At 36.5% G+C, this 144,179-nt stretch overlaps 1 pseudogene; it reads right to left on the bottom strand.

Annotated features, from left to right (window-relative positions):
• Positions 1–39,784: 39,784 nt before the first annotated feature.
• LOC140502669 (protein FAM136A pseudogene) lies at positions 39,785–127,397 on the bottom strand (annotated as a pseudogene).
• Positions 127,398–144,179: the final 16,782 nt, after the last annotated feature.

Raw genomic sequence — 144,179 nt, 5'->3', positions numbered from 1 at the left:
CTTCTTCCAGTGTGGCTTGCAACCCTGTCTATACAAATCAGTTTCCTCATCTTTAAAGTGATGGGGTTGGACTAATAACCTCTAAGTCCCATCTAGCTCTAAATCTATGATCCTCAGAGTCCATGAACTGTTGTCTATACTTCATTTCTGCTTTCCCATAAATCTTCCACAGGCAATTGACACAATGCAGTAATGACTTTTCTCTTATATTTTGCTGTCATATAATTAAGAGAGATATAGGTTGTCTATTTGTTAGCCTTCATTCTCTATAAATGCTTCGAACTGCCTTTTATTTTTTTCTGATCCTAAATCCTTTGGATATCACTAATGTCACTTGTTGATTCCAAGATATCATAGATAATACATTACAGCCTTTTTGTATCTTCTATATGTCTTTGCATTGCATTTTGGGTCACCTGTATTTCTGATTATTTGGAGACTTGTATTTCATTGTCTGTAGACATTTGGCAATGCTCAAAGAAGACTGGTATTGAAAAGATTTTGTTTGTCCTTCATTGTCAAAGAAGACCATGCCGTCAGAAACATAATCACATGACTTGTACTTGACTTTGTTTAGAGTGAGGGAGGGCTGTGCAGGTCACCAGCCTCACTTCTTCTCCAGAGTCATCTGATTCCAGTGACCAGATATTCATCAGGATGACTGGAGATGACCCAGGAGGCACTGGGAGACCTTGGGCCCTTTAGGCAGAGGTCTTTGCAGGTACTCACTTAGGGTGAGGCAACACCTATTCATTGAATAGGCCTGTTTAAGAAGGAGCCAAGGCATGGCCCCTTTAATGAGGCCAAGAAAAAAGAAAGACATCAGGCTATGTGGGAAACAGCATCAGTTACTATTGATAATCACTCTAAAGCTAGAAGGGTCAAGAGAAGCCCTCAGGCAGGGACCCGTTGGCATCCCAGTTTCAGAGTGCAGTAGGTGTAAGGTTTGGGGAGAGGACAGGACAGGACAGAAGAGGAGGAAGGGAAGGGAAAGGAAGGGAAGGGAAGGGAATGAAAGGAGCCAGTAAAACCCAAGTCAACTGGGCATCTTTACCTTCCTTTGTAGAGGAGAAGGAAGGAGGGGGAAGGCAGACAGGAGAGGAGGAACTGAGTTACCCAACTAGCTAGGTCCCCATTCAGTCAGCTGCGTCTACTCACAGGATTGTGTTTGTCCTTTGTTGCCAAAGAAGACCATGCCATCAGAGAAATGATGATATGACTTGCACTTGACTTTGTTTAGATTGAGGGAGGATTGTGCAGGTCACCAACCTCACTTCTCATCCAGAGCCATCTCTATTGAAAAGATGAGATTTTATTGAAAGAAATCTTGGGATGAGTGAAAGTACTGTGCAATTTCCCAAATTGTATACTACCCCACTCCCTTCCTCATAGTCAATTCTGGGTCCACCTTTTTATCCATAATATAATGTTTGTGTAAAATTATATATATATATATATATATATATATATATATGTGTGTGTGTGTGTGTGTGTGTGTGTGTGTGTCTGTGTGTCTGTGTGTGTGTATACTATTCAATCACCTCTATGCAGCATTGATCAAATGTATCTGATAGCGAGGCTATTTTCATTCACTTTTTTTTTCATCCTAGATGGATAGTTAGGTTGAACTTTGATAAATGATTATGATTCCCATTTAGAATGTTCTGCAATATTCCAGCACTTGATGCAATCAGCACAATGCCATCTGTAAATAGGAGCATCTGCAGCCAGTCCATAGGGAATCTGTCTTTCATCTGGTCTCTGTACTGGATACATTCCATGATGATAACAAATGTATTTGGCTTATATACATCTATCTGATTTATGACTCACTTGATATAGTATGAGATAAATACAAAATGCTAAATGAGCTAAACTGAGCCACTGAATCATAGATGAAAACATCATCTATTCAGCTAATCTGTGTATTTTATAAATGAGGAAACTGAGGCATAATAAGTTTAAGCGATACGGTCAAGGTCAAATCGCTGCTAAGTAATAGAGATCCAGGACTTGAATGCAGGGTTCTTGACTCCTAAGACAATGTTTTCTTCCCTAATTTGCACCAAATCAGTTTATATACTTGGTAATATGTTATTAAAAGAACATGACAAACATTGGTATCAGTTGATCAAATATCACCTTACCACGTACCAAGGTACATATTTTCCCTCAGAGTTCTTGCTATTGTATACCTTAATAGAATTTGTATTGGTTAAGTTTTTTTAAAATATATTTATTTTATTGGTATTTGTTCATAGTTTATAGTTCGATAATTCCCATTTCATACTTCCCCTATGTTCTTTTCTCTAACTCTCCATTTCTCTCCCCTTCCTATGTAGCATGCTCTACAGAAGAAAATAAAAGTGATATATGATCATCCATGACTTGTACTTCTATGGTTGTATACCAATAAAATGGGAGAAGGACCTACATGTACAAAAATATTTATAGCAGCTCTTTTTGTGGTGGCAAAGATTTTGGAATTGATGGAATGCCCATCCATTGGGGAATGGCTGAAAAGTTATGGTATATAAATGTAATGAAACACTATTGTGCTATAAGAAATGATGAGCAAGTAGACTTCAGAAAAACCTGGAAAGACTTCTATGAACTGAGGCTGAGTGAAGTGAGCCGAACCAGGAGAACATTATACACATATAATATACATAATAGCACACATATATTATACACATATAATAGCCACGTTGTGCAGTGACCAACTTTGATAGACTTAGTTCTTTCTTCTTAGCAACGCAAGGATCTAAGACAACTCCAAAAGACTCATAATGGAAAATGCCATCCACATCCAGAGAAAGAACTATGGAGTCTGGAATTCAGATCAATGTACATTTTTTTCACTTTTTTGTGACTTTTCACTTTTGTTCTGTTTCTTCTTTTACAACATTACTAATATTTCCATGATTACATATGTATAACCTATATCAGATGGTTTGTCATCTTGGAGGGGGGAGAGGGAAAAATTTGGAACTCGAAATATTATAAAAATGAATGTTGAAAACTATCTATAATTGGAAAAAATAAAATACAATTTACAAAAAATATTGATCCCTTTTGTTATATTTGTGTCTGAAATATCTCCTGCTCAGAAAAAGCAAGCCATTGCTTGAGATGGGAGAGACATAGAGAGAGGGACAGAAACAGAGACAGAGAGACAGACAGAGGGAGAGATAGAGACAGACATAAAGAGAAAGAAAAAGAGACACAGACATAGAGACATACACAGACAGGTACTCTTTATCAACCCTTCATAGTCACAGAATCTGAGCACTGCAAGAAACCTCAGAGGCAAACTTGCTTAACCTATGCAGGAAAAGAAGCCCTTCTCTTCACCAAGGCTAAGCTTGTTATTGGTCATTATAATTAGAATGTTTAGTTTCATTTTCTTGTTCTTTCTGTTTACACAATTGGAGTCATTGTGTGTATTTGCTGTATCTTCTTTTTGATAGTTTTTTGATGTTTTGTTTTTGTTACATTTACAGAGACTGTAACAAAATAGTTAAGTAAAACTAACAACACAGTGCCTTAATCTGAAGCTATATGAACCTTTCCATATCTGAAGAACTTCCCAACCACTCTCTCTCTCTCTTTTTTTTTTAATTACTAGAAATCTATTTTCTTTCTCACTGCTACTCATTGGGGGAAACAAAAAGTAAAATAAATTCCCTGTAACAAATCTTCCTAGTCAACCAAAGCAAATTCTCTCTTGTGTGTGTGTGTATGTGTGTTTGTGTGTACCATTCTGCATCCTGAGTCCATTCCTCCTCTGTCAGGAGGTAGATAACATGTTATTATCAATTTTTTAGAATTGTAGATGATCACTGAACTGGCTGCAGTTCTTATTGCTTTCAAAATTGTTTATAGTATTGCGGTTATTGTATAAATTACTCCCCTAGTTCTGTTCATTTCATTCTTTATCAGTTTATAAAAGTCCTCCAAATGATTTTTTTTGTAATACTATTATTTTAGTATAAATTGCCCTTCTGGTTCTGATTATTTCATTTTCTATCAGTTCATGTAAGTCTTTCCATGTCTCCTTGAAATCTTTCCTCATTTCTTCCGTAACAGAAACAACCCATTACATTCATATACCACAACTTAATCAGTTATTTTTCAACTGATGGCTTTTAGTTTCCAGTTTTTTACTAACACAAGAACTGTTACAAATGTTTTTGTACACAAAAGAACTCCCCTACCCCCTATTTCTTTGATCACCTTTGAGTAAAGGTCTAGCACTGGTGTAGTTTAGGTCAAAGGGCAAGCACTGTTTAGTAACGTTTTGTGCATAATTTGAAATTACTCTCCAGAATGGTTGTTTCCATTCACAGGTTCACCAACCTTGCATTTGTTGATTCCTATTGTTCTATATCTCCTCTGACACTCATCATTTTCTCTTTTCCTTTGTTTTTGCCAAACAGATGGATGTGAAATAGAATCTCAGAATTGCTTTAATTTGTATTTAATTAGTAGGGATTTGGAACATTTTGCCATATAGATAGCTTGGATTCCCTCCTTTGTGAATTACCTGTTCATATCTTTAGGCTAGTTTATCAACTGAGGAATGGTTCTTTTTCTTGTAAACATGAACTAGTTCATTAGTTGTCTTGCAAAGAAGAACTTGCTTTTTCAGAGAAACTTGTAAAGATTCCCCCCCCCCAGTTGTTTTCCCTTTAATTTTAGTTCTATTGATTGGTTTTTATAAAAAAAAATCTTTTTAGTTTTATGTAAACTAAAGTATCAATTTTAGCTTCTGTGATCCTCTCTGTCCTTTGTTTGGGCATGAATTTGTCTAACCATGAGTCGGCTATGTAGTTTTTCAGGTCTCTCTAATTGGTTTATGATGTGACATTTTATATCTTGATCATGTATCTATTTGGAACTCATGTTGGTATAAGATGTAAATGTTTTGTCTGCATCTAATAGTTTTCATTCTGCTGTCCAGTTTTCAGAGGAATATTTTACCCCAAATAATGAGCCCTTATCCTATTAACTGGGGTTTTTGTATTTATCTCCTTATTTTACCCTGTATCAATTCACACAAGTTTTTCCATATTTTTTTTAAAAAATCTTCATATTCTTTTGTAGCAACATTACATTTGCAATCCAGCATTTGCTTCATATTTCCCCAATTAACAGGTTCTTACTTTGTTTTCATTTCTTTACTACCCCCCTCCCCAAATACTGCTATTTATATATTTCTCTAGGTTGTTGTGTTCATCCTTTGTTTTCAAAGAAGACCATGACATCAGAGAAATAATGACATGATTTACATTTACCTTGTTTTGAGTGAGTGAGGGCTGTGCCATAAGTTGGATGACAATAGGTCCCTGCTCAAGCTCCACTTAATGGCTGACTTATATTTCTATATGTAGTGAAGTTGAATTATTATACTGGATCCATCCCATGAATCTTACTTTCAGTCATTTGTGACTCCAAACTAAAAAGTTTATACTTGGAGATGAAGGGTTTCCTGTTTGCCTTTGGATTTTTAGTAGATGAATAAAACTGAATGATCTCCCCTCTGCCCTCCTCTTCTCCTTCAGCTCTGAATCATGTCAGGACCGTTTTAACCTGCTGCAAATGAGTAGTGTGAGAGAAGGGGAAATTAGCCTCTGATTCCCTCATTGGCCTACATGCTGGCATAAGCAGTGGCATAAGGCACAGGTCCTGCCTAGTGAAACCTGAACCTAGCTTTGAGTTTCTTCTTTTGTGTTTTTTTTCTTTCCTGGTTCTGTATAAATGAGCAATTTTCCAAGATTGACCTGTCCAGGTTTGATGTTGATGTTGTGAATTTGAGAAGTTCAGAGATCCTCTGTATCATTGGGTCAGCAATGAATGCTAGGTAGGAAAGGTTTCCTCAGAAACCACACCAGTGCTTTTGAGATAGCCCTTGTTGAAACCTTGAAATTTCACTAGATCAAAAGTTATGTACAGCTTAATGCCTTTTGGGGTATGCCTTCTAGGATGGTTGGACCAATTTATAGCTCTGTCAAGAATACCTATCTTCTTGAACAACTGTAATTTTCTCTTTTATTTTTTGCCATTTTGCAAATCTGATAGCTGGGAGTTGGAGCCTAAGAGTTGTTTTAATTCATATTTAATCATTAGTGATTGTGAATGTATATTATTATATGATGGTCTAAAACTTACATTTCTTTTTTTGAGTACTGTCTTTTACATCACCTGACCATTTATCCTTAGAGGAATGTACTGTTGGTGGAATTGTAAATTGCTTTAACTGTTCTGGAAAATTGTTTGGAATTATGCTAAAAAAAAGTGACTGAAATGTCCATACCTCTTGACCCAGAGATCCCATTACTTAGCGTCTACCCTATGGAAGTCAATGCTAAGAAGTCTCATATACACCAAAAAAAAAAAAATGCATAACAACACTTTTTTGTAACTAATAAAGAATTGGAAACAAAGTAGTTGTCCATTGCTTGGAGAATGGCTAAACAATTTGTGTTGTGTTAATAGAATAAAATATGACTGTAATATAAGACATAAAGGAGTATGACAAATACAGAGGACCACAGAAAGACTTATAGGATCTTATCTGAAAGTTAAATGGAACTAGGAAAACAATATACAGAATGACTCTAGTAATGTAAATGGAAAGAACAATGAAATGAAACTTAATGCTACAATGATATAATGACTAAGCATGGCTTCATAAAAGACAACTGGAAATATGTCTCCCTCTTCTCTTTGCAGGACCATAAGATAGTAAGTGTAGAACAGAACATATAATGTTGGTCTTGTTTTATGTGTTGGCTAATTTTTCTAAATTGCTTTTTTCTTCCTTTCAAATTCTTGTAAGCGATGAGACAGGAAGGATATATTGGGATATGTAGGCCATCGATAAAAAAAGATGTCAACGGCTTTAAAAAAAGAAAATTGCAATTTTTCCTCATCTACTCATCTAATTGTGCACATCTAGAGTTGCTTATGGAAATATAAAAATGCTTTAAATTGACGTGGTGGGTATTGCTTGTCAGAATGGTACAGATTTCTCTTATAAATACAGGCCTGTGGCATGGACTGCTCGTCACATCATTATCATTTTCTTTGTTTGGGTTCTGATGCCTACTGCTTAACAACCAACTATTCCAAAATTGTGGGTGAGAAAGCTTGCATAAATGGAGGCATGGGTTCATTGTGGGCTGCCAACTTTTCATACATTTCTAGGGCATGATATTTTTGGTTATATTTCATAGACTGGGGGCCCAAGTATCTTCCATGTAAAATCAGTAGCAAAATGGTGTCTACTGGTTAGGAAATGTACATTTTTAAGGTTCTGGAGATTTTCCCAGATCCAATTGCCCTCTTTTAGGTTTATCTGAGAAAATATGTGTATATACAGGAAGGTAGGACTTGCCAAGTCATACCCTAGCATTCTGTTCTAACAGAACAGAGACCTCAGGGAACTTGATGTGGGAGGATATGGTTGTCCTCTGAGACATCAATCTTAAAGGTTAGATTTTGTTTATTCCCCAGTTTCTCTCATATTTTTGTCATTCATAAATCTGAACAAAAGCCTTTTAAATTCAATTATATTTGATATTTCTAGGACTTTCTGAGTTCAGTTGGTTCACTAGGTTTTATTTTCTTTTGGGGCAAAATAGAACTTTCCTTTATTTAAATTGAATAAAGTTTCAAAAGGTCTCAGTGGTACTACACATACTTTTCATGACTGTATAGATTGAAATCATTTATGTTATTAGAATATAGTTCTCATCTATTTAGTCTCTTATCCCTCCAATTATTTGGAATCTTTCTAACCTGCTGCAAGATTATTAGTGTCCAGGGAGTCAAAGATCAAAACTCTGCACTCTCTTCCAGGTGTAGAGGTATATATGATTTTTATTTCCAATATTCCTGCTGATGTCAAACAACATTTTGGGGTCTTTTTTGGGCTACCAGTACATCTTGGACCAATATTTTCAGGGAACAATCTACAATCTAAGGTCCCATTTCAGTGTCCTGATTCTTATTTTATCATTGTAGCTTAAATTTATATGAATAAGTACAATTACATTGTATTTGCTCTTGTTTGGAGTTCTCTGTTGCTGTTCTCATCACACATATGCATTTATTGCTAAGTAAGCTTAGGATAGATACAAAATAATTATGTGACCCAGACAGTAACCTACAAATATCCAATGATATTAATCACTTATATTCAAAGGTTTAAGGTTTAGAAAGTGGAGGGGTAGAGCCAAGATGGTGGAGTAAAAGCAGGGACTTCCCTGAGCTCTCCCACAAAGCCCTCTAAATATCTGTAAAAACAAAATGACTCTAGAAAAATTCTAGAGCTACAGAACCCACAAAATGACAGAGTGAAACAAATGCCCAGACCAAGACAACCTAGAAAGTTGACAGGAAGGGTCTTTCTCACCTGTCAGGAAATGGAGTGCAGTCAGGGGAATAAATTATTGGCAGCTGTGATGGTTTACAGACTTTTCAACCCACAAACAGCAAAAAGGTCAGTGGGAAAACTTTGTGGGACCTAGGTAAAAGAGAAGTGCACAATCTTGGGCCAGCTCCAAGGTGGTGGGGGTGGGGGTGGCAATGACAGTAGCAGTAGAGATTACTTCGGGATCTCTGGGCTCACAGACAGTGTGGGGTGGAGGGGCTGATACAAAGTCCTTGAAGCTTGGGATAGTACATGCACCCCCACCCCCACCCCTGCTGAAAGCAGAATCCTACCTTGACAAAGAGTTAGAAAGTCAAGTGCTTGGCTGGGAAGATGAATAAACATTGTAAAAGAACTCAGACTATAGATCTTACTTTGATGGCAAAGAAGATTAGGGCATACAACCAGAGGTGGACAGCAAGGAATATAAATTGGTCACAGGCCATGGAGGAGCTCAAAAAGGATTTTGAAAAATCAAGTAAAAGAAGTAGAGGAAAAATTCAAAAGAGAAATGAGAGTGATGCAAGGAAATCATGAAAAATGAGTCACCAGCTTGGTAAAAGAGACCTCCACACACAAAATGCTGAAGAAAATAATACCTTTAAAAATAGACTAACCCAAATGGCAAAAAGTCCAAAAAGTCAATGAGTAGAAGAGTGCCCCCAAAAGCAGAATTAGCCAAATGGAAAAGGAGGTCCAAAAGCTCAGTGAAGAAAATAGTTCCTTCAAAATTAGAATGGAGCAATTGGAAACTAATAACTTTATGAGAAACAAGAAAGTATAAAAGAGAACCAAAATAATGAAAAACAAAATAGAAGACAATGTGAAATATCTCATTGGAAAAATCACTGACCTGGAAAATAGATCTGGAAGGAGATAATTATTGGACTTCCTGAAAGCCATGATCAAAAAAAGAACCTAGACATCATCTGTCCAGAAATTATCAGAGAAAACTACCCAGATATTCTAGAACTAAAGAGAAAAATATAAATTGAAAGAACCCACCGCTCACCCCCTGAAAGAGATCTGAAAAGGAAAATTTCTAGAAATATTGTAGCCAAATTCCAGAGTTCCCAGGTCAAGGAAAAAATATTGCAAGCATCCAGAAAGAAACAATTCAAGTATTGTGGAAACATAATCAGGATAGCACAAGATTTAGTAGCTTCTACAATAAGAGATGGGAGGGCTTGGAATATGATATTCCAGAGGTCAAAGGATCTAGAATTAAAACCAAAGATCACCTGTCCAGCAAAACTGAGAATAATACTTCAGGGGAAAAAATGGGATTTCAATGAAATGGAGGACTTTCAAGAATTCTTGCTGAAAAAAACCAGAGTTGAATAAAAAATTTGACTTTCAGATACAAGAATCAAGAAAATCATGAAAAGATAAACAAGAAAGATAAATCATAAGAGACTTATTAAAGTTGAACTGTTTACATTCCTACATGGGAAGATGATATTTGTAACTCATGAGGGCTTACTTAGTATTAGATTAATTGGAGGAAATATATATGTGTGTGTATATATATATATATACACACACACACACACACACACAGATAGATAGATAGATAGATAGATAGATAGATAGATAGATAGATAGATAGATAGATAGATAGACAGACAGACAGACAGATAGATAGATGGAAAGGGCGAGTTGAACATGAAGGGAGGATATCTAAAAATTAAGGGGTGAGAGAGGAATATATTGTGAGGAGAAAGGGAAAGATAGAATGGGGTAAATTATCTCACATAAAAGAGGCAGGAAAAAGGTTTTACAACTGAGAGGAAGAGGAGGGGAGATGAGAAGGAATGAGTGAAACTTACTCTCATCGGACTTAGTTTAAGAAGGAAATAACATACACACTCAATTGGGTATCTTAGCCTCAGGAAAGTAGGGGGGAAGGGGATAAGAGGGAGTGATGATAGAAAGGAGGCAGATTGAGAGAGGGGATAGTCAGAAGCAAACTGTTTAGAAAAGGGAGAGGGTCAAAGGAAAAAATAGAATAATTGGGGGATGGGATAGGATGGAGTAAAATATAGTTAGTTTTTCACAACATGATTATTATGGAGATGTTTTTCATAACTGCACACATATAACCTACATTGAATTGCTTGCTTTTTCAATGGGGGTGGGTGGGAAGGGAAGACGGGAGAGAATTTGGAACTCAAAGTTTTAAAAACAAATGTTGAAAAATTGTTTTTGCATGCAACTGAGAAATAAGATATACAGACAATGGAGTATGAAAATCTATCTTGCCTTTCAAGACAGTAAAGGGGAAAGGGATAAGAGTAGGGGTTAATAAAATGGAGGGCAGACTAGAGGAAGGGATAATCAGAATGCATGCCATCTCAGGGTGAGGGGAGGGGAAAAATGGGGAGAAAATTTGGAACTCAAAATCTTGTGGAAACGAATGTTGAAAACCAAAAATAAATATTTAAATCTTTAAAAAATAGTAGGTTCACAAAGTACTTTACACATGTTAACTCATTAGATTTGCATCATAATCCTATGAGGTAGGGCTCTTATTATCCCATTTTACAGATAAAGAAACTGACACAGAGACTAAGTATCTGAGAGAAGATTCAAACTCAGATCTTCATAACACCAAATCCCACACCCTATCCACTGTGACATGTAGTTGCCTAAATCAATACTGCTTGACACGAGAGGAAATTAGAAGGAAATCTCTGGAATGAAATTACTCCTGAGCCAAAGCTTGAGAGGTGGTTATGAGGAGAAAGAACTATCATCTTCTATCTCATCTTACTTTGACAAGTAAACCCCTACAGACTGTCTGTCTAGTGTTATGCCTGCTGCTTCCTCTCTAATGTGCTTCTCAACCACTTGCAACTTTATCACCCAGTTGATGCTTCTCTCTCCAAAGTGGTCAATAATGTCCTACTTGCTACATCCCATGGCTTTTTCTCAACTTGACCTCTATGTAGCACTAGCAGTATTCACCACCTTCTCCTCTTAGATACTTTCTCCTTTCTGAGTTTTCATGATCCTACTCTTTCTTGGTTCTTCTTATATCTATCTACCTGCTCTGGTTCAGTCTTGTTTGCGGAGTTATCCATTTATTAACTGCACTACATGAGTGTACCTCAAGACTTTGTCTTGGACTCAGAGTGTTCAACATGCAGCCCATAGGATAGAAGGCTTCAGGGCAACATTACTGAATGCAGCTCAAAACATTAAAATGTAATTGGACAATATTTAATGAAATAAAGAAAAATACAGTAAAATATAGATGATGTTAATATGAGGTTTTCTAAGACAATATGTGCCTTCAGTGATCCTTATGCATAGTTTAGTGGTTCCCATTTCTATGTGAATTTAAAACCATTTGGGGACTCTCTTCTCTCTATATATAATTTCCTTGGGGTAATCTTATAAATTCTCATGACTTTGGTTATTCTCTTTATACAGATGTTTCCTAGGCATATATATATACACATACACACACATACATATATGTATATATCTGCATATCCATATATGTATATCTTTCTTAATCCTGTGGGCTTGTTCAAGCTCATTTTAACTAAGATGAAACTCATTATCTCCCTCCCACCCCTAACTCCCCTTCTAAACTTCCCTGTTTTCATCAAGGATATTACCATCCTTCTAGTCACCAAAATTTACATCTTCAGACTTATTCTTCCTTACTCACTCTCCCTCACTTACTGTATAAAATTAATTGCCAAATTTTGCTAATTCTACCTGTAAGACAGCTCTCTCCTCTTTCTCCTTTACTCCGCTTACATGGAAACCTCCCTAGTTCAGGCCCTCATCACCTCAAGGCTGTGCTACTGCAGTAACCTTCTGGTTAAATGGCTTGCCTCAGGCCTCTTTCCTTTTCCATGTAACTGCCAAATTGACCTTTCTAAGTCACAGCTCTGATTATGTCACTCCTTTGCTTAAAAATGTAAATGGTTCACATTGCTTCTATTCTATCCTCTCCTTGGCATTTAAAGCTGTTTATCATCTGGTGTCAATCTACCTTTCCATTATCTCTGTTCTAGTCAAACTGACCTATTTGTGATTCTTCACACATGATATTCCATCTCCTGTCTCTATACCTTTGCCCAGGCCATCCCCCATGCCTGGAAAATATTCTCATGTCACATCTACTTTTTAGAACGTCTAGTCACCTCCTGTAAGGTACAGTCTCTTTAAATTCCCTTTCATAAGGAGAAATTAATAATGAAATGAGGAGAAAAGATGTTTTTCTGTAAAGGAATATATTTATATTGATTTCCAAGAGATATAAGAAATTTATGATGCCTAACGCCAGTAGAAAAATCATTTTGCTTTCATATAAATTGTATAAAATATGTGTATAAAGAAACAACTTTTGGGCAGGATTTGGATGGTTTGGAGAGAACATGATCTCTGGTATAAATCTGAGGACTCAGCTCTTTTTGTTTAACCATATGGACTGATGCCTTACTTGTAGGCGAACAGGTGAATGCTAGACAGAGACATTTTATTTGTAAAAAGCGAAGTAGAAAAACACATGTGAAGGAACACAATTTCAAGAGCATCAAATAGTGTCTTATTGGAGACCAGAGCTGAGTCATGATGGGAACCTCCTCTAATTTACATATAAATCTAAAGCGGGCAAGATTAGCAAAATGGAAAATTACATAAACGTTGGGAGACCATAACATGCTTTTTAAAGGAATATCAATTTGTTAGGGGAAGTTTGGGGAGTTATGACTTTTAAAGTGAAAGGTAAACATTGAGAAGCAAAAGATTCTCATTAAACATAGAAAGCAAGACTTGTGGTGAAGACACACTTAGACTGAAAAGTAATAGTGCAGGAGCTAGGACAATTCAAAGCAGTCAGTTGAGAGAAGGCTTTTGCCAAGCATTTCCTAATCAGTTGAAGATACAACTAAAGAATCCCCATGATGGTTTCTGCACCTCCTTTAATTGAAGAATTGAAGAATGAAGTCCTTTTTTATAAGGACTCATTGCTCTTTTCTGCCACCTTTGGTTTAAGAAGGAGAAATAGAAGAGGTTTTGAAAAAGCCTTAATATTTTCAGGAGTAAAGAGATAGTCAGTTTGAAGTATTCATGTAAAGAGCTAACACTTTCCTACCTTCATTTGAAGGGTAATAGCAAATTGCAAGACTTTAATATCTGCGTTCTAGTAGAGAATAAATTTCCCAGTTGAAGAGTGAAGAAGGTCAACAGTGAGCAGACAAATTTTGTGTGGTATAGATGTTCTTGAATGAACCAGTAACACTGAAGCCTACAGTCTAGAGCTCTGAGTTGCCCTCAAAGGACATGAGTTTTCCTGCCTCATATGCTTCCATGCCAGGGTTCCATAAGTGTGTACCACTGTACCATCACTATTGCGTATATTAAAATAATAGCATGGTCTTGATTTATATATGCATTGCAATGTATTATTTGCTTTACTGTAATAGTACCTAGAATATCATTATTTCACTTGCTTTATTAAGTCAATATCAGTCCCATGCCAGATCTGTCTCAGAATGTCTAGTTACCTTCAAAGCTCAGCTTCTGAATGAAATTTTTCCTCAACTCTGCAGCAGTTTGTGCCTACCTCCCTATTTTTCTAAGTTATTTTGCATTTACTTGCATATAGTCATGCTTGAACAGTGATTGAGAGAATACTAGCTATGGGGACAGCTTTAGCAGAAGAAATGGAACTCCAAAATAGGATGTCTTATACAAGGAGCTTCAGCAAGTAGGTCAGTTTGGCTAAATGGTAACTTATATGAACAGGAATAATATATAACCAGCCTGGAAAGATAATCTGGAGACAGATTTTGAAGAGATTTAATGCTGAACCCCCGTAAAGATACTGGGTAACTACTGAAACTTCTTAAGCCAAGGATTGACATGATCAGTTCTGTGCTTTAGGAAAAGTTCCTTGGCAGATGTGTGGAGAACAGATTAGGGTAGGAGGAGGACTCATACAGGGAGACCAATTAGCAAACTGTTATAATAGTCCAAGTGACAGCTGATGAGAGTTGGGTTATCATGGTGTAAGTAGGGAACAAAGGAAAGACGTGAGAGATAAACCGAATAGAGAAAACTTGGCAACTGATTGGATATGGAATGTGCATGTGTATGGAATTGGAGATGGAATGAGAATGAAGAGTCAAAGATGATCCCTAAATTGGAACCATGGGTGACCAGGAGAATGGTGGTACCTTCCATATGAACAAGAGGATTAGTAGGAGAGGTAAAAGAGGAAAGAAAACACATTTTGTTTTAGACTTGTTGAGTTTGAGATACCTAGGCCACGTGCAGGCAGCGCTTATTAGACAATTGTAGATACAGGCCTGAACCGCAGGAGAAAGGTAATACGACAATTGAATCACTAGAGTACTCCCCAAATCTGAACCCTATGGTGACAGTTATCTGGCTAACATGATTAAAGGGTTTTTGAGAATTGAATATACTTTCATTTGCTTTGAACATTGGACTGGGCACATAAGAACCAGGTGTGTTGGTTTGGCCTTCATGTCTAGCTCTTCCTACAATTTCTACATGTCATTGGTTCTAATAGGATCACATTTATTTTAAAAACTGGTTTACTTGGTGCTCAGTCAAATTCATCAGTCCAATAGCAATCATGTTGGTTCATTTGTGGGAAAAGACATCGCATCTCTGTGGAAGCCTGGTTGACAGAAAAGGTTAAGAACACTTGTTCTAAGACAAGATACCTTGTAGAATTTTCTGTGACCTTTGGGAGTTTTGAACTTGTTGTCATCATCATCATTGCAAATGTCTAATTTTGGATCCACATTTCAGATGCTGAAGTGGTGATCAAATGGGCTGGTCTTAGGGAACAGATTTCTACCATGTGTATGCAGGTCAAGAACCATGGACCATGACTGAGAATAGTACTGAGTTAGCACATTCATTATTTGGGCATTGATTTTCCTTTTTACTGGCTTCACAGAATTACAAAAAGGAAGAGAGAATTCTCCATTTCCTTTTTGAGTTTAGGGACACAATGTCAGAAGTTCTTCGTGGATAAATAATCTGTAAACCCCCAAATTCCTCTTCCTCTTGCTCTACAGAAAGGGGCAAGACACAAGAATAAAGAATATGAGGTTGCTTAAAATGTACCTTGACCATCTAGTTTTATGTTACAGAGTTGAAGACTAAATCATATTTCAAAATTTATTTAGAGACTCCAGCCTTAGTCTCTCTGGGATATTGTTCAGTCTAAATTAAGTTCCTCTGAAGACAGCTTTGACAGGCAGGACACATTAAGGTCAAACCTCCTATAAAAATGTTGTTTTGCTCATAGTATTTAAACTGACAAGATTAGATTTGGGGTTTCATGTCCCGAGGCATACAGAATTCAGGGCCCTCCTTATGACGTCTTAGAGATTAAGCTGCAATTTGGGTCCCCTCAGTGGTTAGTAAGAGGAGGGAGGGAGATGAGTCTTGTGTTTTGGAAAGGATAGAGCCCATTAGTCACTGTCAAGGATGCTGCACAAAGTTGGATAAGACATAGTAGAGAGAGGGAGCACTCTGGGTGCTGGAGGCCAATGGCATGAATGAAAACTAAGGTGACAGTGGTGGGCAAGAATAAAGCCAGGAGTGTGTGTGTGTGTGTGTGTGTGTGTGTGTGTGTGTGTGTGTGTGTGTGTGTGTGTGAGAGAGAGAGACAGAGAGACAGAGAGACAGAGAGACAGAGAGAGACAGAGACAGAGAGACAGAGAGAGAGACAAAGAGAGACAGAGAAAGAGACAAAGACAGAGAAAGAAGAACAGAGATAGAGACAGACAGACAAAAAGAGATAATGAGAGGGAGAGAGAGAGAGAGAGAGAGAGAGAGAGAGACAGAGACAGAGAGAGACAGAGAGACAGAGAAACAGAGAGAGAGAGGTGAAATGCTAGATGGATAGAGAACTTTAAAAGATACAAGTAATAGATCAGATTGATGAGAAAAGGATAAATCTTTGTTCTTACCTATGTAACTATCCTTTCCAGTAATGCAGATTAAAACTGTTTCACCTTTTTTCTCTTATAAATTCTTGTTCATGTTTTCCTTAACTCCTCCCCAAAAGATTTTTTTCTTGCCTCCATGGATAGACTGAAATTCTGAACCTTACAGCTAAAATTTTCTTTCCTAATTTTTAAAATTGCTGTCTTTGGTTGTATCACTCTCGTTTTTTGAATATGTTTCTTTTCTTCCTCCACTACCCAGAAAGCCTTCCCTAGAGCAAAGATTAAAAAGAAAGAAAGGAAAAAAAATAGTTTGGCAAGACCAGCCTATACACTGACCATGTCAATATAACGTGCATTTTTTATCTCTTTATGAGACCTTTAAAATAGTAATAATAGCTAGCTAGTGCTTATATAGAGCTTTAAGATCTGCAAAACATTTTACATAGTTGAACCTCCCAACTTGAGATCAGTGTTATATACATGAAAAGAAACTGAGGATTAATGATTTGCCAAGGGTCGCACCACAGTAAATAGGTGATCAGGATTTGAAAGCATGTCTTCCTTACTCCACTGTGTACTACATATCCATTTTATAAATACATAACATTCATTTAAAAAAATATTCTCTTCACTTAACCTCTACTTCTTTTTCCATTAATTTTATGTGATATCTCTTGTTCTTATTTATATGGGCAGCTAGGTGGTACAGTCCATTATTGTGTTTGTCCTTCACTGCCCAGGAAGACCATGCTATCAGAGAAATAATGACATTACTTGCTCTTGACTTTGTTTTGAGTGACGGAGGGCTGTGCAGATCACCAGCCTCAATTCTCTTCCAGAGCCATCTGAAACCAGGGACCAGATATTCATCAGGATGACCCAAGATGCACTGGAAGACCTTGGCCTAAAAGCCAAGGTCTATTCAGGTACTCAGTTAGGGTGAGGTAACACCTATTCATTGAATAGGCCTGTTACTACTGATAATCACTCTGAAGCCAGGAGCGTCTAGAAGAGAGCCCTTAGGCAGTTGTCTAGGGTTGTCCAATGCATGAACTTCAGGGCGCAGTAGGTTTAAGGTTTTGGGAAAGGGAAAGAAAGGAAAAGAAATGAAAGGAAAGGAAAGAGGAAACAGGAAAAAGGAAAGGAAGGGAAAATCTAGCCAGTCAATAGTAACTGTTGCCTCTTTGAAGGGGCCACCCCCTGGCTACTTCTTAAACAGGCCTATTCAATGAATGGGTGTTACCTCACCTTAAGTGAGTACCTGAATAGACCTTGGCCTAAAGGGGCCAAGGTCCCCCAGTGCATACTGGGTCATCCTGATGAATATCTCGTCACTGGATTCAGATGGCTCTGGAGGAGAAGTGAAGCTGGTGACCTGCACAGCCCTCCCTCACTCAAAACAAAGTCAAGTGCAAGTCATGTCATCATTCCTCAGACAGCATGGTCTTCTTTGGCAAACAAAGGACGAACACAACAATCTGTGAGTATACCCAGCTGCCTGAATGGGGACCCACCTGGCTGGGTAACTCAGCTCCCCCTCTCCTGTCTGTCTCCCCCTCCCCTTCCTCCTCTTCTCCAAAGGCAGTCCATAGAACACTAGGCTTGGAGTCAGGAAAACCTGGATTCAAATCCAGCCTCAGACAATTACTAGCTGTGTACTCCTGGTCACTAATTTCAGTTTGTCTCAGTTTTCTCCTCTGTAAAATGGGGATAATAAAAGCTCCTCTCTCCCAAGGTTGTCATGAGGAACAACTGAGATAATAATTGTAAATAGTTGTCACGGTATCTGGAATATAATAAGTGCTAAATAAATATTGTTGTTTTTGTTCTTACCTTCATTTCTGAATATGTCTCTTTCCCTTCTTTACTCAGATAGGTATCCCTTGTAACAAAAAAAAAAAAAAAAGGCAGCAGAGCCCCTTAGCATATCAGCAAAGTCTGACAGTACATATAAAGTCTAAGATCTATTCTTAAAAGATCTTCTTAAGGAATAAATTGTGTTAACTGGGTTGAAGCAATTTATTTTTTCTCCTCAAACCCCTCTTAGATGCTCAGCTCAGGTGCTACTTCTTCCATGAAGCTTGTTCCCTGATCACCCCAGTTCCTCCAACTCTTTTATTAACCAACGCATAAGGTATCCTTTGAACTCCCTTACATCTTTTCCTTTCATTTAAAGCAAGAATAAATATACTAATATGGTTCACTCCTCTCAGCAGCATGTCAATTCAGTGGTCAATGAGAAAAGAATTCACATTTAGAGAAGCTACAATTAAAGTGACCTAATTGGCAGCCCATAAGACATGTGATTCTTAGTATCCTTATCCCCCTTTTTGCCACAATCACTGAAATGGTTAGGGACTACACAGGAATGAGAGATTTTTGTATTTTTTTCTTTGTTTAATGTTTTCCCATAACCAAAATAAAAATCACAACACACCGGAGACCTTCCTTTTACTGGGGCTGTATGAGTTCTTAGATACAAATATCTTCTATGCAAAAATTTTAAAATCTTTTACTAGATAATTGGAGACCACTGATACAGAATAAGCCGTGCTTATAGAATGAAATGGCCTGGCCCCACAATCTCTTTACTTAATAGCCTAGGGTCCCTCAACTTGGTGTTTATTCTGTCCATTCTGCAGTTCACCTAAAATAGTGGAAAACATGCTATCTTCTTCATTCTGTAAGACAGACTGAAGAAAGGACACCAAGAAGTCCATTGAGAGATATGGTAAGAACTCATTCTCATATAGCTGTCAAATGTTTACACCAAAACCAACCCTGTGTCTCTCACAATGGGACTACAATTGTCCTTATTGTTTTAGATGAGGAAACTGAGAATTGTCAAATTTATATGACATGCATGGGATCAGACCCAGCACAGTTATGAAGGTCATCTTTCCCAAAGAGTCCTTCTCTCTCTCTCTGTGTCTGTATACATATGTGTATATATGTATGCATGCACATACATACATGAGTTTTCAATTACCATGTATTTATTTTTTTCTTTTTTATCCAACCCTGCCCTACCCTACTTCAAATAAAAGAAATCAAAAGTCAAAGAAAATGCTTGTAACAAATATGCATAGTCAAACAAAGTAAATTTCTGTATTCATCATGTCTAAAAAATATATGTTTCTTTCTTCCTCTTGGATCCATCACCTCTCTCTTAGGAGGCGGTTAGCATAGATTATCAGTAGGTGATACAGTGGGTAGAGTGTCTAAAGTCAGGAAGACTCATCTTTGTGAATTCCAATTTGGCCTCAGATACTGTATGTGATCCTGGGTAAGTCATTTAACTCAGACTCAGGTTTTGTGGGTTTTTTGTTTTTGTTTTTGTTTTTTATCAATAAAATGAGCTGGAGAAGGAAATGGCAAACCACTCCAGTATCTTTGCCAACAAAATCCCAGTGAGATCATGAAGAGTAGGACACAACTGAACTACAATGAAAGCATGATTCTATCCTTTGGACTCATGGATGATCATGATTTTTATCAGACTTCTTAAATCATCAAAATTGTTAGTCTTTACAATGATGTTGTTAACCATGTTCTTTCCATTGCACCCAATACCATCTTGATGACACAGCTATTTGAGTTATACAAAATGTAATAATACTTGAAATTAAATAGTGGTAAAAATTTTGGAGTATGAAGAAGAAATGAGATAGAGAGAAAAAAAAACATCGCAGAAAGCATTTATTCATTAATAGAATATAAGCTGGTATTTTCCATGTTCTGTTCCTGATCCATGAGAGGTAGTGTGACATAGTGGATAAAGTCTCAAGAATACTCAGATTCAAGTCTCTCTTCTGACACATACATACTAGGTGTGTGTCTCTGGATAAAACATTTAATTTCTCAGAATCCCCAGGCAGTTCTTCAAGACTATAAGTTACAGAACTGGTACCAATCTGAAGTGCTGGGAGTGGGAGGATGGATTTGTTTGTCAGGGATTCCTATATCAATGAAATAACACATCTGGTAAAAAAAAATGTATTAAATTGATGAAACATCTGTATGGGTACAATTTGTGACCATTCGGCTCTAAGGACGACAATTGACATTTGTTGTATTTTCCTTCTTTAAAAAAAATCCACTCTGCCAGAGATAAAGCTTAGCTGCACAATTATGGAAATTAGTGTTACCATCCCATTTTCCTAGAATATAGTAGGACTAAGCTTTTAGTGGGTGTATATATAGTGGGCTATAATAGATTATGAGAGATTGTAGGGAAATCTTAATGAAGTTAAAAGCAGACCTCTAGCCTCTCAAGTCATCATTAGAGTAGCAGAAATGCTAGGATTTAATAGGGGGTTTAAGGGAGATGAGGTGGATGCACCAGAGGGATTACTACTTGCCATTGGACCCATTCATTTGTCTAGTTTGTGCTAAGATAATCTATGTTTTTCAGGTTTCTGGTTTGTTTATCAGAATGAAACATAGGAAATTCAGAGAACAAAGTAATGGTTGCCATCTGTTCTAACAATTTAATGGACTAAAGGGAAAAGAAAAGAAGAGACACAATTGATTTCTTTGGCTTGTTCTCAGTTTATTAGTATGCGAATCTAAAAAAGATGAACACTCTGGGACCTTGTAAATGCTTTTATTCTAAAGGAAAATTTCTCTAAGATTCAATGCAAATAATTCAGGCAGGACTATTTTTAATCCTTATCATCTCAAAAATGTCTCAAGGGCAAAAACCTTTCTTTTTAAAGTTTTCCTAACAATGAACACCTTCCAGCATCCTACTTTCCTGAATTAAGATTCAGATGGATTTATGAGTTTGAAAAGACGTTACTTATTTGTAATTATAGTGGGCAAGGTTTGTCCAAGTGAAGAATTAAGAAAATGTACCTCCCTAAACCTGTGCAGAGGTGAGAGACAACAGCTGTGTGTGTAATATTGCTTGTACTCTCGGACTCTGTTAATAAGTTGTCTGATTTTGCTGGTCAGCTTTTTTCTTGTCATTTTAAAATGTTTTGTTATAAAGGATAGTGCATTGGTCAGGGGAAGAAGGAAGAGAATATTTTAAAAATGAGTGTTATGAAAACAAAACGTATAAGTGTTTTTTTAAAGCATTGCTTAAACACCCTTAGCAGAGATGGGCATGCAAATGGCTTAAATGATATCAGATTCATTAGAATACTACATATGAGTGTTTGAACCCTAAAGCTCTGCTAAAGAAGTTACTGTCATAAACTAGTTTCTTCCAAGAGAAAAAAAAAAGCCTAATCCACTTCTTAAATCAGATAGATAGATAAAGCATTTTGTTAAGCTCTTAGTGGGCACTGTGCTAATCTATAGAGATACAAATACAAGAAAACAATTGTTTCTAGTGTCAGTAGTTTACATTCTAATAGGGAAAGAAAAAAAAATAAAGGGAACATGTAATATGACAGGAAGAAAGGAAGCAAACATTTAACAAGTGGCTACTATATACCAGGCACTGTGCTAAGTGCTTTTATAAATATTATCTCATTTAATTCTCACAGCAGTCCTGAGCAGCAGGTGCTATTATTATCCCCAATTTTCAGTTGAGGAAACCAGAGCAGACCAGGTTAAGTTACTTGCCTAGCAAGCTAGCCATTGTCTGTGACTAGATTTGAACAAAAGTCTTCTTGGATCCTGGCCCAGTGTTCCATACTCTGCAATACCTTCATTGTTATCTAAGGAGCATGGTTATTACCTGTTCTTGGATGTTCGAGTCTATTTAACAATAACTAAAGGTCAATTAGAGCCTAAGTACCTTAGTACATAACTACATTCCCTGCAGAAGGGACAAGAAGGAAGCAGTACATTAGTCAGGTTTTGCTATTACTTATTATTCCTTGTGATTCATGGGCCAGTTCTAGATTGATGTTTAGGGAACAATTATGAATATTCCCATCTATTTTGTTGAACAGTTACTATATTAATAAAAGTAACCTTATTTTTTTGAAGAAATACTTTTTGCATATTGATTACTAAGAAGGACACAAATAAGCTATGGGGTTTTGCAGTTTCTAAGTATTCGGTGAGCAAATTACCCTTAGAACTTGCTTATTTGGAATGTTGAACGTCTTTAACGTGGGATGGCGCATGTTAGAGGGATTAGAGACACATTAGCAAATCCCTAGACTGGAATTCAGATCTTCCTGGTACTTAGAGCCCATTGGATTATTGAAACTATTATTGCCTTTCTTGACCCTTCCCCTGCCCAACGTCAAAGCCTTTTCTTTCACCTTCTTTAGAAAGAATTGCTCTTTTGCTTTGTATATGTCAGTCTTGTTATTAAAATTTCACATTTATCAAGCATTGTGGTATATTGGTTTCCAGGGCAGTCAGAAAATGAGAGCTTGTGGCATGACTCCAACTGCTCCATCCAACATTAGACTTTCTCAAGGGGACTGTTCTACTTTGTAGTTACACTGTTAGAGACAAACCCTTTAGCCAGGTGCAGTGGAAAATTTTACTTCCTTTTAGAAGTGCTAATGTACCTCCCACTCATGTGCTAAGTGCTTTCTGTATCTGTGTGGGGAGGAGGGTTATGTGTGGCATAGTGTCTGCATACACTCCCTCTGCATGGACAGTGATTCCCCTGCCTGTCTTCTGGGATTTGCTGCCTCTGGTACATGCTGTGCATCGGGCATGCTGAGAGCTGGCATCGGAGGTTACTTATGGGCCAAGTCAATCTCTGACTAATCCATCTCCCAGTTTGCCTAATACCACAGTTTTCCATTTCTTCACCAGCTGGTACATGTCATTTACTTATTGGATGAAATCCAAAAGTTGTTCGAATGTTGACTGGGGGTAGGGTTGGATCTCTGCCTTGTTTCCACTGGACACATGACCTTGAGCTTGAAAGTATCAGTGATAAAATATAAACTAGGGCTTTGGAGATTCATTTTGGACCTAAGAAATATCTCTTGCTATTGTTTGCTCAAGACTTTTCAAAGTCCTATGTAGACTTGAACATGGCCCCAGAGTGAATGAGAACAGCCACATCACATAAGAAGAAACTCTTTTCTTCTGGATTTATGCTGAAGTAGTAGACTTGTCAACACATACTACAATGATTATTCCATTATAAATACAAGGATTCAGTTGGAGGTGATAGACCTCCATCAACTAAAGACTAGATTTAGGAGGGATTCTAAATGGCTAGCACTAGGCAGTATGGAAGTTTTCATTTGAATTAAATTAGACACTTTTCTGGGCCAAGAGTGTAACTGGAATCAATTAACTTTAACACAAGTCAAAAGAACTTAAGTAAAATGTAAAAGATTCTACAGACACATGCATACATATAAAATTCACATGTGTCTATAGGTTCAGGCATAGTTCAACCACACTGATTTTTTTTATATATATATGTTTTTAATTGTTATTTTTGTCTCCTAGGTCTCTCTTTTTATAGATGGGATTCCTTAATTCAACAAATTCTTATTAAGCATCTATTGTGTGTTAAGTAAATGCTGAGGTACTTCTCTATCCTTTGTATTAGAAAGTTGGCCAGGATGGCACTATGGAATAGAAGATAGAGGGCTGGCCTTGGAACCAGAAGAACAGGAGTTCAAATCCCACCCACATATAATGACTATATGACCCTGACAAAGATGCTTTACCTCTCAGTGCTCTAGGTAACTCTAAGCCTATTAAGATGCAGAGGAAGAAAGCTTTTTAAACGACAATTTGAGATATACTATATTTATGTATTCCTCCAATTAAGTGCATTCATAAATTTCTCTTCCCAGTGGAAAATGTGATTTCATTTAAAATTTAACTTAATTTTAAAGGTACATTTTATTTCTACTCTTTGTCTTTATTTTGGTGTTTTATCATCTTTTCAAAACAACATCCTCAAATTTTCAGTAGTATAAATTCCCTAGCCTTTATAACTTCAGTTTCTGAGCATAATTAAAGCTGTGTCAGCCAACTAGAAATTTTAGAAATCGTTATTTCCTATGTCTGTGCTACAAAATTTCTATCTAGGTTCAAAAAGACTCTCCTAGGCATTCCCAAATCATATATCCCCTACCAATGGGTAAGGGTAGCCTCTTATGACTGACCACAGTAACTGGAAAGTACTAGGGGACTATTTCAGGTAATAGTTAGTTAAATGGGGCTACCTCCATCCATGTGGGAGTGGACAGAGTCCCTCCATGCTAACCAACCTGGGCATGCCCAGGCAAATCTCCTTGCACAAATATTTGACACCAAACATGACTGGAAGACAACAAGCTGGTCCTCCCTCCTAGGGCTGATAGTGGGTTGGGATTAAATGGCTTTTATTAGAAGTCAGTGTTAAAAGTTTTTTTCCTAATTGAATTGATGAAAGTTTATTTCATTGAATTGAATAGAGGACCACAGTTTAGGAAGGAGATTGGTAAGCTGAGGAGAACTTTCTAGATTGTGAAAGATCTGGAGATGTGAGGATCTGTGGAAGAAACTAGGAACATTTAGTCTGAAGGCTTGAGGGCTAAAGGGATATGATATTTTATTCAAATAGGTTATGTGAAAAATAGAACAGACTTTCTGTGTTTACTTTCAGAAGGAAGGACCAGAAGTAACTGACAAAATAAAGAGTTGTGTTTTAGCTTGTTTTGGGGAAAACTTTAACCATTTGAACTTTCCAGAGGTGAAAGAGGCTCCCTTGGGATGTTCAATTGGATCTTCAATATCGGTATTCAAATATGCTGTTTGTTGAATCATCTTTGTATGCTTGTAATAAGTCCAGTTTGGGTATGAAGAATGATTTCTTGAATGAATTGCCATAGTCATTTTGATAGTATTTTATTTCAAATATTTTAAAATATTCATTAATGATATTAATCATTAATAATATTAATGTTAATAATATTATTAATTAATAATAATTGGTCTGTAGTTTTCCTGTGCTTTACCTAAGACTTATGTACAAGTTAATGGTTTCTGATATAAAGGACCTCAGACACTACCTAATCCAATCCATACCTGACTGAGAATCCTGACTGCAAATAAAGCTTTCTAGAATATCAAGGGAAATAATAAAGAGAGGTGGAGACAAAGAGAGGACAGCATGTCCAGACCTCAAACTGTATTAAATAACAGTAGTCATCAAATATTGTTTAAAACAGAGAAGTAAATCAATGGAACAGATTATATAAGGGAGAATCAGAAAAAAAAATAAAATTCAATAACTCAGTGTTCTGTAAACCAGGAAACATACATCATTTACCAAAGAACTCCTTCTCTGAAAAAAAACTGCTAGGAAAACCAGAAATCATTCTAGGAGAATTGAGCTTAAATCAATACCTTATTCCTTATTGTACAATATATTCTAAATGGATAAGTGAACTTAATATTAAAGTCATACTATTAATAAAATCTTTGAAGACAAACAGATCATGCTTCAGTGAAATTTCAGATGAGAACAAAGTAAAGAATTCATTATCTAAAGTAAAGAATTTCAGGTATTATGGAGAGACTGTTTAGGTCAGGTTTATAGGAAGGAGTTTGCTTAAGTCTGTTCAAAACACAGCTGGCTGTTAAATTTTCAGAGTGAACATTTTACCTGGAAAACTGGCAAATTCCATATATCAGGACTTAATTTAATACTTTGCTAATTAAGAGAGTGATAAAAATCATGGTAATGATATAATTTAATTTGAAGGTGTGTACATTGGTATGTACATTACAGGAGACCTGGCTGTAAAACATTTACCAGCATACCCCTGGTTCCAGGGATATTTATTCTGTCTGTCCCTTTTCAAATGACCATATAATTCTAATTTCATTTCAGTTGATTCAGCATTTACTCTAATTTCACTTAAATTGATCTACAACTTGCGAAAGCACTCTGAAACTATTTATCCATAGCATTGGGATGCAATATGGCTGCAAGAGTGAATGAAAAGAACACTTTCTCCAAATAGAACCTGAAGATTGGGGCTCCAATCCTAACTCTCCTACTTGTTGACCATATGACAGAGGCAGCTCTTTTACTTATTTTAGAGGGGGCAAGCCCTTTGTAAATTTAAGGCACTATGTAAAGTAGTAAAGAAAGTATTGTTATTAGCAACCCCCTTTCTCCAAAACAAACATTTCAGTGAAATATGCTAATGAAAAAATGCAAAAACATAAATGGGGAAATCAGTAGTTTTGAGCGTTTTAAAATATGATGTTCTTACCTTCAAAATTCAGGAAGAGAAATTATTTTTTTAAAATGACTTAGTACTTAACTATTAACTAACTAATTAATTTAATGATTAATATTAACTAGTTTAGTAATATTAACTAATTAATAGTGCTTAATTATTAATTAATTAATTTAATTTACTAATTAAACATAAAATTTGCAACACATAATACTGCATTTTAAATTGACTTCTGATTTTTATCTGCATACTTCTGAATAAAGTGAGGGAAGAGAGAGACTATCTGAATTTATTGAAGGCATTCATAACCAAAGGGAACGTTGGAATAGAACAGAAGTTTGATTATCAAACATACAGAAGAGAATGAAAAAAGATGATGAACAGAAACATGCTGCAAAAGGGAAAATGATCACATCAAAATTTTTGCCAGATCATCCAGAGAGCATTTATGGATGAAGCTGTAAGGCCTACAGTAAGAAGTGAAATGGATTAGGTCTGCCAGCTTTCTTATAGTTATCTTTCTTCATCCCTGATGACAGTAGAGCCATAGCATTTGGTCCTTTATAACCTTAGAACTTAATTTGCTATATTGAGAAAATGGAGATAGCACTCAAAAAAATGAAACTGAGAAAATGAACCTGACCAAATAAAAAGAGAGGAAATATGCAGTGAGGGTAGCACAGTTTCAAAACCAAGGTATCCACAATATCTCAGAGTAGAAAAATCCAAAATGAAATGTCATGGATGTCATTAATATAAAATATGATACCTGAGAAAATATCAATAGCATCTCCTCCATATGCCTACTTTTTCAATTCAACAAAAAATTTATGGAAAAAGAAGAAAAACTTATGAGAAATGTTTATGCAGTCCTCTAGAGTATTCTTAAAGGAAACATAAGCAAGGAACAGATAAGGTTGTCAATTTGATGTAATGGAAGATATTATTGGTTATATATTTGTCTAAGACTTAGCTAATAAAGTCATGCAGTAATTATGTTGTTTCCAAAAGATCATTTCATCTGGTAGAGATAAACCCGTTAGTTAAGCATCTCTTTTAGCAAGATTTCTACCAGGGATATATTAAGATTATACAAATGTAGCAAGTACACTCTGGTCCTACTTTCTCAGCACCAGGCTGTTAACGTCTTCCTTTTAGTGTTCTAGAGCATTCAAAGGGCTTAGGGTGTCACTTTCTTCTGATATTGTCTTGAGCCCCTCACATGATATGTTCCACTCATTCTAGGCGTCCAGTGACTTGCAACTCCCAAGTTCCATTTAATCATTTAATATTAGATTATTTTATGAAAAATATTGACTTCCATGATATAGCAAGAAAAAATGTCCAGACATTATCCTTCAAACACCTTGCTGGGCATAATTCCTCCTATTTCTGGGGAAGAGGGTTATTAAGTTCCTTTCTTCTTTTTTATAATTAATTTATTTTTAAGTTTTCAACATTCACTTCCATAAGTTTTAAATTTTTCTCCCTTTCCCTCCCCACAATGGCATGCAATCTTATATGGGTTCTACACATACGTTCTTATTAAATACATTTTCACATTAGTCATGTTGCACAGAACAATTAAAATGAATGGGAGAAGCCAGGAGAAAAACAAAACAAAACATAACAAAATAGAAAATAGTCTGCATCATTCTGCATTCTGACTCTATGGTTCTTTCTCTGGATGTAGGTAGCACTTTGCATTGAGTCCAGTGGCAATGTTTTAGGTCCTTGCATTGCTGTGAAGGGCTAAGTCTATTAGAAACAGTACTCCCACACTTTGGCTGTTACCATGTACATTCTCCTTTTCACTCAGCATCAGTTCATATAAGTCCAGGTTTTTCTGAAGTCCATCTGTTCCTCATTTCTTATCACACAATGGTATTCCATTTCATTCATATACCACAACTTGTTCAGCCATTCCCTAATTGATGGGCATCCCCTGGATTTCCAGTTCTTGTCCACCACAAAAAGAGCTGCTATAAATATTTTTGTATATGTGGGTCCTTTTCCCATTTTTTATGATCTCTTTGGGATACAGCCCTAGAAGCTGTATTGCTGGGGCAAAGGATATGGACAGTTTATAACCCTTTGGGCATAGTTCCAAATTGCTTACTAGAATGGTTGAATAAGCTCATAGCTCCACCAACAATGAATTAGTGTTCCAACTCTCCCACATCTTCTCCAACATTTATTATCTTCCTGTTTTGTCATGATAGGAAATCTGATAAGTGTGATGTGATACCTCAGAGTTGTTTTCATTTGCATCTCTCTAATCAAAAGTGATTTAGAGCATTTTTTTCATATGACTATAGATAGCTTTAATTTCTTCCTCTGAAAGCTCCCTGTTCATATCCTTTGAGAACTTATCAATTGGAGAATGACTTGTATTCTTGTAAATTTGACTCAGTTCTCTATATATTTTAGAAATGAAACTTTTATCACAGACACTAGTTGTAAAAATTCTTTCCCAGTTTTCTGCTTCCCTCCTAATCTTGGTTGCATTGACTTTGTGAAAAAAAACTTTTCAATTTAATGTGATCAAAATTATTCATTTCGTATTTCATAATGTTCTCTACCTCTTGTTTGCTCACAAATTTCTCCATTCTCCATAAATCTGACAAATAAAGTATTTCTTGCTTCCCTAATTGGATTGTAGTATCAACCTGTATACCCAAATTGTGTACCCATTTGGACTTTATTCTGGTGTATGGTGTCAGGCATTGGTCTATGTCCAGTTTCCACTACACTATGTTCCAGTTTTCCAAGCAGTTTTTGTCAGTAAGTTCTTATCCCAGAAGCAGGGATCCTTGGGTTTATCAAACAGTACACTGTTCTAATCATTGACTACTGTGTCTTGTGTACCTAACCTATTCCACTGATCTACCCCTCTATTTCTTAGCCAGTACAAGTGGTTTTGATAATTGCTGCTTTATGATACAATTAAAAATCTGATAGGGCTAGGACACCTTACCTACCATTCATTTTCATTAATTCCCTTGATATTCTGGACCTTTTGTAGTTCCAGATGAATTTTGATATTATTATTCCTAGCTCTAGAAAACAATTTTTTGGAAGTTTGATTAGTGTGGCATTGAATAAGTAAACTAATTTAGATAGAATTGTCATTTTTATTATATTAGATCAGCCTACCCATGAGCAAATGATGTTTTTCCAATTATTTAGATCTGGCTTTATTTATGAGAAAGTATTTTGAAACTGTGTTCATATAGTCCCTGGGTTTGTTTTGGCAGGTAGACTCCCAATTATTTTGCAGTGTCTATCATAACTTTAAATGGAATTTTTATTTTTATCTATTGCTTTTGGGCTTTGTTAGTAATATATAAAAACACAAATGATTTATGTGGATTTATTTTGTATCCTTCAGCTTTGCCAAAGTTGTTTAATATTTCAAGTAGTTTTTTAATTGAGTATATCTAAGTATATCATCATTTCAGCTGCAAAGAGTGATCACTTAGTTTCTTCTTTGCCTATTCTAATTCCTTCAATTTTTTTCTTCTCTTATTGCTAAAGCTAACATTTCTAGTACCATATTTAATAATAATGGTGATAATGGACACCTTTGTTTCACCCTTGATCTTATTGGAAGTGCATCTAGCTTATCCCCAATACATATAATGCTTGCTGATGGTTTTAGGTAGATGCTACTTATTATTTTGAGGAAGGCTCCATTTATTCCTATACTCCCAGTATTTTCAATAAGAATGGGTGTTAGATTTTTCTGCATCCATTGAGATATTGGGAGAAGGGAATGGGGACTTAAAATGAGACAGGAGCCAACATAGAGAAAGTAAATCAAATGAGTTTTATTGCAGGGAGATAAAATATAAGGGGGATGTCAGGAAGGGTGAAAAGAGATCAGGTCTTCTGGGATACCTTTGGAGTGATGCATCAAAAACTGCTAAGTCTTGATAAGTACTATAAGATTCTTATCTGGGTCAAGCAGGCCCAAATATTGGGAGAAGGGAATAGGGAACCTTGGCTTGGTGTGTGAGTCATGGTAAAGGAACTAATTCTGAATAATTTCCAGGGGATGATCTGAGGAATTTGTGAGTTAGCTGACATTCAAACTCCACGCTAACATGAAAAGGGGCTTTTGGGCAATTATTATAGGCCTTGCTTTGGCCAGATTGACTTGGAAGATTTGCACTCCTTTGGCTTCTTTGTTTAATGTTTCAGGGAGGCTTCTAAGGTTTTTACAGTAGGCTAACCAGAACTAGGTAAGGAATGTCCACTTGTGTGCCTATCTCACTAAGATATTTATATCTCCTATCATCATAATTTTTACAGAAGCAGTTCACCATTTTAGTGTGCTGAAGGGGTCTACACATGTTCTAGATCTCCATTATTCAAGTTTCCTTGATAGATTCAATAGCAGAGATAATTGCTCAACAATTTTCTGATTACTAATATCAAGTAATGCATAGAACAGAAAGAGAATTATGGATATTCCACAAAGTTCCATCCTTGGCTCTCTTCCTTCTCTCTCTCTCTCTCTCTCTCTCTCTCTCTCTCTCTCTCTCTCTCTCTCTCTCTCTCTCTCTCTCCTCAGTAATACAATTATCCAAGATAATTCCAAAAGACTCATGATGATAAAGCGCTAACCATATCCAGAGTCCGAATGCAGATCTAAGCATACTGTTTTCTTTCTCCTTTTTTCTTTGTTGTAGTTTTTCCTCGAGTCCTCTTTCATAACATGATTAATGTGGAAAGGTGTTTGATATAATTGTACATGCATGTCTATATCAGATTGCAAGGGAAGGGGAGGAAGAGAGAAAAAAATCTGAAACTGAAAATCTTGTAAAAGTTAATATTGAAAATGAAAAAAAATATTCAGAAAGAAAAAAATTCTCCTCTCAGATGCCATCTTCTCTGTGTGACTCTTCAGTCAATCATCATTTCCCTCATGAATCTCACATATCTCTAGACTTTACATCTTGCTATGATACTTATTTTGTGTTATAGCTATGTGTATGTGCCACATCTATCTCCCTACTAACTGCAGGCTCTGTGATGACTGAGGCCATTCCTTATGTGAACTTTGTAGCTTTCCCAATATATACTCCATGTATACTCTGTATACACTGTAGGTTCTGTAAACCATGTATATAGTGTATACTCTCTACCCATCTGTTACTTAATAAGTATATATTTGATTTGAATTCATCAAAGTCATTATCTTAAAGCATCATTTTTCCTTAATGTGCTTAAGGAACTTACTCTATCAATGCTGACCAATACTTTCCTTCAACTTAGAGTTTTATAGAGTTACCTGAATGACTGAGAAATCAACTGAGCTTGTCCAGAGTCACACAGCCAGGATATATCATAGTCAGGACTTAAGCTTAGATCTTCCTGACTAAAGCCAGTTCTCTATCCACTACACCATGTTACTGCTCCCTAAAGTGTCTCTACTGTAGTAAATTCAATGAAATTCAACACATGGCCATTAAGTAGTTAGGTGGCATAGCAGATGTGGTTGCTGTTGTTGTTTTTCATCCTGCATTGTCAAAGAGGACCAATGACACCAGGAGAGTGATGTTTTGCCTTGCTAGTGAGTCAGAGCTGTGCAGGTGAGTCAGAGCTGTGCAAAGTCATCAGCTTCATTTTCTCCTCCAGAGTCATCTGGATCCAGTGGCAAGATATAGGTCAGGATGACTGGTGATGGCCCTGCTTGCAGTGGGAGACCCTGGCCTTTTTAAACTAAGGTCTTTCCCAGATCTCAGTTTGTCTGAGGGAATACCTTATCTGTAGTTAAGGGCCAGGTAAGAAATGAGGCAAAAGGTGGCCTAGTTTGACTTCACAAAAGAATCAATTAGGAAGGACTGAGAGAAGACTCTTCGAGTTTCTGGCCAGAACAGAAACAATTGCTATTTACACTCTCTCTGATCTGTCAAAACTTAAATAATGAGCAAGTGAGACTTGAGTTGGGATCTATTGTTGGCCACTCAGTGAAAGCCAGAGTGATTTGAGTTTAAAGGCTTAGGATACAATCAAAGAACAATGATGATGAAAGGTTGTCTGATGAACTGTGATTCTTTGTGGTCCTATTCCTTGAATGCAAGGAAGCTTATAATGTTACCTATTGAAAGGAAAGTTGAAAACTAAGATAAAATGCTACTGATCCCTTTTATCAATTAATAATTTATGAGAAGAGCTTTGTGGGAAAAATTAGGATATTTAAGTACAAATTTACTCTCCTGAAGTAAAGCTCCATTTGAATCTCAATGGGCTTTATCAAAGCCTGCATTTCCAGAGCTATGTTTCAAGAAATTATGAATGAAAACTATGAGACAAAAGAGTTAATTCTCCTAGTTTAAAAAAATGATAGAATAAACAAAGAAATACTGAAGAAAAAAAATCCTCACTTGGACAGATGTAGAAGAGGAAAAGGATGGGGGAAGAGGAAGAGGAGGAAGAAAAGGAGGAGGAGAAGAAAGGAGTACATAATAGCATTGCCCATCTAGAAATGGCCATTTGGGTCACCAAGAGGCAACTACATACTCACAGGTTGTTCATCTTTCATTTTCAAAGAACACAATGACATCAAGAGGAAATGTTTTGACTTGCAAGTGAATTGGATTTAAGTGAGGCAGGTCATTATGCAAAGTTATTAGCATTACTCTTTCCTCCAAAGAGGTAGAGCAGGCTTAGTGCAGGACTAAGAGTCAGTTAGACAAGGGGCAAATCCTGTGTTAGATACTTCCTGGCAACATGTCCCTGGGGAAATCACTTAAACTCTGACCCTCAGTTTCCTATATATAACATAGAGATCATAATAGTATTTAGCTCAAAGTACTGCTGTGAAGATCAAATGTTAGATGGTATGATGATGATGATGATGAAGGTGATGATACCATTTGCAAAACATAGAGAATATAATGTCAATAAATTAATTCCTGCCTTCAAGAGCTTATATATTTGTAGATGTGGGGTTGGAAAGGTGATAAAATGTAAACAGTTAAGTAAATCTAAGCATAAATATATAAAATTAATTACATATTCAGATACTGTAGCTAAAATAATGGGTTTCCAACATGGTTGACTTGTTTGTCATCATTCAAATGCTGCTATACTAAAACCCTCTTGGTTGATCATAAACATGGCAGTCATGAGATTTCTTCCAGCCAAAAGAATGAAGCAAACTCATCCTGCCTTTTGATTATTCTGCCAGCAGTCAACAAAGGATATATCAAAGAACAATGATGATGAAAGGATGACTGATGAACTGTGATTCTTTATGGTCTTGTTCCTTGAATGGAAACTTACAATGCTACCTATTGAAAGGAGGGTTGAAAACCAAGGTGAAATGCTCCTGATCCCTTTTATCAATTAATAATTTATGAGAAGTACTAACCTCTACAGCTATGTGGGAAAAATTAGGATATTTAAGTACAAGCTTACTCTCCTGAAATAAAGCTTTAAAATTCTGAGTGAAAAAGACATCTGGCATCACCCAAATTCTAGGACATAGCTAACTCTGCAGAAACTGATCAGAGAAAAATGCTACATATAGCCTTAACTGGCCTCCAAACTAACACCTTTATTTCCTACCTCTTCCTTTAAAAAAAATCAAGTGAATATTTCACTTACTTTGAAAAAATATATTAAGATATAACTTTAAAAATGATGACCTTTCTATGAAATTGAAAAACAAAACTTTTTATTAATATTTTCTAAGATTTTGAGTGAGGAATCAATGTCAGGAATAGGTTAGTAGCAGGATCATGAAAGATCAAGGTGTCCTGTTTTCCCAAACCTCATAATAAAAAACCTTCTGTTCAAATCTAGTTCTCAAGAACCTGAGTTAGAGAAAATGAATGCAATTGTGCTTGTTTGTCCCTATAATCTTTTTTAGCTTATGCTTTAGCTAGTTAATAAGAAGATAACTTTTTTTGAGATTGCTAGTCTACATAATACTCAGAAAGCAGATCATGAAAGAGTTTACAGATATCCTAGTCTATGTCTTGAAACTTTGTTTTTAGGCAAAGAGTAAAACAAGACATCTATAGCTGAATTTTACCATGAACACTCAACATTTGAATATTTTTTGGATAAAACTTCTATTACAAATCATTTTAAGCTGATTACAATTTTTATAATTTTATTTTTCATTTCATTTTATTTTCTATCCCTTTCATCTCCATGACCTTCCACTGAAAAAGCAAAAGAGAAAAAGAAAATGATGAAAGACAGTGCGGTATAAGGGATAGGAGATTGACTTTGGACTTTTGAAAACCTAGGTTCAAGTTCTGCTTTTGATACATTCTAGTTGTGTGACCATTAGCAAGTTACTTGACCCTCTGGGACAACTCCAAGACTATCAAATATAGAGGGGTCATTATTAATGTGCATCATAGGAGGGAGTTTCTACCTGGAAGTTCCCCACGTCAATGAAAGAAATCACAAATGCAAACTGATTTTAAAAAAATGAAATGAAATTTTTGGATTGTGCATAAGAATTTTAATATTTATTTTAATTATATTCAATTAAAATATTATATCATCATTAAATAGTATAATTAGTCAATACTTTGAGTGATATTGTGCCTGCATTTTCCCTCTCTCATTCTGTGTCCCCACACCACTCCCTTGCCAAGAAACTGAAAAAGAAATAGAAAGTTCTATGACTGTAGGATGTTTGTTAAAATATGGATAAGAATCAAACAAGATAAGAAATTATAAAATGATTGCAATTAGCATCATTATAGGGAGGACCTATACTATTGAAATCGTATGCCAATGTCTTTTAAAAGCTCTTTAAGAATATACTGTACTTGGATATTCAGTAAAATAATCTAGAACACATTTAATGATTCACTTTCAAGCAGTTTTGGCAGTATACATATTATTACACTAATAAAGTATATATTATACCAGAAAAGTCAAGTAGGTATGAAACTTTAAAACAGGATGCATCCAATTCCCACTTAGTTGCTGTTGATGATTTCTTTAATTGAAGACATTTTGAAAATGGATGAGTAATTATAGTCTTATGTGCTAAGAATTGGAAAGTTCCTTGATGGTCATCTACCCTAAGCTAGCCAGTACTGAATCCCTTTACAACATCCCCAAACAGTAATGTGCTAACTGCTGCTTGGTTGCCTGTGGTAATGTGGTGCACAATGTCTTTTGTGATGCTGATTCAGCTTTGGGTTAGTTTTAATTGTAATGTAAGTTCTCCCTATACTAAGTCTAAATCTACCTCCCTGTAACTTCTATCACTTATTCTCATTTCTGCCATCCGGAGTCACACATAATATTTTCAATCTTTCTTTTATATGAGAGGCGTTCAAATGTTTCATTGAAATATGAAATATTAGATTTATCCTAGAGATCATATTTCCAACCTACTCATTCTGCAGATAAAGGAACCAAAGATCTGAGAGGCATCATTGGGTCATAAGAATTTAGAACTAAAAAGGTAGAATTCTGTCTTATTGTTGTATACATGAGGGAACTGATAACCAAAAAGGGAGATTACTTGTCCAGCACCACATACATTACATCATGGCACATACAGCATGTAGAAAGTTCAAAAAAATTCAAAAATTCCAATCTTCTCACTCCAAATAGAATCCTAAATCTTATTGCCTCTTAGCTAAGGGAATAGTCTAATAAAATGGACAGAACTGGGACTTGAATGCAATCCATAGCTTTTTGTTATTTTTGTTTTGTAATGTATCATTATTGCTTTCCCCTAAGTCCCCTCTACTCTAAAATAATCACTCTTATACCTAACATGACAGTACTGCAATACTGTCTACTTTCTCATGAACTTGCTCTAGCTTATGAACATACCACTTAAAGTATTATCTGATGAAAGAAGGCATTGTGGGATGATCACCTCCTTTAGGCTGGATACGTTACTAGGAATGCAGCCCAAGAGCACAGTGGCTTTATCAAGTATGACATCTACTGTTGTTTCATATCAATCAACATCTAAGCAGCCTCCTTGAAGTTGTGTTCTGAAGAGTTTGTGTGTATTTGCCATGACTTTATGAGCCAAGAGAGATGAAGAAAAGTACCATGTAAAAAACAGCATACAGTAGATCTTTGGTCAATGCATGCTGACTTAAATCTGAATGAAATCATGTTGTATATCAATACACCTTTCATATAGTTTGTCCATTTTCATCTCTGCTGAAAGGAGATGGCATGTATTCCCAAATCAGCAGCATGATCAGAGCTAAATCTTAAAAAGAAAAAATGAGACTTGAAGAGGTACATATGAAAAGGGAGTGAATTCCAGATAATAGCCTGTGCTATTACCAGGGAATAGCCAGTGCCAAGGCAATAAAGAAAGGAAATGGAGCGCTGTACATGAGAAGCAGTGAGGCCATAGTAATATCTTTGAAAGAGAGTCATCTAGGACTAGAAAACAAGGTTAGGGTCGGGCTCTGGAGGACTTTTAATGACAACTAGAGAAGTTTATATTTGATCCTGGAGGTAATACAGAATCAATGAAATTTATTGAATGGGGAATGATTAGATATGAGATCTTGGAAAATTACTTTGACAATTTTTTGGAGGATAGTTTGGGAAATATGTCATTAGATACATATTTCTGTTTTCATTCACATCTTGTCTTACAATACTATGAGAGATAAACTTATGAACTTCTTCATACACAAGTTTAATGATATTCCCCAACATCTGGTATAGTGTATAGCACATAGTAGACAAAATGTAGTTATTGCATACCTTCACTGGGCCAAATGACTCAGAAGGAAGACCTCCCTTCTTGGTAGAGGTGGGAGACTATTGGTACAGAATTCTGCATGGACTGCAAGCCATGATTGGTATGTTGGTTTTTTTGAATAAATACTAGTATTACTTACACTAATATTGATGAGAAATAAGTAAGGGACAGCTTTATTTGCAGTTATGGATAAAATACTTAATATCACTGATTAAAAAGTAATTTTGTGCCCAACAGATTTTTTTTTTTTTTGGTCTTGGTATGTTACAGTTGAGATCTCTAACCCTTAAGAGAATGAACATTTTACTTCATCTTGTGAATTAAAGCTGACAGAAAAAAAAAAGAAAAGGATCCATTAGATACAGCTGAAAGACAAATACTAGAGCAGAAAAGGCAGCAGCAATTTTTAAAAAAAGAAGTGGAGAGGTGTTGATACATACAGAGAAGTGTGTGTATTTTTTTTCTAATAAGTGAAAAAACATTCTTGAGTGATATATGACCACACAGATGGGGAAAGAGATGACTCCAGAACTTCACCCATAAAATTAGCATTAACCTACTGTGCGACTTCTTGTTCCTTTCTTAATATTTCTACTTTTAAGTGATAAAAGCATAGAATATGGTAAGGAAAAATAAAATTTTTCTTCCAGGGACTTCTAAACACCAGACAGAATTCTATTGCAAGAAGGTTAAAGGAGTTAAAGCCTATGGTAGGAATAAACAAACTATTGTAAATGATTTTGTCCTCTGGTAAAGTTGCTAAAACACAGAAACACACTAGGAGCTGTGAACATGCTGAGAAGGTTTTTGATGGTAAGTCAAAAAGATTCTCAGAGTGTTTGAAGGGAACTATTTCTCCATAAGACTGGGGATAGGACCAAGGTTATATAGTAAACAATGGCAATTAGTGAGAAAGGCATCAAATTGACACTGGGTGTTTGCATATCTTTAAATCTTGCTCTAATTGGATATCCTATTAAAGGATAATGTTTATGCTAATACTGATTGATAGTTATGCTTAGCTGTTTTAATAGGGTTCTATTTTTGTTTTAAAAGAAAACACAAGTTGAGTGGAAAAGTATGCTAAATTCAGTTTAGGTTATTAGATATACCTATAGGCAAATTAACAATCTCAGAATCACTGTTTTATCGGCAATATTTGAAGCATCTATTGTTACATCAGAATTGCAGATATGGTAAATGAAATACAATTATCTTAAAGTTAACCTCATGAACCCAAAGCTAAAAAGTGACAGTAAAGCCACAAGGGCAAATTGAATGGATGTTGTGTCAGTCTTTATCATCAGAGTCATGAAGCAACCTATGTCATTGAGCCCTAAGAAGTATCTGGTCAAGGGTTCGTTTTATCCTTAAACCAAAAGTTACTCTTCACAGGGGTACAGGCTAGAAAGGTCTACTGATCACCCATTCATTCTTTTGAGATAAAAAAAAAATCAAACTGTATTTGTTTTTTAGTCAGCTCACTAGGAAAATATACCATGGCCTTGAAACACTGAGAAGAAGGCTGTATTAATTACATTCAGTAAGAAGCTGGTTTAAAAGGAATAGAATTCTTTCCAACTTAATGCTATAGGCTAACATGTTGCTCCAAAAACTTTTAGCAACTATGGTGACTGAGTAATGGGTGACAAAAACCCCTATATTTTGCGAGAGCAAAAGTTCTCCCTTGTAACCTACCTACCCCCTATAGAAGTTTAAGTAGCACTCTTACCTTTTGCTGTTGTCAGAGGGTCCTTTCAACAAATCTTTTTGGTAAAGAGGGCAAGTCAGCAGTGCCAGGGTCAGGTATTATGTCCTTTCCACTTTGGGGAAAACTAACTTTCCCCCAAACCAGTCATCTATCTTAAGCAGGAGACTGACGGTCTTTCTACAGGCAAGAGAGACTTTCTTCGACTCTAATTCTGTTGCATGTCAATTTCAAAAAGTACATTATTTGAAAAATTGCCCTTGTTGTAACTTCCTGCCTCTCAATAGGAGAGAGAGGGAAAAAAAAAAAAAGATAACTTGAGTAGCAGTCCTAGAAAAGCCAATACGAATGAATCATTTTCTACTTCCTGATGGGAGATTTTCCTTTTATGTTCTTGCTTACTGTCCAAGTTGAAAACTCACAGGAGCATTGTCCTTGTCAAAGAGAAGATCATTAGGAAGTTGCCTTGAGTTCCAAAACAAATAATTCTCTTTTTCCACTCTATACCCCAAGTTCTCATGCCAGAGAGAAAGGCTCAACTATTTTTTTTTCCAATTAGTGGGGAACTACTAGTATCCATAAACCAAGGAGTTGTTCTGGTTTCCAGGAATTTTATACTCTGAACTACCTGAGAGCCAATAAGGCCTTTAACAAGGCCAACTGACAGGAGGAGTGGTAGTTCTCCATGCTACCACTAAATTGTATCTGTTCACCAGTTTCTTCTGTCCTTCTACCTATGGGCTAAAATGTATTGGAACCAACAGAGTCCAGAGGCCAATTAAAAATTTCTATATGGGTATCCTTAAAGTTGCTATCAGTCTCAATTTCTTCATTCTTAAACTTTCACTGAAAGGTACACATTTCTCTGCATTTAAAAAAGTACACCCATTCCTCCACCTCTGATGACCTTGAACTATGGACTATATTCTGTTTTGCAATAGATAACAGGGAATCCCCAGTCTTTTTGGACATGGTGGGAATATATGTGTTCATCTACACATTTGGTCATGCAGAACTCTAGCTGTTCAACTGTTGTTCTTTGCTTCTAACATCCATCAAATCTCTGGCTTTGTCATCACATTTCATGGTTCATAGAGCCAGGTTGTTCTGGAACTTCTCTAGTTTCCTGGCTACAAGGGCCCTGGGACTGGGCCAAGGGTGCATAACAGGGCACAGTTTACTGATGGATCTGCTTTGTGGAGGCCTGGATACCCTCACAGCAAGCTGATACTATATCAGAACATGGCGCCCTGTATCTTCTGGATGTTCTCCTGCTCCGACCCCTTCACCATGTTGTCCACTACTTCTTGAACCCTGCCTCTGAGTTTCAGGCCAATCTGGGCTCTTCATGGCCTGGCTCTTTTCTATCCTTTCCAGTTTTATTTCACATTATTCTTATTCATGGATTCAATCCAGTCACATTGGTTCCTGAAATGGATATTCTGTCTTCATCCTCTGGTGCTTCTGGGGTGTTTTTCCTTCTCAATTCTGCTCTTTAGAATCCTGAGCAAGCTTTCCTACAGTGTCTTCTCTGCTGCCATTTCCTACTCAGGGCCTAATCTGATACTGACCCAGGTGTCAGTGCTTTCTTCCCAAATTAGATTGAATTTTTACTCCTCTGTGTACGTCTTGTGTCTGTTCTTTCCCAATTAGTAAGTTAATCTCTTTGAAGGCAGGGATTATCCTATTTTTATTTTCTTAGAGCTTAACATGATACTTTTCATGTATGAGTTTAATAATTGTTAAATCAAATCAAACTTTTAAAAAACACACAATTCTTGATAGAGAGATAAAGATCATACAGCTGCTGAGGTATAGTGGATAGAGCTCTGGGCTTAGTTGCAGGATATGGGTGAATCATTTCCCTTCTCGGTACTCTTCTAAGTTGTGGAGCAGCTCTTGAACTACATGGTAGAGAAAACTTTCTAGTCAGAAGTTCTAAGTCCTTATTCCTATTTATCTATATATTTCTGCATCTATACCTATTTCTGCAACAGCATCTGCATCTACACTTATATCTACATCTATTTCTACATCATCTATATCTCTCTCTATGCCTATGTCTTATATCTCTAGGTAGCTTAAAAAATGCATTAAGATTTTTGGGACATCCTGTGTGTGTGAGACAGACACATGCAGGTGTATGTGTGTGTCCACATATATATACATATATATACGTAATACTCATATATATGCATATGTATTTGTGTGCATGAAAATTTCATATATCTATGTATAGAAAATTCATGATTTCATCAGCTACATATTGGTATGCCTCTACACATTTTCATCTCTACCTTGTAGGGTTGTTGTGAGGATCCAATGAGATAACACTTATGAAGTGCTTAGCACAATGCCATATACTATTTAAAAGCTTATTCTTTTCATTTTTCTTCTAGAAAGCATGCATATAAATATATAAACAAACTCTTTTCTTTCTCTCTTATATATGAAAACATATGTACATATATGCATATATGTTTGGATATTAAAATACATTTGTATCACTTATATACCTTTTGTAAATATAACAATAAGATAAAAAAAACATTACTCAATTGATTAAATACTCAGAAGAAGTGGTCAGTTTTCAAAGAAATAAATTCAAGCTATCAATAGCCAAATTAAAAAAATGCTCCAAATAACTTATCATTAGAGAAATGTACATGAAAAGAATTCTGAGGGTTAATCTCATACCCATCAGGTTGATAAAGTTGACATAAAAGAACAATGAAACTTGATGGAGGGGCTGCAGTAAAATAGGCACACCAATTCATTGTTGGCACAACTATGAAATAGTATAGCTATTCAGTAAAGCAATCTAGAGCTCTGTCCCTGAAGTTATTAAACTGTGTATGATAGATCTATACCCTAAAGAAATCAAAGGATGAAGAAAAGACCCATATGTACAAAAATAGTTAAAACATTTATGTGTGTGTGTGTGTGTGTGTGTGTGTGTGTGTGTGTGGTACAAAGAACTGGAAACTGATGCCTTTGGTAAATGGCAAACAAGTTAAGTATATGAATATAATGGAATATAAATGTCCTATAAAATATTTAATGAATAAGAAACTTGGGAAAACTTGTATGAACTGATACACAGTGAAATGAAAAGAACAAGGAGAACAATTTATAAAATAACAATAACATTATAACAAACTTAAGAATTCTCACCAACACAATGAGCAAATATAATTCCAGATAGCCCATGATGAAAAGCTAACCATCTATTGATACTGAGGTCATGAATTAATGGTACAAATTGTAACGTACATTTTTTGGGACATGGACTGTGAGGGAATTTGTTTTGCTTAAACATGTATATTTGTTGCAAGAGTTTTCTTTTTTCTTTTCATATTTTCTTTTTTTTCCTTTGGTGAGATGGGAGAAAGAGATTAGAGGGAAAGAAAAAAATTGTTAATTGAAAAAGTAAAATTAAAATCTAAAAAAAATCACTGCTTGTTGTAAAATAAAATTTTCATTTTACAATAATAATCTTAACTATTTAAGAATAAAACAAGAATGACTAAAAACTGAATAATTCTGCTCATTCTAATCAGAGGAACCTGCCAACTTTCAGAATTGATCATTCTTTGCGCAATATTCATTCTTTCTTTTTGAACCTGGAGGGAGACATGTACATCAGAGCCTATTTTTCATTCCCCATGCCCACTCATCACAGAGTAATTTTGTGCATATGTGTAGACAGTGGTGGGCTGGTTCCACACAACTGATTTTAGTAAATATCATTTAAGTGGAGTGAAAAGTTTACTCTTGTTTTTGTTATTATTGTCCTATTTATGATGCAGAATAAAACTTTAATTTTGAAAGTTGGAGAGTAATATGAGAAATAATTAAAATGACTTATAACTTCTATATATGTAGGCTAACCTTCCTTGGGAGCAACTCTTCTGTGATAAGAAGAATATTCTAAATTTCACACTTCAAGAATCTAATATAATCAAAAAACATTAGACAGGGAAAGGGAAGGAAATGAACATTTACATACTATGTGCCAGGCATTGGGCTAAAGGCTTAAATGGTATCCTATTTTGTCCTCACAACGATCCTGTGAGATAGATGTTGTTATTATCCCCATTTTACAGTTGAAAAAAACTGAGGAAAACAAGTATTAAGTGACTTGCCCAGGATCACACAGTAAGTATCTGAGCAGGATTTGAACTTTAAGTATTCCTGACTCTAGACTCAGCACTATCCATAGTACATACCACCTTGCTGCCTTGGTAATAAGAAATGGATTACGTAAATAATAGTCTAATAGTTTTTTGAACTGATATAAAAAAGCATAAGAGGTGGCATGGTTTCATAGCCTTAGAATCAGTGAAACTTGGATGTGACATTTAAAAAAAAAAATTTGTCTAATCAGTCATCTTGGAGGCTGTCACAGTCATTTGAGGGCACACCTCAGTCAGAGGTTTTCCTTGTGTTTTCCCAGGAAGATGCTGAGGCTTATGTTCTACTTTTGCCCTACTTCCACCCTTCATCCTCAAAGAAAAAGGCCCACGCCCTGTTAATTCATTTGGTTGATTGGAGAACTCTTCAGATTGATCAGGACTCACCTGATCAACCTCCCCTCCCAATTATATATCATTTTCCTGAACCTGAACTCTCTCACTTTCCTGGTACCCTAACCATGCTTGCAATATTTAAGAAACAGATTTTTTTGGTTGAAAAAATTAGAAGACATTAAACAATTGCATCTAAACTGTGTGGTGAGCCAGCCAGTCAGAAAGGAGTAGGTATTTATTGATTATCATATGTACAGGAGTGATAGAACTTTAAAAAAAAGAATCTTGGACAGCTGCTTTTTTTTAGTGACCCAATTTATGAACCTGGAAGACATTCTAGAAAAGGATTACAAATGACCTGGGGATTACATATGAAGCAAAATTGATTAAAATTGTGGAGGAGGAAACTCTAGAGCACTGTATTTTTTGTTATTATTATTGTGCTTAAAGAGGGTGAAGAAATTCAGAAATGTCCAGAATTATATCAATCATGTAAACACCACGAAGAATATATTTATTTTGCCAGCCACACAGGGCAAGATTTTTAATTCTATCTTAAAATTTCAAGAAAGAGCATCACCTTTCTAGACTTAAAAATGGAACAATTTTTAAAGTTAGAAAGTAGTTCCATTTCTTGTAACATTTACCTGAAACTAGAAAAACATCAGAATTGCTGACCTTCATTTCCATCAAAGCAGAACAAGAGGCCTTTATTTGAATGGCAACAAACATCTTTCAAGCCTAAACATGATTAAACATCAAGACTAAGGGAAGCTGTAGAATTCTCTTGCCTAGAGAATTTAAACTACTTACTAATTATTTTTCTGAATGACTTAGACAGTCTGTGAGTTGGAGGCCTTGGACTGGATCAAATGACTTTTAGAATTTCAGAGGTCCTCTTTGAGATCTCTGAGCTTTAGTCAACACTTTACCCTAAAATAAGGTTTCCTTGATTAGGCAAGATCTTATCAAACCTTGCTCTGGAACTGGTGCTTTTTACAAATTAAAACCCTAAGTGTACACTAAAATCAGTTAATTATGAATTTACATACGCTTTATGCTTATTTCTCTGCATACAATTTGAATGTAAGCTCTTTGAATGTAAGCAACAGTTGTTTCTCTTTAGTTCTAGCATCTAGCTTATTAAATGAGTTCTTCATGAAGTCAACCACTCGATTACTTATGCTAATAAAAGAGAGCAGTAGTGCTAATAATACAAAAAAATTTCCCAAATCTCACCAATGTGTTGCCAAATTGCTTTGTGGGGGTGTTATAAGACTTGGGGAAATTCACTGTTGTAATTGGTATTGCTAACAAAAAGAACCCAAGAGCCTGGAGTGATATGCTCTGTCCTTCTCCATCAGACTTCTGGGAGAAGTTGGTCTGTAAAGAACTTTTCTCCAGCACTTCAGTTCATTATCCTCCTACCCAGAGCAAAGGCAAAAAATTACTTAAAATCTAAATTTGTCTCAAATGTAGAATCACTTGAAAGGTAAAGAGAATGTAAGGCTACTCAGTGTACCATATTAATCAAGTATAAGGCGGTCATTTATGTCCTCCATATGAAAGAAATGATAAACAGAAAAGACTCTCAAAAATATGTTTTCAGATATATTTATGAGAGGACTCAGTAACTTACAGTGACAGTTATATTCTCCCAGGAAGTTTCAACTTAATTCCATCCAAAAAATCAAGCATTTTTCAGAATTGTTTAATTGACATTTTATATTTTACTCAGTTTTCCACTGTCCAATCTGAAATCCCAACCAGGCACTAGATTTTTGCTTCAGTAGCCAAGCTCTCACGTATAGAAACTCCTCCCTGCTGCAAATTTGCTTTGAACAAATTGAACAAACCCAGGATTTCCAGATTTCTAAAGCTCACAAGGTTGCCTTCATGGTTAGAACAATAAGATTACTTCCTCAATCCAAAGATTTCAAGTCCTTTGGCTCCGAACTAATGCACTTGATTAATGGAGAATAGTCAGGCAGATAGGGCAGCAACCCCCATTATACTTTACAATTTTAATAAAATACTCCCCCCACAGTTACAGAAAACAGCCAATCTACACTTTCTTATCCTATATACTTCTTAAATCCACTTCCTGCAAAAGCATCCAAAGAAGGTCTATCCAGTACTATGAAACCGGACCCGCCCCCCCCCCCCCCCCCATCAGTCTTTTAATGCTTTGTGGATAGCATTTCTCCACTGGAGCTGTCCATTTGTTATCCCTCATTATTGCTGCTTGAGTTGCCCTTCTCCTTTTCTGATCGTATATGACCTTGATAATGTCTCTTATGCAATTTTTGGCATATACTTGCTATTGGAATCTATTTGCTCCCCATCATAGCTTCTTAGATTGCCCACAATTTTTATTTATGCATGTTATATAGGCAATTATTATTTGTACATTTTACACAATACACACACCTTTGTTTTTTTTATTTCAGCTAACATTAAGATGTTTTAATTCTCACCTAAAATGATCTTCCACCTTCTCTACCTGTGCAAATTATCTCCTTTCTTAAAGTGTCAGGACCAATTCCACTTCTTTCACAAATTTCTTCCAATCATCCCAACGTGAAATTATTTCTCTTTCTTCAGAGTAGCTGTAGTGATTAGTGTCGGTGCAATTAACCTAGTCATTAATCATGTACTCCCTTGTGACATTTGCTCTATTGTTGCCTTGAACAGTTAATTCTTTAGCTAAATTTTTAGTTGTTCTTTTTATTTTTAAAGTGTTTTCTCCCCAACTAGACTATAAGTTCCTTGAAGACCAGGAATCTCATTCTTTTCTTTATCCCTGCTGGAACTTATCGTAGTCCCTTGCACATTGAAGATAATAAATATTTGTTGTTTTGATTTAATTTATTTTAATGGGAGATGTGTTTAGATCTTAGCAAAATTATCAGATATGTATTTTAATATCCTGTTAACATTATCCTGGAGCAGCATTCCTCCCCAAGCCAGGTGTCCTCATTCACTAACCAAAGTATTTATTAAGCACATGTTATATGTATGATTCTGTACTGCATGGTAGAGATGCAAGGATTAAAGTCTCCAAATTCTAAGTGCTTGAATTCTACCGGGGCATCCAGTACATGTTTACAGATAAGTAAATACAAATTTTAAATGAAATGACAGTTTCAAGAAGGTAAAAACGTTTGAGTAGGCTGAGTCCTAAACATTTTTGACCCCTTTTGGCACCCTTTGGACCCTTCTTCAGAATTATGTTTGTTGTCTATATTCATAATTGAAGAAAATGCTTAATTTAAGTTAGATGTTAGGTTAAAAAATGTGTGTATGTGTGTGAATACATACATATGTGTATATATACATGTTATACACACATACATATATTTATGTACTTACATATTTTCTTCCTCATTCAAGGTCATGGATTTCCTGAAATCTATTCATGATCACTCCAAAGAAGAGGAATCAGGAAAGACCTCATAGAGTATGACCTACATTTCAAAGAAAGCAATGACAATTATTTGGGGTATGCGATGCTATATAAGAGGAACAGCCAGGAGGCCAGTTTGAGTGTAACCAAGAATATGTGACTGCCAATAATTTTGGTTAAGTCTGGAAAGGTAGGTGGGAGCTAGATTTTGGAGAGTTTAAAGTCCAGATGGAGGGGTTTATATTTCACTCTAGAACTGGGGTTTTTAACCTCAATTCTATGTATTAAAAATACTTTGATAACTGTATTTTAACATAACTGATTTCCTTTGTAATCCTATGTATTTTGTTTCCTGCATTTAAAAACATTTTCTAAGTGGTCCCTGCACTTCACCACATTGCCAAAGGAGTCTAGGACCCCAAAAAGTTGAAGAATCCCTATTATGTAAGGACTAGGGAACCACTATAGAATTTTATTTAGGAGAATGACATGATTTGTTCTGTGTTTTCTTCCTAGCTTCTTAGATGAAGTACCCTGAATGGAGAGGAAATACTCTAACTCCTTCCCATTCATAAAAAAAGAAAAGAAAAGAAAAAGCTACCTATACTGCTTCACACTTCCTCATACTCCATAAGAGCAGGCACTATGCTTGGAATATAATGAGCGCTTCATAAATGTTTGTTGACTGACTTCCCATGTGAGTAATCAAACATGCTTAGTTAATGAACTCTTTATGTAATGAATTTACTATCCACTTCCCCCAACGTCTACCCATGAACTGAGTTTAAATACATCTATTAGTTTATCATGTCAACTTATGTAGAACAAGGATATACCTCATTCATTTCTTCAGTCCCCACAGTGTCTGGCTTAATAGCTACTCAAGGAGTGTATATTAAATTTAATTTGTCGAATTATTTTTAGAGAATAAATCCAATAGCAAGTAGACAGAAAAGGGAATGGGGAAGGGATTTTCATTTAGATATGTTTTGCAGCTCTCTTAACTCATATCAAATGGATAACTAGTTACTCTGATGATACATAAGTTAGCCCTGGAGGAAGCTTTCTTAGTTACATAATAAGTGTGTTCTGTCCTTCTCGGAATTATTTTGCATATAGATTGCATTTAATTATTTGTGTATATGTTGCATTGTATTGAGTGGACAACAGAATCCCTCTTTTTGAGGACAAGGACTGATTTATTTTTCTTGCTCATGTAGGCCCTTGAATGATTTTTCAATCACATCACTGCCCCGTCATGAGGTTCTGAGATCTTTTTGCACTTTCTGAAACTCCATTTTGGCCTCAGTATTCTGCTGCAGAGGTTTCTGCTAATCCTTAATTTGATACTTCTAACATTTCCACATCCATGATGTCTTTTATGTGACATGAAAATCAGCAGAAGGTTATCTAGAGCAGTGACAATCACACAAATTGTAAAGCCATTATCATGTGCTGCAGGGAGATACAAAGAAAATAGGAAGGATAGTATAGACTTGAAACTGACAGTTTAGTGAAGGTACTTGATAGCTGTAGTATGTGGATCACTTCACTGTTTAGCCTTGTACAGTGCATTCAGTGATGGCATCCCCAACAACTCGGAAAAAATAGTAGAGTAGTTTGACTCTTTTACAATTGCCAGTGTCTTATTGACCAAAATAAAAGAGTCTCAAATCAAATCAAAAAGTTCAATTCAATTAAAATCTCTGGAACACAGAAGAGGTAGGTGCAAGGATATAAAACATTCTTGAAAGATATTTAGGATTGAACTTTCAGAAAAGATAGGTCTACCAGAAATGTAGTTTATTTGAATAGTATGTCAAAAGAGGACAAGCTGGTAATTCTGGGTGACTTTAATGCCAGAGTAGGCATAGACTATAAGACATAGCAAAGAGTCCATGGAAGGAATGGAATACAAAACAACAGTAGTGGTCCCTGCTATTGAAGACTTGTGCAGGTCATGACCTTCTTATCATGAACACTGTCTTCCATTTGCCCAAACATGATAAAACTTTGCGGATGTACCCTTGCAGCAAATATTGGCATTTAATAGATTATGTCATTTTAAGGAAAAGAGATAGAATGCAAGAGTGATGGAGGTGATGTGTGGTGCAGAATTCTGGACTGTCCATAGACTTAGCCTCTCCAAGCTAAACATTTGTATTCAATAAAAGCTAGTCACATGGTATAAATATCAAGGAAAGAAATAGAGATTGCTACTTTCTGAATATCACTTACATACATGCTGCCCTGAAGATTGACCCTGGGAAAAATTAACTTGTATATTCTCCTAGGCCTGTGGAAGGAAGATGGACTTGTCATTTCATTTCTTCGGGAAACTCCCAGTGTGGAAATTCCCCAAAATAATGACTGGCAATTCATCTGCAACTTTTATTCTTAAGGAGTTGCCAAAGGAATCAAGAAACTGAGTCACTCATCCACAGTCACAAACAATCAGTATTTATCAAAAATAAGACTTGGATGCAGGCCTTTCCGGACTCAAAGACTTCAGGTCTACTGAGCTCTTTTTCTAAATATCTATATATCTAGCTACGTATCTATCTCTCTGTATATAATGTTATACATATACATATACAGATACATATACATACACATATATGTATATGTGTGTGTGTGTTTGTGTGTGTGTGTATGTCATTGGAACAAATTGTTCTTATCCACCCATTCTGTCAGGTTAAGTCTTCTTTGCTTCAGGTAGATATCCCCTTAACTCACTGACAGGTTTGAGGCCTGCCAGTTGCCCTCATCCTGGTTTAGCCTGTCTGCTGAGATATTTTTTTTTTTTTTGGAGGGGGGGAACAGGATATAGCCACTGCACATGCTACAGTTTTTTTGGAGCCACAGATGATATTTGAGAGCAAAATGAACAGCACAATCCTAAAAAGGGCTCAGCAAGCTCTCACACCAGAAACACTACTCATTCCTGAACATCTCACAAATCCTGTCTCAAAAGTAGGACTTGAGTCTTGGTTGCCTTGATTCAGACTGATGATGCACTATTGCCATGCTGTACCTATATGTCTACAAAAGGTAGATTGGATTCCTGGCCAAAGGAGAAAGTCAAAGAACTAATGAGATTCTTCTTTCCACTGCTTTGTTTTTATTTGTATCCTTAAGATAATGCCTGGAAGATTATAGGTCTTTAATAAATATTTGTTGAATCAAATTGTTGAATGCAACATGTGGCTGAACAGGAAAGTATAACAACCCTTTTTACATCATCTCTAAAATTTCTGAATTATGAAAATTTCCTTAAGATGTTTTGCCTTTGCCAATGTTATTTCTTTTCCTTATAGTGTTCTTTCTCTCATCACCTACCGTTAAATTCTTTAAGATCCAGTCAAAATTTCAACTCAACCATCAAGCTTTCTCTAACCCTCTCATTTTGAAGTAATCTTTACTTCCCCAATATTCCCATATCAATTTACTTGCCCTTTTATTAGAGAATTTATACTGTTACACAATTTTTTTTGTATCGCAATATAAAGAACTTATAAATGCTTTATATTCTGTCTATTTATGTGCTTTTGGTCTTCATTGCTAGAATGTTCGCACTCAAAGGTAAGAACTTTGTCTTAGTTATCTTGTATCCCCCAAGGAGCCATAATGTAGCAAAGGCTCAAAGAATTGAGGCACATTGAGTTCAACCAGTTGGGAGGCATCATTGTACAATGGAAAGAACACTTTTTATGGAGTCAGAAACTCTGGTTTCATATGCTACCAGTGTGATGCTTACAACATGTATGACTTTATCACCCCTAACCTTTCTGGGTCTCAGTTTCTTTAGCTGCAAAATGAGGGGATTGGATTAGATGTCCTCTGGGTTGCTTTGAAGTTAGATCTCTGATCCCAAAGAATTCTTTCTAGATTGTATCTGACAGACTCATCCAAACTCTGCTTGAACACTTCCAGTGATTGGGATGCTCACTATCTCATGAGACAAGTCATTCCACTATTGGTAGCTTTCTAAATTAAGTTACAAATTTCCTCCTTGTGCCTTTCACTCACTAGGTCTATTTCTAGCCTTTGAAGAAATATGGACAAGTCTCTTTTTCCCCCATGACAAATATTGTCAGATATTTGAAGACTTCATGATTAAAATAACATCTGAATGTTGTACGGAACACTGGTTTTACTACCTAAAAATCAGTTATACTTACTTGCACACATCAACTTTACCTTCTGGAGCTCAGGATCCATGTCTGTAAAATGAAGCAGATTGAAGAACATAATCTCTAAAATGCCTTCCCACTCTAAATCCTATGGTCCAATGTATTTATATCATACTCTAAAGATTGTAAACCATGTTGCATTTATTGATTCTTTTTACTCTCATAATAATCCTGTGAAATAAATAAAACAGGGCTTATCATTAGAATTTTACAGATGATAAAACTGAGGTTTACCATGATTAATTCCCCTTCTCCCCCAATATTTTAGAACAAATTAGAAGCAGTCACTTTTCTACAATAGCAATAACTATTCTCTACATCATTTCTTGATTTATTCAGTTTGAAGGTTAAGAAATTTGTGACTATATACAATTATTTAAAAGAAAAGGAAATACAAAGCCATACTCTTGAGATCTCATAGATTACTACTTCAAATCAGAGATGCAGGAGTGTTTTCTTTACTTTTCCCTTTTTATATTATTCAGAATGGAAGTGTAAGATGAACAATACTTCTTTTTTGCCACCAGAGGTCTTCCAAGAACATATAATAGCTTCATTCCAACAAACTGGAAAGGAGAAAGTCATTTTAACAACTCTAGCTGACACAAATAGTTAGAAAGTAATTTACTCAAGTACTTTTAGTCATTATGAGTGTCATGTTGATTTAAGATAAAACATTTCTGGAAGGTAGAATTCATGCCAATAAAAAAGCAACAGAAACCCAAAGAGAAGACAAGTTCTTGGTATGGTGTACATGCACATAAGCCTAGCAGGGGATCATAGATCGAGAGTCTACATCCCTCACTTTACAGATGCAGAAACTGAAGCACAGAAAAGGTTATTGTTACTCACCCCAAATTTGCCTGTAAGCATCAATAGCAAGATTTGAACCCAGGGCCTGTGCCTCCAGAGGCAGTCCTCTTTCTATTGTGTCAGGTTGGTTCCCATATTAGTTTATTCCCTGGTTTACTTCCATTGGAAGGATTTAAATCTTGCTTGGATGCGAATCAAACTGCTTGTCAATATTATATAAAAAATAAAATCTCTCTCTCTCTCTCTCTCTCTCTCTCTCTCCCAGTTAACTTGTCTTATCCTGAACTTTTCTCAAAAACATTTCATTTTGGCCTTTAAAGAATATTTCTAATTTACTTAAGACCTTAGAGAAGTAAATGAAGTGAGGAATCAAATTTGGGTAATCTGATTTCCATTAAACAAATTTCATTTTTAAAACAATACCATAAGCACATTTTTTTGAGGTGGAAAATGTAGTTCATTTCATTTTGATATATGTGAGATGAGATCATGAAATATTTCTTTAACAAGCTTATATCAGAGGTGAAAGATAAGGGGAGAATTGTTGAGAATCTAGTACTTCTAAGGTCTTGGTTGGGTGGTTTTCCTAATCAATTACAAGACTATGAAAGAAGGCATTGATGAAACAACTATAACTTTATTGTAATTAGGTAGTGAGACAAATAGGAATCAGGAAAGAGGGTGATAAGAAACAATACAATATAATAAATATTTGTTAAGTACCTAGTGTAAGATTTATTCTAAGACAGAATGTTTTTCTGAGGTTATAAATAACAATAGTAACAGACATTTATATAGGACCATATAATTGGCAACATACCTTACGTAGATAATCTCATTTATTCTTCACAACCACCCTGGAGGATAGATGTTTTTTTATTATTATGTCCACTTTACAGATGAGAAAACTGAGGCTGAGAGAGGTTAAATGACTTGCCCAGTTAACACAGCTAAAATGTGTCTGAGGCAGGATCTGTTGAACCCAGGTCCAAGTTCAACACTATAGCCACTGAGGGAGACATAATGTTTAGATAAGATCTTGCCCTCAAGGAGCAATAGGCATAAGTGCCTTTCATAATTTTGTGACAGCTTACTCTCTGAGGTCAGACAAGGAGAATTATTACTGTTAGTGGTGAGAAAAGGTAAGGAATGGTTTTGTAGATGATGTGGAATTTGAGTTGGGATTGTTAGGAGTACTAGGAATTCACTGTCAAAGAGGGGAGGGAATACATTTCAGAAACAGGCAAGAACAAAGGCATGGAAGTGGGAAAGGACAGGGGAAAGAGGATAATCAAGGTGGTTGGGAATGTAGAGTCCTTTCAAGGAATTAATATGAGATAGTTCTTCGAAAATAGGATGGCACCTGTGAATGCGAGGAAGAAGAATGTCAACTTTAGTCTTTAGGTAATGGGGAGCCACTCAAAATTTTTGAGCAGATGATAGATTTAACCACATCCAAGCATAATAAACATCCCCTCCCTCTCCCATAATGGTATGAGGATGGATTTGAAGAGAATGAAAAAGTAAATGAAAAACATCTATTATGTGTTTATTATGCAACAAGCACTATTCTCAATGACAGTATACAATAGAAAAAAAAAAGAAAGTCTTTACTCTCAAAGAGCTCAAATTCTGATGGGGTAGAAGTGGGAAACAACACATAAAAGAAACTTCATTTCTAAGGCAGATAGAAAAGCCCCTAAATCCTATGGTTTTAGTGATGGGACCACTGGCCCCAAAGGTCCTCAAGTTACACAAGTAGGTCAGAAGAAGTGCTGAGGATTTCAAGACATCAAGGCAGCACAGATGGTAGGGCCCAGAGGATGTTAAGAGTCAGTGGTAAGGCAGATGGTAAGGCCTGGAGGTCTTCTTTCTCACTAGAAGGAACAGAATTGTTGACTTTCATCTCATCTAAGATATGTGAGCAGTCAAGCAGGCTGATGAGAGGAGAGGTAAGAGAGCAGATTGCTGCCAGGTTACTCAGGATGGTCCCTACACAGCTAGGGGATGAGAGAATAAACCAATAAAAAAGAGAGTATAAGAGGGCTACTGTAATAATTTAGTAATGGATAATGGAAGTCATACCAGATGGGTGGTAGTGGGAATAGAGAGGGTAAGAAGGAAAAGAGATGTAGCAGAGGTTGAAGTAGCAATTGGATATGAAAAATGGAAGAGGATAGAGAATCAAAGATAATTCCAAGGTTACAACATAGAGGATTGAGTGAATAGAATTGTAATAGACAGAAAGATGGGAATTGAGAGAAACAATATTAAAGGCAAGTCAATGAAATCTATTTGAGAAGGGTTGATTTAAGGATGATAATTTGACATACGGCTGGAGATGTCCTATATATAGGTAGAAATACAGATCTAAAACTCAGAAAGAAGTCAGGATTGAAAATGCGGATTTGGAAGTCACTTGCTTAGAAGAGGTAGTCAATAAAATTATTATGTAAGAGAAAGGAGAGAGGAGGACTAACGGCAAATCAAGAAACACATATACAGGGCCCTAGAAAAGGATGAAATGATAGGAAACTCAGAAGAGGAGGGGTTAGTGAAGTAGGAGGAGAACTAGGCAAACAATAGAGGAAAGCATAGTCACTATTGAAGGTAGTGGCCAGTAGTGCTAAAAGCTGTAGAGGACAAGATGGATGGAAATGATTGTTTTTAAGATGGATGATTGGACATGACAATTTGGCAGTTCTGGGGATCTTGTAGAGTAAATAGGACAGAAGACTGATTAGAGGGGATGAGGAGAAAGTGAATAGAGAATAAAAGGAGGCACAGGATATAAAAATCATTTTTCTAAAATAATTATCCATGAAGGCAAACGTATAGATGGGATAATAACTGGATGGAGGTAAAACTCCTCCTGAGAAATTCCCAATAGAATTTTTAGGTACCTAATGATTTTTAATAAAGTATTTGCAAGAGTGTTTTAAAGATTTATCCTTCAGGTAAAACTAGGTAAGGGGAATTCATTCCATAATTAATTCTGTTTATACAAAAGAGAAGGAAAACAACTGCATTTAATTGCACTGAATATTCATTCCAGCTTTGCTCTAAGGACTTCTCACAATTTAGCAAAATTGCTCTATAATCATCTCAGACATTGTTCAGTCTTAGCACAATTTCTGTTCTGTCCTTACAATGTGAGAGAGTGAGGAGGGAAAAAGTGCGACATTCAGGGGAATTCGGGGCTTTAGGTTTGTCTTCTCTCCAACTTTCTCAGAATTTAGCCTAGAATGGGAAATTAAAAAATAACAGAAATTAAGAATTCAATATTGAAACAAGTGACAATTTAAATTTACGGTGTTGTTAGAGCTATACTTAATGTGAAGAAAATAGATTAACCTCAGAGAATATGATCCCTTTATAAAAAAAAAAAACTCTCGGTTATCACTCTGAGAGATTTATTTTTTGTTGCATGAATAATGAGGAAATGTTTCTTATTTCTTCACATACTATCAGATGAGAATGTCTTGAAATCACTCTTTTTACTTCTTTTTTTTTTAAATTTATTTATTTAACTTTTAACATTCATTTTCCCAAAATTTTGGGTTACAAATTTTCTCCCTTTTTATCCCCTCCCCCCCCAAACACCAAACATTCTAATTGCCCCTATGACCAATCTGCTCTCTCTTCTATCATCCCTCTCTGCCCTTGTCTCCGTCTTCTCTTTTGTCCTGTAGGGCCAGATACCTTTCTATACCCCTTTACCTGTATTTCTTATTTCCTAGTGGCAAGAACATTACTCGACAGTTGATCCTAACACTTTGAGTTCCAACTTCTTTACCTCCCTCCCTCTCTACCCCTTCCCTTTGGAAGGCAAGCAATTCAATATAGGCCAAATCTGTGTAGTTTTGCAAATGACTTCCATAATAGTTGTGTTGTATAGGACTAACTATATTTCCCTCCATCCTATCCTGTCCCCCATTACTTCTATTCTCTTTTGATCCTATCCCTCCCCATGAGTGTCGACCTCAAATTGCACTCTCCTCCCCATGCCCTCCCCTCTATCCTCCCCCCCACCCTGCTTATCCCCTTATCCCCCACTTTCCTGTATTGTAAGATAGGTTTTCATACCAAAATGAGTGTGCATTTTATTCATTCCTTTAGTGGAATGTGATGAGAGTAGACTTCATGTTTTTCTCTCACCTCCCCTCTTTATCCCTCCACTAATGAGTCTTTTGCTTGCATCTTTTATGAGAGATAATTTTCCCCATTCAATTTCTCCCTTTCTCCTCCCAATATATTTCTATCTCACTGCTTGATTTCATTTATTTTAAGATATAATCCCATCCTCTTCAATTTACTCTGTGCACTCTGTCTCTATGTATGTGTGCGTGTGTGCATGTGTGTGTGTGTAATCCGACCCAGTACCCAGATACTGAAATGTTTCAAGAGTTACAAATATTGTCTTTCCATGTAGGAATGTAAACAGTTCAACTTTAGTAAGTCCCTTATGACTTCTCTTTGCTGTTCACCTTTTCATGCTTCTCTTCATTCTTGTGTTTGAAAGTCAAATTTTCTTATCAGCTCTGGTCTTTTCATCAAGAATGCTTGAAAGTCCTCGATTTCATTGAAAGACCAATTTTTCCCCTGAAGTATTATACTCAGTTTTGCTGGGTAGGTGATTCTTGGTTTTAGTCCTAGTTCCTTTGACTTCTGGAATATCCTATCCCATGCCCTTTGATCTCTTAATGTAGAAGCTGCTAGATCCTGTGTTATCCTGATTGTATTTCCACAATACTTGAATTGTTTCTTTCTAGTTGCTTGCAGTATTTTCTCCTTGACCTGGGAACTCTGGAATTTGGCCACAATGTTCCTAGGAGTTTCTCTTTTTGGATCTCTTTCAGGTGGTGTTCTGTGGATTCCTTGAATATTTATTTTGCCCTCTGGTTCTAGAATCTCAAGGCAGTTTTCCTTGATAATTTCATGAAAGATGATGTCTAGGCTCTTCTTTTGATCATGGCTTTCAGGTAGTCCCATAATTTTTAAATTGTCTCTCCTGGATCTATTTTCCAGGTCAGTTGTTTTTCCAATGAGATATTTCACATTATCTTCCATTTTTGCATTCTTCTGGTTTTGTTCTGTGATTTCTTGCTTTCTCACAAAGTCCTTAGCCTCCATCTGTTCCATTCTAATTTTGAAAGAACTATTTTCTTCAGTGAGCTTTTGAATCTCCTTTTCCATTTGGCTCATTCTGTTTTTGAAAGCATTCTTCTCCTCATTGGCTTTTTGAACCTCTTTTGCCAATTGAGTTAGGCTAGTTTTCAAGGTGTTATTTTCTTCAACATTTTTTTGGGTCTCCTTTAGCAGGGAGCTGATCTGCTGTTCATGCTTTGACTTCATGTCTCTCATTTCTCTTCCCAGCTTTTCCTCCACCTCTCTAACTTGATTTTCAAAATTCTTTTTGAGCTCTTCCATGGCCTGAGACCATTGGGTGGGCTGGGACACAAAAGCCTTGACTTCTGTGTCTTTGCCTGATGGTTAGCATTGTTCCTCCTCATCAGAAAGGAAGGGAGGAAATGCCTGTTCACCAAGAAAGTAACCTTCTATAGTCTTATTTCTTTTCCCTTTTCTGGGCATTTTCCCAGACAGTGACTTGACCTCTGAATATTCTCCTCACACCCACCTTGCCTCCTGATCCTCCCAGCCAGTGTTTGGGGTCTGAGATTCAAATGCTGCTTCCAGCCTCAGTGCTTTGGGTGGGGGAAGGGCTGCTATTCAGTGTGAGATTACGTTCAGGTGGTCAAGTTGGGGCAGGGCCACCTCTCAGGCTCAGTTCCCTCAGGGGGTTTATGCACAGACCTTCAACAATGGATCCAGGCTCCTGCCTGCTTGGGTCTGCCGCCGCCCCCAAGCTTCTGCCTCCCGAGGGGGCCTGAGCCATGGGGACACCCCACTCCCCCCTCAACCCACCAAAGGGACTCTCTCACCGACCCCCGTCACCTGTGGGTGGAGGGACTTGTGTGGCCGCTGGAGATCCCGTCCCTGAAGCCTGCTTGGATCTGTTCCTCTCAGTGCCGTGGCCGTGGCAGGTCTGGGCTGGGCTCCACGTCTGCAGCACGACGGACCTTTTGCGAGAGGTTTGCAGGTCCCTCTGTGGGTGGAGGGACCCGCGTGGCCGCTGGAGATCCCATCCCCGAAGACCGCTCGGATCTCTTCCTCTTGGTGCCGTGGCCACGGCAGGGCTGCACTCAGCTCCCAGTCCCGGCGCCCAGTCTGCGGCGCGAAGGACCCTGCGCGAGAGGTTTGCAGGTCTCTCTGGAACAGAAATCTCCCTCGCCCCAATGCTCCGTGGCCTCTGGGTGCAGAACTTGCCGTGAGTTACTTCTTTGTAGATGTTCTATGGGTTGTGGGTTCGGAGCTATGTGTATGTGTGTCTTTCTACTCAGCCATCTTGGCTCCGCCCTGAAATCACTCTTTTTATAACTTATTCATATCCAATGCAGTTTCATCTTTGTGCTTTCACAAGGTAATTGTTGGTCCGATGGCTGTTTGCCAACAGGAGAAATGATCTTTGATTATTGATTTGTTGGATCAACACCTGTTGCATGGAGAGTAAAGAAAATCTCCATCATTCTTTCAGTCACTTGGGGATCCCAAAACACATTCTAGAATTGATGGGGTTAGTGGGAATTAAGGGGAAGCAAAAACATGGAGAGGGTAGGAGATTCAGAAAACATTCAATTTTTTCCCATCCATTACCACCTCAGTGTCACTTCTCAGGTTACATTTAGGAAGACTATGGCTCATGTGGCAAATAGCTAATAAAAATATTGTCAGGATTTACATATTCTCATTCATAAATGATCCTCTCTAGATAGTTGATGAATTAGAGAAATCGCCAATTCTGTAAAAGGCTTAATAACCAAACATTACATAGATGTTGTTTGGACTGATTTTTATGATTAAAAAATTGTAATTTATATTGTGTTTTAAAGTGTTTTACACATGATATATCAGTTGATCTAAAAAAACTTTGAAGTAAATACTAAACATTATAATCCATATTTTATAAAAGAAGAGAATTTAAGTGACTTTCCCATGGTTCTACCACTAGCACGTGAGAGTCAGGATTCAAAGCCAAGGTCCTCATGACTCCAACTTCACCATTCTATGTACTACAGCATACTAAAACATAAAATACCATCACCATCATCATCACCACCACCAAACCTCATAATAGCTATAGCTCCTACTATGTGATAGGCATATGCTAAGTACTTTACAAATATTTCATTTGATCCTCACAGCAACCCTGAGAGGCAGATATTGTTATTATTATCCCCATTTTACAAGTGAGGAAACTGAGACAAACAGTTTAAGTGAATTACTCAGAGTCACACTGCTAATAAGTGTCTGAGATTGGATCTAAACCCAGGGCTTCATAACTCTAGTCCCAGTGCCTTGTGTACTATGGCACCCCCCACCCCACCTGACTTAAACTTGTCCAACATCTATGGAAAAAGCTAAAGGGAACTCAAATCATGTCAGATAAAGATCATTGGAAAGGACCAAGAGTGCTTGGCCTGAATTAGAGAAAACTGGGGAATTGTGGAATGGGGAGAAGGGTGCATTGTAGTTGTCTTCAAATATTCCAATTGAGATGAATGCATAGATGTTACAAGGAGGTTGATTTTAATTTAATATAAAGAAATCTTCCCCTCCATTAGAGCTGTACAAAAGTGGAATGAGCTGCCTCATGAAGTAACAAGTTCTCCATCATTAGAAGTATATAAACAGGATAAAACCAATGTTAGAGAGGTGATTATTACTTTGTGCACGGAGTTGAACTAGGTGACCATTTCCAGCTGTAAGATTTTATGACTGCAATATGTATACCTTGTTTACCTTTCTTAGGATGAGTAAAAAGACATCTGTGTGAGTTCTCTTTCTTTAGATTTCATGTACTCTGATTTTTAATGTAAGAAATAAGAGAAAAGAACACCTACGTAGTAAGAAAATAGCATCTCATCATACTTTATTATTTCCTTCTTACATATAACCTTTATTTTGAAAAAACACCATCAAGGCCTTCAGGCAGTCCTGTTCACTGCCTTGTGAGATTTTCTCATGCATAAGGAAAATTTATTTGGGTGGCCTAGTAAGGAAGCTGGTCTGGATTGCATGAAACTGCATTGTTTCTAAATGAAAAATTGAAATCTAAATTTTTTTGTAACATGTTCAGACTTTGATGAAGTTTCTAATAAGACTTTGAGTCTAGAAGTTGATTTTTAATCTTCCATGTAATGAGACAATTAGTATAGAGAAAAAGGAGCATCAATTTTGCTTGCCTGCAATAATAGTGTTGGTATCCTAGTCTTCATCCATTTTAGTTACCGATTTTTCAGAAAATATGTTTTAAATTAAAGATCAATAAATAGACATAGAAAATGGTGCTAAGGGAAAATTTTACATCATCAGGAGTACATTGGACAAAGGAAAGGAGAACAAATCCATTAGCATATTTGTGTACATTAAGGAATGTGTTTAAAAAGATTAATGTTATAGGGAAAAGTAATAAGGAAAGCAGAGAGATAATGAATAAATTACCTATATTTTAAAAGACTGCTTCCCAGAATGCCATATGTCTTACCCTTCTTTATTGCTTCATTTTTAGCTATCAATTTTCAGGAAACAAAAATCCTGACTAAAATCTATAAGCTAATATTGCCTATGAAAAATGCTGAGAAATAATCACAAGGTCAGTTAAGATCATTTTCTCTTTTCTACCTAACAAAGTTATTCCAAGAATACCATTTACATTACAATTCAGAGCAATTAAAACAGTAGGTTACAGATGGACCACAGTTAAAATTGTGCTATCTCATAGTACCCTCCGGGTGATGGAATATTTATTATTTCACCTAGGCACTACCTATCCTTGTCAGGTGAGCCCTATTAAGGTTGTTCTTGGAAGAAATTAGACAAATAAAAAGGCTTTGTCCAATGCATACCTTGGATAAAGGATCCCTTAGGGATTGGATCGCTGGAAGCTTTTCTTGAAACAGGAAATGTGGGGGCAGAGCCAAGATGGCAGAGTAGAAAGACACATACACCCTAGGGTTTCCCCCATAGCCCACAAAATACCTGTAAATAATGATTGTCAACAAATTCTAGAGCAGCAGAAGTCACAGAATGACAGAGTGAAAGAGATTTCCAGCTAAAGGCAACCTAGAAGGCCAACAGGAAAGGTCTATCCCATAGGATGCTGAGTAGAGCAGAGCCCAGCAATGGCTGCATAGTACAGGGAAGAACAGGATCTAAACAGGCCTCCAGGGCAGAATTCCCAGCAGGGAGGGTCCAAGATCCCTCAACCCATAAACAACAAAGAAATCTTCAAAGGTCAGTGTGGGAGGGCTTTCCCAGCTAAGCAAGAGGGGAGCAGAGTTCCTGCAGCACTGGCCCCAGGCGGCAGTAGAGGCAGCGGCAACAGCAGTGGGCAGTGGGCGGCAGGCAGTTACAGTGGCTACAGAAGCAGCCTGGGTTCATTGTCAGAGGGGCTCAGCTTAAAGCCTCTGGGGGAATTGAGCAGGTAATCTGAGCCTCAGCCCTGAGTGGTGGCCCTGGCCCTACCCAAAGCACCTGGGGGAATTGACCAGGTGATCTGAATCTCAGCCCTGAGCACTGCACTGGGGAGAGGAAGAGCACTAGGACCCACTTCTTGACAAAGGACACAGAAGTCAAGTAACTAGCTGGGAAAATGCCCAAAAAAGAGAAAAAATAAGACCATAGAAAGTGACTTTCTTGGTGAACATATATCTCTTTCTATCCTTTCAGATGAGGAAGAACAATGCATACTGTTAGAGAAAGTCAAGGAGTATGCCTCCAGTACCTCCAAAATAAATATGAAATGGGCCCAGTGTTGGGACTGGAAGCTCAATTCTGTGTGGACGGTCTCGGGCCGGTAAAAGTGGGACTTCTAAATCTTAGAGTCTTACGAGGCCCTCCATGAACAGCGGGGGTTCGAGAAGGTCAGACTGAGCTAGCTCGGCTAGCTCGGGTATTTCTGCCTCTCCCCCGGAGATACCTGATGGGTGGAGTCTCCCTGCGCTCGAGGTCATCCCGGATTGGAGCACACCTAGTTACCTAACAGCATGGTATTGAGATGCAAACTGTGTGGCTGAAGATTAAGTAGGATTGAGGAAGCCAGAAAGCTCTCTTAGCACGTGTGGAGCCAAAGAGAAAAGTAGGGCTCCGCTTCTTTTCTTTCCTCTCTCCCCTCCCCCTCTCTCCCCGCTTGTACTTCTACTTCCAATCCCTTAAGCTTAGCCTCCTTAGGAAATCTCCCCCTCTTCCTCCTAAGGAAGACCCCCCTGCATTTGTAACCCGGACCCTGAAATAAAGCTCAACCCCTGTTTGACTCTGGAACGTCCTTTCTCTCATACGTTTATCCGGTTTGGCCAACCGAAGACCTGGGACAGGTAAGAAAGACTCAGGTAGCCCAATACAGGCTTGAAAAGTGAGTCAGCAGCTTGCTAAAGGTGAACCAAAAAAATGCTGAGGAAAATAACATCTTTAAAAATAAGCTAACTCAATTGGAAAAAGAGGTCCAAAAAGCCAATAAGGAGAAGGCTTTAGAAAGTAGAATTAGTCTAACAGAAAAGGAGATTCAAAAGCTCACTGAACAAAATAGTTCTTTAAAAATGAGAGTGGAGTTGAGGGAAGCTAATGACTATACGATAAACCAAGAAGTTACAAAACAAAACCAAAAGATTGAAAAAATAGAAGACAATATGAAACATCTCATTGGAAAAACAACTGATGTGGAAAATAGATCCAGGAGAGACAATTTAAAATTTCTGGGACTACCTGAAAGCTATGATCAAAAAAAGAGCCTAGATATTATCTTCCATGAAATTATCAAGGAAAACTGCCCTGATATTCTAGAACCAGAGGGCAAAATGAATATTGAAAGAATCCACCAATAACCTCCTGAAAGAGACCTGAAAAGAGAAACTCCTAGGAATATTGTGGCCAGATTTTGAAGGAGAAAATATTGCAAGCAGCTAGAAAGAAACAATTTGAGTATTGTGGAAATATAATCAGGATAACACAGGACCTGGCAGCTCTACATTAAGGGATCAAAGGGTATGGAATAGGATATTCTAGGACTCAAAGGAACTGGGATTAAAACCAAGAATCACCTACCCAGTAAAACTGAGTATAATTCTTCAAGGGAAAAACTGGTCATTCAATGACTTTCAAGCATTCTCGATGAAGAGACCAGAACTGAAGAGAAAATTTGACTTTCAAACACAAGAATCAAGAGAAGCATGAAAAGGTAAATAGGAAAGAGAAATCATAAAGGACTTACTAAAGTTGAACTGTTTACATTCCTATATGGAAAGACAATATTTGTAACTCTTGAGACTTTTCTCAATATTTGGGTAGGTGGAGGGATTATACACACACACACACACACACACACACACACACACATACATATAGACAGAGAGTACAGGTTGAGGTGAATCAGAAGAGATGATATCCATAAAAAATAAAATTAAGGGGTGAGAGAGGAAAATATTGCGAGGAGAAAGGGAGGAAGGAATGGGGTAGACTATCACTCATAAAGGAAATAAGAAAAATCTTTTTCAATGGAGGAGAAAAGGGAGGAGGTGAGAGGGAAAAAGTGAAGTTTACTCTCTTCACATATGGCTAAAGCAGGGAATACTATGCTCACTAAATTTGGTTTGAAAATCTATCTTACACTATAGGAAAGTAGGGGAGAAGGGGATAAGTGGGGTGAGGGGGATTATAGAAGGGAGGGCAAATGGGAGAAGGGAGTAACTAGAAATAAACACTTTTGGAAGGGACAAGTTCAAATGAAAGAATAGAAAAATAAGGTGGGACAGAGTAGGATGGAAGGCATTGATTATTATGGAAGTCTTTTGCAAAATGACACATATATAGCCTGTATTGAATTTCTTGCCTTCTCAGTGGGGATGGGTGGGGAGTGAGGGAGAGAAGTTGGAATTCAAAGTATTAGAAACGAATGTTGAGAATTGTTATTGTATATACCTGGGAAATAAGAAATACAGGTAATGGGGTATAGAAATTTATCTTGCCCTAAAAGAAAAGAGAGAAGATGAGGATAAGGGAAGGGTGGGGTGTGATAGAAGGGAGAGCACATTGAGGGAAGGGGTAATCAGAATGTAAGGTGTTATGAGGTGGGGGGAGGGGAGAGATGGGCAGAAAAATTGGAATTCATAATTTTGTGGAAATGAATGTTGAAATCTAAAAATAAATAAACAAAGTTATTATATTAAAGCAATCAAAAAAAAGAAACAGGAAATGTTCCACCCTCTTTCTTCTTTCTGAAGTCAAATTTTCATGGCAAAACTCCCACAGAATTTAAAAAGAAACTTCTTCAGATATTTATGTGAAAGCTTTTAAAGAGGTTTCTTTTGAAGTGCATATTTATTTGTAGAACATTTTTAGGTTGTCTGAAAGAAATAACTTTCCTCCTAACAACTTTAGCTAATGTACTCTCACAGCAAGAACTGCCAAGAAAATGAGTGGTAGCAAAATGTTAGGAAGAAAAGGGGGAAATCCAAAATGGTTTCAAAACAATATTTTCTTTTCTATAAGAGTCTGATGAAATTGAGTCTGGGTAGAATATTAGAGATTTTCTGTAGCTTTAATGAGAACTTCATTCTACAGGAGGACTGGTTGAAGGAAATGAAGATAATTCAGCTGGAGAACACTGAGAAGAACAGAATAGCTGTCTTGGGATATTTGAAGAATTATAAATAAGTTGAAGTCAAAGTCAGCAAGCATTTATTTTGCCTACTATGTGACAGGAAAAGGTGAAAAAAAAAAGAGTTTCACCTTTGAAGTGTGAACTCCCACACTCAAGGAGCTCATGATCTAATTCTGGAGATAACATAAAAAGAAGTTTAAAAAGGGGTGGGGGAGGCTCAGCTACCTGGAGCAGGGGCTTAATGAAGTTATGTATCTGAAGTGGTAAATGATCTGAGAGATTTCAGGAAAACTTGGAAAGACTTACATGAAGTGATGCTGAGTGAAGCTGAGCAAAACCTAGGGAACATTGTACACAGTTAACAACAGCACTGTGCAATGATCAACTTTGTTACACTTAGCTCTTCTCAGCAATACAATGATCTAAGACAATTCCAAAAGGCTTATGATAGAAAATACCATCCACATCCAGAGAAAGAACTATGAAGTCTAAATGCAGATTGAAGCATACCATTTTCACCTTTTGTTTTTTCTTTCTCTTGATTTTTCCCTTTTGTTTTGATTCTTCTTTCACAATATGACTCATGGAAATATGTTCAATATGATTGTACAGGTAGAACTTATTTCAGATTGCTTGCTGTATTGGAGAGGGGGTGGGAAAGGAGAGAGGGAAAAAAGTTTGGAACTCAAAATCTTATAAAAGTGAATATAGAAAACTTTCTTTACATGTAATTGGAAAAAATAAAATACTATTTGAAAAAAGAAAAAAAAGAAACGTGTCTGAGAATGAATGAGTTTACAGAGTTGAATTCATCTTTCACAATGAGTTTCTGGATATCATGAAATAAAGAGGAAAATCCATTTGAGTGGGGAATGATGAAATGAATTCACTGAATGCCCTCCTTAAATGTGGATGATTAGGGAAGAGCTCTCCAATGTACAAAGTCCGCTACCTCCAACACTGGGAGGGAGGAGGTGCTGGGGCAGGGTATGTGAATTTCAGAGATGGTTTCATCTTTTAGAACGATGAGCTTCTGGAGATCAAAAAATCTAAGAGATTAGCTGAATGGGAAATGATGAGGTGAATTAGGTAAGAGAAATGACATATGTTCTCATTGGTCTCAGAGGGTAGAATTAGATAGAATTTATGGAAAGACAGATTTAGGTTTACTTTTAAGAACAAAACAGCAACTATTAAGGCTATCCTGAAATGGAATAGGTTGTCTTAGGAAGGAGTGAGCTCCCCTCTTAGATGAAATTTATGAGCAAAGGAGAAATAAGCATTTTTCAGGTAGAATATAGGGATTTTTGTTTAGGTGTGTGTTGGACTGAATATCCTCTCATGTTTCTTACCAATCTGGTATTCTTTTAAATCTTACAGCATAGTCTTTTGCTGTGCTAAGATTTTTAAAGTTCTCCTTCATTCCCAGTAGGAGGGAAGCACTTTTTAAAATTGTCAACAGACACCCAAATTAGAGACTTTATTCTTTACTGAAATACTGCATTACAAAAACAATCTGTTGGTTATCACCAGGGCTCATTAAAAAACCAAACAAACACCAATACCCTTTTCTAATGTGCAGTCCTGCATAGCTAATTTTGGTTAGAGCTCAACTACAGTTTTGTTAAAAACCCATAAGAAATCCCATCAGGCTCCCTGCAATTTGCACATAGATATTCCACTTAAAATGTTTATTAGTTAGTATTTATTGTGTGCCCATGGGGTGTCTAGCACTGTTCAAAACCTCTTTTGGAATATTCCTTCTGTTTTGCTCCTAGTGAGTTTCAGGACTTGTATAAATTCCAAAAGGCTTAGCACTGAGATTGGCTATGAATGTCAGTTTCATGGAAAATTCATAGCTCTAGGGAGTTGGCATTGAAATGGCTTATTCCACTGTTGAAATTTAAATCTCTTTTGCATTCAGCTGCCACCTGCAGCCTTGGGCCTCAGCAACATTTTCTGAGTGAAAGACTATGGCTTCTGGCTGCACTTCCATCAACCTATAAATCTCCCTTTAGTATGTGGTCTCCGGTCCACTATTTGTCAGGTCAAATGAGAGTCTTTATCTTAATGAAATTATTTAAGACTCACAATGGAATGATTTAAATTAGTATACTCACTCACAGACTCCTACCATGTTATATATCTTATAGATCTAGTCTATAATTATAGATCTAGTCACATAATTTTTCATAAGAGGAAACTGAGGTTGAGAAGCAAAAAGTGACTTGTCCAAGATTTTATGATTCTTTAGCAGTATTTTTCAGCTCTTACCCATAGTATGTCAGCTAGGTGATGGATCAAGTCAATCTGTTGTTAATTCACTCTCTTCTCACACAGAGTCACTTACCCTGGGTCAAGGTCTTTGCATTGCCTCACAACATTATCCATACCCTCTCTATCAGAGAGAAGTTTTTTTAAACTTTAACTCAATTCTTATTTATGCATATTCTCACTTTTCTACACAAACACCTTAGGACTTAGTTTTTTGTTGTTCATATGCAGTTATGATTATGTGGTTTTCCTGTTTTTATGGGGGAAAAGGGATTCTTGGAGCTGTGATTTCATTGATGTATATGATACCTTATGTGGAGAATCCCTCAATTCATACATCTCAGCTGTAACTTCGAATCTTAAATATCTGCTTGGAGGGAATCAAAAGGTTAAATGACTTTCCAATCATTATGAAGCTTGCATAATATCAGAGGTAAATCATGAAACCAGATTTTTCTGACTCCAAGGCCATCCAATAGGGCATGCTGCCTCTTTATAAATGTGGATATAGTTATCTCCAATAGCTAACTCAATCTTCAACTTCATTGATAAAAGTACATTTTCTAGAACCACTTCCAAATGCCCTTTCCTGACCAGAACTCATACGTAGAATATTATCTTTAGAATGAAAAGGAGACTTAAAATTATTTCATGAATGAATGAAGGAAGAAGCATTCTTTATTCAAGAAGAAAGAAAGAAAATTCCTCCTCTCAAGGAGCTCATCTTCTAAAAGGGAAAGACAACATACATTGAAGTTTTCAACTACAAGTCTAATGGAAAGGTCCAGTGATTCTTAGAGTAAGGTAAGGAGTTGTTACAGCTTTTTCCTTAATGGCATTTCCAGTTAGAAGATCACTTGTATTTCTGATGTTGAATTATTTGACAGTGTCAAAGACTTTAGCAGAGAGAATTTTCTGTTCAAGCTTTTAACAGCTGTGGCTGTCATGTTTTAATAAGAAGTGGTCAAGGGAAGTAAGGATGTTTACCTTTGATAAAACAAGACAATAGAGCTTTGATATCAATCTTCAAATAGTCAAGGGGACGTTCTAGGTAATAAGAGTGATACTTTGTATAATTTCAAAGAGTAAAACTTGGAACAATTTATGGAAATGATACGGAAGCAGATTTCAGCTCAATATAGAGAATAAATTTTCTAACAATAGAACTACACAACAAAACAAAATGATACAACCCTAGAACTGTCTAGAAATTAACCATGTAGCCTCATGAAGTTTTAAGTTCATTTTTTGTGTTTTTTTTATTATTTTATTTTCTTTCAGTGTTTTACAATCACTTCCATATATCTTAGATTTTTTTCCCCTTCTTCGTCCTTATTCCCCTCTCCCTCCCCATTCCCTCCCTGAGACGGCGTACTATAAGTTTTAAGTTCTTTATCAGTGTAAGCATACAAATAGAGGTTAAATTGCCAATTGTTTAGATGGTAGTAGAGGAAATTTTATACACACACATACGTATATATGCGTGTTTATGTGTGTGTGTTGTAGAGTTTGACTATGATTCTAAATTTTCATGAAGAAATTTCAGCTCAGAGGTGTTGTTTCAAATGAGCATATAGAGGGGATGAAATCAAGAGATACTGCATATGTAGAACATGAGAAATGGTAGAGTTAGAGGGAACTTCTAATACACCTAAAAAAGAATCTTCTTTATAATACATTCCAAAAGCGGTACTTGAGCTTGAACTCTACCATTGAAAGAATGGCTCATCACCTTCCAAGGCAGCCCTTTCTTCTTCACAGATTAACAAAGATGGGAGACAGAATGAATGCTGGTGCCACAGGCAGAAATAGACAATTTGGAAGGATTAGCAAGGTGATAATATTGATTTTTGGCATGCCACAGTGCATGGCACTGAGTAATTGCTTAATAAATGCTTATTGAATGATACAGTGGGACTCACAAATGAGTTGGAAAAGACGATTTATATCTACTACCATATAGAGTCAGTTTTTGCCATAGAGAATGGTGAGGTCCTGCCCAGGATAGTCAGAGCTCTTCAGATGAAGAGACTTTAGAAAAATTTGGAATATGTGAAGAAATACACACAGATGAACACAAAAATACAACAGACACCAAGGCATAGCATTCAGTGGGGCAAACAGAATTTTTGGAGGGAAAATCCAGAATCTGGTTTCTTACTTATTACTGAACTGTTGGGATAACCTTTGATCTCAAATCTCATGAACTGTCTCTGACTTGTTCTATGTGATCTGTGTTTTGACTTAACTTCTGATTCTGTCATCACTTATTGTTTCTATCCTTCTCAGCTCCAGGACCAGTCTTCTCTTAGCTGGTTTGTTAGCATCACAATTCTGATGCCTCTCAACATCCACCTTTCCCCAAACTAGGGTAACTGACATAAGGAATTATGCCAATAAACCTCATAGAAGTTATAACATTTGAGTGGGGGACAGGCAGTCACATTTGACAAATCAAGCAATGCTTTCAGTGACAAAAGCCATATGATCTGGAGCTCAGCACTGAGTGGGTATTTTAGAAGTAGAGTAATTGGGTATAGATAACCTTTTGAAGAAGTTTAGAAGAAAAAGGAAGAAAAAAGTTAAAATAGTGACTTGATAGGAATAGAAAGATCAAGGAGAATTTTTTAAAGGACTCTTGAGATCTGAATTTGTTTGTAGGCATATGGAGAAAAAACAAACAAACAAATAAAAATAAAAACCACTGGAGATGGAAAGATGTAAAACAGAGTAATGACAGGTGAAAAAAAGGTCATTTGTGAGGTTATAATACTATAGCACTTAGTGTTTAGTGTTAGTTTAGTATTGTTAAGATGTTAAATATGTATTTGTTAAGATGAAATGAAAATGTTTGGAAGAAGGATTTAATAGAGAGGGACAGAATTAAAGATGCGTGAGAGAGGCAGAATGATTGATTGTTGTATCAGAAAAGAACACAGGAAAGAAAGAATCAAGAGCACAGGTATACAAGTTAGTTTTAACTGGGAGCAGAAACCTCTCATACTGAGATAGGTGTGAAGAGAGAGTGAGTGGTTGATGTCACTAAGATGATGCCGAGATTGAAGGAGAGAAAATAAGGGAATTTCTTTTTTATTATCTCAATATTCCCAGTGAAATTAGAGGTTAAGCCATGTGCTGTAAATATGGGACTTAAATGTTTTGTCCCAGTATTTTAGAAGCAACTCAAGAATTTACAGGAATTAAGAAGTGAAAATTGGTACTGAGATGATCCTACAAGCTTTTTTAATAATTTATTTTCAATTCATGCAACAAAACAAGCGTTTTCATAATACAGTAAGATAAAAAAGATGATTGCACATGAAACTGCAAATCTACCATGCAGAGCTTTCTATTCCCTCCAAATATGCAGTTCTAAAATCCAGCTATTAACCTTATTATTTAAATCTGCTATTTTCTCACATACAAAGCTGCTGCTGCTGATTTATTGTCAGAAATCATGCTGGGATTGATCTATACCTCTGCATCCCCACTCTCATTCCTGGTTCCTGTTGTGACAAACCACATGTTTGGAGGAGTCCTAGAGCTCTGACTAAATATCTTATTTCTAGTTGTGGTTCAAAACAGTGATAATTGACCTGTATGAGGAAAAGTTTTTAGAATCACAAAAAAAAAAAAAAAAGAGCTAACAACCTTTTGAATCATAAGTGCTCATTGAAGCTTCTTTGGATAGCTTAACAGCACAAATATTGCCACTGATACTTATGTAAAATTCTCCTCTGTGTGTGTGGGGAACTTAATATAAGCTCATATTTCTTTTATCCCCTCTTTAAATCCAGAGTATTTGATCTTACAGATTCAGTTTTGTCCCTACCATCAGACTTGGCATTTTCTCTTCTTACCCATTCCCCTACAGAATTCAATAAAAATCACTTGAATTTATTTGGAGATGACAAAAACTTTTGTAAAAGAACAGGCAACAAATAAATAAGGCATCAAAAGAGCAGGAAACTCCCCAAAGCTTAAATGACACCAGTTTGCCAGGCAGCAATGAGGAAGAGGGAAGAGGAAGACATGGACAGTATATAAATTCTTCAGGAACTAGCAGTATGGAGAGGTAGATATAGTTAAACAAATAAGGTGAATCACTCCTCAAATGAATCAATGGGCAAGACCCTCTACTGTTGTTAGTTATAACTTAGTAGGGGTTAGTGATGCCCCTAGCCCCTGAAGCTCTTGCTGTGCTTCTCTTTTTAGACTTCCAAAGTTATGAGACTTCCTTGGTAGCTGCAGTTCTCATTTCTTATTTTTCCTATTTTTATGGTGAGGTAAGTGGGGTTAAGTGACTTGTCCAGGATCACTGCTAGTATCAAATGGCTGAAGCAAGATTTGAACTCAGGTTCTTCTGACTCTAGGGCCTGACACTCTATCCACTACAGCACTGATAGTTTTCCTGTAATTTTCATTTCTAATGATCCTCAGTTTCTCCTTCTAGCTCAGAAAAAAACTACCTTTCTTAGTAGCCCCTGGGGAAGCTCAGGATCAGATTCATTATAAAATTCAATCAATTTAGGAAAATTTAAGAAAGGAACACATAAACAAAAGCATTTTTAAAAATCTGACCCAACAATAAGATGGAAAGTTAATTGTAAAACTATTTGTCCTAAAGCTCCAGGTATAGAATATTTCACAAAAGTCATAGAAACTCAAAGATGAAAAGAACCCCGGAGAATATCTTTCTTAGTGTATACTTGAATAAAGTCATAATCACATAAACTCATCGTTGGAAGTCTATAGGGCAACTCTTCTTTTCTGTAACTGAATGAGAATATTTTCTACAATATACTGTAAAATTGGTCATTGATCCTTTATTTAATCACTTATCAATTGGAGGTGGGTGTGGAGATAGGGAAGAGGGAACTATTACCACCATAAATGGTCTATTCCATTTTTCCATCTCCAAAATTTTGAAAATTTTCTTTATATCAAGTCAAAAGTGACCCTTTGCAAAGTCCATCAATTGTTCTTAGTTCCACCCTGTACCCTCCAACCCAATTTTTTTTTCCATTTGACAGCTCCCCACTCACTCTCATACTTGTAAATAACACTCATACTCTCATACCCTCTGATTCCCAGGCTAAAGGACAACATCTCCTTCAAGCTAACTTTATAAGGCATGGTTTCAGGAAAACCCTTCTCCATTTTGGTTGCTCTCTCATGGAGATTTTCTAACATCAATATTCTTCCTAATGTTGTCAAGAACCAAGCATATTTCAGATATAATTGGACCAGGGTTGAGCACAGTAGGACAATCCTCTATCTAGTTCCAGACACTATGTATATCTATGTGAAACGTAAAATTGAATTACTTTTTAGCTGCCGTATCATAGTGTTATTAAAAATTAATTTATTTGTTTTCAGTTTTCTACAATCACTTCTAAAAGTCTTAGATTTTCTCCCTCTCCCTCCCCGCCTGCATCCCAGAGATGGCATGCAATCTTATATGGGTTCTACGCATGCATTCTTATTAACCACATTTTCACATTAGTCATGTGGCACAGAAGAATCAAAACAAAAGGGGAAATAATGAGAAAAAACAAACTAAAACAAAACATAACAGAAGAGAAAATATTCTGCTTCATTCTGTGTTCCGATTCCATAGTTCTTTCTCTGTATGTGGATGGCATTTTGCCTCAAGTACTTTGGGAATATTTTAGGTTCTGGAATTGTAGTGAAGGGCTAAGTCTACCAGAAACAGTCCTTGGTACACTGGCTGATACTATGTACAATGTTCTCCTAGTTCTGCTCATTTCATTCAGCATCACTTCATATAAGTCCTTCCGGGCCTCTCTGAAATCTACCTGCTCATCATTTCTTATAGTGCAATAGTATTCCATTACATTCATATACCACAACTTGTTCAACCATTCTCCAATTTATGGGCATCCTCTCAATTTCTAGTTCCAGTCCTCAATTTTCAATTCTTTGCCTCCAGGAAAGAACTGTTATAATTATTTTTGTACCTGTAGGTCCTTTCCATTTTGTGTTTTTTTTTATCTCTTTTGAGATACATACCCAGTAGTGGTATTGCTAGGCCAAAGGATTTTATAGCCTTTGGCAGTTCCCAATTACTATAGAGAATGGTTGAATCAGTTCACAGCTCCACTAAAAATGCATTAATGTCTCATTTTCCCCATGTCCCCTCCACCATTTGTCATTTTCCTTTCCTGTTCTATTAGCCAATCTAATAGGAATGAAATACCATCTCAGAATTGTTTTAATTTGCATTTTTCCAATCAAAAGTTATTTAGAACATTTTTCCAGTGGCTATAGATAAGTTTGATTACTTCACCTGAAAACTATTCTTATCTTTTGATCATTCATCAGTGGAGGAATGGCTCTTACTTTTATAAATTTGACTCAATTCAATATATGTTTGAGAAACGAGACCTTTATCAGTGAAATTTGCTTTGTTTTTTTCAGTTAGCTATTGCTAACTGTATTTCCTTCCATCCTATCCTCTCATCCATTTATTCCATTTTCCTTCCTTTCATCCAGTCCCTTCTCAAAAGTGTTTTGTTTCTGAGTCCCCCTGCCCCGTGCAATTTTCCCTTCCTTCTAGCACACCTCCCCCACCTTCTCTTATCTCCTTCCCCTCCTACTTTCCTATAGGATAAGATAGATTTTTACACCGAATTGAGTATGTATGTTATTTCCTCTTTGAGCCAGTTCTCATGAGAGTAAGGCTTACTCATTCCCCTTCAGCTGCACCCCCTTCCTTTCCACTATAAACACTTTTTCTTGCCTCTTTTACGTGAGATAATTTATCCCATTCTACCTCTCCCTTTCCCTTTCTCCCAGTACATTACTCTCTCTCATGCCTTTGTTTTATGTTTTAGATATCCTTTCATATTCAGCTCACATCTGTGCCCTCTGTCATCTACAGTGTGTGTATACACATATATTATATATACATGTATGTGTATATATATATATATATACATATATATATATATATTGAGAGAGAGAGAGAGAGAGAGAGAGAGAGAGAGAGAGAGAGAGAGAGAGAGAGAGAGAGAGAGAGAGAGAGAGAATCTTTCTAACTAATAATGACAAAGTTCTTAGGACTTACAAGTAATGCCATTTGATGTAGGAATATAAACAGTTTAACCTTATTAAGTCCCTTACGATTTCCTTTTCTGTTTACCCTTTTATTCTTCACTTGAATTCTGTATTTGAAAGTCAAACTTTTTATTCAGCTCTGGTCTTTTTCATCAAGAATGCTTGGAAGTCTTCTGTCTCATTGAATGTCCATTTTCCTCCTGAAGGATTATACTCAATTTTGCTGGGTAGGTGATTCATGGTGGTAATCCTAGCTCCTTTTTCCTCTGGAATATCATATTCCAAGCACTCTGATCTTTTTATATAGAAGCTGCTAAATCTTGTATTACACTGATTGTGGCCCCATGATATTTAAATTGTTTCTTTCTGGTTCCTTGCAATATTTTCTCCTTAACCTGGAAGCTCTGGAATTTGGCTATAATATTCCTGGGAGTTTTCATTTTGAGATCTCTTTCAGGAAATGATTGTGGATTCTTTCCATTTCTATTTTATACTCTTGTTCAGGGCAGGTTCCCTTAATAATTTATTGAAAGATGATGTCTAAGGTCTTTTTTGATCATAGTTTTCAGGTAGCCTGATAATTTTTGAATTATCTCACTTGGATCTATTTTCCAGATCAGTTTTTTTTTTTATTCCAACGATATATTTCATTTTTCTTCTTTTTTCATTCTTTTGGTTTTATTGTTTCTTCATTTCTCATGAAGCCATTAATTTCCATTTGCTCAATCCTAATTTTTAAGAAGTTTTTTTCTTCACTGAGCTTTTGTGCTTTAGTTTACATTTGGCCAATTCTACTTTTTAAGGAGTTTTTTTTTTTCCTTAAGTGAATTTTTGTGCCTCTTTTTTCCATTTGGGCAGTTCTGCTTTTTAAGGCATTTTTCACCTCATCGGCTTTTTGTATCTCTTTTGCCATTTGGCTACCACTAGGGTATTATTTTCTTCAGTATTTTTTTTATGTCTCCTTTACCAAGCTGTTGACTCATTTTTCATGATTTTCTTGCATCACTTTTATTTCTCTTCCCCAATTTTCCTCTACCTTTTAAATTTGATTTTCATAATCCTTTTTGAGCTGTTCTATGTCCTGAAACAGATTTATATTTTTTCATGGAGGCTTTGAATCTATGAGTTTTGACTTTGTTATCTTCTCAGTGTGTGTCTTGTCTTCTTTGCCACCCTAGTAATTTTCTATGGTCAGAAATTTTTTCCTGTTGTTTGACCATTTCCCTAGCCTATAACTTGACTTCTAGCTTTTTGTTAAAGTGGGGCTCTGTTTCCCAAGCAGAGTAGGTGCTCTCCCAGCTTTAGGGATTTTGTGTGGCTATTTTCAGAGATTCTTATTGGGACCTGTAAGTTTTCAATTTTGACAAGGTGATATGATCTAAGGAAGGTATTTACTCCTCTTTTAGCCTGTTTTCTGGTGGGTGAGTGACTACAAGTACTCTTTTTTGCCCTAGAACTGTGAGAAAGGTGCTCGATCCACTATAGCCCCAAGTTCTGGTATGCTAGTGTTCTTCCTTACCCTGGGATTGCCACCTAGGTCTATGACCCTAATCTAAGTATGAGCAAAGGTGGAGAGCCCTGCTTCAGTGCTAACAAAGTGCTGCAATATTCTGACAAGTTGTTCATCCCCTTTACTGTCTGTGAACTGAGAGCTATGGAAGCAGTTAACGAGGATTCGATGGCTCCCAAGACGAGCTTCTGGTCTGCTGTACCAGAGCTGTACTAATGCAGCCTGCGCTGGACTGTGCTTCACTTTCACCAGGTGCAATATACCTTTCCTGTTGACTTTCTAAGTTGTCTTTACCATCTGTGGACTTAGAGGTCTGAAATCTTCCTCTCTTGCCACTGATTCAGTTGCCCTGAGGCCTGCTTCTGGACTTCTCCTGCCTTCTTTCTAAGTTTTCTTGGGCTGGAACATTGTTTCATTCCTTTGTGTGCCTTCTGCTGATCTGGAATTTGTTTTGAATATTTATTTAAAGGTATTTGGATGGAACTTGAGGGAGAACTCAATTAGTCCCTGCCTTTACTCTGCCATCTTGGTTTTGCCTCCACTTTATTTCATTATAACAAATTTCATCTATTTTTGTTCAATTAAATACTTCAGCTTATCTAGACCTTTTTGGATTCTGACTCTATCTTTCAATAATTATCTATCTTCTTGAGTTTTGTGCCATCTGAAAATATGATCAGTATGTCATCTAAGTGTTTAACTAAGTCATTGATAAAAATGATAAAAATGTTAAGCAGAATAGGGCCAAACACTAATTCTCAGGCTACTTCACTTGAGACTATTTTGCAAGTCCATGTTGGATCATCAATTTTGATCTAGCTACAGAGTCCCATTTTTTTCAAGCTCATGCCTCTTCATCTTGATCACAGAAGTTATTTGAGAGATTTTGTCAAATGCTTGGCTGGAATCTAGATAAAGTATACCTATACCTTTTCCTGAACTGCTGTTTAATAATCCTGTTTAAAAAAATGAGATTAGTCTAATGAGGACTTGTACTTGAAGACATACTGCCTCTTTTTATCACCATTTCCTTGTAGGCTTGGTTACTAATTTTAATTGCCTTTCCTAGAAATTTGTCAAGAATTGAAGTCAAGCTCAATGGCTTATAATTTCCAGGTTCTTTTCTCTTCCTTTTTTTTGAAAATTTAATTTTGTAGAATATAATTGCTCATCAGATAAGCAAATTAATTAGTTATCATGTTTTCTCAAGCCATATTCATGATTCATAATGCAGAGCCTTCCTATAGATAGTATGATCTATATCTATAGATGGTTAATCACTATTAGATAGTGATTAATCACTATAGATAGTTAAGCTAGTTCTGATAAACTGCAATTTTTTAAGGCCAGTACATTTCTTTTGTACTTATGATATATAAGATCATGTGTTTCTGAGAACAGCAGAAATGCTGTTTTTTTGGTCATTTAAGTAAACAGAAAAATGGAAAATAATTAATCATCCCCACTTCATATTAATGGAGTTTTATTTCTTGGTGACTAATAATATGGATAAATCTGCTAATACATTTAAGTTGGACTTAGGAGATCTAGTTTATGTAACAAATGTTACCTACATATACTTTCACTGACAAGAAAATTGGATGACAATCAAGAAGCAAACAAAAAATAAAATTAGTAGAAAAAGAAAAGCAACAAAATTCTTTATTGGACATTTTTTTAAAAAGCATATCTGTTATTTCATTGGTATGGGAGATCCTAGGGAAGAAACTCATTTACCATTGTCAAACAGCACCTGAGAATCTTAGAAAACTGACTGGGGAACTGAAAGGTTAAGTGATTTGCCCAGGGTCACTCAACCATTTCAGAAGAGGACTTGAACTCAAGTCTTTCCAACTGCCTCTCCATTTCTTGGGGATTATCTATATTTCTGGAACCTCTGTTCCTCCAGGGGAGGGGGAGGTTCATTCTCTTTTCTCCTCTCCTTTCCATCAATTGCTGCTTCTCACTTTCTTCAAAGCTCAGTTCAAATCACAATTTCTGGAATCTTTCCATAATTAATTTCATCTAAATGGTCATTTATCTCCTCTCCCCCCTGCCTTTGTGTGAGAATAGTCATAGTGGCAAGGCATTTTTTTTTGGTGGAGTCAAGAAAGCAGGAGTTACTACCAACAGCCTTGATGAGGACTCTAGCCTCCTTCATACTCTGAGGCTACTCATAGGCATCAGGTTGGTCTGTTATGTTGTTATAGAGCTATTTGTTCTATAAGAAGGTAGAATAAAAGAGTTATCTCCTTGTGGAAGATTAATGCAGATATGGAAAATCTAGGAGACTTTCTTTGTACTTTTGTGTCTGTATTTCCCTAAGTTCTATATGTCCCAGGGAAAGTCCTGTGGACCTTACTTTGTGTTCATATGCTCTTGATTTGGGATCAGGAGATCACAGAAGGACTGGGCAATTAAGACTTTATGTTAGTTCTTCATTCCTGGCAAACATCTTGAACACTTTCCTATACTCTCACATGCTTATGTAAGAATTTTTAAGATCTTCACATTTTTGGTATCTTTTTCTGGAAGTCCTGCATGGCTTGTATCCTCACTCACAGATATCCTCCCAGGAGAACATACAAGTTTTATGCCTCCTTACATAGTTTCTAGCTAATTGTGTGCAATGGATAAACTGTTGGCCCTGGAGTTAGGAGGATCCAAGTTCAAATATGGCTTTAGACAGTTACTCGCTGGGTGACCCTGTGAGAGTCACATCCTAGTTTGCACCAGTTTCTCACCTATAAAATGAGCTAGAGCAGGAAATGGTAAACCACTCCAGCATCTTTACCAAGAAATCCTAAATGGGGTCATGGAAAATCATACAGGACTGAAATAACTCAACACCAACAATTGTAGGCAAGAGTCAGAGTCATTGCATTGCCAAAAGATGCTCATCAGTAGCCCCAAAGTCCTTAGAAATAACAATAACTTGTATTTACATAACACTTTAGGGTTTGCAGAAATACATAGACATATATACATACATACATACATATATATGTGTGTATACATACACATACATACATATATATAGACACACATGTAGGTATGTTGTGTGTATATCAATAATTTGAACCTCAGAACAACTGTGAAGTTTGTGCTATAATTCTCATTTTACAGATGAGAAAACTGAGGCTGAGTGAAGTTAAGTGACTTGATCAGGTAGAAAGCATCTGAAACAAGATCTGAGCTCAGCTCTTCCTTATTCAACGCCCAGAATTCTATTCTCCTCACTACCTAGCTGCCTGTATCTGCATAGATAGATATGTATGTAGTACTGCTAGCTATACAACATTTTTAGTTCAGTTGTTTTCTTCGATACTTGCTTTGCAACAATGTGTTTCATTTTAAAGAATATGTATAATGATGTTCTACGAACAAAGAGGACACATCTTTTGATTTTAACAAGGGTGAGGAGTGATTTAGCCCCACTAGGCTTTCACCCAGATTTTCTCTTGGCCTTATTGCCTTCTACAATTATTTCTTCTATTGAACATAAGTTTTTATCAGCACCCTTCATAATTTTGCTTTTTTCTAATCACTACCTCATGTTTTATTCTGCCGACACCACCAATGTTGGCTGGCTCACTGGTGTTATCCTGTCATGAGAGTAGGTCTAACTTGATCTGTATTAAGTGGAAATTCCATGTAGAGATTATGACAGCTGAGTTTATGACCTTTCTTCCACTCTGGCTGGCTTTGTCTTGGTAGGTCTCACCTTATCTTTCCATGGTTGCTTCCTTCTTCCATTGTAGGGATGAATGAGATCAGTTCTCAGTGTTAGAGATGGTCAGACTGAGTACTGAAAGGAGACAGTTTAGAAACTACCACAGCGACATTCAAAATAGAAGCTTTGGGTGCAGTTTCATTGTTTTTGGTCTTGGCTGAGCACAGATGGGGAAGTGGGTATGAGTTTGGCTTACAGTTGTCTGCTGTTTTTTCAGAATGCTTTACATTATATGAAGTGCAGCCAATCTTTTTCTTCATATTATAATTGTAATAATTATTTTTGGCAAGTTTCTTGTTGTTCCTCTTACTCACCCCATAAAGCCAATTCATTGCCAAATCTTGTTCTTTCTAGCTCAACAGTATCTTTCTTATACATATTCTTCTCCTTACTTTCACAACTAATACTTTAGTTCAGGCTCATTTTCAATTGAACTTTTGCAGCAGCTTTCTAACTGGTCTCCTGCCTCAAGTCTCTCCCTTTTCTTACCCATCCTCCAGGCAATTTCCAAGTGATTTTCCTAGTGTAAGTCTGATCATATTATGCTTATACTCAGTAAATTCCAGTGATTCCTTATGACTTCTAAGATAAATACAAAAACCTTTATTTGGCATTTAAAATACTTTAAAGCATCTTGCCTTCCTAGCTCTCAAATCGTATTATGCTTCCCTGCCCTCCATATACTCTGTAGTTAGGCTACAGTAATCAGTCAGTCAACGAGTCTTCAATAAGCACCTAATACATGACTCCACCTACTGCTTTAGGTTCTGGGGATACAAGAACTAAATAATTTACACTTGAAGTAATGGGAGGGGAAAAAACTATGTAAAAAAAATGATATACCATATTTATAAAGTTAACAGCTATGAATATATCAAAATAGTCAATTGTAAGGTAGTTTGGGAGGAGGAGCACTAGCAATGGGGAAAATCAAGAAAGTTTTCATGAAGAAGTTAGTGCTTCAGTGACTTCTTAAAGGAAAAAAACTTCTTAAAGGAAAAAAAGTGACTTTAAGGAAGTGATAAAGATGGAGTACATTCCGGGCACATGGGATGGACAGTATAAAGGTATGGATATGGAAAATGGAGTATCATGAGTGAGGAACAGAAATATGTTTGACAAGAGAGACATCACCCATATCTGGAATTCTCTTCCCCCTCACCTCTGCCAGTTAGAAACCTTAACTTCCTTAAAAATGCAGTTCAAATGCTCCCTTCTGTAGGAGTCCTTTCCTGTTTTTCCCAACTGCTAGTCTCTTCTTTAAAAAGGTCCCCTTCTATTTATTCTGTATATATCTTGAGTATAATTATTTGAAAAAATATCTCCCCCATTAGAAGGCAAGGTCTTTGATGGCAGAAATTATTTCTGCCTTTTGTCTTTCCAAAACTTAGCAGTGTCTAGAGCATGATAAATCTTAATAAATGCTTAGGAATGGATTGAGGCAGTAGGAGAGAGAGGCTGAGTTGTAGATAAACACTTTGCCACTTTGCTTGAATGCATCCCCAATGAAGCTTCAGAAAGTATTGAAAGGAGAGAGCTGTGGTGCCAAAGGTAAAAATCACTTAAAGCATCTCAAAGCAGAATAACTGTAGGTAACCAAAGGAAACTGACTCAGATCAGTGAGAATAAGTATCTAGAATTTATGGGAATAAGAGAAATTGGAGTTAGAAGAATCCTTAGAAATCCTCTAGGCCAGTGAGTCAAACTTATGATTCCTGAGGTCAGTATATTGACTCAGAAAACCACAAGTCAACATTTTCTGTGTTTACTATACGTTTATTGTATTTTTCACATTTTTAGTTTTTACATTTCCAAATTATATTTTAATATGGTTTGGGGGGAATTTGGGGGTGTTACTGGCCTCACATAGCCATAAGGCAGGAGATTGACACCTCTGCTGTAATTACACACTTTAATTTTATAGTTGTGGAAAAAAGCCAGAGAGGTACAGATAGTATATACCAGAAACTGAATTTGAACTCACTCCCAGTGCTTTTGCTGGTTTTTTTCCCTCTTCTGTCTGTTAACACCTTAAAGATATCCTACCTAGTACAATGCTTTGTGCTCAGCAGTGGCTATTGACCAACTGTGTATGTATGAAGTGTGCTATAATGGTAGTGTAAGATCACTAAAAAAAGCGCAGATAATTTTAAGTCAAATTACAATCTAGGCACCTCAGAAAATATATTTAAAAAAAAAGATTTTATGCATGATTAATTTATTTCAGAACTCCTTTTAATCCAAGATGAAATAAAAAGAAAAACTAACAAAAACCTGGCTTATGATCAAATTAAGTCCCAAACAGAGCAGGACCCTGGGACTCCTGCTCTATTACTTTTCTCCATGTAACTATTCTCGGGCCCAGGTGTGGATCAAATACTCTTTGGGTCCACTTTACATTGAAGCTAGTCCAGTATTTCCCCCATAGTTTGATAATTTTTTACTACTTGAGCAGTGCTTTCACTACTTATCTAGTCTATGATGTTCTAATTTCTTGAGTTCTCTTTGCCTCTTCCCTCTGCCTCATCTCCTAAATCCAGTCACTTACTATGTCCCCATGATTTTACCTCCATGTTTCTCAGAATTGGCCCCTCTCTGTTTCCACTGACCTAGCACTAGCTTACCTTACTAACAATTAGGATTGTATTTATAGCCTCTTCACAAGTCTGGTATCCTACATACTCTCTCTTTTGTAATTATATATATATATATATCCATGTGCAAGAGATACAAAAGCAAAAATGAAAGTTTCTGCCCTCAAGGAGCCTGTAGTCTTTTGGTTAAATAGGATACCTACTAAGATAAATATGGTATATTAGCATATGAAGTGAAGGGAAGAAAGGAGAGATCAGGCAAGGTGCTTAGAGAGAGAAGACTTTTGAGCTAGAGATTCAAGGAAAGAACTAGATAGATTAAGAGGCACCATAGCTGATTCTCAAAGGAAAAATAAGCATTATAAGAGAGAGAAATGAGAAGAGAGTATCTTCCAGATTTGGAGACAGCTTGTACAAAATGCATAGAGGCAAGTGTCATAGTGAGTTTAGAGAATAACTAGTAATATAGTTTGGCTGAAAAATGAAACATAGTAATGTGAAATAATGGTGAAAAGGCAGATTGGGAAAATCCTTAAATACATGTAAGGAGTTTTCCTGTTTGTCTAGAGCAACAGAGAGCCACTGAAATTTTTTGACATGGGCACACCTATGATTTAGGAAAACAATTTTGGCAACTGGGTGGAAGATAGAATAGAGAGAAGGATGTTATTAAAATAGTCTGAGGAAGTGATTATAAAGCTCTGAGCTAGAGTATTGGCAGGGTGAATGTAAAGAAAGATATAGATGAGAAATAGCTCATGCAAGTAGAAGAGATAGAATTTAGCAACAGATCAGGTGATGGAGTCAATGAAGAAGGGATAGTCAAAGATGGCTCCAAGGTTTTGAAACTGGGTGACTAGGAGGAACTATTTCCCCAAGAGATGTAGGTAATTTTGAAGGAGGGGCAAGTTTAGTAGAGAGTTGGAAGCATTCAATTTTGGACCATGTTGAGGTTGAGGAGCCTGAGATCTGTTCTTTATTCCCTTGCAAGAGCAATCTTTCTTTGGTGCCAGGCTCACCACACCTTACCTCTGCTCACTAATCTTTGACAGCTTCCTGTTGTTAATAATTAAATTCAAACTACTTTCCTTAGCATTCAAGGTCCTCCATAATGTGGTACCACTTCAACTTTCCAGCTGTATCTCAGCTTTCCTTCATACACTTAATGCTTAGGTCAAATTGGAATACCTGCCATTTCCGACTGTGGAATCAGACATCTAATCCATGCTATTTACTGCTCATGTAATCTTGGGCAGATGATTTACCATCTCTGAGCTTCAGTTTCCTCATCAGTAAAATGAGGGGGATAGATCTGATTGCCTGTGAGGTTCTTTCCAACTCTATGTCTATATTTCTCTCCTCTTACATAAGACATTTTCATGTTTACTTAATGTTCTTTCATTTGTCTGGAATGCTTTCCTTCTTAGATACATTAATTAAAGGCGTTAACAAACCACAGCCTGTAGGGTAAATCCAATTCAGTGCCGATTTTAAATCATCTATGAGCTATTAATGGGTTTTGCATTTTTAAGCAGTCTTTAGCCTATAGACCATATAAAACATGTGGCAGGCTAGACTCCTAGCTTTTTCACTCACAAGCCGTAAAAAAACAGGTGATAAGTTAGATTTGATCATAGGCCGTGGATTATATTTCAAATGCCACCAACTCCACAAAACTTTCCCCAATCTTCATATAGATACAAGATCTCTTCTGTGCTGATTATGCCAGTTATAGAGTGGCAGACCTTCTGAGAGAATACTGAGATACCAAAGAAAGAAGGGCAGTCCATACCAGTATCATTTCTATGTGTAGATTAATTAGAGTTTATTAGGTTAGTTGGGGGAGTTTACTCACAGAAGTCTAGTCTTGGGTGACAATGGGACAACTTGGTGGATCTCTGTACCCACGCTCAGACCAGGACAGGTATTACATAGAAGCAAAACAAAGATGGCAAAATACCAGGGATGGCCCATGATCATGTGTGCATTTTCCCATGAGATAGTTAAGAGCTTCTTTTGCTGTTTACATTCTTTCGAGGTAGCTTACATTCTCTGTGGAATAATAGATCACTCTCTCACATTCTGGCTTCTGCTGCACACTCCACCCCTTATGATTTGCTCATACATTCTATCCAATAATATCTTTGCAAAGTTCCCTGAGTTGTATTTGAATGGTTTTGTTCACATAGAGGAAGCAGAGGATCCTGCCAATAAACTATGTTGGAGGCACAATCCATATCAATACAAGCACAAGTCAAGAAACAATATGACTAATAAGAAAATTACTAAGTTGTAATTTTCTTCCATCCCTATCCCAAGAGAGGTAATGAAAGAGTCAATGGCATGTGGAGATTAGTGTTAATACTGAATTTCTGAACTAAGTTTAGAAACAAAGAAATATGGTTTGGGCAATATTATAACATGTTGGGGATGATACAGAATACAATCAATCACAAAATGGAATCAGAATATATATATATTTTTAATTTTCTTCTTTTTGTCAATGGAAGACAAATCACTCTTTTCCCTGACTGGTTAATGTAAAACAAGATTGAATAATTATAGTATAAGAAGATCTAAAACTATGGATTAGATTTTCTTTTTAAAAAAATTTGCTTATTTTTAGTTTTTAACATTCACTTCCATAAGTTTAAAATTTTTTCCCTTTTCCTCCTCCTCCCCCCCCAAGATGGCATGCAATATGGTATGGCTCTATACTTACGTTCCTATTAAACACATTTTCATGTCATTCATGTTGCATAGAAAAATTTTGATGAATGGGAGGGAATGTGAGAAAGAAAAAACAAAATAAAAAAGAAAATAGTCTGCTTTGCTCTGCATTCTGACTCCATAGTTCTTTCTCTGAGTGTGGATAACATTTACCATCCTTTGGAATTGTTTTAGGTCCTTCTGAGAAGGGATAAGTCTATCAAAGTCAGTCATTGTACAGTGTGGCTGTTTCTGTGAACAATGTTCTCCTGGTTCTACTCATTTCACTCAGCATCAATTCATATTAGTCTTTCTAGGATTTTCTAAAGTCTGACTGTTCATCATTTCTTATAGTGTAATAGTATTCCATTACATTCATATACCACAACTTGTTCAACCATTCCCCAACTGTTGGGTATCCCCTCAATTTCCAGTCTTGGCCACTACAAAATTAGCTGCTATAAATATTTTTGTACACATGGGTCCTTTTCCATGGATTAGATTTTCAAAGGTAAATTCACATGACACCAAGATAACTGAGAGAACTCAGTATGCAAATGCAGTAAAATAGGAGACCAAAGCAATACCATCATGATCATTAATATTAACTAACTTCAAGTTTCCCTGTATTTTAGTAACCCACTCCCAATGTCCATCTAGTTGTCAAATTTCATCTTGGATCTCAGATGACCCATAGAGTTACCTAGTCTCTGGAAATATCTCTTGTGGCATCTCTGAAGTGAACTTCTCTTTAGTAGATTCACTTCTCTGGTTACAAGTTACCTGTAGGGATCATTAGATATTCCTGCTAAAATCTCAATACAAGTTAGTACAGCTTCTCAAATAACTAGTTCACATGGTGAAAACTAGTTCAAACTGATCTTATTAATAATAGAACTATAAGAACATCAAATCAGGAGCCCACAGCTAGCCTGAAACTCCAGAAAAATCTAAGTTTTTAATACTCCATTAGAATCATATACATTTGACTTATAGGATCATCTGATCTTGTTGCTTTCTCAAAACTTTTCCATTCCAATTAATTCCCCCTTTTTGGAGGATTAAATATTATTAAGGACCTAATCATACAAATGAAAATATAGGTAACAACATTCTTGGTAGACAGAGGCTTTCTACCTCTAGTTTCAATGGTTATACAAGTGAATTTTATTTAACAGAGGCTAAATTTACTCCAATTGTAACAAAAAGACCTGGGATGGGATATATAGATGCACTTAATTAATTAATTTGCAATTATGTATAGAGAACAGTGTATATCAAGTGGGCTGCCTGTAGTAAAACATGTTCAGTTGTTAACCATATTCAAATGGAATAGATGTTACACAAACATTACTCTCCACTAAGAAGACTGATTGCAATGAAATTCTGTTCCCTAAAACAAAGCAGAAAAGATTTTTCACTTTAACTTCACAAAGTAATAGATTCATATCCCTGTTTCACAAACTTTTGTTTTTAAATCTTTGTCTGATTATTTCTATAGTGTTATGAAAGAATGAGATACTTCAGGGACTTCTTCTTACACATCACTAGGTATTAGCAGGTAGATGACAAGCCAAAGCACTAACTCACTTAGTTGTTTGGGATATTGAATGACAACGCAAAAAGCACTCCAGACAGACACAAAAGCAGACAAAGCCTGTAGCTTTCTTTTTTCTTGCATATTCTGATCCAACATTTCCTTTAGCAATCATATCCCAAATAATCTTCACTTCACTGAATTTTTTCTTTTCCTGCCTCTCTGCTGCCTGCTTGCTGACCTGCACAGTCAGAAGAGGTGGCAGTGGGGAGACAGAAAAAGAGAGAAACTCTCCCTATTCTCTTTTCCTCTATACCATCCTCTGTCTCCCCCAAAAGCATTGCTAGTCACCTCTGTCTTTTACCTTGAGGTCATTCTCTTCTCGAGGTCATTCTCTTCTCTATCCTCTGAAAATAAGGGCAATTGTCATTTCAAGGTCTCTTTTAACAGTGTTAAAAGTTCTCATGTTGGCTTAAACTGTAAATTTTCCCTCCAACCACACAAATAGCAGCTATATGGGATTACCTCTTCCCCCACCCCATTATGGGAGCCTAGCAAGGCACAATCCAATGTAAATTTTCCAGGCATCCCCATACTTGTGTGGCCACCCCTTCTCCCAATGATATGGGTAACCAATCCTGATTACCCTCATACAATGTTAATTAGAGAGTTAAAGATCTTCCCCACTTATTGATGGGACTGCTCATTAAGAGAAGCTTGATTAGGGGAGGTCTATACCTTTTGTTAATTTCTAATAAGACATGACTCTCAAGCGTTGTGATGCCTTCTGGCTCTGAAAAGTATATAAATACTCTGAGGTCAAGTTTTACTTTGGGGCTTACTCTTCGGAAGCATTTGGCCAGACCAGATTCTGGGCAGCCACTAAGGAGGTCCCTGGCTTTGAAAACCCAGATGTTGGTGCTTCTTTCTGGTAACTATGCATGCATTGCTTGTGATCAGATAGTTGGAAGCCCTCTTTATAGATGTTTATTTCTCAGTCTTTTCTCTTAAGTTCAGGGTCCTGACTTTTCCCCCAAACTAAGTGAATGATATGTGTGCTTGATTAAAATGATTATTGAACCTTCAGAAGTTGCTTTCCTTTTAGAAAAGCAGATCTAAACACCTGTACAGTAGGCCCTCCTGGGTGTGTTGGGGTCCTTGCTGTTACACCCCACCTCTGCAAATGGACCACATCTCCTTCCACTGCTCCACAGAGATGAGGATGATTAGGGCTTTCCCCTATGAAGGGCTCTCTCCCCAAGCCCATTTCTTTGGTCTCCTATTGACTACACCAAATGTAAAGAAGTAAAATCTGTTCTGCATGGATTATGCCAATTATAGGTTAATTGGGAGAGTTTTCATGTAGGAGGTCAGACAGGACAACATGGTGGATCCCTACACCCATCTTCAGATTAGGCCAGGTAGTATATAGAAATAGAACAAAGAAACATAGTGCCAGGGATGGCCCCTGGTGATGAGTAAGTTTTCCCATGGGATAGTTAGAGCTTCTTTTCTATTTACATTCATTCAAGGTAGTTTACATTAACTGCAGAGTCATAGGTCACTCTCTCATACAGTTTCTCACCATACAATCCCCTATCTGTGCATGTCCTTTCCTCCCCTTATACTTCACATAGAACTTTGTTCACACTTCTCATATGTTATAAATACATAACTATGTCTTATATCTCACTCTTAGACTGGAACTTATATGAAGACAGAGTTTTCTCTTAATTTTTTTTTATCTTCTACCGACGCTCCCTACCTTGCACACATCTTGCACAGTACTCTGTCTACAATATTTATTAAACAATTTTTGTTTAAATGAAGTGATTTGAAAGCAAGGGTCCATTTCAGTGTCCTCTAGACCAGTGGACATATATGTAAATAGAAACAAAGCCACTAAACCATACATAAGGATCCCTGTAGGCTTTATATTGGCTTAGAAATCCATATAGTAAAATCATCTATGCTCTATTGTATTTATTTTATGAAGTATTTCCCAATTACAGTTTAATCTGGTTGGTTGGTACTCAGGAATGTTGTGTGTAATTGGCTTGGAGGCAGAGTGTTCAACTCCTCTGCTTTCATATTCAATATGTGTATATCCTTATTTTTTTTAAAATAAATTATGTAGATATGTTACTATATTAATAATTACATACATTATAAAACTTATACAAAAACATAAATTTAAAAGGATGAGATAAAAATAGAAAAATATTGTATCAGCATCATTAGGGATCCACTAGAATTTAATGAGTAGAGGAGTGATAGAGTCAGTAATAATCATAGATAACATTTATATACCACTGTGTGCCTGGCACAGTGCTAAATACTTTATAATTATTAACTAATTTGTTCCTCACTATGACTCTGGGACATAGGTGCTGTTATTATTATTATTACCATTTTACAGATGAGGAAGGTGAGGCAAGTAGAGGTTGAGACTTGCCTGGGGTCACACAGCTCATAAGTGTCTGAGGCTGGATTTAAACTCAGGGATTCCTGATTCCTGCTTTGGTGCTCTGCCTATTGCAACACATAGCTACTAGTACTGTAACCTAGGAAAAAAATCTTTGACAAGTGGACAAAGTGATAGAAAAGGGAGAGAAGAGGCAGAGCCCAATTAGAAAGTGATTAGCATACTACTTCCATAGTCCAGGTAAGCAGGGATGTGGACCAGATCCAGGGTGGTGGTTGTGTGATTGGAGAGAAGAGAACCTACGTGAGAGACATGGAGATAAAAACAGTATTGCTTTGACAACTGATTAAGTCTGTGGAGTGTGCGGGGAGGGAGGAGTGGAGGTGGTAAACCTTGCAGACCAGAACAAAGGTGGTATCATTGACAATGATAGGAAAATTTGGAAGATTAGCAGATTTGGGAGGGAAGGATAATGTAATGAGATTAGTGATACAAATGGTAACCCGTCCATGTTTATCTATTGTAGACAACTCACTGCTCCACCAGTGCCTGTCTAGCCCTGTTCATTGTAGGACCTGTCACGTTCCCCAGCTGGGAGGTGATAAGGGAAACAAGAAGAAAGCAGGTTATTTCACCTGGGCAGCTTCCTGAGGTTGCCTGGGTCAGGTTTCAGTGACATGACAGAGATCATGCAGATCAGGGGCCTAGAGAACACCTTGCAATCATGTTACTTGGAACACATACACCTGTTTTCTCTCTGACTTTGCCTTGTTTGCATCACACTTTCAGAGTCTTAGCTGTTGGGCATTTTTGTATCCACAGTCAGCCTGACTGACTCAAGGGTTTAAATAATGCCCCTAAAGATCTTCTTCCATCCTCCTAGGGGAGATGAAGAAAAACAACAAACTCCATGATCAACGTAGGCTGTCTGCTTTATTCAGAACAGATGCAAACCTAAAAACCAATTAGATGATTCCATACAAAGCCTTAAGAAAACTGCTAACTCACCTGAGCTGTTACACCTTTGGCATACATTTTTTCTTTTTCTTCTTCTTCTCTCTTTTTTCCCCCTGTGGTTCTGAGAACACATTTAAAATAGAACAGCAAAAACAGATTCTCGCTGACTACTGAAAATGTGTTTCTGAGATATCTAATGGAAGTACATGCCCAAGGTCATTCTCAAACTCCCCTGCATACTAGAGGCTGGGCCCCAGGTCATTCAATTCCATCCTCCTTGCTACTTCCATCAGTCCAGGAAGTTGTACCCAGTTAGGATGTGTGACTTTGCATTACTGTTCTTTATATCTTGATGGCAATCAGAGAAATAATCAAAGTTCAGCCTCCAAAACAGTGATGCTGCTGGGGTTGAGTGACAAGTACTGTGCCCTGTACACTGATAATGGGAAGTCATTTGAAGAAATTGTGGCTTAGAAGTGGAGGGCAGCTTCCTGCTTATTATATAAGGTGATCGTCTATAGAAATGCTTGCCTCTGATTTATCCCAGAGACACGGGGGAAGTGATGAGGGCCATCTATTGAGTCTCCCATCAGTGAAAGAACAGAATTGTTCGTGCTTCTATCATCCTTGCATTTCTTTCAACTATGGTTAAAAAAAATGCAAATTTGTTTTCTTTATTGAGCTTTTTTCTAAATCTCATAGAAGGTATTTTATCTTCTTTTGTTTTCCTAAGTAATCTTAAAATATTTTGGAGTCACATTTTAGTTATTGCTCCGAAGAGTTTGCAAGTTTTAAGATTCTGAATTAAAATCTGCATGTTTAATTAGGACTTGAAAGAGACCCCAGTCCCTGTTCACAGGAACATTACATACATTTTGCGACTGCATTGCATAAACTCAAATAACAAATGTAAAAGCGAGTACATTTTGCTGGGTATAGTTGTAAGGCAGCAGGCAATAAATAACTTTGCTTCAATTTTAAAATGAACACTTGGCTATGCAGTGAAAAAATCAGTTTCTCTAAAGAAAAAAAATCAGACTGTTGGTGATCATAAGCATTTATCAAGTAACTACCTTGTGGCAGCCCCTGTTCTGGGTGCTGGAGATACAACAAAGTTAACAGTGAAACAGTTCATCTCCCCTAGCACCTTATAGTCTATGGGAGGATATAATCTATACACAGATAAAATAAATGCACCATATATACAAAATGAATAGAGGGGGGAGGGCACAAATAACGGAGGGCATCAGGTAAGGATTCTTTTGAAAATGTTAGTATTTGAACTGAACCTTGAAGGGAGATAGTGGTTTTAAGAATAGCAGGCATAGAAGATGACATATGAAAAAATTAAAAAGTTAATGAATAAAACAAAAAAGCAGGTATTAAGTGCCTACTATGTATAAACCACCAGTGACACAAGTAGAAAAACAAGATAGTCCTTGCTCTTAAGAATTTCATATTCTAAGGGTAGCTGGGGAGTGCAGTGGGATAATATGCTGGGTCTGGAGTTCAGAAGTCTTCCTGAGGTCAAATATGACCTCAGACATTTACTAGCTGTGTGACCCTGGGCAATTCACTTAATTTTGTTCTCAATTTCCTGATCTGTAAAATGAGCTGGAGAAGGAAATGACAAACCACTCCATTATCTTTGTCAAGAAAACCCCAAATGGAATCATGAAATATTAGAAACTGAATAACAACAAAGTAATTCATTGATTTAGTCCATGGAGATCTTTTTGGATTACGATTATGTCATCTAAGGAATTAGCTACTCTTTGTAGCTTTATGTCATTTATAAGGACAGGTAATATGATATGTACACCATCTGTATTGACTGCCAGTATTGACTGAAAGAAATGGAACAAGACTGAGGTCAGAGTGGCACCGAGGGATTCCCTCCAAGGTATCACTGCCCCATCAATCAATATTCTTTGGGGAATTGCTTTCAATCAGTTATGAATCTGCTGAATTGTATTGTCATGTAGTTGGTACATCCATCCTAAAGGATAGAATAAAAGACATTCTCAAATATAATGATATGAATTAACTTGTAGTTGTTAAGAAATATTGGAGAAAGTAAGTAGTCTTTGGTATAAATTATAATGATGTACAAGATATTCTCATTTCTTACTGGATTATAGATAATCAATCAGTAGTCGTTTATGAAATTTCTACCACTTGCCAGACATTTCCCACACAGCTGTTTCCTTAGGACTTTTCTACCTTTCCTTCAGGAAACTCATCATTTTGTAAATCTGTTTCAGACTTGGTAATCACACCTCATCAGTACCCCAAATAAACTCAATGAAGTGCTCTTCCCAGAACCCCCACTTAAGGAGAGTGCCCAGGCTAGTTGTCTTTTCCTTTCCAGTCTAACTATTCTCCTGTAGACTTCTCCATCTTGCCCCAGCACTGGGCACTTTGTCGCCCTAGGCTTTTTAAATTTCCTTTTATGTACTGTCTTCCCTCATTAGATTGTAATCTCCTTGAGGGCAGAGACTATCTTCCTTTTTCATATTTTTATGGCCAGAATCTATCACAGTACCTGGCACATAGTAGATATTTAATAGCTGTTTATTGACTGACTGACTTCTAGAGATACATCATCAAACAAGAAGCATTCTTTGGCCCCTAAAGGAACTTACATTCAATTAGGAGAGACAAAAAAACAAATACAAGTGTTTACAAAATACTTCCAAAGTCAATACAAAGTCATTTTTTTGGTGGGACAGGAAAAATAGCTGAGGGTGTGAAGTACCATGAAAAGACTGATGTAGATGGTGGCACTTGCCCTAATCTTTGAAGGAAGCTGAATATTTTAAGAAGCAAAGGTAAGGATGGAGTGTAAGGCACACAGAGATGAAAATTAAATGCTATTTAGGAGGAACAGTAAGGAGGCTCATTTCATTTGAGAGAAGAGTGTGTGAAGAGGAATATATGTAAAATACCTGGAAAGGTAGGCTGAAGCTTAGTTGTGAAGGTCTTAAAATGTCAAACAGAGGAGTCTGTATGAGTCTAGAGTCATGAGAGAATCAAATGAACAAGAGAGTGACATGGTCCTTCTATCATGTACAATTCTTTACCATGTCCTACCACACATCCCCCATGGAAGAGGTCTTTTAATACTGTATTGGTACCTGCGTTAGCATTCAGGATGTTCAACATTACTCTTGCTAGATAATCAGTATAACATTTTCACGGTTTTTTTGGTCTTTTTTTTTACCCCAAATCATTGTAGATAATATACTACAGCCAAGACTGAGCTGGTATATGTTTAACAACTGTATCTCTGAAAAAAAATGCATGATATATATTAAAGTTTAATCTGAACTATTATAATTTTTCTATTATTTTTCAAACTTAAGACAATCGGCAAAACAATAAATCAAGCCCTCATCTGCAGCATTTGCTGATTTCTGAGGTATAAATGCTCACGCTGATATTATAACAATTGTCTTATTTCTGGTTAGAACTGACTCCAGCATACCCTTGGTGCAGCCTGTGTATGCTCCTTATGTTTTTCTCCATTGCCCTTGAGGTTATTTATAATTTCACTTCTTCACAGTGTTCCAGGACTCTTGTCATAATCCATTCCTGAATGTTAACCTTAATGTTGAGTTTTTGTGTCAGAAAGCATGATAGGATTATTAAAATTGTTGTGCAATTTATCAAATATAATTGAATCCACTCCTTTCTTCCTATTCAGTTGTCAACCTAGCTAGCTGTTCATTTCCAGTGCTTGTTCATGATATATGTGTACTGTTGGATGAAATCAGTGGGGTTTTTGTCATTTGATTGTATGCCATAATCTAGCAAACAGTCTTTCTTCATTCATTTTTTTCTGTATATATTGTGAGTTCTAGAAATATTTACAAAATATCATTCACTAATGCCAGTCCAGGGGGAAAAAGTACTCTTTAGAAACAAGAAAATAAAATAAGGTAAAATATGATTTGTTCATGGAAAACTCATGCTGGCTTCTAGTAATGATAATTTCTCACTTGAAGTTCAGAACATCTATTTAAATATCCCTTATAGAATTTGACTGAATCTTCATATAAATGTCTATATTGAAAGCTTAGATAAATTTTACTCTTTTCCAGTCATCTGATATTACTTACTTTCTCCAATATTCCTTAACAACTACAAGTGCAAGGCATTTCAGGACATTGGGATGGAATTTGTTCAGACCAGGATACTGGATTGCATTTAGAGATAGCTAATATTGTCTTATTTTCTCTTTATTTATCTTAGGTTGCAATTTCCTTTCAGTCATGTTTGTTCTACCATTTCCATTTTCAGAAGATAATTTTTCTTGACAGAAGACTGAAGTAAGACTTGAATACTTAGACTTTTTTTTGCTGTCATCAGATAACATTACAACATCTGCTCCACATGTCATGCCTGTCCTTTCCTTGGTCTTTAACTCTCTTTGAACTTTTGGTTCTTCATGTTTTTGTTGCTACTTTGATCTTTTGCTGGACCTGGGCTTCAGCTTTCCTGAATATTACCTTTAGATATCCATGCTTCTTTTACATATTTCCTAGGTTATACATCTCTGACTCCATATTTTGTACATAATATTTGGGAATATAACCCATTGCAAGTGGGATACCTGGTTCCCTCTTATATTTTTCATCAAGTTTATTAGAATAGAGTTTGGATCATTAAAGTTTCAGTTTTGAATCTCCTACCCTCTTGAATCACCTTTCCTTTTAAAGTTTTAGGTCACAGGGTCATAATTAGCATTTCCCTGAATTTGTAAATTCTGTTTTCCTAAAGGACAGGGTAAGTGCCTAAATGGCCAATAGTAAAGGAATGATTAAATACATTGTGGCACATTATGAAATACCATAGTACAACTAAGACGAATATGTATGAAAGATACAAAGGAATCTGAAAACTTCTTGATGAAATAAATCAAAGAACAAAAAAAGGCAAATTGAGAAGAATGGCAGAAATTGGACTTCCAACTCACTTCAGTGTCTGCAGCTCTTCCTGATTTCCACTTCAAGGAACAAGATGTCCCCTAGTGTTCCTTCCTGTGTCTCCTACACCCACTTTCCAGCTCCCTTTTGTGTATATCTTCTTCCAGTAACTTATAAGCCACTTGAGGGCAAGGTCCATTTTTCTTTTTTCTTATTTGCACCCTTAGCACTTAGGAATATGCCTAGCATATAGTAGGAGCATAATAAATGTTTATTGAATTGAAGAGCTTTTATTTGTGCAGGTTATACTTACCTGGATAATATTACCTATTAATATTTACCATGTTAGAAATGGAATATATACTATTTCTGACTGTGCTCAGTGCTCCCCTAATTTACCAACATAAACTAAAAGGTGATATATTTTCTTTATCTCCAAGGTTCCTATTGATTCCCTGTCCCAGAGTCAATCTTTTTGTTGCTTCACATTAGGCCCAGAACTGTGTATCTGCTCATTACCACTCTCTGAGATGGAATTGTCCCAGATTATTATCCCTTACTCCTGCTTATTTCTGCGCCAGTTTCTGGATTCTGAGTGTGACTCAGCAGATACTTCTTTCCTCTGATCAGATGGTTTATGAAATCACTTCCCGTGATTCATTTGCTTAAGGATTAGGTCTGATTTTGCGTTATGAACTGTTGTTGAGTTGTGTTAATGCTATTTTAAGTACTGTAGAGCTTATTAGTCCATGAAAATCCTTGACTTCGGAATTTATCTTTAAAATACGTTAACTCTAAATAACACACTTTTAAAATAATTATCCTCTTGATGGTTAATGAAATATAGATAGCACTTTAGATTCAGAAAAATTTCAGTGTCCTTATAACATTTTTATTATAAATAATTGTTTTATGGTGATTTTTATTTTACTGCTGTCATTTCCCAAAGATATTCCCTCACTCTCCCACCAATAGAAACTTTTCTTATAGTAAGGAAGTATAACAAATCAAATCAAAGCACCCTCTAGCATGCCCCTGCCACATCTGGGAGGGGGAGAGTGGGCATATGCATATGAAGTAGGTATAGAAAAAACATCCATGTAAGGTAAATGAAGAGGGAAGATTTTTCAGCTAGAGAATAACAAAAACACCTCATGCAAAAGGTGCTTGAACTGAATCTTGAAGGAAACCTGGGCTTCCAAGTGGTATGACTAAATCTGAATGCATTTATTCCAGGCATGGTGTAAGAAAGTTCAAAGGCTCAAAGTTTGAGTATCAGGTTCGAGAAAAAGAAACAAGTCCAGTTGGGTTGTTCTATGGATTGTAAAGTACAAAGGGGACTAGCATTTTGCTTTCTGAAAATGCTTTTGCTGTGAAAGTGGAAATGTTCTGTTGTACATTACCAGTTATTTGAGGACTGCTGTGGAGTCTTATACTACTTTCAGTATCCCTTAGGTACTTGCCTTCAATCAATGTCTGTTGATCAATGTCACATGATTTTGGTGGGTTGAACAACCTTTCACTTTTCCCTTCTCCCTTCCTTTCCCCAACAATGCTCAAGTGAGTTAGCAAGTGAATTCTTTCTTGAAGGTCACCAAGAATCCTAACCATTTCATTTGGATCAGTTGATTTCTCTCCTTCTGTCTACATTTCTATTATTGCATTCTATTTGTTTTGATGCCTTTGTGCAACTTAAATAATAAGAGGAGAAAAAAAGATTTTTTGATATCTTTCATCTTCTTTTTCTCTTCCTTAACCCTTAGCTCTTAGATACTTCAGAGGCAATTAGGAAGAATGAGTCAGTGAAAACATTGCTTTTCTGGGTTGCTTTCATTTGCAAGATTGTTTTAGGTAGCTAAGGGATATTTTTAAGTTGATTTTTTAAAAAATTGGTCTCCTAATTATATTCCCAAGATAGATGAGCAGCACAGAGTAGAATAGAAAGAGGGATTTAAAGTCATGAAGATCAAGGTTCAAGATCCTGCCTCTGATCACTTAACTATTTAGGGTTCAAAGATCAACCGCTAAGCCTAAGAAGTCACAGATTCAGTTCTCTTCCTTTTTGAATCCAAACAATAATTCTTCCTTATTGATTATGTACATACTCAATTTCCCCATCTTTTTAAAAATAATGCTAGCTCTCTTTATCTAAGAAGATAATTTCATTGATACCTTTTTGTTTGTTATACTATCTTCATTTCTGAATATATCATTTTCCTTTCCCTTCCCAAAGAGTTATTGTTTTTTTTTAACAAAATGGCAAACAAAAATGCTTAATGAAGCTAACCAGTGTATCAATTGAGTGTGACAGTATATGAGATGTTCTCATATTCCGCATCTAAAAAAAAGGGGGTGTATATTTTCTTGACTCTTTGGGTCCAAGCTTGGTTATTATAATTACAGAGCAACCTTTCTTTTATCGCCATGTTTTGTATGAGGTATATACTTGTTGCTAGTTGAACTTAGTCTTTAACCACTTATGTTTATCCATGCCATACTACATTAAGATATTTCTATTTTAAAGGTTAAGGAGTCAGCATGGTACCATGCAAATTCATGTTAGCCATCCTCTACTAGACTTTCATGGCAACAAGGTGGTCCTTGTATTTATTCCTAATCGATTGCTTATTTTACTTCCCATAAGAAGCTATTTCAAACCTACTCTTCTTTCTTTATTTAATTTGTTTTTTTAAACTTTAATAGTATTTTTTCCCAATTACATAACGAGAGAATTTTTAGCATTAATTTTTACAAGATTGAGTTCCAAATTTTTCTCCCTTGCTCCCTCCACTCTACTCCCCTCTTCTTAAAAATGTTAGGCAGTTTGATATAATTTATACATATCTAGCATGTAAAACATGTTTCCATTTTTGTCATGGTAGTGGAAGAAGAAATAGACCAAAAGGATATAAAACCGTAAGAAAAAATAAAGCTAAAAAAACATGCTTTCCATCTGCATTCTGAGTCAATCAGTTCTTTATCTGGATATGGGGAGCATTTTCCTTTGTGAGTCCTTTATACTTGTCTTGAATTGTTGTGTTGCTGAGGAGAACTGAAGCATTCATAGTTGATCATCACAAGATGTTGCTGATACTGTGTACAATGTTTTCTTCCTCTATTCATTTCACTTTGTATCAGTTTGTACAAGTCTTTCCAGGTTTTTTTTCCTGAAATCTGTCCATCATCCTTATTCTATTCTATATTATACTATCCTTATATATTATACACAATCTTATTCTATTACATTCATATACCAGTTTGTTGAGCCATTCCACAACTGGTGAGCATCTCCTCAATTTCAAATATTTTGCTACCCCAAAAAGGGTCGCTATAAATATTTTAGCACATGTAGGTCCTTTTCCCTTTTGTCTGATCTCTTTGAGATACAGACCTAGTATTTGTATGTCTGGATCAAAGAATATGCAGGGTTTGGTTGCACTTTGGGCATAGTTCCCAACTGCTATCCAGAATGTTTGTATCAGGTTTACTCCTCCACCTACAATGCATGAGTGTCCTGATTTTCCCACATCCTCTACAACATTTATCATTTTCCTTCTTTTTAGAAAATATTAGTCAATCTGATTGGTGTGAGGTGGTATTTCAGAGTTGTTTTAATTTGCATTTTTCTAATCAAAAGTGATTTAGAGTACTTCTTCATATGCCTACAGAGAGCTTTGATTTCTACATCTGAAAACTGCCTGTTCATATTGTTTGACCATTTAGCAATTGGAGAATTACTTATATTCTCATAAAGTTGACTTGGTTCTCTCTATATTTGAGAAATGAGGCCTTTATCAGAGATGCTTGTTGTAAATATTTTTTTCTCAGCTTTCTGCTTTCTTTCAATCTTGGTTGCATTGGTTTTTTATTTGTACAAAAGCTTTTCAATTTAATATGATCAAAATTATTATTCTACATTTTTAAATGCTCTTTATCTAGTTTGGCCATGGATTCTTCCCTTCCCCATAGATCTGACAGGTAGCTTATGCCTTACTCTTCTAATTTTGTTGCTTTATTGTCTATGATATCTTTTAGCAAGATGTAGATTTCTTCCTTATCTATTTTAATCATGTCTATTTTTGCTTTTACTTTGTCCAAGATCAGGATTGCTACCAATGTTTATTTTTTGTTGCTTGTTTTTACTTCAATTGAAGTATAATAGATTCTGTTCCATCCCCTTTCACCTTTCCCACCTCACCAGAGTTTTGCTTCTGTCTACCACTTCCCTTGATCTGACCTCCCTTATGTTAGTCCCTTCAGCCCCCACTTTATTTAATTTTCTTCTCTCCTACTTCCCTGTAGGATAAGATAGATTTCTATATTAAACTGATTGTGTATATTATTCCCTGTTTGAGCCCATACTGATGATAATAAGGTTCAAGTGATGCCCATCACTTACCCTCCCATCTTTCCTTCCACTGTAAAAAGTCTTTCTCACTTCTTTCTGTGAGATAATTTGCCCCATTCTACCTCTCCCTTTTCTCTGCACCCTTTGTACTACTCTTTCTCATCCCTTAATTTTTTGTCATTCCCTCAAATTCACCTTATACCTGCATCATCTGTTTATGCATATTCCTTTTATCTATACAGTTAGTAATAAAAATTTATAATAAATTTATTTATAATAAAGTAATAAAAAAGTTATAAGTATCATCTTCCCATGTAAAGGTGTAAACAGTTCAGGTCTATTGAGTCCCTTATGTTTTCCTTTCCCTTTTTATCTGTTTGCCCTGTTGGATCTCGATATTTAAGGTCACATTTAGGTTTGGTTATGGTCTTCTTATGAAGACCATTGGAAGGCTATTTTTTCGCTTGATGTATTATGCTTAATTGTGCCAGTTAAGTGGTTCTTGATTATAGTCCTAGCTCCTTTGCCTTCTGGAATATCATGTTTCATGATCTCTAATACTTTAATTTTATTGTGATACTTATTGTGGCTGTCCGATATTTGAATTGTTTCTGGCCACTTGTAATATTTTTTCTTTGACCTGAAAGTTCTGAAATTTGGCTGTTAGTGTTCCTTGGGAAACACTATTTTGGGTTCCCTTTCCTGAGGTGATTGGTGGATTCTTTCAGTGCTTATTTTGCCCTCTAATTCCAGGATATCAGGGTACTTCTTCTTTATAATTTCTTGAAAGATGCTGTCCAGGTTCTCCTTTTGATTATGACAACGATTCTGATATTGTCTCTCCTGGATCTATTTTCTAGGTCAGTTCTTTTTCCAATGAAATATTTTACATTTTCTTCCATTTTTTTCATTCTTTTGTATTTGCTTGAATGATTCATAATGTCTCATAGAGTCATTAGCTTCCACTTACTCAATTCTAACTTTTAAGGTACTGTTTTCCTCAATAACTTTTGTACCCTTTTATCCCTTTGGCCAGTTGTATTCTTTAAGGATTTGTTTTGTTCAGTGGATCTTTGTATCTCCTTTTCCATTTGGCTAATTCCACTTTTTAAGCTGTTTTCCAAACTGTTAAGTTTTTTTTTCATAAATTCTCTTGCATCACTCTCATTTCTTTTTCTTCTTTATTTCTTCTATCTCTCTTATATGATTTTAAAGCTCCTTTTTGAATTCTTCCATGAGATGTTTCTGAGCTTAAGACCTCTTCTACCTTTTCTTGGCGGTTTTGCCCATAGGTTTTGACATTGTCCTCTTCTGAGTTAATAACTGGGTCTTCCCTGTCACCATAATAACTTTCTATGGTCAGATTCTTTTTTTTGTTGTTTTCCACTCACCTTTTTTTTTCTTTTTTGACCTCTTGTCTTTCTTTTAAATTTGAGCTCCACTCTCAGGGTGGTGGGCACATTGTCTCTGGCTTCTTGTGCTAATGGCTATAGGCCCTGGCTTTTTATCTGGTGCTGCAGTGATATTGCTCTGAGACCCACGAGGGACCCTCATATCTGGTGCTGCCCTGTGAGGGTTGGCTGGCATTGCTGGGTACCATAGGGTCTGGCAGCTTACCGCATGCTGATCTGAGGGTCCTAGTGGTGGTATCTGGTCTGTGCTGAGGCACGTTGGGGTGTTTCTGTGCTTCCTTGTGGCTAAACTGAAACATGTGGTAGTCAGGCCTCAGGTGGCTCCCTGTTTGCTCAAGACTACATGTGAGTATTTGGCCGTTCTTGGCTGGGGGCTTCATTTTTACTTAGGCACCTGTAGAGTAAGTGGCTACTTGTTTGCCAGGGGCTACACTGTAGCACATGGGGGGGATCTCTTGGAATTGGAGTCTGCTGTTTCCCCTGACTATGCTAAGGCACATAGGGAGTCTTCATGTTGGCATTTGCCTGCTCTACCCCACTAGGGCTCAGGATCTCCTGTTGGTTTGCTGAGGTGGGGATTGCTGCTGTTTTCAAAAGATACTTCTGGTCCTGGGCAGTGCTCCGCTTTTACTCAGTAAGATGTGTCTTTATTGTTCATCCTCCAAGTTTCTTGGGCTAAAAGACAGTTTTATCCCGTCTTTTTTTACTGGCTCTCCCAGTTAGGATATTTTTGGGTGTTCTGCTTTGTAGTCTGAGGTGAGTATGGGAGAGTTGCAGAGGTTTACTACTTACTTTGGCATCTTGATTTCTGGAAGTTCGTACTCCGTACCCTTCCTTCCTTAAGCTTCCTATATCTTCCTCTATCCTTCCTTGAACTCCCTCAGCTGAAGACTTTAGTCTTAATTTACTGAGAAATTGAACATATTCAGCATGAACTTTTTCTTCTTCCATTCTCTTCATCTCAAAACCCTGTGACATCATCTTGCATGTCTCCTTCTTTCCCCTAATATCTTATTTAAAAAAAAGGTGCCCCTTCTCCTTACCAAGATCAATCCTTCTCTCTCTCTCTCTCTCTCTCTCTCTCTCTCTCTCTCTCTCTCTCTCTCTCTCCCTCACTCACTCACTCATTCATTCATTCATTCATACACACACACACACACACACACACACACACACACACACACACTCACCAATCTTCAATCTCTACTTGTTTCCACTCTGCTTCTTTCACACACATTGAAGTGTGCCACCATGCTCACCTTATTTCTGTGTTGCACCATCAAATCACACTCAACATGTCTAGAGCTGAGTTCCTTATTTTTTCCTTGAATACTGTTTCTTTTCCCCCACTAATCATCTCACCATTATCTCCATTTTTCATATGCTCTAAACTTTATTGTGTTCTTTGGTTCCTGTTGTATTCATACATCTCATCTGTCACTAAATCCTCTTGCTTCTCACTTCTCAGCATCTCTGACATCCATCTTGTCCTTAATATTTCCCCTGTTACAATCCTAATTTGGATTCTATTTTGATCTATTATGATTGCATTTTATTTGGTTTCTTCACAGACATAGTCTTCCTTTTCCAAACCATTCTCCTCATGGTTGCCAGAGAAACTTTCTTAATCTTATTGCATTTATTTGTGTGTGTATATCATTGTACCCTTTGATGTGAGGTCCTTGTGGGTAGAGATCATGTCGTGTTTTTGTTTGTATGTTCCCCATTTTAGAATATATGTATTAAGTTTTTAATTAATATTGATTGAATGAATAAATGAGTCTCTGGGTCTTCCATGTGACCTAGGTATTTGTGAAATACCTGGGGAGGGGGGAGTAGAATACTCAATCTGTGGAAAGAAGGTAGAACAAAGGTTAATTGGTTCATTCATGATTGAGGCCCCAGTTTAGCCAGACTACCAATGACAAACAAAATAAAAGCAGTTTCAAGCAAGATACATAATAGCTACAGAAATACATATACCCTGAAACTTAATTTTTAAACATGTAGCATACACAAAGGAGGTTACTCTCAAGTGCAGTCTCATAGTGATTGCAATAAGTAATAGATACATAACAATAGCAGGAACCCAAGATATAGGCTAAGTACAGTCTATTTCTTCAGATTTCCTATTTTTCATTTATCAAAATAAAATCTTAGATATTCATTTTCACAACAAAGATAGTTCTGCATGGCACAAAATTCAAGCTTACAGCTTTCCTTGTATGAGTAAATGGATCACGATGATCTGGATTTTAGACAGTGATAAATTATTGTGGAATCTATTAATGTGATTTTTAAACATTTTGAATATTATTGTTTCTGAAATAAAATGATTCAGTGAGCAGTTTTTAAATGTCTTATAAATGTAGTGCTATTGGCTCCTGATAATCTGAATGTCAGTTATCAATTGTTGACCCATACTGATCTACTTAAAATTAAAAAAAAAATATCAGTCTTATATCTTCCTTATTTTAACATGTCTGGTATAACCCCATACTTTTTTCCCACCCAACCAGGACACTGAATACCTAAGTTATTCTCTTAGTCTTTTTCCTTCCTTTTATAAGTTTAAGATGAATGTTTCCCTTTTTTACCCTTTTCCTCATTCTTTTCTTCAGTAATATTGATTGATAAATCATTTCTGTCAAGGGGAAGAGATATGAACCAAACAAGGGATAAAAGAAATCACAAAAACCTAAAACAGATAATTACATAAAATTAAAAAGTTTTGCCCCAATAAAAGTAATACCATTAGAATATTGATTGGGAATAAATAAATAATATCAAATCTCTTTTAGAAGAATGTGATATCCAAGATATATAGGGGACTAATCCAAATATTTAAGACTAAAAACTATTCCTCAGTAAATAAGTGGTCAAAGAATATTCATCATCTTCAAATAAAGAATGTAAAACTCTGAACAATCATATAAGAAACTGGTGTAGATCGCTAATAATAAGAGAAATGCAAAACAGAATAATTTTGAAGTTTTACTTCATGTCCAGAAAACTGGCAAAATTGACAAATATGAGAAGGGTCAATATTTCAAAGTTTGCGGAAAGGAAGGTTCACTAAAAAGATTATTGATAGAAATATGACAGCCCAATAATTTTGGAAACCAATTTGAAGTTATGCTAAGAAACTGACTAAAATATTTGTATCTTCCAGTCTAGAGATCCTACTGGAAGACATATCTCCTGAGAAGGAGGAGGGAAAGGGTCTCATGTATATACAATCAACAAAGATTTGGAAACAAGAGAACTAGAGATTATTAATCAGTCAGTTATCATTTTTAGGCACTATGTTTTAGACACTGTGCTAAATGCTGGAGATTAGTGTAGCTAAAATAAGGGAGAAAAAGAAATACATGTCTGAGTGGTTATGAGGAAACAGACACATGGACACACTATTGGTGGAGATAGGAATTGGAACAAATAATTTGGAAAGTAATTTGGATTAAACAAAAAGTTTCTGTGTCTATCCCATCCAAAAGAGCTCAGTGGGAAAGTAAAAGGTCCTTTACATGCAAAAAATACTTGTAGTTGGGGTGTGTGTGTGTGTGTGTGTGTGTGTGTGTGTGTGTGTGTATGTGTGTGTGTGTGTTGGCAGAACAATTGAGACATGGCTGAATATGTTGTGGTATATGAATATGATAAAGTAATATTGTACTGTAATGAAGAAATTAAGGATTTCAAAAAGAGATAGAGAATCTTATATGAAACAAGTGGAGCCAGAAGAACAATTTATACTAAGATTAAAGAGGGCTGGGAAAGACTTCTTGTAGAAAGTGGGGCTTTAAGTGAGACTTGAAGCAAATCAGGTAAGCTAGGAAGCAGAGATGAGGAGAATGTTCCTAGCATAGAGGAAAGCCAATAAAAATGTAGGAAAGGGGCAGATAATGAAGGGTTTTAAAAGCCAAATAGAAGAGTTTATATTTGATTCTGGGAGCATTAGACAGCCATTAAAGCTTATCGAGCAGAGAGTGTGATATGGTCAGAATTGCTTTGTAGAAGATCATTTTTGAAGTGAAGGATGGGTTGTAGTGGGGAAAGATTTGAGTCAGGCAGACTATTGCAACAGTCCATGTGTGAAATTATGAGCACCTGTACCAGGGTGGTGGTAGTGTCAGAAAAGAGAAGGAGACATAAATGAGAAGTGTTATAAAAATTAAATTGGTAGCACTTGTCATACTATTGTATATCATGACATGGGAGTGAGGAGTCAAGGATGACAGATAGTTTATGAGCGTGGGTGGTGGGAAGATGGTGGTACCCTCTATGGGAATAGGGAAGCTAGGGAGAGGGGAAGGTTTGGGGGAAAATGTAATGACTTTAATTTTGTCTATGTGAACTTTAAGATATTTATAAGGCAACCAGTTTGAGATGTCAGTAGGCAGTGGGAGATATGAGACAAGGTCATAAGAGCATTTAGAACTAGATAAGTCGATTTCAGAATCTGCAGAGATGATAATTAAAACCATGGGAATGATGAGATCACTAAATGAAATTACAGAGAGGGAGAAAAGAAGAGGATCCAGGATAGAACCCTGCGGGATACCTGCTTTTAGTGAGCATGACCTGGATGAAGATCTAGGGTCCTCATGGAATAGAAAAGATCTGAGAAGGAGCAGTCAGACAGGTAGGAGAATCAGGAGAGAACATTTTCACAAAAACCCAGAGAAGAGTACAATAGGAAGCTAACAAAGTACAGTATATAAAAGTAATAAAGACTTACTGTGCTTTAAAAACCTGTGAATATGAAGAATACATAGAAACATGGAAAGATATCAATGAACTGATGCAAAGTGAAATAGAACCAGGAAAGTGATATGGACAATGACTATCACAATGTGATTGAAATAAATGACAGTAGTCACTGAACTGAATACTGTACAATAATAATAACCAAGCTTGGGCTCAAAGAAAAAATGAGAAAATACATTTTTCCTTCCTTTCTTCTTTACTGAAGTGAGAGGTAGGGTGCTTATGGACATGGAACATTGAGTATTGCATAAATAGGTTGCCAGATTCAGTTGGAGTGCTGATTGGTTTTGCTAATTTTTTTTCTTTTTAATTCTTTAGGATTGACTCTTGGGGAAGAGACAGGGAGGAGGATTTATTGATTTTTTTTTTTTTTTAGCAAATTCCATTTTTATTCTGAACATACAAACATCAAATTAAATGGGCATTTCTATCTACATAGAAAAAAGAAAAAGATGGTATATGAAACTGTAGCTCTACTATGATATATGCAGCTTACTTTTCTTTAAATGCAATTTAGGTTTCAAGGCTATCCTGCTAGTCTGTGTTATTTTTTTCAGGTTTTCTTTCTGTTCTCATCTCTGCCTTTTTAAAACAGGTGTTTCAATGACATTCAGATGTTTCTTTTCTTTTGAGACAGATTTATTTGAAAAGGAAAGAGATATAGAAAACAAAAGTGATCAATGCAAACTTAAAAAAAGACACTTTGCCCTTAAATCACTTTTGCATTTCATAATGTTAGATTACAAATCTCACCCTCCCATTTTAAAGGAAAGAAATCTGTCCCCTGGAAAGGCACTTTGACTTGTTCAACATCACACAACCAAACAGTGATACAGTAGGGACGAGAATAGATGCTAAGGACTCATTATATATCGTTACAGCTCTACCTTGAAGTATCTTTGAAGTTGAGGAAACCAACAAAACATAGCAAGTAGTTATTGAATAATTACACAATCATTGTTTCTTTATGAGCACTAAAAAAAAATTCAGAGCTTGTGTATGTGTGTGTGTTTGTGTGTGCAGGTATACAGCCTTCAACCCAGGACTTCTGTGACATGAGGGAGGAAAAGTGCAAAAGCATGTTTAATGCCTTTTGACCCATAGGTTCTGAATAAACAATGTCATTAGAATGAGAGAACAAGAGTCTGCTCTAGGGATTCACTGGCCCTTCATTTTGAGAGGGCTATAATTCAACACTCTTTTGAAGCAAAATTCTATTCTCCTTTTAGTGAATTTGGTTAACCAAATATTCTTAATATTCAATATTAATGAAGATATTCTCAAAATATTCATATAAATTATAGTCTATGAGATTTTGTCTGAGACCTAGAGAGGGGAAGAGGCAGCTAGCTAGTGCAGTGCACAGAGCACTGGAGCTGGAATTGGGAAGACGTGCATTCAAAGAAGCCAGATTCACATACTAGCTGTGTGACCCTGGAGAAATCACTTAACCTCTGTCTATCCCAGTTTCCTCAACTATAAAACAGGGATAATAATAATATCTATACTCTAGGGTTGTAGTGAGGATCAAATGAGAAAATATTTGTAAAATACTTAGCATAGTGTCTATCATGCAGTAGGTGTTTAATAAATGCTTACTTTCTTCTCCACATTATAGTGCTGTATTCTGTTAACTAATATTCTATTTAGCTATTTCATATCATTATAATAGAGGAAATTAGCTGTAATTTTGTTTTTAATTGCTATCTTTGCCACATTATAAATCAGTACAATATTTCACTCAAAAATATATATCTCGTATTTATGAAACATGTATATGAAAATAAAACACACAGATATCTTGAGTATTTTTCTCTTTTCTTTTTTGGGGGATGAGGTTCATGAGTGGGTCCCCATCAAGAATTCTTTAATACCTTGCACTATTTCTTTCTCCAATATTGGCCTATTTTTTTTTTGCATTCATTTAAATTCTCTCATTTGTTAAAATAAGGAAAAGTAATTTGGTGAAGCAGATGGAGGGAGCTAGAGTCAAGACAATCTAGCTTCAAATCCCTCCTCAAACATTTACTAGCTTTGTGTTATCCTGAGTAAACTACTCAATTTTATCAGTTTCAGCTTAGTCACCTATAAAATGGGAATAATAGTAATCCTGGCCTCTTAAGACTGTTGTAGGAATCAAATAAGATAATAAATGCAAAGTGCTTGGTAAGCCTTAAAAATATATTTTTTTCATTTTTAATATTGCTGGTTTACAATTTTGTTCACTTATTGATTTGCATGTCAATTTGATTAGTTTATATAAAAAAACCTCAATTCATTTTTTCCATTTTATTCTCAAACACTTACCAGCTATATGATCCTAACTTTATAATTTCTCTTTGAAAAAATTTTATTTACTTATTACTTTCTTATTTTTCTAATATATTTAATGCCCACTTGAGTTTTATTTTCTTCTTTAATCTCTTATTAGTTTGGCCATTCAGCATGATAAATTGGACTTTGTGAATTTTATAATGATAATAACTAGCATTTAAATAATGTCTTGAGTTTTGCCAAGTACCTTTCACATTTTATCTTATTTGATTCAGATAACCTCGAGAGGTACATACTATTGTTACCCCTATTTTACAAATAAGAAAACTAAACCTGAATGACTTGTCTGTCATCACACAGTTTAGTAAAAGCTTCAGGTAGAATTTGAAATCAAGTTTTCCTGACTCCCTCATTCAATATTATTGTTTTTTGAAATTCTGATGTATTTATGTCTTTTTTTAAAAAAAAAACCTACATTGTTTAGTTGATTGTTTTTTTAAATCTTTCATGTTTTGTAATATTTAGTTGTGTCTGTTTAATTTTACTTCGTGTTCTGAAAAGTATAAGAGGCACAATTTTGGCCTGTGGGAAATTAAGTAAGGTTTCTCTAGGAGCTATGTGATAAATTTTTATGTATTCTATGAGTACTTGAAAAGAATGTGTATTTCTTATTTTTCTCATTTGCTTCTCCTCATGTGTATATTGATTTCAACATATTATATCAGTATTCCAGTGATTATTTCACTATCAATCTTTTTGTTTTATCATATTCTTAAAAATGAGTTATGAAATCTCCTTCTAGTATAATATTTTACTGGTCTCTTCTTGTATTCTTGATTAGCTTCTTTTTATTAATTTTAATATAGAATAGTTTGTTGAATATGAATTTAAATTTGTCATATTCGTGCTATTTATTTTTTCTTTAACCATTTTCAGGATAATAATGATAATTTCTTTTAATGTTTTTGATCCCAAACTCCAATTTGTTAATTACCATTGCGGCCTCTTTTGCTTTTTTGTACTTGCAATGACATACCAACTTCTTAAATTTAAAGAAGAAATAACTTTTTATATTAAAAGTGATTCATGGGGGGCGGAGCCAAGATGGCGGAGTGAAAGCAACGACTCACCTAAGCTCCTGGAAAAACTCCTCTGGATATATCTGGGGGGAGAGTCTGACCAGACTTTGGAGGTGTAGAATCCAGTGGGAGACGGACTTTGACAGATTCGGAGCCCAGGCTGGACTGGAAGGTCCACGGGAGGGATCTGTTCCGCGGGGGTAAGACCCCGGTGCACAGCGCAGCGCGGTCGGCGCGGCAGGGCGGAGGGGACCCGAGGGGCCCGAGAGTGGCGGGCGAGACCAGCGGAGCAGGAGATAAGCCAGGCCGAGCCAACGATATCAGCGCAACAGCCTTTGAAATCTTCAGCCTAAAGACGGGACTTCAGTGGGTCACTACTTGAACATCCAGAAGCTGGGATGCCGGAGTGATCAGTAAGTGCTCTCCCCTCCCCCCCCGATGACCGTGAGGGAACCATAAAATTCTTCCCCAGATTGATCCTGGATCAGTGGGTGCAGCAGAAGGGGGCGGGTGGTCTCATAACACCAGAGGCTGGAGAGGTGGCAAAGGGGAATTCTTCCTACCGTGGTGGAGGTTATCTGGAGGGACAGACGACCCAGGGCAGAGAAAAATTCTCACTGAGACCCAGGCAAGCCGCAGCCCGGGAGACGAGCCCCAGGAGGGGTGGGAACACGCATTAGCCTCTAGGCGTGCCCCAGCCCTCCAGGGGAAAAGGGAAGACAATAGGGAAGCTGGGATCACCATCCCCTGACCTTGCCTTTGCCTCAGGCCAGCTGAGGAGATCTCCTGAGACCAGACCACACCTCCCACACACCTATCAAGCTAACCCCAGGGTTGATCTGGGAAACAACAACAACAACAACAACAACAACAACAACAACAACAACAAAAAAGCCTGCTTTTAGCCTAGACAAACATCAACTCAACTTAAAAGATCTGTATCTTCTGACTGAAAGAACCAAAAGCTACAACACTCAGCCAACATCATGAATCGGAAAAAGCAGACGAAAAGTGAAAAAACCATAGAATCTTTCTATGGGGATAAGGACCAAAACACAAACACCAAAGAGGTCAGAGCTGAGACTGTACTTCCTTCTGAAACCTCAGATGGGACTATGAATTTCTCGCAAGCACAACTAGATTACCTGGAACGTCTGAAGAAGGATATAAAAGAAAAACTGGCCAATGATTTTAAAACCATAAAAAAAGAATTCACTGATGAGAACATCAATCTGAAAAAGAAAATTGAAGAAATGGAAAAGGAAGTTCAAAAATTAACTGGAGAGGATAATTCCCTAAAAGGAAGAGTTAATCAAACGGAAAAGGAAACTCAAAGCCTAATAGGGAAAATTGATCAGATGGAAAAGGAAACCCAAAACCTAACTGGGAAAATTGGTCGAATGGAAAAAGAAGTACAAAAATTAAATGGAGAAAATAGCTCCTTAAAGGGAAAAATTGGCCAGATGGAAAAGGAGATGCGAAAGCTAACTGAAGAAAACAAAACGATCAAGATTAGAATTGGGCAAGTAGAAACTAATGACTCAATGAGACAACAAGAATCAGTCAAACAAAATCTAAAGAATGAAAAGATAGAAGAAAATCTAAAATATTTAATTGGAAAAACAACTGACCTGGAAAATAGATCCAGGAGAGAAAATCTAAGAATTATTGGCCTGCCAGAAACCCATGATGAAGAAAAGAGTCTGGACAATATCTTCCAGGAAATCATCAAGGAAAACTGCCCAGAAGTACTAGACTCAGAGGGCAAAATAGTCATCGAAAGAATCCACCGTTCCCCACCGGAAAGGGATTCCCAAACTCAAAACCCCAAGAAATATAGTTGCCAAATTCCAGAGCTATCAAGTGAAGGAGAAAATACTACAAGCAGCCAGAAAGAAACAATTTAAATATCAAGGTCACACAGTCAGAATCACACAGGACCTTGCAGCTTCTACATTAAAAGATCGAAAGAATTGGAACCCAATATTCCGTAAGGCAAAGGAGTTGGGACTCCAACCGAGGATCAACTACCCAGCAAAGTTCAGCATAACATTTCAGGCAAGGAGAAAGTCATTCAACGAAATAAGGGATTTCCAGAGCTTCCTGACCAAAACACCAGAACTCAATAGACAATTTGATCTTCAAATGCAGGTCTCCAGAGAATCATAAAAAGGTAAACAGAGGGGAAAAAACAAAAACAAAAACTTGCAACTCAATTAGGGCAATCTGTTTACCTCCCTGTAAGGGAAGATGATACCTGTTAATCTTGAGAACTGTGCAGCTATTATGATAAAAGGGATATATGTAGAGGGAACGGGCATAAAGTAAATGATGTCATGTCAAAAATATGATTTAAGTATGAGAAGGGAATGTAATAGGAGGTGTGGAAAGGGGGAAGCAGAAAATGGCAAATTATATCACAGGAAGAAGTACAAAACTATAGTAGAGGGAAGGAGGGGAGGGAGATGAGCATTGTTTGAGAGGTACTCTCATCTGATTTGTTCAAAGGAGGGAACAATAGCCTTAAGCAGATAATCCTAACTAGCTCTATAGGTAGTAGGAGGGGAAGGGGGAAGAAAGGGGAGGGTGGCTAAAAGGGAGGAAAGAAGCAATAAGAGTAAAGGGGACTAAAAGGGAGGGGGGCTAAAAGAAGGAGGGGAAGGCTGCAGGAGGAGGGGGAGAAAAGTGAATACTTTTGAGGAGGGGAAGGGAGACGGGAGAGTTAAAAGCACAAATGGTGGGAAAGAGGGTGGAGGGAAATACACAGATTGTAATCATAACTGTGAATGTGAATGGGATGAACTCTCCCATAAAACGGAGACGGATAGCAGAATGGATTAAAAGCCATAATCCAACAATATGCTGCTTACAAGAAACACATTTGAAACGGGGGGATACACATAGGATAAAGGTCAAAGGATGGAGCAGAATATATTGTGCTTCAGCTCATGTAAGAAAGGCAGGAGTAGCAATCCTAATCTCAGACAAAGCAAAAGCAGAAATAGATCTAATCAAAAGGGATAAGGATGGAAACTATATCCTACTAAAAGGCACCATAGACAATGAAGCAATATCATTACTAAACATGTATGCTCCAAGTGGTATAGCATCCAGATTCTTAGAGGAGAGGTTGGGGGAGTTGAAGGAAGAAATTGATAGCAAAACTATACTAGTGGGGGACCTCAACCTCCCCCTCTCTGAACTAGATAAATCCAACCTTAAAATAAACAAGAAAGAGGTTAAGGAGGTAAATAAAACTCTGGATAAGGTAGATATGATAGATCTTTGGAGAAAATTAAATGGGAATAGAAAGGAATATACCTTTTTCTCAGCGGTACATGGAACATTTACAAAAATTGACCATGTACTAGGACATAAAAATCTCACAATCCAGTGCAGAAAGGTAGAGATAATCAATGCATCCTTTTCAGATCATAATGCATTAAAAATTACATGTAATAAAAGGCCATGGAAAGAGAAACCAAAAATCAATTGGAAACTAAATAATCTAATTCTAAAGAAGGATTGGGTTAAAGAAGAAATCATAGAAACAATCAACAACTTCATTCGAGAGAATGACAATAGTGAGACAACGTACCAAAACTTATGGGATACTGCAAAAGCAGTTATTAGGGGAAGTTTTATATCTCTGAATGCTTACATAAATAAAATAGAGAAAGAGGAGATCAATGACTTAGGCTTGCAGTTGAAAAAGCTAGAAAAAGAACAAATTGAAAATCCCCAAGTAAATACCAAATTAGAAATACTGAAAACCAAAGGAGAGATTAATAAAATTGAAATAAAGAAAACTATTGAATTAATAAATAAAACCAATAGTTGGTTTTATGAAAAAACTAATAAAATTGATAAACCTTTGGTTAATCTGATCAAAAAAAAGAAAGAAGAAAACCAAATTACTAACATTAAAAATGAAAGGGGTGAACTCACCTCCAATGAGGAGGAAATTAAAACAATAATTAGAAACTACTTTGCCCAACTTTATGCCCACAAATTCGACAATCTAAACGAGATGGATGAATATTTTAAAAAATACAAATTGCCCAGATTAACAGAAGAGGAAGTTGAATACTTAAACAACCCCATCTCAGAAAAAGAAATTGAACAAGCCATCAATGAACTCCCTAGGAAAAAATCTCCAGGGCCAGATGGATTCACAAGTGAATTCTATCAAACATTTAAAGAACAGTTAATTCCAATACTACATACACTATTCTTGAAAATTGGGGAAGAAGGAGTCCTCCCAAATTCTTTCTATGATACAAATATGGTTTTGATACCCAAACCAGGAAGAGACAAAACAGAGAAGGAAAATTATAGACCAATTTCCCTAATGAATATAGATGCAAAAATTTTAAATAAGATTTTAGCAAAACGAATACAGCATCTTATCACGAGATTAATACATTATGATCAGGTAGGATTCATACCAGGACTACAGGGCTGGTTCAATATTAGGAAAACTATTAGCATTATCGATCACATCAACAACAAAGCTAACAAAAACCACATGATTATCTCAATAGATGCAGAAAAAGCTTTTGACAAAATACAACATCCATTCCTACTAAAAACATTGGAGAACGTAGGAATAAAGGGAACTTTCCATAAAATAATAAGCAGTATCTATCTAAAACCTTCAGCAAGCATTATATGCAATGGGGATAAGCTAGATGCATTCCCAATAAGATCAGGGGTGAAACAAGGTTGTCCATTATCACCACTATTATTCAATATGGTACTAGAAATGTTAGCTGTAGCAATTAGACAAGATAAAGATATTCAAGGAATTAGAATAGCCAAAGAAGAAACTAAGTTATCACTCTTTGCAGATGATATGATGATTTACCTAGAGAATCCCAGAGATTCAAGTAAAAAATTACTTGAATTAATAAACAACTTTGGCAAAGTTGCAGGGTACAAAATAAACCCACACAAATCCTCTGCATTCCTATATATTAGCAACAAAGTTCAACAGCAAGAGATAGAAAGAGAAATCCCATTTAAAGTTAGGGTAGACAGTATAAAATACTTAGGAGTCTACCTGCCAAAACAAACCCAGGGACTATATGAACACAATTACAAGACACTTTTTGCACAAATAAAGTCAGATTTAAGTAAGTGGAAAAACATTAGTTGCTCATGGGTAGGCCGTGCTAATATAATAAAAATGACAATTCTACCCAAATTAATATACTTATTTAGTGCCATACCAATTAAACTATCAGACAATTACTTTCTAGAGCTGGATAAAATAATATCAAAATTCATTTGGAAAAACAAAAGGTCCAGAATATCAAAGGGACTAATGAAAAGAAATGCTTGGGAAGGTGGCCTAGCGCTACCAGACCTTAAACTGTACTATAAAGCAGCAATTATCAAAACCACTTGGTATTGGCTAAGAAACAGAGAGGTAGACAAGTGGAATAGACTTGGCACTCAAGATGCAGTAGGCAAGGAATATAGCAACCTTCTGTTTGATAAACCCAAGGACTCCAGCTTCTGGGATAAGAATTCATTGTTTGACAAAAATTGCTGGGAAAACTGGATAACAGTGTGGCAGAAATTAGGCATAGACCCATACCTGACACCGTACACAAGAATAAAGTCCAAATGGGTACATGATTTAGGTATAAAGATTGATACCATGAATAAACTGGAGAAGCAAGGAATAGTGTATTTATCAGATCTATGGAGAAGGGAAGAATTCTTTACTAAAGGAGAGATAGAATGCATTATGAAATGCAAAATGGATAACTTTGAGTACATTAAACTGAGAAGTTTTTGCACAACCAAACCCAATGCAACCAAAATCCAGAGGGATGTAGTAAATTGGGAAAAAATTTTTACAGCTAAGCTCGGGGATAAAGGCCTCATTTCTAGAATATATAGAGAACTGACCCAAATGTATAATCATACAAGTCATTCCCCAATTGATAAATGGTCAAAGGATATGAACAGGCAATTTTCAGAGGAAGAAATTAAAGCTATCTATAATCATATGAAAAAATGCTCTAAATCACTATTGGTTAGAGAGATGCAAATCAAAACAACTCTGAGGTACCACATCACACCTATAAGATTGGCAAACATGACAGAACAAGAAAATGATAAATGCTGGAGAGGATGTGGGAGAGTTGGAACACTAATTCATTGTTGGTGGAGCTGTGAGCGCATCCAACCATTCTGGAGAGCAATTTGGAACTATGCCCAAAGGGCTACAAAAATGTGCATACCCTTTGACCCAGCAATATCGCTACTAGGACTATATCCCCAAGAGATCATAAAAATGGGAAAGGGTCCCACATGTACAAAAATATTTATAGCAGCACTCTATGTAGTTGCCAAAAACTGGAAGTCAAGGGGATGTCCATCAATTGGGGAATGGCTGAATAAATTATGGTATATGAATGTAATGGAGTACTATTGTGCCATAAGAAATGATGAACAAGAAGACTTCAGAGAGGCCTGGAAGGACTTATATGACCTGATGCTGAGTGAAAGGAGCAGAACCAGGAGAACTTTATGCACAGCAACAACCACAGTGTGTGAGAGTTTTTTCTGGTAGACTTAGATTTTTGTAATAACACAAGAACTTCTGAAAAAAAAAAAAATCCCAATGGTGGACCTCAAGGCAAAATGCCTTCCACACTCAGAGAGAGAAATATGGAAATCACTCACATAATGTAGCAGATCATGTTTGTGTATGTGTATCTGTTTGTGTATCATGTTCTGATTTGTTATACGGATTCCTTCATTTATCTTAGTCTGACTACATAGCATGACTATAGTGAAAATATACTCAATAGGAAAGTATATGTAGAATCTATACAGAATTGTATGCAGTCGTGGGGAGGGAGGGAGGTAGTGGGGGGTGGGTGGGGAGGGATAAAATCGCAATTGTATGGCAGTGATTGTTAAACATTAAAAAAATAAAAAAATTAAAAAAAAAAAAAGTGATTCATGCAAGCAACAACTGGATGGTTTTTGTTTCATGATTCATTCTGTAACTCCTTTTCTTTCCTTGGCAGAATTCATACTCTTTATTTCAAAAGTAAAGTAATGTATTTGATTTGTCTCCTAATATTTTCTTTATAGTGGCTTAGATATTTCCTGGAGGGAATGAAATTTGTCTTAACCTTCTATATTCATTTTAATTGTTCAAACTCATTAGTGAAACAAACTATTTTTCTGCTGTTTATAATTCTCCTAGAGGTTTAACATTCTTCACATTATAGATTGGAATTTTGCCTCTGTGATTCCTTACTCCTTTCTCATTCCCATCTGTGAGGCAGCTAGGTGCCATGGTGAATTGAGCGATGAGGTCATTAAGAGAGATTGTAAATAATGAAAAGGTTAAAGGTTCAGGTTAGATCTTTACAGTATATTCCAGTGAGAGATCATTATGCGGTGGTGATTCAGCAGAAGAGATAAGAGAATAGTGTGATAAAAACTCAGAGGAGCCATAGTATACAGAGTTTATTAAAATCTCTTTCAATCACAGTCTCTCTCTCAATCACAATCTCTCTCTCTGTCTCTCTCTCTCTCTCTGTCTCTCTCTGTCTCTCTCCCTGTCTGTCTCTCTCTCTCTGTCTCTCTTCCCCCGCCCCGACCTTGACAATTTGGTGAAGACTATGGACCACTTCTCAGGATAACATTTTTTAATTCATTACTTGAAATATATAGAATTTCAAAGAAAACCAATTACACACACACATATATATACATATATATACATATATATGCATATATATACATATACATATATACATATATACATGTATGTATATATATATATATATATATATATATATATATATATATATATATATATATATATATATATATATATATATATATATATATATATATATATATATATATATACTAAAGTACTTTTAAAAATACAAGTTCAGGGACTCCAAGTTAAGAACCCCTAGTCCAAAAGAAAAGAATCACTAGTGTCAAATGCTACAAAGAAGTCAGGAAGGATGGAGACTGAGAAAAGACCATCAGATTAGTAACTAAGTAATCTTTGGTAATTTTGAAGAGAGCAGTTCCAGTTGACTAATGAAATTGGAACTCTGATTGCAAAGGGTTGAGAAGTGAATAATTTCAGACTTTACATACTATCTTATTCACTCTGGAAAGTTTTCTTTCACATTTCAAATACAGTTTCTATCTTTGTTACTTCTCAGTGCCTTTTGGGATCCCAAATAATTTAATGATTGCATTTCTTGCTTTGATTTCCAAATGTCTTATTTTGTTATGTGTATCCATTAGCCCCTCTTTCTAATTCTGTTGTATACAAAGCTTGTTCTCTTCCTTTTATTTTGTTATCCATTGATTTTTGTTTGACCTTATTTATTCTTTCAATTGAAATTTTGCAATGATATTCTTACTTCTCAAATGTTTCTTTGCAATTTAACTAACTTTCTTTCACTTTTCTTCATTTTTATGAGTTGGAGTCTTCATTTCCTTTATTGTTCTGCAATTCAACTCTAACTTAACATTTTTTTTTCTATCCTATTCACTGACACTTCAGCTTATATTTTGAAAGACAATTTCTCTCTTTGGTCTTTTTTATGGGAAATGATTTCTTTATTGGGATACATTAAGAATTTACTACTTATTTTTCTCTTCAAAATGGAAGACAGGTGTGACAACCCTTTTAAATATGACCTACCTGCTAACTCAAGCTCCTATTAGCTTACGAATCAGGTGGAAGGAAGTCTGTGGTCAGGGTTCGGATTGAAAGTAGAACTGGAAGAGAGAGAAATACTGCTCTTTCACTCTTGGGGCAGGAGTCAATTCTCTCAGATTCAGGAGGCAAAGAGAATCCTTTCCGTATAATAGGAGTAAAACAGTATGCACCCCAACATACATGGGGGTACCTGCTACTACAGGTTCTTATATCTGCATTCATAAAAGAAAAACAACTTTCAAGGGGTTAACTATCACTTTAATCAAGCACAGATATCAGAGAAAATCTAAATCAAAATTTCAGAGAAAATACAGAGAAATCAAAAGTCAACAGACATGCTTCCATTACATATATACACAGTTACCAGAGAGGGAAGCATCAACTTCTGGATTTTATTGGGGGGGGGGGGGGGTGCTTCTTAGCAGTTTCCCAGAATCTCTCTGGCCAAAGAAACACTTCCACTCAGTAAGCCCCAAAATAAAACCTCATGTTCAGAGTATTTATATACTTTTTAGAGCCAGAGGGCATAACTCTCTGACCCACTGCCTCAATAGAATAAAAAGGTACTTGGGGCACTCCGAAAAAACAACTCTACTAATCAAGCTTCCCACCATGGGCAGGCCCATCAATGGGTGGGAAAGATCCTTCTTAATCACATTATTCAATCAGAGGCACTTTTAGTAAAGCAAAAACAGCAAAAGATTCTATTTTACTTGCCATTCCAAGGAGTAGATAGCGGAAGGGTATTTCACCACTTTCATTGAGGTGAAGTGAAGAAGGAGGAGTGACTTTCAATATCAGAGAGGCCTTTGCTACTTTCCACGGGGTAGGATAAGATGGAGTGACCTCAGTAGCTAGAAGTTTTTAGTGCCCAAGAAGCATTTTAGTGGAGTGGGGAGGCTTAAGAATTGGAGTCCTTGATGTGTTCCTTGGGCTAGAGTAAAGAAGCCTGAGAATTCCCTGGAGATTGGTATTGGTAAAGGAAGAGAAGGGCATGGTCCACCTCTCTGCTCAAGTATGACAGAGGGAAGAATGTGTCCTGACTTCTAAACTAAACTAGAAGACCAGGCAATTTCCTTGGCTTTTATCATGCCCTGGAGCCCTTGCTGGGTGAAAAACTGAAGAGGCTGGGGGATAGGTGGGGTGGGAAGGTGATTTTATCAGTTGAGATCTAGGAGCCAAGGGGACCACACCCCAAGGGCATAAAAAAAGAGAGAGGCTTTGCTGCTTGTTGCCTGTGGCCTATGCATAAGTGGCAGTCTGATTGATCTAGGCTGTCATACAATCACGCAGTTGGTTTGGAAAATAACCTCAGCAATTCTGGGCCCCACAATCCAAGCAGTCATGGAACCAATAAACAGCATTCATCTAAAGTTCCAAAGTATACCTATGAAGTCATGACTTTGATTCCATAAGCCATATATTTAAATGTTTCATTAAGGAATCAAGGGACAAGTATTTATAAGATACCCACTATGTGTCAGGAACTATGCTTTCCACTTAGGATAGAAAGAGAAAAATGAAATTGTCCTTGCCCTAAAGGAACTGAAATTCTATTGGGGGAGGCATTTAATTACATAATAGTTTTATCAAATATATCCAAGATCCCATTAAGGTCTCACCTATACTTTAGCATCATAGTAATTTAGTAGTTCTCTAATCTCATTGGTCTGCATACTCCTTTTCCTTCCCAATACCATAACTTGTCCATACCTTCTCATCCTGTGCTATTTTTGATTATGTTTTTCCACAAATCTCCTTTCTGCTCTGTCCAACGTGCTAGATTCTTTCCTCTATTTTGTTTTGCTTTGTTGCTGTTACTTAGATATATTTTCTAGGTAGATCTTTGTTCACTTTGGCTGTCGTTATCTTGCAAGCTCTTCTTCTTACATGACTAGCTTGTTTCATTTTTTAATCATACATGTCCTTAATGATGTAATTTATACTATTTTTCCTATACAGGTCACCATTAGTAATATACAGAAGCCTCCTTATGGCCACTAAGTCTTTTAATCCCCATCTTTCAATCACTTGCCACTATGATCAGGTAAATCAATAGATAAAGCTTTCATTAAGCACCTACTGTGTGCCAGACCCTAAGCTAAGCACTGGAGATTCAAATACCAGCAAGAAAGTCAGTTCTTGCCCTCTTGTAGTTTATATTCTGCTATTGGAAGACATCACATAAAGGGGAGGTGGGGGGTAGTGATTAGGCTTGGTAACATGGTGTAGAGATGGTTGAGAAGTGGTGTGGGCAACTGGTTCTAGGCAGATGAGCAGAAAATTCACCTATTAGAACATAGTCACAGGGCAGAATCTATTGGTATCTAGGGAAAGGAGTGTGATGGTTAGAGTATGGAAGTAGGAAAGGTTGAGGATAATGACTTGAGTGTAGAGACAGCCTATTATGGAGATGGTCATCTGATGAGTTTTTGCTCCTATAGCATCCTATCCTACTCAGCCATGTAGCATCACTGGGATAATATTGGTGTTGGAAAGATGGACTTTCTTAACAGTGAGAAATTCAGGTTCATTGACATTTCCTAAATATTGATAATTCTAGCTTGTTTATTTTATTCTGGGTCCATCTCATTTTCTATCTCTCAGGCTGGTGCAGTGTATAAATTGACCTCATATTATAAACTAATTTAAGCTAGAAAAGCAAATATGTTTTTACTAGTCACAAGAGAATATTAATTCACTAAAAGTTACAACATGTTTCTGGCTTAAAAGTAACTCCATAATAAGCATTTGATAGAAATTCATTTAATAGAATTTTAGTGAAAATCTAATATGAATCAAATTCTATTTTCCTGGGCTCAAGACATATATTTACTCATTATGAACTAGATAAGGCATTGAGGGGGAAAAGGAAACAAGTTCTTTATTGGATATATTCTGCCATGATTATTATCTTAGGCAAAATATTTTGACAGCCTTCATTAGGTGCCCAGAGAAGACAGAATTGATGACTTGCCCTTCTTTTGCATAAAATAAATGTCTGTCATTGTTTCCCAGGTTTGTTGTTTTTTGTTTGACTTTTTCTTTTCCCTATGGCCTCCGGGTGACATTTTTTTCATCATTCCTAACTTCCTTCCTTCTAGCCAGCCAGCCAGCAAATGAGCATTTGAGAAACTACTAAATGCCAGGTCCTGTAATAAGCATGGAGGAATAGACAAAAAAAGAAGCAATCTCTGTCCTCAAGGAACTTATATTCTATTGTAAGGAATCAACATGTACACCTATAAATAAATATATGAGGTCCTCTTTACTAGAGGGAAATTGATTCTAGAAAAAGACTGCTTAAAGTTAATACACTTAAAATAGGGACTAACTTTTCATACTAAAGTGTGTGTGTGTGTGTGTGTGTGTGTGTGTGAAATAATATTTATATGGTACTTTGCCTTTTTAAAAAGAAACACGTTATGAAAAGTTTTTTCATCTTATGTTTTAATATGATTTGTTACAGTTGCAATTAAGTACAAATTTTTAGAAGAAAAAGAATGAATTGTGTTGATTTTTCCTAAGTGTGATTTTTTTCTGACAAAATTGTGTGGTAATATAATTCCTTCATTTTGAAGAATGACCATAAAATGATCACCACTGCAACTATCTATGTATGTGTATGTTTTTGTGTGTGTTTAATTCTCCAAGTTTACCAAGGGACCTTCTCTAATCTTTGATATTCAAATCATAGACATCAGTAAGAGACTAACCTGACAAAGCAGTTGACTTCATGGATAAAGAAGGGTCAGTGAGGAAGAAAGGAAAATGTTCTGTGAGTTTCTAGATAACAACCATGAGGACTTGGATTTTGTGATAAATTTGCGTAGCTTGAATCTTAAAGGAAGAGATGTTGCTTAGTGAAGGTAGCCAAGGAAAAGTCTAGTAGTAGCAATGGGAAACAAGGAATATTCTGATTCCTCCACTATGATCAGTGAGTTGGGTACATGAAATAAAGTGTAGCTGATACTGGAAAAGCAGGATGAGGGAAGTTGTTTCATCTAGAAGAGGAAGTATGTCTCAGTGAGAACCAGAAGAAAGGACTAGAAAGAGATCTAAGATGGAGGAGTATTTGTTAATTATGGAGCAGGAGTTCCAGAGGGTACAGTGGTAAAGGGCAGGCACATCTGAATTGGGAAAATTTTAGAAAGGAAGATTAAGGTAGATAAGTGTGAGGGAGTGGTGAATATTGAACTGGGAACAGTACATTGACAGTCAAGGGCATGGAATCAGTAGAATGAATTAAATATAAAGGAATGAGAGTAGGTTAACCATTTGTCAGTTAGTCCAGACAAAATATTGTTGAGAAAAGTTGGTGATTTGGAGCCAAGATGGCGGAGTAGAAGGACGGACCTGTAGAAGCTCTCCCCACCCCCAGCCTGTAAAATACCTGTAAAAAAATGACTCTAAACAAATTCTAGAGCACAATCTTATTTCCTACCAAGCTCTTATCTTTATACGAGAGAATTCCAATATACTTCTTTATCTGCTTCTTGGATATCTCAAAAAGGAGGCCTTTCAAATATCTCAAACTCAACATGTCCAAACCATTTTTCACTATCTTTCATTCCAAACCCTCTCCAGATTACTCTCTAGGATATCATCATCCTTCCTTTCACTAGGCTTACATCTCACCTCACATCCAACCCGTTGCCATTTTTTATATACTCACAGCATGTCTCATGCATTCTTTTCTCTTTGCTCATATAGAAGCCAACTAGTTCAGTCCTAGGTCCTAGACCTTTTGCCTAGATTAATGCAATACCCTTCTAAAAAGTTTCCTTGCCTCAAGTCTCTCTCTGCTCCAATTCATCATCTACTCAGCTGCAAAGTTGATTTTACTAAAGCATAGGTCTGACCATATCATTTCCACCCCCTCCCCCACTTCACTGTACTCTAGTGTTTTTCTATTATCAACAGGATCAAATATATGCTTCTCTTTTTGGTATTGAAAGCTTTTCATAACCTATCCCCTTGCTATCTTTTTCAGTTTTCTTACATCTTATTCCCTACCATGTATTATACAATATGGGTTTACTTTAAAAAAACAAAACAAAAAACCCACCATTTCAAGTCAATCAGGATAACACAAGATCTAGCAGCTTCTACATTAAGGTATTGCAGGACTTGGAATATGATATTCCAGAAGTCAAAGGAATTAGGATTAAAACCAAGAATCACCTACCCAGCAAAACTGAGTATAATACTTCAGGGGAAAAATAGTCATTCAATGAAATAGAGGACTTTCAAGTATTCTTGAAAAAAAGACCAGAGCTGACTAGAAAATTTGACTTTCAAACACAAGAATCAAGAGAAGCAGGAAAAGGTAAACAGGAAAGAGAAACATAAGGGACTTATGAAGTGTTTACATTCCTACATAGAAAGATCATTTGTGTAACTCTTGAAATATTTCTCAATATTTGGGTAGTTGGAGGGATTATACACACACACACACACACACACACACACACAGCACAGCACAGAGTGAGTTGAATAGGAAGGGATGTTATCTAAAAAAATAAATTTAAGGGATGAGAGAGGAGTATATTGGGAGGAGAAAGGGAGAAATGGAAAGGGGCAAATTTTCATTCATAAGAGAGACAAGAAAAAGCTTTTTCAATGGAGTGTAAAAGGGGGGAAGTGAGAGGGAAAAAGTGAAGCTTACTCTCATTACATTTGACTTGAGGAGGGAATAACAGGCACACTCAATTTGGTATGAAAATCTATCTTACACTACAGGAAGGTGGGGAACAAGTGGATAAGTGGGGTGGGGGGATGATAGAAGGAAGGTCAAATGGGAGGAGGGAGTACTTAGAAGTAAACACTTTAGGGGAGGGACAAAGTCAAAAGAGAGAATAGAATAAATGGGGGCAGGATACAATGAAGAGAAATGTAGTTAGTCTTTCACAACATGACTATTATGGAAGTCTTTTGCAAAACTGCACATATATACAGCCTATATTGAATTGCTTGCCTTCTCATTGGGGATGAGTGGGAAGGGAGGATGAGAGAGAAGTTGGAACTCAAAGTTTTAGGAACGAATGTTGAGAATTGCTTCTGCATGCAACTGGGAAATACAGGTAATGGTGTATAGAAATTCATCTTGCCCTACAAAAAAAGAGAGAAGATGGGGATAAGAGGAGGGAGGGATGTGATAGAAGGGAGGGCAGATTGGGAGAAGAGGTAATCAGAATGCATGGGTTTTTGGGGTTGGGGAGGGAAGAGATGGGGAGAAAATTTGGAACTCAAAATCTTGTGAAAATGAATGCTGAAAACCACAAATAAATTAATTAATTTTAAAAAAGTTGATGGTTGAAAGATTAATCAAAATACATCCTTCAAGGATTACTCCTGAGGCTTAGCCTCTTGTTGAAACGGATGGAGATGGATCTTGTGAGGTTCACTGAGGCTGGCCTCACAGCTTGCTGGAGAAACTGGAGCCAAAGGAACCTGGAAAAGGGGTAGAATTGCTTTGATGTTCTTGTGGAACATCCTGTAAGAGCAAGAGAGTGAAGAGATTTTATGCTAATTGACTCAGGGCCCCACTGGATTAGGAAGTAGGCCCCATATGTGGTACATGAAAAGGACAAGAAAATCAGCAGGGATGGTTGGCATCTCTATCTGCTTCACTCCCTCCCAGTCCCCTAATGACATAGCACTGGAAGAGTCTCTGTTTGAAATATATGCAGAATACTTTCAGGGGATGGGAAAGAGCATTTTCCTGGGAAGATCAAAGAAGCATAGCTCTCTGCCCCTATTCCATTCTGTTTTTTTTTCACTTTGACTGTGTTTGATGAAGACTGTAGAAGATATGGTATTAGGACTGTGTATTCCTCACTTCATAGTGAATAATTCTCATAATATCCATTGTAAGACAAAGTGACTTATTTTTAGAATAATTGCTTAAATGCAAAGAAATCTCTGAAATTCTGATATTGGGAGCAGACTGGTAAAATGTCTTTAAGATAATCTATGAAAACACCTATGACAACATAAGGCAACTGAAATTCATTTACCTCTTGTCCTAACTGTAACATTGATTCAAGTACTACAGGCTTATATTCCTACATTAAATATGGCTGCTTTAGGAGGGACTTCCAAGGAGTAAATAATGGTATATCATTTCTTAGAAATTAAAAATTAGCTCAGAAATGTTCACTAAAGAGTTAAGGGGGGAATAGAGCATAAACAGGGAGAAGGCAGATGGATTTATGTTATTAATTCCCTACCACTCCACAAATACAAAAAATGAACCTTTTGGAGATAATAAATGAGTTCCTCAGGATTATCAACCAGGTAATAAATGTACCTCTCTCTTTTTCAGGAATGTGAATATTGATAAGAAGAAAACAAAGTTTATTGGACAAATTTATTTTCCTTTCTTCACAAGAATTCAGAGGCATCTTCAGCCTTAGTCTTCTATCACTTATCAGACTTTATATGTCATGCTTTGAAGGGAGATACCTCTTAACAAGTCAGGGAGGACAGATCTGTGATGGCTCTCCTCACTAGACACACCAGTTTGACAAGGAAGTAACTATGGGGATATACTTAATCCTTAAATTTAAAAAAGAAACAAACAAAATAACATTTTATTGGGCTTTTTCAAGCACTCAATTTTATACTGAAGATATCCAGTCTTTGAATACATATTCACATTTCTGTTTACAAAGCGCTTTTCTCCCAAAAATCTTGTAATGTAGGTAGTGCAAATATCTCATTTTTTTTTTAAATTATTTATTTAAGTTTTCAACACTCATTTCCACAAAATTTTGGGTTCCAAATTTTCTTCTCATTTCTCCCCTCCCCCCACCCCAAAACACTGAGCATTCTAATTACCCCTATCACCAATCTGCTCTCCCTTCTAACATCCCTCCCTTCCCTTATCCCCACCATCTCTTTTGTCCTGTAGGGGACTATAGCTTTCTATACCCCATTACCTGTATTTCTTATTTCCTAGTAGTAAGAACAGTACTCAACAGTTGTTCCTAAGACTTTGTGTTCCAACTTCTCTTCATCCCTCCCTCACCACCCATTCCCTTTGGGAAAGCAAGCAATTCAATATAGGCCATATCTGTGTAGTTTTGCAAATGACTTCCATAATAGTCGTGTTGTGTAAGACTAACTATATTTCCCTCCATCCTATCCTGCCCCCAATTGCTTCTATTCTCTCTTTTGATCTTGTCCCTCCCCAAGAGTGCTGACTTCAAATTGCTCCCTCCTCCCATTGCCCTCCCTTCCATCATCCCCCCCCACCCTGCTTATCCTCTTCTCCCCCACTTTCCTGTATTGTAAGATAGGTTTTCATACTAAAATGAGTGTGCATTTTATTCCTTCCTTTAGTCGAATGTAATGAGAGTCAACTTCATGTTTTCTCTCACCTCCCCTCTTTTTCCCTCCACTAAAAAGTCTTTTACTTCCCTCTTTTATGAGAGATAATTTGCCCCATTCCATTTCTCCCTTTCTCCTCCCAATATATTTCTCTCTTACCTCTTAATTTCATTTTTTAAAGATATGATCCCATCCTATTCAATTCACCCTGTGCTGTGTGTGTGTGTGTGTGTGTGTGTGTGTGTGTAATCCCACCAACTATCCAGATACTGAAAAAGTTTCAAGAGTTACAAATATTGCCTTTCCATGTAGGAATATAAATAGTTAAACTTTAGTAAGTCCCTTATGATTTCTCTTTGTTGTTTGCCTTTTCAGGCTTCTCTTGATTCTTGTGTTTGGAAGTCATATTTTCTTTTCAGCTCTGAAATTAAGTCAAATTTCAGTCAAATTTCCATCAAGAATTCTTGAAAGTCCTCTATTTCATTAAAAGACCATTTTTTCCTCTGAAGTATTATACTCAGTTTTTCTGGGTAGGTGATTCTTTGTTTTAGTCCTAGTTCCTTTGACTTCCAGAATATCATATTCCAAGCCCTTCAATCCCATAATGTAGAAGCTGCTAGATCTTATGTTATCCTGATTGTATTTCCACAATACTTGAATTATTTCTTTCTAGCAGCTTGCAATATTTTCTCCTTGACCTGGGAACTCTGGAATTTGGCCACAATGTTCCTAGGAGTTTCTCTTTTTGATCTCTTTCAGGAGGTGGTCAGTGGATTCTTTCTATATTTATTTTGCCCCCTGGTTCTAGAATCTCAGGGCAGTTTTCCTTGATAATTTCTTGAAAGATGATGTCTAGGCTCTTTTTTTGATCATGGCTTTCAGGTAGTCCCATAATTTTTAAATTGTCTCTCCTGGATCTATTTTCCAGGTCAGTTGTTTTTGCAATGAGATATTTCACATTATCTTCCATTTTTCATTCTTTTGGTTTTGTTTTGTGATTTCTTGGTTTCTCATAAAGTCACTAGCCTCCATGTGTTCCATTCTAATTTTTAAAGAACTATTTTTGTCAGTGAGCTTTTAAACCTCTTTTTCCATTTAGCTAATTCTGTTTTTTAAAGCATTCTTCTCCTCATTGGGTTTTTGAACCGCTTTTGCCAATTGAATTAGCCTCTTTTTAAAGATGTTATTTTCTTCAGCATTTTTTTGGGTCTACTTTAGTAACGTGTTGACCCACTTTTCTTGTATCTATCTCATTTTTCTTCCCAGTTTTTCCTCCACCTCTCTTACTTGGTTTTCAAAATCCTTTTTGAGTTCTTCCATGGCCTGAGAACATTGAATATTTTTTTTGGATATTTGAGATATAAAAGCCTGGACTTTTAAGTCTTTCCCTGATGGTAAGCATTGTTCTTCCTCATCTGAAAGGATGGGAGAAGATATCTGTTCACCAAGAAAGTGACTTTCTATAGTCTTATTTTTTTCCCCTTTTCTGGTCATTTTCCCAACCAGTTACTCAACTTTTGGGTCCTTTGTCAATAGTAGGATATACTCTGTGAATCTCTAAGATCTAAGTTCCTCCAAAGTGGCACAATCAAGTGTGTACACTGGTCTGGGCACAGAGAGGGATTTTTGTGCCCAGATTCTTAGCAGTTACCTCTCCACAGCCACCTGGTCTCAAGTTTCCACCAAGTCAGCACTGGGGGCTGATTTTCAGATAAGCTGGATGGGCAGGGCTGCTATTCAATGTGAGACAAAGACCAGCTCCCTCAGGGCCTCTACATAGGGCTGAGGTAATATTCAGCTCCTCAGTGCCCCCAGGGGTTTTTACACTCCAACAATGGATGCAGGCAGCTGTACAGGCTGCGGTAGGAACTGCTGTGGCCTGCCCAGTGTAGCCTCTGCTGCCCTGCTGCCTGAGGCCTGAGCTATGGGAAGGCCCTTCTCCCTTCCCAGCCAGCTGAAAAAACCCCATCACTAACCTTTGGGGCCTGTGGGTTGCTGTGGACCCGCTGCTGCCAGGACTGGAGATTCCACCCCCAAGGTGTCCTCTTCCCAGAGTTGTGCCATGCCACTTGGCCAAGGCTGAGCTGGGCTCTGCTCCAGTCTGGTGCAACCGACATTTCCCACGGGCCTTTCAGGTCACCCTGGTCTGGAAATCTCTTCCACTCTGTTGTTCTCCACTTCTGCTGCTCCAAAATTTGTTGAGAGTCCCTCCCTATAGGTATTTTATGGGCTGTGTGGGGAGAACCTGCTTATGTGTGCCTTTCTACTCCTCCATCACAAGTATCTCATTTTACAAATGAGAAAACTGAGACACAGAGAGGCTGATTGACTTGTTCAGGGTCACATAGCTCCTAAGTGGTAAAGAGAAGAATTAAGCTTAGGTCCTCTGAGAACAGATCCATTGCTCTTTCCATTACCTCAGACTATTTTTAGTGTGATAGAATGGAAAGACCAATGCTTTTAGGGTCAGAGGTTCTGAGTTCAAATTCATTCTTTCTGTGTGACTTTCGGCCAGTTGCTCAATCTAACTTATCTTCAGATTTCTAGATGGTCTTTAAGGTTGCTTGTAGCTTTAGATCTATGATCCTCTAATTAAGAATTTTGAATACAAGTTTCCTTACACATAGATGGAAACTGTGACAAATTTAAAATTGTGATATGGAACTGCTCTTGTTAATGAAATGTACAGAAACCCTCAACCAAAAATATCCAGTTACTTTGCTTGTGTGGACAATATTTTATTGTGGAATACAGGTAGAAAGTTGGCGATGAAATTCCCTGTGGGAGAAATAGATCAAGAAGTTAAAATATAAATGCAATTCCATTTTTCTAGTTACTGAAGGAAGGGTTCATCTTATTGACTTTAGTGAAAAAAGACTGTTCTGTGCTCATTTGAGACTTCCCTAATCTTCCCCTGTATCAGGTCATCTTCTGTGGGATTGCCAGAGTAACAGATGGGTTAGGGGCACTTCTGTTTTTAAAATGATGTCCCCATAAGAGTCTGAGTTGACCAAGTCTCTTCTAATTTGATAACACTTCAGTTTGAAAAACTTGCTCCATGCAAAGTCACCTGCTAATACATACTCTCTCTCATTATGTATGTTCATATGTGTGTATACATATACACACATACACATACATATACTATATATACATACATATGTATATACACACACATATATGCACATATGTGTGTATATACATATGTATGTATATATATGTTTTGCTGACAATTCAGAAATGAATAGCATTTCACATTTTCAGATGCTTTTTGTTCCCCCTTAATTTGGCCAGAAGACATTTGGTTTTAGTTTAACTAATTGCATTGAAAACTTTGCTCTGAGAATATCTCTGTGGGAGACTGTATCTTACATTAATAAGGGCCTTAGAATTTCAGGGATATAGGAGTTCTGTGTATATATCATGCACAATACAAACAACATTGTACATGACTAAAGATTATTTATAGCAAAAAACTCATCCTACGGCTAATTAAACCTTGAAAGCATAGTATGAGAATGGCAAAGACTAAAAATCCTAGTCAGGGGATTATAGGAAGAAAGGAAATAAACATTTTAAAGTTCATTTATTATATGCCAGTCACTGAACTAAATATTTTTACAAATATTGTCTCTCTTGATTCTTCCAACCATGCTGGGAGGGAGGCACTGCCATTCTTCCCATTTTACAGTTGAGTAAATTGAGGCACACACCAAATAAATATGTAAGATTGCATTTGAACACACTTGTTCTTGACTCTAGGTCCATTGATCTATCCACTTTGGCTTCTAATTGTTTCTGCTTCTGAAAAGACGCTTAACAGAGGCTAGTCTAATTCACTCATATTATAGAGTAAGACAGTGTGGCACAGTTGATACAGGATTTGATTGAGAGTTAGAACCATTTGGCTTTTAAATCCTACTTCGGACACATCTTTTCTAGGTGACCCTGGGAAAGTCATTTAACTTCTAAGTGTCCCAGAGAAACTTCAAACAATGTAAATACCAGAAATTGTTGTTTTTCAGTTGTTTTGGGAATTTCATAATTGAGAGAATTCTACATCAAAGAAATCACAAATCTAGTAAGAAAACAAATAAACACCCAAAAGATGAAAACACTGAACAGTAAATGACTCAGGAAAGAGGCGAACTGGTACGATAGACTGAGCACTGCCCCTGGAGCCAAGAATACCTAGATTCAGGTACTGCCTCTGACATCTAATACTTGTGTGATCATCTGTGAGCCATTGTGGCTGAGGCTCAATGTGTTTACCCGTGAGATAAAGGAGTTGGGAGAGCAAATATGGGTCAGAGGCAGGAACTGAATATCTTGTCCCAATCATCTCTGTTTATAATATCATGTTGTCATTCAAAAAATTAAATTAATTATAATAATGTGTTCTTTTTAGGAAAGCATCAAATCCAGCAGAATTTTCAAAAATGTGTAGGAGTAATTCTAAGAAATTCTCAATACTACAATTCTTCTTCAATTTTCCCTATTAGTAAAGTAAATGCTGATCGATTAGTAGGAGCAAATACTTATTAGCCACATAAATAATCTTAATTTATGAGTTTGGTGTTTTCTTTTGAGAACTCTGAGTTTTTCCTTTCTTTCTTCCTTCCTTTCTTTCTTTTTCTTTCTTTTTTTCTTTCTTTTTTCTTTTTTTCCTCCCTCCCTCTCTCTCCCTCCTTCTCCCTCCTTCTCTCTCCTTCTCTCTCCCTCTCTCCCTCCCTCTCTCCCTCTCTCTCTCAGTGTCTCAAGGAACAAAGTGTTAGAGAAACATTAATGACCTGGAATAATTATATTCTTTTTGATATGTCTTTTTTTTATTATAATTGCTTTTATTAATAGCAGTAGTTCACTGTCTTCCATATTACAAAACTATCGACTTGATTTACCTGTGTTCATGTGCTTTCTGGACATTGTTACTATTGTTTTAATTTATGGATGAAAATACCATTTAAGAATGAGTCATGACAGGAAGTGGTATGACATTTACAGATACAGAGAGAGACTTGTAATCAGAAAAATCTAAGTTAGAATCCTGTAATGGGAGTTAAAAATCTTTAGGTCTCAGGTGGAGGTGTTGGGGGAAGATTGTTTTGTTTGGGGACCCACACCTTTTGTTGATTGCTGGTGAGTCACTGGGTCACTAGGGGTCATGCCCTCCAGCTCTGAAAAGAGTATATATATATATATATATATATATATATATATATATATATATACTCTAAGGTGAGGATTGTCTTTGGGGCTTAGTTTTTGGAAGAAGGTTCATGTGCCAGATGAGTCTGTGGGCAGCTGTTTTAAGAAGCCCCCTGGCTTTGAAAACCAAGACGTTGGTGCTTCTCTCTCTGGTAATGATGTATGTATTGCCTATGGTCAGACAGTTGGAAGCACTGTCTGTTGGTCCTACTTGTATTTTCTCTGTTGGTGTACGTGTTTGATTAAAGTGATTATTGACACCTCAAAACATTTATGACACTGTGCATCAGGCCCTCCTGTGTGCCGGGGTGCTTATTGCTACAAATCCCCGCTTTATCCACTTACCAGCTTCATCATTTTGCACAAGTCATTTCACCTCTGTGGGCCTCAGTCTCCTAATCTGTAAAAGGGTATAATAATATTTGTAGCACTTGCCTCACAGAGTTATTATTAGGAGGAAATTAAATAAAGTGCTCTCCAAAACCATATTTTGCTACATGACTGTTATAGCTGTCTGTTTGAAAACTATAGAACTTCACTGGTAGGCTATGTATGTCATAAATGAATTGTTCTCCCAACCTGATGTCTTTCTTTTCTTGGCCTCATTAAAGGGGCCATGCCTTGGCTACTTCTTAAACAGGCCTATTTGATGAATGGGTGTTACCTCACCCTAAGTGAGTACCTACAAAAACCTTGGCCTAAAAGGCTCAAAGTCTCCCCGTGCATCCTGGGTCATCTCCAGTCATCCTGATGAATATCTGGTCACTGGATTCAGATGACTCTGGAGAAGAAGTGAGGCTGGTGACCTGCACAGCCCTCCCTTACTCTAAACAAAGTCAAGTGCAAGTCATATGATAATTTCTCTGATGGCATGGTTTTCTTCAGCAACAAAGGACAAACACGACAGTGGGTAGCTCCACTATCTACTTGCGTGCACAATGCTTATTCAAGCCAATTTTATTCTGAGGGGAAACTCAGACTTTGCTTTTCACTTCCCAAGGAGAATGGTAGATTGCTTTGAAATCAGCATTGAGACGTGACACTGTATTTCAAAAAGAACAAAGCAACCAGTTCGGAGTGCTGACACTACTGAGGGAGCTTCACTCATTACTAACCTACTTTTCCACCAAGATCTGCCCATTTGTGGATACGTACTTAGCAAAAAAAGATGTTATCCTCTGTACTAGATGGTACACATGACTAAGCAGCATCTTATAAGAAGCAACTTTTCATCACTGCTCCAAGAAGCAGCAGCTGTCGTCAGCAAAACAAGTTCTTGTTATCTGGAACGCTCCACATCAAAAACAAATAATGACAGTAGCAACAGAAAAGACTCATTGCCTTTAAATCAAAATGCATCCCCTTCCTTCATCATCCCATCCACCATCTTATCTTTCAGGCTCACCATTTTGGATCATGTGCCACCCCTCAGTCTTCAAATTTTTTTCTTTTTAATTTTGAAATTAACAAACCTCAACAAAAACCTATTTCAGTGTATAAAGAACAAGAGAAAAGATTATACAGCAGAACTTCTATTATCTAGTTTTAGAGTCTATTTTAAGAAGTAAATGTATAGTTTAAAATTAAAAGATAGTCATTTTTAAATGCACAGAAGGAAACAAAATATGAAGGAAGTCATACAAATGGAGCAATTCTATGACTACCTTTTAATTTCTCAGCACTTTTTGGGGAGACAAATTTCACCATCCAAGTAGAAACCTTTCTCTACTCCACTGGCAAGTTTTCCAACAAACTTCCTAAGTTATAGTCATTGAGTCTCCTCTTTTCCCTAATTTCTTTCCCAGAGCCATTTTTTTCTACATTTTATTTTAGTTAAGCTTGACGTGTGACAACTTCCTTAAATGAAACTTGTCACCCTCAGTCCTCTCTCTCTCCATTAATCCAGTCTATATATTTAATCAAGGTGGCTCAATAAGCATGCTGATTTAATAGTAATGATGCACAATTACAGTTATCAGGATAGAAGGTACTATGTGAATTATTAATGAAGATAATAATTATCTTTATAGTACTATCTCATTACCACATCTAAATGCATAGATATCAATTGTGAATTAAAAATAAGATTAATTGGTGTGTTTTAAGTGTGATTTTTCCCCATCTTGTGGGCCTCTGCATAAAAAGTACTTCTAATTTCAAAATAATGACATATTTTTAAGTTGGAAGGTATTTGAGGTCAAAAGCACATATTTATCTTAATCAAGAACATATCCATATCTATCTCTTACTATTTATTACTGGGCAATATTAATGACAAGGGATGCAAATGCTCATTTTTGATAGTACTTCCCACTGATAACCTACAAGTACTTGACATGTAATCAATTTACTTCCTCTGACATTCCTGTCAGTACTCCTGACAATGATTGATGCCTCATAGCAATAACTTTGCAGTGAAAGTGAGTCAGTGATACCATTACAAAAAAGAAAAAAGAAAACCCTTGGTGGATTTAAAAATCTTATTTGATGTTTCAGAAATGCATGAATATCAACAAAACCTTCAGGCTGTTCGTTGGCCACATAATTGGCCCATTTTTTTTTCTGGTAAAAACATTCAGGGACTCATGCTATAGGAAACACACAGTCAATCCAGTAAATATGGGAAAAATACATGACAAACACTAACAACTTGGGTTCCCGAGGTCATTTTTAATTTCGTCCTTCTGCTTTGGAGGTCTACCTAGCCTCTATTCAGCAGATGATTGCTAATTGTTGTCATGCCTCCTTCTATGTAAGCAAAACTTCGCCTTTACTGCTTTCTTATATTTAGTAACAAGGTATAAAGGTTAGAAAGTCATTACAGGAATAAATTTCAGCTATTTTTGTGGTATTGCTCCATTTGTGCTGCCAACCAGAAGGAGATCAGTACGCTGGAGGAAACTCGGAGATTAGTGGAAAGGAAGATTAAGAGATTTGGCAGTCCAAATTGATGATAAAAGATAAGAAGGGATAAGTCTGTACAGTTTGGCTAGCTAATAATTAGGAAAAGCAGATTAATCATTTGGAAATTCTAAAAGGAACAAAGAAACAACGCAAACTGCATAGTGGTGATAGGGCTGGCTAAAATGATGGGTGTCTGGGAGGAAAGTGCCTCATAAAATATTAAGGACTTATATGCAGGTAAGTTGTTATCATTAGGAGAAATCAAGTGAAACTTTGAAACACAAAATTGGATATTTCTGTTTTCAGGAAACTTGTTCTCTGTTGCAAAATAAATTATTCCCAAATGATAGTGAGAATCTTTAAAATTAAGTTAGTTGAAAATTGGATGCTTTTATGCCTCAGTTTGCACAGTTATATGGTTGGAATAATAATAAACTCTCAGAGATGACACAAGAATGAAATTTTGATTGCAGTAAAAATCATAGGTCTATTTCATGTTATAATTTGTGTAAGAGATAATTCACTGTAGGTTTGAGATTAAGGCATCTCCACTTATCTCTAGGGAATGGATTAAATGTTTTAGAATACTCTATTGCAGAAAAGTCTGCAACTTCAGTATTTGAAAAGATACTTTTAAAATTTCAAAAGGCCAAATTTAAGTTGCAAATTCAATCTTCACAACCATGTAAAAATTATCTTAACCTCCCCTTTCTGGAAAAAAAATTACTAATCGGAATTTAACAAGCATATAGTAAATGTTTAGGTGCTGAAGTTGAAAATTTTCTTATTCAAAGAAATCATTTGTGTCCAATTTGTGCAATGTCAAAAATATACAGATTTTTAAAAATATAAATAAACTTAAAAGGAAGGCAAAAAGACGTAATTAAATTCTTTTATTGAAGTGGTGATAGAATGATACATGCAGATATGCTCACATGTATATACATACATCTGGATAGACATGTATATATACACATGTACTACACATATGCATATACATATGAATTTACACATATACATATACAGTGGGTCACAAAAATTTGAGTACTATCTTGTGCTTCAATAGCTTAAAGGAATATTAAGAGTTTTGGAATTTCTTTAATAGATAATTTTGTTTTGTCAAATTAAAATGAAACCCAAATGATCAGGTTTAGAAATTCATATTTGTATTATTGAGTTATCCTCAGACATGACTTCAGCAATTCTTTGCTAATATCCATTTCAAGTTACACTTCCAGTTTGTGAGAGTAACTTCTCCACCCTTTAATAATTGGCAGGAAAAAATGTTTTTGGTATTGATCTGTTGATAAAAATCCTTAACAAGACAAAACAAAACAAGAAAAGTGAAAACAAGCTGTCAAACACTGAATCACGAAATAATACAATTTCAGACCTGGAATGTACCTCAGATATCACTTAGAACAACTTATACTTAGAAAAAATTCTATAATATCCTAAGCTAGGAACCTATGTAGTGTTTTCTAGAAGCCCTCTAGTGAAGGGGAAGCCAATACTTCCTAAAGTAGTTCATTCCATTTTTGAGAAGCTCCACATTTTGGGAACTCTTTCTTTATTTCACACTGTAAAACATTATCTTGTGATTTCTAAACATTGTCCCTAGTTCTTACCCTTATGGACGTGTAGAATGGGTATACACCTTATTCTATATTATAACCCTTCAAATATGAAAATACCAATATGTCTCCCTGAGCCTTCATTTTTTTAACTTCATAGAGAAACTTTTATAAATGCTAAAATATTAAACTTGTTATACAAGTAAAAAAAAAGTTAATTAGCACAAGGCCAAGGAAAGTTATTATTAGCACTTTCCTCCAAGATGACATTGACCAATAATGACCATTGTTTTAGTCTGTTATTCAGCCAATTCCAAATCTGCCTACTCCATGGTAGTCTAGATTACCTCCCTCAACCTAATATGACATTGTGAAATGCTTTGCCAAAATCCAGCTAAACTATATCTACACATTTTTCAGGGTCTATCAGTCTAGTGATTTTATTTTTTAAAAAGGAATGAGGTTAGTGTAGCATGACCTCTTTTTGATGAAGCCACAAAGGATTTTAGTGATGCCTGCTCTCATTCTTAAATAATTTACAAACTATTAATTTAATAATAAATTCTAAATTTTTGCCACACTTAAAGGCTATTAATATTTGGCTTCAGAGGGGAATATATATTCAACTGTAAATGCTTTTATCTTTTTCATATTCATCTTAGCTATAATGAGATCAAAATGCAGAAATGAGGGAAAGACTATATTCCTTTTGTTAAAACAAAATGTACTCAAGGAAGAGTAGTTTTTTTCTTAGTAAATTTTATACAGTAGGATAAATATTAAAGATTATCAATGAAATATATACAGTAATGTGATATATTGTGGTATAATGAGAAGCAGTATGGCATAGTTGACAAGAATGTTGGACTTATGAGTCCAAAGGACCTGATTTCGAGTCTCTCCTTAGGCGCTTAGTAATTATGCTATCTCAGAAGTTACTTAGCTTCTCTTGACTTCAATTCCTTCATCCCAAACAAGATTGCAGATTCCCAGAATTTGACAGAAAGAACCTCATTTGCCATCTATTTCAACCCATACAATGAAGTCAGTCAGCCAGCCTATACACATTTATTAAACACCTACTATCTACTAAGTTCTGTGCATATGAATAAAAAGGCAAAAAGATAATCCCTGTCTGCAAGGAGCTCATGATCTAATGCATATAAAGGCATCCCCATTATTTTTTGAATTTTTGTTTATTTATTTTTAGTTTTCAATATTCACTTTTATGAATTTTTGAGTTTTAAATTTTGCCCCCTCTGCTCCCTCCTTCATTTCCAAGACAGCATGTAATCTGATATAAGCTAATGTGTACAATCCTATTAAATATATTTTCACATCAGTCATGTTGTAAAGAAGAATCAGAACCAAAGGGAAAAGCCACAGGGAGAGAGAGAGAGAGAGAGAGAGAGAGAGAGAGAGAGAGAGAGAGAGAGAGAGAGAGAGAGAAAATATGTTTGAATCTGCATTCAGACTCTAAGTTTTTCCTAATATCAAGCCCATATTGGCCTCCTTTAAATTTCCTCCTATTATTCCTTGTTTTGCCTTTATCTCATCTTTCAATTCAATTAAACAAAAAAATGGTTAAACACCTTCCATGTACATGGCCTAGGTGGTACAGTGGATAGAGCATCAGTACAGGAGTCAGGAGGACCTGAGTTCAAATCTTACCTCACACACTTGACACTCATTAGCTGTGTGACCTTGGGCAAGTCACTTAACCCCAACTGCCTATCCTGGGTCATCTCCAGTCATCCTGATGAATATCTGGTCACTGGATTCAGACGGTTCTGGAGGAGAAGTGAGGCTGGTGATCTGCACAGCCCTCCCTCACTCAAAACAAAGTCAAGTGCAAGTCATGTCATTATTTCTCTGATGGCATGGTCTTCTTCAGCAAAGAAGGACAAACACACACTAGCATATCCAGGCATAAAAGGTTAAAGGGAAAAAAAAAAACAAAACAGTTGCCTTGTTCTCAAGGAGCTTATTTGCTCTGAGATCAAATGGAATAATCCACATGACATCTCATTAACTACTTTAGGATGGCTATAATGTTTCTGCTCTACCTTCTCTTCTTTGGGCTTACCAGTGCCTTCAGTTGATCCTCATATGTCATGGACTAAAAGCTTACCAATATCCTTATTGCCCTTTTTTGGAGATTCTCCAACTTATTAATGTGCTACTTAAATCATGGCTACGATAACTGAATACAGTATTTTGGATGAGATCTGATGTGGGAACAATACAATGAGATTCCTATGAACCTAGGAGTGATAATGGAAACTAGGCATTTCAATTCATACAAAATCTGGTTATGATTTTTTGGCTACCAAATTATGCTGCTAATTTATATGGAGCTTACAGTCCATTAAAACCACCAGATATTTTTCAGAACAATTGCCTAATGTCCATGCTTTCCCAAATTTATTTGATCTTTTTGTACCCAATTTCAGGACCTTACTTTTATTCGCATTGGATTTCAACTCACTAGATTCAGCCTAATACTCTAGAGTTCAGTGATCAATAGACAAGGGTCAAACCACTATGATTGTTTTGGTATGGCTCATGAACTAAGATTGGTTTTTACTTTTATTTATTTTTTTTAAGATCATACTTTTAGAACTGGAATTTCTGAATTAATTGAATAATTAATTTTTAGTTTTCAGCATTCCCTTTCAGCATAAGATTTTGAGTTCTAAATTTTCTGCCCCCTCTTTACTCTCCCCTCTCCCCACTATGGCATTCAATATGATATAGACTATACATATACATTCATATTAAACATATTTCCACAGTCAAGTAGTGAGGAAAAATTAGAACCATTGGGAAAAACCAGAAGAAGGAAGAAACAATAACCACAACAAAAGAAAGCAAAGAGCATGCTACAGTCCATATTAAGACTCAAAAATTCTGGGGAGGAGCCAAGATGGCGGAGTAGAAAGACACACATATGCTAGCTCCGAAACCCATAGCCCATAAAATACCTGTAAAGAAGAACTCCCAACAAAATCTGGAGCAGCAGAAGCCACAGAACAATGGAGTGGAGGAGATTTCTGTTCCAGAGAGCCCTGAAAAACCAACGCAAAAGGTCCGTCGCACACCGGACCCAGAGCACAGCCCAGCCCTGCCTTGGCTGCAAGGCACTGAGAGGAGCACAACTGAGCAGGTTTCAGGGACGGAATCTCCGGCTGCCTGGAGGGTCCCTCCACCCACAGGTGCCGAAGGTTGGTGAGAGGGTCTCTTTGGCTGATCGAGAGGGGAGTAGGGTGTCCCCATAAATCAGGACCCCTTGGGAGGCATCAGCAGAGGTGGCAGGAGATGAGGGCTACCAAGGTGGGTGGGAGCTTGGATCCATTGTTGAAGGTCTCTGCATAAACCCCCTGAGGGAACTGAGCCTCGTGAGGTGGTCCTGCCCCCACCTGAGCACCTGAACTTAATCTCATACTGAATAGCAGCCCTGCATTTTTTTTCTTTGATTACTTTGCTATTCTTGACCTTTTTTCTTCCAGATTAATTTTGTTATTATCTTTTTTCTAGCTTTATGGAATAATTCTTGAGAATTTGATTTTTAAGGCACTGTATAAGTAAGTTAATTTAGGTAGAACTGTCGTTTTTATTATATTAGCTTTGCCTATCCACAAGCAATTTACATTTTTCCAGTTGTTTACATCTGACTTCATTTGTGTGAAAAGCATTTTGTAACTCTGTTCATATAGTTTCTGGAATTGTCTTGGAAGGTAAACTGCCAAATATCATATATTTTCAAAAGTTATTTTAAATGGAATTTTTTCTATCTCTTGTTGTTGGGTTTTGATATAGAAATATAATATATAGAAATACTAATGATTTTTGTGGATTTATTTTCAATCCTCCAACTTTGCTAAAGTTGTTAATTTTTTCAAGTAGTTTTTTTTAGTTGACTCTCTAAGATTGTCCAAGTATATCATCCTTTCACTTGTAAAGAGTGATAGTTTTGTTTCCTCATTGCCAATTTCCTTTTCTCTTATTGTTTAAGATAATATTTCTAGTACAATATTGAATAATGGTGGTGATAATAGGCATTACTGATAATAGGATATTACTGACCAGACTTCTCTTCCCTTACAGATAATGCTTGCTGATGATTTTAGACAGATGCTACTTATCATTTTAAAGAATGCTTCTTTTATTCCTATCCATTTTTATCCCTTAGTTTCTTTTATATTATCACATCAAAGTCAACTTGTACTCACACCCTCTGTCTATGTACTCCTTCTATTTGCCCTAATAGAGATACTGTTCTTAAGAGTTACGAGTTTTATTTTCCCATATGGGAATGGGGATGTAAACATTTTAACTTATTGTCACACGAATGTAAATGGTTTAACCTTATTGAATAATATTTTTTTTTCTTTCCTGTTTACCTTTTCTTAAAGGCTTCTTTTGAGTCTTGAATTTGAAAACTGAATTTTCTGTTCAGCTCTGGTCTTTCCATTAGGAATGCTTGAAAGACCCCTGTTTCATTAAATATCCATTCTCCCTCATTCCCCCTCATCCCCCCAAAAAGACTATGCTCAATTTTGTTGAGTAGTTGATTCTTAGTTGTAAATCATGCTTTTTTACCTTCTGGAATGTAATATTCCAAGCCCTCCAATCCTTCACTTTAGAAGCTGGTAAGTCCTGTATAATCTTGACTGTGATTCCTTGATGTTTGAATTGTTTCTTTCTGGCTGCTTGCAGTATTTCCTCCTTGATCTGAGAGTTCTGGAATTTGGCTATAAATAATCTTTGGCATTTTCATTTTGAGATTTCTTTCAGGAGGTGATCGATGGGTTTTTTCAATTACTATTTTTACCCTCTGGTTCTAGGATATCAGGATAGTTTTCCTTGCTAATTTCTTGACAGTTAATATGCAGGCTCTTTATTTTATCATGACTTTTAGGTAGTCCAATAATTCTTAAATTATTTCTTCTGGATATATTTTCCAGGTCAGTATTTTTTTTCCAAAGAGGTATTTTACTTCTCTTCTTTTTTTCTTCTTTTTGTTTTGTTTAATTGATTCTTCATGTTTCAGAGTCATTAGCTTCTTTTCCAATTCTAATTTTTGAAGAATTATTTTCTTCAGTAAACTTTTGTACCTTCTTTTCCATTTGACTAATTTTACTTTTTAAGGAGTTGTTTACTTTGCCCAAGCTGTTGACTCTTTTTCATGATTCTCTTGATTCACTCTATTTTTTCTCCAATTTTTCTTGTATTTGATTTTTAAAATCCATTTTGAGATCTTTCAAGAAGACTTTTTGGGCTTGAGGCCAATTCATATTCCTCTTTGAGCATGTGGGTGTTTTGACGTGCTTGCTCTCTTCTGAGTTTGTGGTTTGATCTTCACTGTTGCCATAATAGCTCTCTATGGCCAGGGCTCTTTTTCCTATCTTTTTTGCTCATTTCCCAACATATTTTCTGACTTTTAACATTGAGCTCTGCTCCTGGGGTAAAGGGACACCGTCTCAAGCTTCTTGTGCTGGGGGCTTTTTGCTCCATGGCCTCCAGGGCTCTGGCTTACCTATTGTGCTGGGGTGTTGTAATGGTAATTTAAATGGGAAGATCTTTCCCATTCATTAATAGGCCCATGTGACCTGCCTGGGTCACATGGAAGCTTGAGTCACATGAGTCTGAATCCCATGGAGCCTGTGGTGGGAGGAGTTTGTTGAATGGGTGGAACAAGAAGGGTGGAACAGGAAGAGGTAGAGCTAGAGCTGAACTGAGAGGAAATTGGTCAGTCTAGTCAGAGCTGGGAAGGATGCAGTAATCAAGCAGCTGGCTAGTGTGAGTGAAAGAGCCTGTTTGTAATTTTGTTTAAGAGGGCCTGCTTGTAGTTTGTTTAATGGAGCTGGTTTGTGGGAAGCCTAGCAAGGGTAAGGCTTGGGAATGGTGCCATTTTCTGCATTTTCTGTTATTGCGTATAGATTTTTGTTACTGTATTGGATTTGGCTTTCTAGTCTCTGAATAAATGTTTTGGTTCTGCCTTCCTTATGGAGAGCCTGTGGTATTTTGCAATTCAGAATTGAGCCAGGATGTTCATAGCTGCCATAGGTACTGTGAATATCATATTGGCACTACATATTGGTGGCCTGGCCTAGTCAAGTCTGTTGTGCCTGGGTTTTCAGGGCTGGCAGTTTGCCTGCTGCACTAGGGCTACACAACTCACAGCTGACCTGCTATGATACTAACCTGATGAACCAGGATCTTGGGGCCTCAGTTGTTGATCTGTACTGTAACTAAGAGCCTCCTACTGGCTTACCTAGATACCACTGGCTCTGGGCTATGTTCCCCTTTTATTAAAGTGAGACAGACCATTCTTGAAGTCCTTTTAAGTTATCTTTGGCTGGAAAATTTTTTTCACTCTGTCTTTTGGTGAGTTCTGTCACTTTAGAATGCATTTGAAGGCTTGATTTAACATTGTTTCAAGGCAAACTGGGAAGAGCTCAAATAACTTCCTGGCTTTACCATTTTGGCTTTAATTGTGGTTGATTTGTGAAGTCCTCTGTTTTTTTCCACTCATAGATTCTTAATAATTGCTACTTTTTCAAAAGTTGTTTCCACGTCTCACCTACAAGTCATCACCGGCAACATGCTATAAGATTAATTACATCTATATATTTTTTCATTGACTTTTGTTTTATTTGAAATTTTAATTCTCCTAAAATTGTAGTTTCCTACAATTTATAATCATGTAACATTTTGAGAAAATATTAGTGTTAGCAAAATGACATAGGCACATTTGGTCTTGCACATTTTCTCAGGAAGAGATTATTTCTCCTCTTGGAATTTCAATTCCTTCAGGACCCAAAAGATGAAATTGAACTAGCTGATATCCAAAGTCTATTTCATTTCTGAAATACTATGTTCCTAAAATTCTAGATGATTGTGAGCAATTTGGAATCATTAAAAATGCTGGGGAATTCCCCAAATTTGGCCCAGCTTGATCACTTCCTTTTCCTTGTTCCTAAACACGGCTCTCTGGAAACAATTCAAATATTTTGAGGAGACAATTATTCCTTTAAATTTACTAAGAAGTTATTCAGTGAGTTATCACCAAGCCTCTTATATTTCTTTCAGTTGCAGTATTGGAATTGTGAAAAGCAGTGTGTCAGGGGAGTGCTGGGGCGAGTTGGAACTATCTACCAACAGCTTATTGTTAAATTTTCATTGAAAACATTTACACTCAAGGAATTGGCAAAAACTAAAACTAGGGTTTGATTTATCCTTTTCTTGATTCTTCTCCACTTAATAAAGTGTTGGACACAATTTTAACAATGAAGATTATACTTAAAAAGTTTCCTACTTTGGGGAAGGTTAGTTGTTAAACATTTATTAGCACATTACGAATGTAGTATACTAGGTACTCTTCAGTTTTCATCTGCTGTTTTGCTTTGTTTCCACTCCAGGAACATTATACCTTCTCCAGGATAATAAACTCATCACCGGAAATATCATCATCATGGAGAATGATCCAGCTTTGATCCACAATACTCCCTGCCCTCTGATTGGAGGACTAAAGGGAGAAGTAGTGAACTCCTCCTAAAGCCTCCCTCTATAGAAAACTCAGAACTAACTCTTCATTTTCCATGAGCTGCTCTGCTTGGTTTCAAGGCCACAGACATAATCTCCCCAAGCCAGATACACTCTGGCAAGACCTACCTCCCCCTTTCCAGCTTTCCTTTCTGAATTGTCTTTCCTCCATTAGATCACCAATTCTTTGAGGGCAGGGGCTATCTTATTTTTTCATATTTGTATCCCCAGCGATTAATTACCATGGTGCCTGGTACATAGTAAGTACTTAATAAGTGTTTATTGACTAAATATTTATTGACTTGATAGAGAAGAGCTGGCCTAGAAGTCAAGAAGATCTAGATTAATGTCCTGCCTTTTGCACATTAATGGCTCTGTGACTCATGACAAGTCATTTACTTGGAGATGGTGCAGTAGTCAGAATGCTGAACCTGGAGTTAGGAAGATCTGAGTTTAAATCCAATCTCAGACACTAACCATGCAACCTTCAGTAATTCATGTAACCTTTGTTTAATGACTGTCTGGCTCAGGTTTCTCATTCTCTTTACTAAGACAGTTAGAACACTTCCCTCCCACGGTTGTTGCAAGAATAAAAAGAGATAATATTTGTCAAGCACGTTTCAAGCCTTAAAAAAATAAATACTTGCCATTCTTATGGGAGAAATACCTTCTCTTTGAGTTCATGTGGTGGATAACTGCTGGCAAAATATATTTACCACAATGTAGAACTTATAGATGTAAAACCAAGCTTTTATTATTATTTTCAATTATAGGTTCAGGCCTCAGAGAAAACCTAAACAATCACTGGAATTCTAAAAAGACTTATTATTGGCAAAATTATGTCAGAGTGGCAGAAAAATGATTCCTTTTCATGTCACGATCTTGTACATTCCTCTTAGGTGATTAAAGTTGAATTAAATAAACATACTTCTTCCAATGTCATAAAACTTAAACTTAAAGTCCCCTAAGGAAACACATTTCAGCAAACTCTATAAGCAAACTAAGTCAGGTTATAGACTAAACTTCATTTAGAGGGTAAACATATAAGCTAATTAAAGGGGAAAATCTATATGTTGCTAAGGAGTCAGGAACAATCGAGATTCCTCTTCTCTTAGGAATATTTAAGACCCAGACAATTTTTCACATCCCATGAGACAAGTTTCTTTTTTTTTTTCACAATAGTATTTTTCCCAATTACATGTGAAGATCGTTTTCACCATTCATTTTTATAAGATTTTTAAGTTCCTTTACAATGTTAAACATATTTCAGTATTAGTCATGTTGTGAAACAAAAATCAGAACAAAATGGAAAATACAAGAGATAGAAAAAAAGGTGAAAATAGTCTGCTTCATTCTGCATTCAAACTCCATAATTCTTTTCCTTGATGTGGTTAGCATTTTCTCTCATGCTTCTTTTGGGATTCTACTGTATTGCTGAGAAGAGCTAAATCTATCATAGTTGGTCCTCACACAATGTTGCTGTTACTGTACATGTAACATGTTCCCAGGAGAAAAATTTTGGTCATCTCAGTAATCTTTCAACCAGGAGATCTTACATTAACATTATTAATCCATGAGTCAGATTTTGGTCAGGTGAGATTAATATTAGCAGAAGATAAACTTCTAGTTACCCCCCAAATCCAAAATGAATGGTCCTAAGTCTCAAAT

This window comes from Notamacropus eugenii, chromosome 4 (assembly GCF_028372415.1).
Source record: "Notamacropus eugenii isolate mMacEug1 chromosome 4, mMacEug1.pri_v2, whole genome shotgun sequence".
In the NCBI taxonomy this organism is placed as follows: Eukaryota; Metazoa; Chordata; class Mammalia; order Diprotodontia; family Macropodidae; genus Notamacropus; species Notamacropus eugenii.
This window is presented reverse-complemented; position numbering and strand designations above follow the sequence as displayed.